The following is a 131,646-nucleotide window of genomic DNA, read 5'->3' on the forward strand; positions in this document are numbered from 1 at the left end:
GCCGTTACGCGACTGTTTCATGGCTGCAGCTTGGCTGCTAAAATAAACGCCAAATCACAGTCACAAGCAACCTACATGGATGCCAACGGCGGGCCCAGAGCTGAGTTTTTGTGACTGTGGTGTTGTTTTCATTTGCAATGCAACACCACGGACCATCACTGCAAGCTTAGTGCCACGTAAGAGATGTTGTTGTGTAAGCCACCATCGGTCCCTAAACTCCAACTCCTAAACACATCTGCAGGCTGCTGATGCATGCTGGGAGTTGTAGTTTTGCAACCACTGGAGTGCAGTAGTTTCTCCAGGCAGTTTCAGATACATCCTACCAGTGATCATTAAGTTCTTTGTACTACTTACGGGGTAATTTTCCAGCCAGAACATTAACGTTGGCACATCTGTCCCCTTTTCACTCTTCACAGATGCCGGCAGCGTCTCAGTGTTGTCAGATGGACCCCCCCACCCTCGTTTCAGGAGACGGTTGGTGCATTTCGGACACTCACGCATGGAGGACCGGGAATGCCGTCTAAAGACGCTGCTGCTTCGAGTCCGAGACCTGGGCCTTGGGTATGACTCTGAAGAGACCGTCCTATTCAAATATTGTGGAGGAGGATGTCCAAGATCCCGTACAAACCATGACCTGACTCTGGCGCGGCTGCTGCAGAAGAGCGACCTGCCTTCCCTCCTGGAGGAGAAAGTATTTGGAGAACCTTGCTGCCGCCCCACGCACTACGAAGATGTTGCCTTTCTGGATGACAGTCACCACTGGCACACGGTGGAGAAGCTGTCAGCCTCATCGTGCGGCTGTATAGGGTGACGAGCCACAAACATAATGTACAGTCGCTCAGTAGTGAACTTATTTCTGATCAGCCCCTGACAACCGAGGGGAAGATGGCAACCAAGACGCCTTCAAGTTGAGATGGTAGACCAAAGTACATTAACTACACCCCCAAAATACTGAGATTTAGGCTGGGAACCCACATCAACATGGAATCACTTGAGATTTTGAGGTTAAATAGTGACAAAACCATGAGTGCGCTGCAACGCTAATCATTCCCTATAGGAAAGATAGCAAAAACTAATCATAAAGGATAGGTGGGTTTGTTGTCATGTTCACAGGCTTGATTGTCGCATTCACCTTGTGGCACGGTCACAATAATCCGGCGATTTAACCCATCTTAAAGAGTCTCTTTCAATTATGTAAATAAGGGTGGAAACAAAAAAAAGGGGGTCCCTTCAGTTAATGACAATATAATGACGTTCTGCAGCCAATATACTTTGTCCCGCTTCCTCACCATCTTCAGGATCTCTGCTCGCTGTTTAATGAGAACATCAGGGCAGATTTATCACAATAAGTATAAAGTAAACATGGAGCATTTGCCCGAAGCAACCAGATAACTTCCTTTATTTTCAAAAGTACCTCTGCAAGTTGGGATCTGATTGGTTGTTTACACAACTCACCTGATTTCCCTTTTTGATCTGCCCCATCCTTGTTTGTATTCAGAGGATAAAGACTTGTCCTGATCAGGTAAAGCCGATGCAGAGCTTAGAAAGTCTTACAAAGGCCGCATTCCGGGTGCATTAAAAAAAAAAAATCAATCCGCTTTAGGGCGCCCACCCACTGGCGATTTTTTTCCCTGCGAAATTCGAACCTTTTTTTTTCTCTGCAGGGGTCTAGGGGACTTGTAATGTTAAAATCGCGATCGCGCAAAATCGCAATTTACCGCAAAATCGCGATTTTGCGCGATCGCGATTTTAACATTACAAGTCCCATAGACCCCTGCAGAGAAAAAAATGCTGCGAATTTCGCAGGGAAAAAAAATCGCCAGTGGGTGGGCGCCCTTATTCCTCCATCATGCAATGTTTCGACTCTGTCAGTCAGTCTCAAGGATGCTTAACAGAGACTGACACAGGTAAAACATTGCACGGTGGAGGAATAAAGCGGATTGTTTTAATGCACCCATCATGTGGTCTTTGAAGGTTTTTCTGGACTATTTTTTACCAGTGGATCCTGGGTTGTACTGGGTGGCATCTTTCTCCACTAACATTCACAAAGGGAGCCGCTTGCTGTTTTTCTATTGTAGACAGGTCTGAGCTCTGGGAGGTGAACAGCTTACCACCGTACACCAAAGCTCTGGGTTGTAACTAACCAAGAAGCAGTTAGTTGGATATAACTAGAACAGATTTTCAGATTTTCAGCCTCTGGAACACCGACAAAAAGCAAAGATTTTGAAAATGGTGAAAAACTGCAGCAAGAAATATATTACAAAGTTCCTGAACCTTTCATTTCAAACCGATTAAAAGGGTTCTACCATGAAAACTTCATGCCACCTCCCTAAAATCCTGCCTGCATCCAATAAGCATTTTGATATGTTCTTATGATCAGAAAGCACTGGTAAAGGACCCCCATACACATCTTTACCACAAAGCTGCAGAGAAAACTAAAGTATTACATGCCAACTATACAAATGACTGGTTGGCCATGTAATCTATGGCCGGTCATGCCTGCCAGAACAGGAGGCATGCTTGATTTGTCAAATAACAAGCAGGTTCCCAGTCTATGATGGCCACACGCAGCAATGAGGCACGAGGACAGAAGTTATCTTCATCAGACAACTTCCTCTAAGATGTTTCTTGCTCGCCGTCAATCTACATTATTTGCTTAACAAATTGGTTGGCCATGTCTATTCTAAATGGGTCACTAATTTTATCTCTAAAAAAAAAAAAAAAGCCGGATTGGCTATAACTGAGCAGTTGAGGTCCCAACCAATCCCAAGAATAAGCAGATCCTCATCCGCTCGTCCACAATGCTTCTCCACTGAAATGATGTGGGGTTACAGAGACTTCTGAGCATTCACTACTGCAGGTTTCCATAACTCACAGTCATCTAAGAGGAGACAAGACATCTCAGAGTTGTCGGGGTCCCAGCTGCTCAGTAAGTGACCCCCCCTTACCTGTTGTGTGGATCACAGTACCTTCCTGCAGAACGGTTGTCATGTAAGTGGTTAATATAATGAGGTGGAGAGTATGATGAAGTTAGACGCACGTCCCCCCATGTTTTCTTATATAACTAGTCTTGCTTTTAGCAGCCGGGAAGAAAAAAGAAAAAAAGGAAAAAAAATACTATTTATGTACAAATAACTTATTTATTTATTCCATTGCGCATCTTTGAGACCAATAAAGTAACATTGATAAAGTAAAAGGATGCGGAGTTCTTTATGCCTTTAACTAGACAAATGCTGAAAGAGTTAAGAAAAACGAGACTGGACTTAAAAGTAGGACTGCACTGCGCACCATGATCTGATGGAGTGAAGAAGAGGCACTTTAGGGGATTTTCCAGTTGTGAACTATTGATAGTCTATCCTCAGAATGGGACAAAAGTAGTAGATTGCCTGGGGTCTGTTGCCCAGGACGCCCACAGATCAACTGTTTACCGGACCGCTGCCCTCATGCATTAAACTTATTTCTGCAGAAAGCAGACAACTCCGTTCCCACTGCAGTGGCCCAGACTGGTATTGCAGGCCCAGTTCACAATCACTTCAGTGGGATCTGGCCGGCAGTACCAAGCCTTGCCACTATACTAAGACTGGAGTTGTCTGCTTTCTGTATAAATGAGTTCAGTGCAACGGCTCAAAAAACAGTTGATCAGCGGGGGTCCCTTGTGACGGACCCCTGTCAAGCTACTATTGATAGCCTATCCTGAGGATGGGCCATCCATAGTTCACAACTGGGTAGCTCCTGTAACACTGCTCTACTAGATGGAGCCATTCAGAATTATTTTAGTGATTTGCATCAGGATTCAAGAATAAGAACCAAAAACATTAATTACCTCCACCGATAGACGATAAAACCGTATCAACACAAGAGAAACCATTTCACTCAGGTGGAATCATGTTACCGTATCAGAGCTATCATCAGCGAGTACAGGTGATAAAACTGAAGCAATCTATCTCAGCACCTGTAAACAAGTCCATCGATCAGTTGGCGATCTCATCAGCTCAAAGGAAGACTTCTGCAGATCACCGAGATACGGCGCTCCCGGGGCACCGGCACGCCATTAAAGGAGGATTCCTCATTGCGCAGGATTTCATGGGTAAACTTGTAGCGAGCAACACCGCTAAGATGAAAAGTGACAAAGTGTGAGCGACATACAAGAAAATTAATAGTAAAAGACACACAACATGTAGAATAGAAAATACACATATCAGGGGAAGAAGGATCAGGCATGTTGCATCGCAGCACTGCCAATCCATGCCCAAGGCTGCTGCCATATATGTCTGGCAGATCCAAGTGTCCAGTCCTCTGAGGAAGGAGCTGTCTGAGGGCTAATATTTTTGCGGGATAAGTTGTATTTTTAATGTTACTATTTAATGCACCATATAATGTACTAAAAACCTTTAAAAAATTTGAAGGGCCCTTTTACACGGAACGATAATGGTTAAAAAAAACCAAAAAAAAAAAACAATGAATCAGTCGAATTTCTCTCTCCGTGTAAAAGTACCCTTCTGGAATGAAATAGGAAAAAGAAGAAGTCACAACTGCGCCATCTTCAGGGAGGGGGACTTGTTTCCAAGGATACACACTGTGGCAAAAATGACATGCTAACTTTATTCTGCGAGTCACAGCAATTATGACGATACCAAGCATAGATTTGGTTGCAGGTTCAATCCCCGCGTGGTTCAGGTAGCCGGCTCAGGGTTGACTCGGCCTTCCATCCTTCTGAGGTTGGTAAAATGAGTACCCAGCTTGGTGGGGGGTAAAAAGTAATCACTGGGTAAGACAATGGCAAACCTGCCCGCAAAAAGTTTGCCAAGAAAACGTTATGATGTGACGTCACCCTAGGAGTCGGTCGTGACTCAGTGCCGCAGGAGACCTTACTGTTATTTACTTTTAAAAATAAAATAGCTTTAAAAAATAAAAAAGTTTGTCTAAAGACAGATGAGCTGTCAGTCTTCACCTAGTGGGCAGTTTCTGAATAATTACACTTTGAAGTCATGTGACAGTCCGCTCCCATGACTTTAAAATGTATTTATTCAAAAGCGCCATAGCATTTCAGAATAAAGCATTCGCGGGGGCAATAGGCTTCTCTGTTCCAGGTTCATGCTGCTTGTGGTTCAGGAAGCATGAACCTGATGACAGAATCCTTTAAACTTTTATGATCCTTTATTTATTTATTTTTACAATTAAAAAAACAACAACTTTTTTTCCACTTATTTTGACATCTTTTCTTTAGTCCCCAGAAGGGACTTGAACTTGTGATCATTTGATTGCTTATTATTAGAGATGAGCGAGCACCAAAATGCTCGGGTACTCGTTACTCGGGACGAAATTATCGCGATGCTCGGGGGTTCGTTTCGAATAACGAACCCCATTGAAGTCAATGGGCGACCCGAGCATTTTTGTATTTCGCCGATGCTCGCTAAGGTTTTCATGTGTGAAAATCTGGGCAATTCAAGAAAGTGATGGGAACGACACAGCAACGGATAGGGCAGGCGAGGGGCTACATGTTGGGCTGCATCTCAAGTTCACAGGTCCCACTATTAAGCCACAATAGCGGCAAGAGTGCCCCCCCCCCTCCCAACAACTTTTACTTCTGAAAAGCCCTCATTAGCATGGCATACCTTAGCTAAGCACCACACTACCTCCAACAAAGCACAATCACTGCCTGCATGACACTCCGCTGCCACTTCTCCTGGGTTACATGCTGCCCAACCCCCCCGCACGACCCAGTGTCCACAGCGCACACCAAAGTGTCCCTGCGCAGCCTTCAGCTGCCCTCATGCCACACCACCCTCATGTCTATTTATAAGTGCGTCTGCCATGAGGAGGAACCGCAGGCACACACTGCAGAGGGTTGGCATGGCTAGGCAGCGACCCTCTTTAAAAGGGGCGGGGCGATAGCCCACAATGCTGTACAGAAGCAATGAGAAATATAATCCTGTGCCACCGCCATCAGGAGCTGCACACGTGGGCATAGCAATGGGGAACCTATGTGCCACACACTATTCATTCTGTCAAGGTGTCTGCATGCCCCAGTCAGACCGGGCTTTTTAATTCATAGACACAGGCAGGTACAACTCCCTATTGTGAAGTCCCTGTCGACCGACAGCATGGGTGGCTCCCTGGAACCCACCGGCGGTACATAAATATATTCCATTGCATTGCCCAACACAGCTGAGGTAGTAATGTCGTGCTTAATACAGGTGGGCTTCGGCCCACACTGCATGCCCCAGTCTGACTGGTAATATGTACCTTAACAGTAACCTCGTTGGTGGTAATGTGGTGGTGACTGCGGACCTGGTACCGCGGTTTTATGTAGTTGGTTTTCGGAATGTGGCCAGGATTAAGTGGGCCGTGGCGGGGGATGTTGGTGGTGCTCTCTTGTTGTGTCGTTAAAGGTGAAATTCTTGGACTGCCACCAGACGGACCAATGCAAAGGTATTTGCCAAGAATGTTTTCATTGTTGGAGGAGGAGGGGGATGTTTTGGAGGCACTATGTGTCCTCTACACGTGTCCGTGGTTATATGCACCTTAACAGTAACAGCGTTGGTGGGAAATGGCCTCGCCGCCATCATGTCTTTGTGAAGCCTCTGTTTCCACACCCCAGTGACATACCATTAGCAGCGGTATAGGCAGAGCCCACAATTATTAACATTTCAGCGGTAGCATTAGGGACAGGCCCCACTAACATATCACTAGCAGCAGTATAGGGGGAGCGCAGTCTTAGTTCCATTTCAGTAATAGTAGCACTCAAGACAGGCCCCAGTAACATTCCCATTGCAGCAGTTTGGGGAGATAACAGTCTCTTTCACATTTCAGTAGCTGCAGTATAGACAAGGCCCCAGTTACATTTATGTAGCTAAAGTGTAGGCCAACCCCACACACCTTTCTGTACCATGAGTGCAGGCGAAGAACATAGAAATTACTATGATTACACTGTAGGTGAGGGCCCAAAAAAATTGGTGTACCAACAGTACTAATGTACCTCATAAAAAATTGGCCATGCCCAACCAAGATGGCAGGTGAAACCCATTAATCGCTTTGGTTAATGTGGCTTAAGTGGTAACTAGGCCTGGAGGCAGCCCAGTTGAACGAAAAATTGGTTCAAGTTAAAGTTTCAACGCTTTTAAGAGCATTGAAACGTATAAAAATTGTTTAGAAAAATTATATGAGTGAGGCTTGTGGCCCTAAGAAAAATTGCCCGTTCGGCGTGATTACGTGAGGTTTCAGGAGGAGGAGCAGGAGGAGGAGGAGGAATATTATACACAGATTGATGAAGCAGAAATGTCCCCGTTTTGGATGGTGAGAGAGAATGATGCTTCCATCCGCGGGTGCAGCCTACGTATTGCTTAGGTATCGCTGCTGTCCGCTGGTGGAGAAGAGAAGTCTGGGGAAATCCAGGCTTTGTTAATCTTGATGAGTGTTAGCCTGTCGGCACTGTCGGTTGAAGGCGGGTACGCTTATCTGTGATGATTCCCCCAGCCGCACTAAACACCCTCTCTGACAAGACGCTAGCCGCAGGACAAGCAAGCACCTCCAGGGCATACAGCGCTAGTTCAGGCCACGTGTCCAGCTTCGACACCCAGTAGTTGTAGGTGGCAGAGGCGTCAGGGAGGACGGTCGTGCGATCGGCTACGTACTCCCTCACCATCCTTTTACAGTGCTCCCGCCGACTCAGCCTTGACTGGGGAGCGGTGACACAGTCTTGCTGGGGAGCCATAAAGCTGTCCAGGGCCTTAAAGACTGTTGCACTGCCTGTGGTGTACATGCTGCTCGATCTCCGCACCTCCCCTGCTACCTGGCCCTCGGAACTGCGCCTTCTGCCACTAGCGCTGTCGGATGGGAATTTTACCATCAGCTTGTCCGCCAGGGTCCTGTGGTATAGCAACACTCTCGAACCCCTTTCCTCTTCGGGAATGAGAGTGGAAAGGTTCTCCTTATACCGTGGGTCGAGCAGTGTGTACACCCAGTAATCCGTAGTGGCCAGAATGCGTGTAACGCAAGGGTCACGAGAAAGGCATCCTAACATGAAGTCAGCCATGTGTGCCAGGGTACCTGTACGCAACACATGGCTGTCTTCACTAGGAAGATCACTTTCAGGATCCTCCTCCTCCTCCTCCTCCTCAGGCCATACACGCTGAAAGGATGACAGGCAAGCAGCATGGGTACCGTCAGCAGTGGGCCAAGCTGTCTCTTCCCCCTCCTCCTCATCCTCCTCATGCTCCTCCTCCTCCTCCTGAACGCGCTGAGATATAGACAGGAGGGTGCTCTGACTATCCAGCGACATACTGTCTTCCCCCGGCTCTGTTTCCGAGCGCAAAGCGTCTGCCTTTATGCTTTGCAGGGAACTTCTCAAGATGCATAGCAGAGGAATGGTGACGCTAATGATTGCAGCATCGCCGCTCACCACCTGGGTAGACTGCTCAAAGTTTCGAAGGACCTGGCAGATGTCTGCCAACCAGGCCCACTCTTCTGAAAATAATTGAGGAGGCTGACTCCCACTGCACCGCCCATGTTGGAGTTGGTATTCCACTATAGCTCTACGCTGCTCATAGAGCCTGGCCAACATGTGGAGCGTAGAGTTCCACCGTGTGGGCACGTCGCACAGCAGTCGGTGCACTGGCAGAGTAAACCGATGTTGCAGGGTCCGCAGGGTGGCAGCGTCCGTGTGGGACTTGCGGAAATGTGCGCAGAGCCGGCGCACCTTTACGAGCAGGTCTGACAAGCGTGGGTAGCTTTTCAGAAAGCGCTGAACCACCAAATTAAAGACGTGGGCCAGGCATGGCACGTGCGTGAGGCTGCCGAGCTGCAGAGCCGCCACCAGGTTACGGCCGTTGTCACACACGACCATGCCCGGTTGGAAGCTCAGCGGCGCAAGCCAGCGGTCGGTCTGCTCTGTCAGACCCTGCAGCAGTTCGTGGGCCGTGTGCCTCTTATCTCCTAAGCTGAGTAGTTTCAGCACGGCCTGCTGACGCTTGCCCACCGCTGTGCTGCCACGACGCGCGACACCGACTGCTGGCGACGCGCTGCTGCTGCTGACACATCTTGATTGCGAGACAGAGGTTGCGTTGGAGGAGGAGGAGGGTGCTTTAGTGGAGGAAGCATACACCGCCGCAGATACCACCACCGAGCTGGGGCCCGCAATTCTGGGGGTGGGTAGGACGTGAGCGGTCCCAGGCTCTGACTGTCCCAGCCTCCACTAAATTCACCCAATGTGCCGTCAGGGAGATGTAGTGGCCCTGCCCGCCTGTGCTTGTCCACGTGTCCGTTGTTAAGTGGACCTTGGCAGTAACCGCGTTGGTGAGGGCGCGTACAATGTTGCGGGAGATGTGGTCGTGCAGGGCTGGGACGGCACATCGGGAAAAGTAGTGGCGACTGGGAACTGAGTAGCGCGGGGCCGCCGCCGCCATCATACTTTTGAAGGACTCCGTTTCCACAACCCTATACGGCAGCATCTCAAGGCTGATAAATTTGGCTATGTGGACGGTTAACGCTTGAGCGTGCGGGTGCGTGGCGGCGTACTTGCGCTTGCGCTCAAACACTTGCGCTAGCGACGGCTGGACGGTGCGGTGCGAGACATTGCTGGATTGGGCCGAGGACAGCGGAGGTGAGGGTGTGGGTGCAGGCCAGGAGACGGTAGTGCCTGTGTCCTGAGAGGGGGGTTGGATCTCAGTGGCAGGTTGGGGCACAGGGGGAGAGGCAGTGGTGCAAACCGGAGGCGGTGAACGGCCTTCGTCCCACCTTGTGGGGTGCTTGGCCATCATATGTCTGCGCATGCTGGTGGTGGTGAGGCTGTTGGTGGTGGCTCCCCGGCTGATCTTGGCGCGACAAAGGTTGCACACCACTGTTCGTCAGTCGTCAGGCGTCTCTGTGAAAAACTGCCAGACCTTAGAGCACCTCGGCCTCTGCAGGGTGGCATGGCGCGAGGGTGCGCTTTGGGAAACAGTTGGTGGATTATTCGGTCTGGCCCTGCCTCTACCCCTGGCCACCGCACTGCCTCTTGCAACCTGCCCTGCTGCTGCCCTTGCCTCCCCCTCTGAAGACCTGTCCTGAGTAGGCGTTGCAAACCAGGTGGGGTCAGTCACCTCATCGTCCTCCTGCTGCTCTTCCTCAGAATCCTCTGTGCGCTCCTCCCTCGGACTTACTGCCCTTACTACTACCTCACCGATAGACAACTGTGTCTCATCGTCATCGGCCTCCTCACCCACTGAAAGGTCTTGAGACAGTTGCCGGAAGTCCCCAGCCTCATCCCCCGGACCCCGGGAACTTTCCAATGGTTGGGCATCAGTGACGATAAACTCCTCTGGTGGGAGAGGAACCACTGCTGCCCAATCTGAGCAGGGGCCCGAGAACAGTTCCTGGGAGTCTTCCCGCTCCTGAGCATGTGTCATTTTCGTGGAGTGAGGAGGCTGGGAGGAAGGAGGAGCAGCAGACAGAGGATTCGGATTTGCAGCACTGGACGGCGCAGAACTGTGGGTGGACGATAGGTTGCTCGAAGCACTTTCTGCCATCCACGACAGGACCTGCTCACACTGCTCATTTTCTAATAAAGGTCTCCCGCGTGGACCCATTAATTGTGCGATGAATGTGGGGACGCCAGAAACGTGCCTCTCTCGTAATCGCGCAGCAGTCGGCTGCGATACACCTGGATCAGGAGTTCGGCCTGTGCCCACACCCTCACTTGGCCCTCCGCGTCCTCGGCCGCGTCCACGTCCTCTAGGCCTACCCCTACCCCTCAGCATGCTGCATTACCAGTGATTTGATTTCCCAGGCAGGAAATAAATTGGCGCAAGCCTGCTGTTAAACGTAGCTGGCTGCGTATGATTTCTTTACGTTCTGCACCCACCACACACGTACCCAGAACGCTGAGGACTGTCAGAGGCAGGCCAAATAGAATGTTTCCCTTTTTTTTTTTTAAAGGGAAGGCCCACTGACTATATTCAATCAGATAAGATTAGAAATGTGTTCCACAGAACTGCAGTGTTATATGAAGTGCAGCAGAGCGGTGATTTTTCCCAGGCAGGAAATAAATTGGCGCAAGCCTGCTGTTAAACGTAGCTGGCTGCGTATGATTTCTTTACGTTCTCCACCCACCACACACGTACCCAGAACGCTGAGGACTATCAGAGGCAGGCCAAATAGAATGTTTCCCTTTTTTTTTAAAGAAAAGGCCCACTGCGTATATTCAATCAATAATATATGTCTTCTGGCCCTGCCTACACAATTCTGTCCCTGTAGTATTACTGCAGGGCGCAATGCTCTGCACAGCCGATTTTGAAAAAAAAAAAAAATGCAACACTGCTAACAGCAGCCTGCACAGTACTGCACACGGTTAAATGTGGCCCTAATAAGGACCGTTGGGGTTCTTGAAGCCTACACTAACTCCTAACACTCTCCCTGCCTAACCACCACTTCTGTCCCTGTAGTATTACTGCAGGGCGCAATGCTCTGCACAGCCGATTTTGAAAAAAAAAAAAAAAAGGTGCAACACTCCTAACAGCAGCCTCCACACTACTGCACACGGATAGATGTGGCCCTAAGAAGGACCGTTGGGGTTCTTGAAGCCTACACTCACTACAAACACTCTCCCTACAGCAGCTCCAACACAACAGCACTTTCCCTCAGCTAACTCACAAGGCATCTGTGGCGAGCCGCGGGAGGGGCCGACTTTTATACTCGGGTGACATCTGATCTCCCCAGCCACTCACAGCAGGGGGGTGGTATAGGGCTTGAACGTCACAGGGGGAAGTTGTAATGCCTTCCCTGTCTTTCAATTGACCAGAAAAGCGCGCTAACGTCTCAGAGATGAAAGTGAAAGTAACCCGAACATCGCGTGGTGCTCGTTAAGAGTAACGAGCATCCCGAACACCCTAATATTCGCCCGAGCATCAAGCTCGGACGAGTACGTTCGCTCATCTCTACTTATTATACCATTTACTGCAATACTTCAGTACTGCAGTATATGGTATTTCTTCCGGCATTGTATTAAGCCCTGTAATGGGCTCGCCTTAACAGACAGAAATACAGGGCAGCCCTGGGGACATTTAGGTTTCCAGCTGCCATGACACTCAGATGGCATTTCACAATCTCATCAGAAGGGGGCCGTTCAGGACCCTCAAACACTGATTAGGGCATTGAAATGCTATTGGGACCCACAACAATCAGCTGTAATCTGTGGAAAAACCTGGCAGTAAGTGTTCAATTTCCCTGCAACGCCACCACAGGGAAGATGAAGCATTACACGGTGCTAATTCATATCAATGAGCTGGCTCTGTAATGCAGGACAGGACAGGTCCTCCAGAGGGAGAGACACTCTTTATAACTGCTCTCTACTCTGACCAAGAAATGAGGATCCGGGACAGAGGACCTCCCTCTATTAACTCACTAAAGGGGGTATGAAAATTGTTTTTCTAAACTGGATAAGCCCTTTAAGCAAGCCATAGACATGAGATATTTACCTGCAGATTAAGCTTTTGTTCAGTAGCATGTGCTGTTAATCTTGTGTATGACCATCACAGACAACAGGTTCTCAGCGGAGCTCACCAACCATGGCAGGATCTGTCAATGGTCTGCAGATATATATATATATGCACTTTCTATGGCCGGTTTTACTGCACAACATGTAGTCCGTATCCTTGGGTGGTGACATTTAGGCCTCATGTCCACGGGGAAAATCAGGCCCGCCACGGATTCTCCATGCAGAATCCCACAGCGGTTCCCTCCTTTCCCGGGGACATGAGGCTGAAAATAAAATTAAACTCACCTGTCCGGACGCTGCGGATCTTCCCTCCGTCGCGGCCAGATCTTCTTTCTTCGGCTTGGCGGATGTGCTCGGCACGCGGGCAGCGTGCCGTGCGCATGCACCGGGCACATCCGCCGGGCCGAAGAAAGAAGATCCGGCCACAATGGAGGGAAGATCCGCAGCTTCCGGACAGGTACGTTTTAATTCATGTACGGGTCTCCCGCGGATCTGGACAGCTTCCATATGCTTCAATAGAAGCCTGCGGGAGCTGTCCCCGCGGGAGACCCGCACGGAAATTGAACATGTCGCGGTTTTTTTCCCGCACGCGGATCCGCGCCTGACGGAAAAAATGACATCCGTAGGTATTTAACTACCTGCGGGTGTCCAATGCATCCCTATGGGGTGCGGATCCGTGTGCGGGAGAAACGCTGCGGATTTTTATCCCGTGGACATGAGGCCTTATGGCACAGATACCATCCACTCCCTGATGACCCTATAGATACAATCTATAGGATCATAGATGACCAGTTCCCCGTTCACGATCACTGGTACTATGCCAGCTCTTCCGAGGACACATCCAGACACGGGTCTGTGCAACCAGAGATGCAGAAGTAAACTAATGTAACCAGCAATGCACGATTAAAGATGGAGCAACCCTATAAAAACACAGGAGCGAAGCCTGGACTACTGACCTCATTATATACAGGCAGCGTCTGGGCAGCAGCAGATCCGCTCGCTCCCCCGGGTCATCCACAGACACCAGCCGCATGACACTGCTGGATAACAAGCAGATTCCGGCAATGGTACTACCGCAGAACTGGGAAGGGAGAGGCAAGATTAGTTGCATACCCGTATCCTACCCCCATGGGGGACCAGGCCTGTGAACAAGACGTCCTTACCTTCACGCTGTCCACGTGCGGTTTGATGTAACCATCTTTCTGGAGGTCTAAGACATGGACAAGAGACAGCTGGTTCTCTCCAGGGGGGAAAGCCTTCTCTCTCACCCTTTGTATGACTGCGGAGGAGTCCGGGGACCAGTGCAGGCGCTCTACTTCCCGGAAGCCATGGATCGCCTGGAGGGAGTGAAGATGGAAAGAGCTAGTGAGGATCCCTGCTTACAGGCCATCAATAGATCTGGGGGAGAATATGAAACGGATATTCTGTATATAACCCAGCTACAATGTCATCCCTGTTCCCCAGCCCTATGTAATATTGCATGATATCCGCACCTCCTCGGCTGTATCTTGTGCAGTGGCGGTCATAGGATCAGGACAATTGCTGTAGAGGCTCCTATGAGAACAATTGTGGAAAAGGGGCCCCATGCTTCCCTCTTTTGTCTCTGCGGGGATGCTTCTCCAACATCCCACTAAATACAAACGATGGCCGCTCCATTTATTTTAATCCTCGAGCGCTTGTACTCCGCCATCTCTTGCAGTCCCATTGAAAATGAATGGCGCTGCACAGCCGTCGCTCCATTCAACCTCCTCCTCACTGTGGGGGGGGTGCAGTGAGCCCCCAGCCAAGAGGAAGAGGGGAACGGGACCCTCATTCTCAGGATTGGTGATAAGTCCATCCTGGTACGACCCCTTTAGGATCGGTCATGTACAGCCGATTATACGCAGCTGAAAATCCACAGCAAATCCAAACCATTTGGTGCCGGTCTTGGTTTGCCTCCCTGACCGGTTTCACCCAACTAAAGAGTTGGCAGCAAATCCACACCAATACTAAGGATCTGCTGAGGGGTTTTTGAGCTGCGGAAAATTTGCAGCAAATTACCTACATGTGAACGCACTGTGATAGACATGATAATTATTTAGTATAAAATGTCTATTGATGTTGTAATGACTTTCAGCTCTGTGGAGTCTAAAGGACACACACAATCTAATCATGGTATTTGCTAGCCAATGGATGGGTGATGTATTTGCTCTAAGTACATAAGAAGTTGCTCAACCAGTTTATGTGTAGATCTGTGTCCAATACTGAGTGTTTATCTAGCCCCCTTCCACTCCCATCCTGAAACTTCTACAACAAAGGAATTGCTTCAGCCTGAGCACATGTTGATAAGGTTGTCTGCATGCTAAAGAATACAAAGTCCATACTATGGCGGACGTGAGAGAGGGTGGGCAGAGAGGTGGGCAGAGAGGTGGGGGATTCTGTATGATCCGACAAATGAGAATCCTATATGTTACTGATGTAACCTGTTGCACGCCCATTGTGTGTCTGTACAATAAAAGGCCCTGTCTGGCTGTTTCTGGACGGAGAGCCATTTTTAACATGAGATTCATACCTTGTGTTTGACTTGGTCAGTGTGCGCATACTGCTCCCACACAATTAGGAAAGCGACAAAATACCCCAAAGCCTGCTGGAGAAATCATATTCCAGATCAGTGGAGTCCCTGTGTGAGCGAGTGGATCTGTGAGGTCAGAGCCTGGAACGTACAGAGATCGGCAGATGGCACGCAGAACTCAGGGGCCCGAAAATCTACAGAACACGGTAAGATTGCTTTATCTACCTGTGTCAAAGCTGGGTTCTGACTGCTTTTCTGCCTGTTCCTGATCCAGACTGGACCTTCACTGAAAGACAGGTAATAACTCTAGTTCTGTCCACTCGGGAAAACCACCACGTTACCTGTCTAGGGGTATTTTGTATGCTGTGTATATTATGTCTGAGACGGTTAAAAATTGTGTATACAAGACCAAGAGATAAATTCTGTGAGGGTTAATGTGTCGGGAGGGCGGACTCGGCTGTTTAAGTCTGAGGGAACACGCCAGTGACACGTGCTCCTAGGTAAAACTAGTGTGAGGTTAGGAAGATTTATGATACGTATACTTAACTTTATGATTGAGCGTGTTATGTTCTCATATGTGGAAAGGTATATACGTGTGAAGTATAGTCGTGCTTTGTGACGGCTGATTTCTCCAGAATATTATTGAGGTTTTGGTCATTGAAAATAATCGTCAGTCTCTGTGTATAGCTAAATGTCCTGTCTAGATCGTGTACAAGAAGTGCTCTTGGGGATTACTAGACGGTGGGTTGTTAAAAAAGGTAGATGAGATATATATATACCTTGAGCCGTTGTGGGTATTCTCCAGTAATCCCGTCTGTCTGGTATTATAGAAAGAATGTGCAGTGTTTATTGTTGGGGGGAGGGCTGCTGATAAGAGTGAACTGAAAGCTTTTTCAATTAACCCTTTCTGTTTCCTTTGTCTTTTCTGAGTGGGAAAGAGGGGTTATATGGGAAGGATTTGAAGAAAGCAGAATTTACAAGAGAAACACTACTGTGTCTTCGAATAGAATGAATAGAAACTTTGAATAGAATAGAATAAGCAGGTAGCATAGAGTTGAGCAAAGTGAGCAAGGACAAAGGTCATAGAGCTTGTGATTTGGTTACTGAACAATGGGAAAGGACCAGGAAAAGTTGCAGAAAGAAATGTTAGGTCATGGACAGATAAGATAGGCTGTAGAAAGTTTTCAGAAGATGAGCAGGAAGCCTAGCAGAAAGAAAGGTGTTTTTAGATTGCTAGGAGGAGGTATAACGTAGTTAAGAGATTGAAGAGGGGAAAGCATGTAGGGGGGTATGTGTATTGCTAATGAACAATGTAATGTCTTTGTGTTGACTACAGCCCCTCCCAGTAATGGCGGCTGGCTTGCAATGTTTACAATCCAACATAGTGTGACTCTGCAGTAAATGTAGTGAGGCCTGCCCCCACCCTGAAGTTACTTCCCCCCCCCCATGTGCTCACTTTCAGGGTGTGTGATGTTACTTCCGGTCCCTCCCCATCCGGGACAGGACCTGGCCCCGCCCCTTCCTCCTCCAGCGGCCATCTTGCCTCACCTGGACGTGCTGCTACTCAGCAGCCATTTTGCCTCACCTGGGAGTGCTGCTGCCCCTGGCCCCGCCCGTTCCTCCGGCAGCCATTTTGCCTCACTTGGGAGATTTGTAGCCACGCCCCTTTCTGCCTCTGGCGGCCATTTTGCTGCATTTGGGAGGCCTATATTCCCCAATGCCACTGTATCCAGTGCTAACATCATGATTGTCTGAAGTAAGGTTTTGTTTGACCAGACTTTGTTACACTCCAAGATGTGGCCACTTTGGATGTGTGATAAGTTCAGGGAAACAAACCTTTGTGGAGATGCAGCTTGGGACATAGTAGATGACTAAGCTGGTTTATAGTGCATGGAAGATTGGAGTTGATGCATGGGGGGCAGAGGCCGGGAATACATGACAGGGGACGCTCTCTCATGTTCCCAGGGGCTCTGTTTTCCACTGCCCGCTTCTCCAATGGATACTCAGACAGATGATGTTATGGAAGGCTCCTACAGATGGAATAATTTCCCTATAGTCACCCAGCAAACTTTTTCATGCAATTTGGTGAAGTAATTTTACTTTTTATGTGAAGAAAGAGGGACTGAATTGCCCAGAGTAGGATGTTAATTCATCCGTATTCTTTAGTTTTTCTTTAAGTCTTTTGTATATTCTAGTGTCAGTCTACACTGAAGCTATAATTATATTCCGACAGGAGAGTAAAAGCTAAACGCTGGCCATACCCTGAAATACTATTACACTGGGTGACGTAAAATTTGAATCGTGTGGCGCCCCCTTGTGTTAAAAAATGCTAACTGCGACCTGAAAGGAAAAAAAAAAAAAAAAAAAAATTTTTTTGTAAGGAGATTTTCGCTCAGACTTCGCTGCATACAATGTCACCTTGACCTACAAAGTGCTTGTTTTTGTGCCTCTTGGTTTACTAGTTTGAACGCAATGACTCTTTTTCCATTGAGTATTGCGGTTAAAAAGGGGGGAGGCAGAGGTGATCTGGGCCATAGATGATCTAGGTGTTGTAGATCAGCTATTGGGTTTGAAAAAAAAATTAAAATAAATGGAATAAGATAACAAGATTCTGAGCCATGTGAAATAGAACATCAGCACGATTATTTAGTACTAATTCAGTAAGAAACTGCAGATATGCAAACAGTTACCAGAACCCCTGTTGATAATGCATATGTTGAGCTTTTTGCAGATGGTACCAGGGTGAGGATTGATGACTCCACATCGGATATGCAGTGGTCACACAACAAGATGTCCTAGAAGCAGAAGCTCTGCCTCCGCATGTCACAGTACAATAAGCGGAATTGAAGGCCCTCACTGAGGCGAGTAGAGTGGCGAGAGGTAAGACCGGCAATCCTTTACACTGACTCCTGGTATGCATTTGGCACAGCTCATGATTACGGCCCAATATGGAAGGCCAGACAGTTTTTTTACCTTAGCAGGACAACCAATTGAGAATGGTGCAGCTGTACAGAGTCGCATGGAGGCCCTCCTTCTACCTGACAAAGTTGAGAGTTTGCACCGATTCCTACACTGGAGAGGCGAGAGACGACACCCTCGCTGACAGCGCAGCAAAGGCAGCGGCCCTCAAGCCGTGGAAGAAAGAAGAAAGGTACTGACAGCATGAGTCAGTGGCAAAAAACTTTGGACATTGACAAAAATTTGGACTTTGATATGCTAAAGACTTTTACAGTTACCAGCCAGCAAGGAAGAAAAGAATAAATGGACTAATATGGGAGCAGCAGAAACAGGACAGCGTGTGGTGAACAGTCAACAGCACTTGCCCACCACAGTTCCTGTATCCCATGATGGCCCAGCTGATGGACGGAAAGACCCACCTAGTAAAGCAGCACTGACGACGACGCTTGAAAGAGGTTGGGCGACTTCTGGGTTCTCTGTAGCTGCTGCATCATTTGTCCGGTTTAGCATGATCTATGCCATAGGTGAGTCAGGGCAGAAGTAAATTTGCCACATCACACTTGCCGGGACCACTCTACCCATTTCAGGGATTGCAAATTGACTACGTTCAGCTCCCACTTGTTGGGAAGTATGACTACGTGCTTGTTGTTGTTGATGTCTTTGCAGGTTGGAGGCCGACCCTGTCACCAAGGCAAACAAGTAGGTAACCGCAAAGAAGCTCATGAACGAGGTAAACTGTGAATATGGGGTACCAGAGGTGATTCAGAGTCAGACAGAGGTATAAACTTCGCAGGTGAATGTAACATGTCATGTCTGCTCTGGTGTATCCCAGGCCTTTTACATACTGTACCACCTTTAGTGTAGTGGAAAGGTGGAGAGACGTAGTGGCACGCTAAAAAGTAAGATACTTAAAAATGACGCCACTTTGGAAAGACTGTCATCCAATAGCCTTATACAGTGTTAGATATGAACCCAGGGGGGATTATACATTATCTCCCTACGAGATTGTTTGGGCTAGCCCCAAGGCTAGGTCGTTACTATCCTCAGTGGTTACAATTACAATCTGATGTGTTGACTGAGTATGTGATTTCCGTTGTTAAAGAACTAACCAAAGCCTATGCACAGGTGTTCTCTTCCAGACTCAGAGGCAGACACTGAGACACATATCTTGCAGCCTGGGGATTGGGTGTGCGTCAAGAAGTTCCCCAGGAAGCACCCTCCTGAGCCCCGATTTGATGGCCCCTACCAGGTGCTTCTGACTACTGCCACAGCTGTGAAACTAGCCGAAAGACTTACATGGATCCACGCTTCATACTGTAAGAAAGCTTCAGATCCGGGAGACCAGTCTTAGTTGTGCCAAAGACATTACTCTGGTTAGGGCTAGTGAGAGAGGAGGGTGGCAACTGGAATCCTTAGTCGGAAGAATATGGGGGTATGGTTACCTTCTAGTATAACTCGTCCAATGCTCAAGTAGCCGCATATTCCTTCGACTATTGTACTGTGGTCCCGTGTCTAGGCGCAAGATCCCACCGCAGGCCAGATTTAGCTCAGTCCAGCTGGTTATATGACTTACATACCCGGGGAATACAATATGTTTGCGCCACTGATAAAGTCTGGGGAGAAGACTGCCGTTATTGGGGATTAGTGGGATGGAACACAGGAATAGACTAGTCCTATAAACCGCGAAGTGCCTTAAATAAGAAAGATAGGAGCGGGAAATCCCTAATTAGTCGTATAACCCTCCTTGAGAGTAATAAGGACAGCAGGTATTGGAAGGCTGAACTTAGTATGCTGCTTGGTTTTAATGTGGTTGTTACATTAACCATGGGAGATCCAAGCCCGGGGGACGGGGAGACTTATAGTCTGGGGACATACCGGTACGGGAGGACAGATCCCTTAGGGAAGTTTAAAATAAGGGATATGGTAGATGCAGCCGAATGGAAGCCTTCACTTAGTCCCGTGCCCATAATTAACCCCCTCCGCCGTAAGATAAAGACCTTGACGAACATGATGATCATAGCCGCCCCTACCTTTGAGGACACCTTGACAGTAGCGACTGGCTACTCTGACCAGAATCTCTGGTTGGAGTTGATGAGGTACAATGCTAACAGGAGCAACAAGTCTAACTGTTGCGTGTGCGGTAGTGCCCAACCACACTCGGGGATGGTCCCCCTAAATCTCCCTGTAGATGCTTAGTCTCTTCACGAACATTTCCGCTAATTTCACTGTCCGTGAGAAATGGAAGAAGGAATACTCTATAACTACTTAATTGTTTTGCACCGGAGAGAGTATTACTGACTACCCTGGAAACTACACCTGCCAGGCAAATAGGCAGGGTGGAGGGAGATTTTTGGGGAACTCACCAACGGGTATTGCTCCTCCTACAGTATGATAGGAGGGGAATAGATGCAGAATCAGGTCCAGTCCTTAGGAGACGTTTACTGGCTTTGTGGAGACATGAGGTAGAGGACCCGCCTGGAGGGTAATTGGACAGGGGAGTGTGCCTTAGTAAAGCCCTTATGCTCCTCCACATCCTGTCAGACACCAACGTTTCCCTTGTTTAAAAAAGATGAAGAGCCAGTTCCGATAATGCCAACCACATACGCTACCGAAGAAAAGGAGAAATGTACTAGTACTGTGCCTGCCCCGATCTCCTAAGATGGATTGTCAGTGGAATTCCCATTTGCCTAGGGATAGTGCAGAAGACCTTAGGTTCCGGCGAGGGCACACCCTGTGGGGTGTTAACTTGTACAGATAGAGGGTATGGATGCCCGGAAATGAGCCCAGGGAATCCATGGCCTCCCTCTGAGGTGAGGTAGGGATCCCCCCTCCTAGGAGTAGGGACTTACGGGCAGTGGGAAAACCCTGACGCAAGGGTGAGGCGACTTGGACGTGTTCACCATCAGGACTATCTCCAGGGGGGACACTGGTGTGGGTGAAGATTAGGGAGTCACACGCCGTGCGTACCTGTGCACGCTACTAGTATTGTAACATTATACTAGAGCGAGAAGAGAGACCCCTGGTGGTAGTTTTGATCTACACGTATACATTGACATCATAGGATAGCCAAGGGGGGTACCTGACGAGTTTTAAAAATTAGAGACCAAGTTAAAACTAGATTCGAGTCCATTTTCCTGATCATTATGGTAAATAAACGTTGACTGGATTAATTATGTTTATTATAATTAGCAGTGGTTTATAAATTATACTAGAGACGCCTTATAGGGACTAGTCGACCAATAGGACCTACCTCGACTATGACTTTTTTTAAAAAAATAGAATGACTTTAGCTAAAAAGGGGAGTGTCTGTAAGATGATAGGGGAGACTTGTTGTACCTACATCCTAGACGACACGTGACCCGCGGGTAAAGACGCAGTTGCCATTAAGAAGCTGACCGTACTAACTAAAAAGAGCTAACTTTTGGGACCAGCACTCGCCATGGATGAGCGGGTGGTAAAGGATCCTGGCACAGACGGGCGTCGCTGTTGTATGTGAACTGATGGTTACCTTTTCTGTTCTAGTCTGCTGTGTTATCCCCTGTGTCAGAGAGACCTGTGAAACTGATGCTGGAAAAGCCGCTCCCACCATGAGTTTGTTGAATGCATCCCCAGAAGGAGTGGACAAGTCCTACACCCCCTTGAAGACCCTAAAACGAACCTTCAACGCGCTCCGGTTATAGGCTCATGCGCAGAAAACTGTGAAAATTAGATAGAGAATTAGAGGATAGACATTTTAAGGGGGGATTGTGATAGACATGATAATTATTTAGTATAAAATGTCTATTGATGTTGTAATGACTTTCAGCTCTGTGGAGTCTAAAGGACACACACAATCTAATCATGGTATTTGCTAGCCAATGGATGGGTGATGTATTTGCTCTAAGTACATAAGAAGTTGCTCAACCAGTTTATGTGTAGATCTGTGTCCAATACTGAGTGTTTATCTAGCCCCCTTCCACTCCCATCCTGAAACTTCTACAACAAAGGAATTGCTTCAGCCTGAGCACATGTTGATAAGGTTGTCTGCATGCTAAAGAATACAAAGTCCATACTATGGCGGACGTGAGAGAGGGTGGGCAGAGAGGTGGGCAGAGAGGTGGGGGATTCTGTATGATCCGACAAATGAGAATCCTATATGTTACTGATGTAACCTGTTGCACGCCCATTGTGTGTCTGTACAATAAAAGGCCCTGTCTGGCTGTTTCTGGACGGAGAGCCATTTTTAACATGAGATTCATACCTTGTGTTTGACTTGGTCAGTGTGCGCATACTGCTCCCACACAATTAGGAAAGCGACAAAATACCCCAAAGCCTGCTGGAGAAATCATATTCCAGATCAGCACCCTAAAGGGATTATCGCGCCAAAATAAGTTATCCTCTATATTCACTGATCGTGGGGGTCCAACTGCTGGAAACCCCCCAATCCCTCGAACAGCCACCTGCAGTGTCCCAGAATGAACGGAGCGTCCGTCACACACGCGCGCCGCTGATCCACTCATTTCAGTGCCAGAGATAGCCGAGTTCAAGTGTTTGACGCCAACTCCGGTCCGCTATATATCCGCCTGGATAGCACTTTGCCCTATGTACTTCTCTATGTAGTCTTCACGGAGGGCTTACGCCCCAAACGGCGCCATTGTTGTTGACATTTGAAGTTACAAAATAAAGCACCTTATTGTATCAAGAAAACCGTCTCTGAGTGTTCTTTATGGATCCACAACAACCACCGGCTGTCCCATCGACACGAACCGAGTGGTGGTGAGTACGTGTAACAGACGCTCCATTCCTCCAGGGAAGCTGTGGACGGCCGCTCTCGAGATCAACGGGGGTCTCAGCGGTCGGACCCCCACCGATCCGTAAATTATTCTCTACTATATGGAGTAACTTATTTTGGTGGCAAAAGCTCTTTATAGGCTTATCCCCTATCCATGCGCACCTCCGCTCCCTGCACTCCACTGAAAGTAACAGAGAGCGCGGAGCACTTGAACTCTTTGGCGCTGAAGTGATGCACATGTGGATAGGCGATAACGGGGGAATAACCCTATAAAGAGGGGCTCCGGAGTTGGGGAGTCCTCTTTAGTTTTCACTCATCCATCCACTAGATAGGTGAAAACTGACAGATCCTGAGAATAGGGGTGGGGGTTGTCTCATGTATCCCAATTCCGGTCACTGCTCCGACCAACCGCAGTGACATCACATCAAATAAAGCGCTGACTATAGTCGGGTATTTCCATCAGCCCCATTGAAGTGAATGGAGTAGCAAGAGATTCAAATCTAACATCCCTGCGGTCAGAGCCCTGTTCTCGGGAGCGGTGGGGGTCCCGGCCGTCGGAGCCCCGTTCTCGGGCGCTGCGGGGGTCCCGGCGGTCGGAGCCCCGTTCTCGGGCGCTGCGGGGGTCCCGGCGGTCGGAGCCCCGTTCTCGGGCGCTGCGGGGGTCCCGGCGGTCGGAGCCCCGTTCTCGGGCGCTGCGGGGGTCCCGGCGGTCGGAGCCCCGTTCTCGGGCGCTGCGGGGGTCCCGGCGGTCGGAGCCCCGTTCTCGGGCGCCGCGGGGGTCCCGGCGGTCGGAGCCCCGTTCTCGGGCGCCGCGGGGGTCCCGGCGGTCGGAGCCCCGTTCTCGGGCGCCGCGGGGGTCCCAGCGGTCGGAGCCCCGTTCTCGAAAGCGGTGGGGGTCCCGGCAGTCGGAGCCCCGTTCTCGGGCGCTGCGGTGGTCCCGGCGGTCGGAGCCCCGTTCTCGGGCGCCGCGGGGGTCCCAGCGGTCGGAGCCCCGTTCTCGGGAGCGGTGGGGGTCCCAGCGGTCGGAGCCCCACCGATCTATCAGTTTTCACTTAGTCTATTGATGGATAGATAAAAACGGAAAAAAGCCACCCTCCCCTCCGGAATCCACCTTTCAGCGGTCAGCATACATTAAGCACAGCTATGTTTTACTATAGAGACAATCCATAAAAGACGGACTGCGCCGTACGCGGTTGTTTCATGGGGCGCCTACGGATGACGCACACTGGCATACAGCGCCCATAGGCTGCCATGTTATAAAACGCATGACGTGCCACATGTGTCGGCGCCTCGATGCGCGTTGTGAAATCTTACTGTTCTATATCTCTGACAAAACGTGGTGTGAACAAGAACGTAGGCGCCAAACTGTGTAAATAGTGTAAGCACACATCGTAAGAACGTACACGGGAAGCGCGCGCCATATTTATAAATCACCCCACGGCTTTATCTATGCAGTTTTACCAATATTGTTGTAGAAAAATTAGACATTTGGCGCGGCCGCCATGCTTATCAAGCCCATGACTTTGTGCCGTTTGCTTTATTCCTTAGAGCAGCGCAATAAATCACAACGCGCCATCGGAGGCTGCGGCAACGCTTTTATGGACGCTAATTTTCTGTGTGTCACAAATTCATACCGGACGTGACTGGAAATGAACCCAATACATAGACGTGCCTCACTAATTCTTTATAGCATACAAAAAATGGCGCAAGCGTATAGACAACCGGAAGCCCCTGACTCGCCCGCGGCGTACCATAGAGACGTATTCACTACGGTCAGTATATGGCGCAGAGCAAAATAATTCAGAAGCCATTACACATATGGACCCCTTTACAAACACCTGGACCCCCAGACACTCACGTCATCCCAATGGCCGCTCTCGTAGCGCTTCTTCCTGAAGACAGGCTCCAGCTCCCGGCAAAGTGCGGCCTCCTCCTCGGCGGTGATGAAGTCCGGCTGCACGGTGAGGTCCGGGGACAACTGGGACAGCACGGCCGGGGAGGACGAGGAGATCTGGCTAGCAGGCAGCGGGGCCGCATAATGGTACCGGGCCGACACTCTAGAAAATACTACAGGCCACAACCGCATGTAACCAAGGCAACGGCCAGCACTGGGCGCCGCCATCTTGGGACTGCGCAGTGCATCCTGGGAGGACGGCTTCAGCACGTAGCGCTTCACTATCAACACTAGCTAAGGAAGTGCCCGAAGTAACCAATCAGATGTCACCTCTCATTACAGCGCGGCCTGTTCGGAAATTAAAGACGTTACCTGATTGGTTGCCATGGGCACCAGTTGCCATGAGTCTTTCCTACACTGTAGCTTGTCTTATCTTCTGGGACTTTTACATTTTGGGTGCAGTCAACTCATTTTCATGCACAGTTTAAAAACCGTATCAAAACCATTTGCTGCACCATCTGAATATACCCTACGGCTGGATCCACATGGGCGAGTGCGATATTAGGCCAAGAGACAGCCCGCTATCGCACTTGCCAACGTGAGTTTTTCACATGGATGTGAGACATTTTTCATTCAAAAACGCCTCGCATCACTTTGGTGAAATTGCGATTCCACGCGCGTCAGAGGATAGCAAGTGTTTCCCGTTGCTTTCACATTGTACAGCATGCAAGGGCCATGCGATGTCTTTAAGGCCGCTCTCACACATTGGCGTTCAGTTAGACGCCACTCGAAAACGCTGAAAAATAGAACAGACAGCGCTCGAAAATTGCAGCGTTAAAAACGGCGTGTTTGAGCGCAGGTCTGAGAAGCCTCATTAAAATCAGTTGTGGTAAATAGCGGTGTGTGTGTGAGAGGCCTTAAGGTCCCATTGAAAACCATGGGCGAGGCGTTCCTAGGGAACGCCAAAAATTGGAACGTGCCGCGATCATGTGAACAAGTCCATTCAAAAAATGGAGTTCATATTCGTGCGAGTTTAGTGCGTCTCGCTAGATTCTTGCTCTGAAATAGTACCGCAACTTACCATGGTGTGACACATGTGGCCTCGTAGTCCGAACCTTAAGACTGGGTTCACGCGGCTCCTGATGCTAGGATTAGCCAGCAAAGTGGACGAGCTTTTGGAAAAATCTTGTCCACACGCTGCGGCCAAACTGTGCGGAAACGGCCATGTGGCGCGAAAATTGAAGACGCAGCATATCCATTCTTTTTTTTCCGCAGTGGCCTCTCTTCTCTCTATGGGGAGAGATGACTGCGGTGGAAATGCAGGCGGCGAAGCTGCTTCAAAACCTGCAGCTGTGGTTTTCCAGCGGAATTCTCGCAGATTTTCGGTGCGGCAAATCCACGAGAATTCCGCAGCAAATCCGTCCCATGTGAACCAAGCCTAAAGGGGTTTTCCACGCAAGATACCTGCCCTCAGGATAGCGAAGCTGACAGGGGGCGCCGGATCAGCTGATCGTCCGGGGTCCTGAGTGGTGGTGGTCCCTGCCGATCAACTATTGATGACCCATCCTATAAGTCATCAATAGTATTCTGTTTGAAACCCCCTTTAAGGGCTCCCTCATTCAAGCATATGTGCATTTACGCGCACCACAGCCCTACGTTTTTGCGGAACAAACATTGCTTCCTTGCGCACGTATCGGCGTATTCTACATACTTTACCTGCGCACCAGGCTTGTTCATTGACATGACAACGAAGACACGTCGCTTGAAATGGCTAACGAGTTCCAGATGTGTTCTTTTCACAGCAGAATTACGCGGAGTATCACACATCTCCTAGCGTATTGTGCACGCATTTGCGCACTCCCATTGACTTCTATGGGGACCTTTGGTGCGCAAATGTGCAGTAAAGTAGAGCATGCTGCATTTGGGGTTTTTTGCACAGCCGAAATGCACATGCCAAATACGGAAATGTGAATGAACCCATTGAAATCAATTGGTTCTATTCTCTGAATATTGCGCATGTAAATTTTACGCGCGCAAATACGTCCATGTGAAGGAGCCCCAAAGGCATGTTCGCACAGCGGATTTTTGCTGTGGATGGGAAGTGGAATCTGTGCCAATTCCACGGCTAACCTGCATCCAGTTACCTTGTGTAGGAACCTCCGCCATAGTCTATATGGCGAAGGTTTTCTCAGCACACATATTTCAAAGAAGCGAAATGTTTCTTTTTGACAAAGAGAATCTTGGCCGTTCCACGAGGAATCTGCGTTGGGAATTCCGCCCATGTAGAAGGGCTAAGTTGGCCTGCAGATCAGCGCTCATACATTTGCGCCGTCTTGGCAGAAATCTGCAGCTCTGCTTCGGATTTCTGCAGCACTTTTGAGAGGCACAATGCATGCAGAAATATCCGGATCAGATTCTGCTGTGTGAACACCTCCTAACAGACCCTATTCGCAAACTGCGAAAAACATCGGCATTATCCGTCATGCAAATGATGCAAATTTTCACAGCAGATTTCTTTCATTGCAATAGAATAGTGAATAAGTAAAATCTGCACCAAAACCCACAAAAAGATGTGCAAATTTTTATATATAAATTTTCCAAACCATGTGAATGAAATCTCATTTCACACCAGCAGAGTAATAGTTAATAGTCGCAGCTGATCCCTACAGCGCAATTAGATGTAATTGATAAATCCCACCTGACCGCCCTATGGCCATTTAAATTTGTTGTGTTGTCAAGCTGGTGACCACAAGTATACGGTGCTGCACTTTGCACCAAGAGCTCACAATCACCAGACGCCGGTAAGGGCCATGGGTATATCAGTAATGTTATATGGCGCCGAGCGTGATGGCATCAGTGCAGATATGACTACTATGGAAATGACTTGAACTGTGCAGCACATTTGTATATGGAAATCTTGTAGATAATTACTGATAATTATGTGTTGGTTGCTGTATTGGTGTCACAAGTTCAAAATGGGTGTAACTGGTGGCATGTGTGCCCTAGATGCCAGGGAAGTACCAACAAGCCTTGCTTAGAGCAGATATATGTAGGTCAGGCTGCCTGTACATGGCAGAGCTGGATTTAGTATGTAGGCTCCACAGCAGATTCTGGCTCTGACCCTGCGTACCTGTTACTGCTGTACTGCGGACGCCGGTCATGCACAGTCCAGGTTCTTTGGCGTGGGTACCTGCGGCCTATCCGCAATGTCCATTGCAGATAGGCTGTTTGTCGGACGGCTTCCATTGACTTCAGTGGAAGCTGTCTGTGCAGAGTCCGCCCCTAAACAAAGCATGCCGTGATTTTCCTTTTCCCCAGCTTGTAGAAATCGCAATTAATTTCCGCACGTGTGAAGGAAAAAGCGAGTTTATATAGAATGCTTTGAACGCTATTTGCTGCGGATCCTTTGTGCGAACGCCAACCTGCAGCAAAAATCTGTTCGAGTGCAGCCAGCCTTAGGGTGCCAACCTGAGTGACTAAAAGATGAGCAGCAACCGTGGCTCAGTGAGGCCCAATGTCCATGGGCGGATCTGATTTGTGGAATCCCCAAATCAAGCCGCCCATAGGGAAGTATGGGCGTCCGCATATGAATTAAAGCATGCAGGTATGTTTTGCTGACCTCTTGGTCCGGAAAACAAACCCCTGCATGCTCCATTTCAGTGTGGTTCCTACATGGACGGCTTCCATTCAATTGCGGACGGCCCGCAGATTCCATGAAAAGCAGGAGTTTAAAAAAAACCAAAAAAAAAACCCTACTGCACGTGTGTCGGCGTTTTCGCATACATCTACAGTGAAGATAGAAGACCCGGACAGGTACGCAGTGTCCTCGGCCGCAGGCAGGGTCAGATCCCGCTGTGAGCTCTCACCCGTGGACATGAGGCCATAGGTATACTCTTTGGCCATTCTCTCGCAACATTCTTTACAGCATTTATCGCAGCGTTTGAAATGCTGCGCTAAACACCTAAAAATGCTTCCATTGATTTTAATGGGGCTTCTCAGTCCAGTGTTCGAAAGCAGCTGTCTGTTCCATTTTTGGCTTTTGAGCGTTTCTAGTCACCCTGCGCATGACCGTATGCATATGCTGCACAGGCATGCGCATTGCACTCGGAGCCACACGCGATCTCTTCCAGCAGACCAGTGTTACAATTACAAAATTGGTAAAATGCTGCGGGGGGGACCTGCAGAGTATTAACGATACGGCTGTGGACATAAGGCCTTACTGTACGTAGTAGCAAGCTCTATAGGTGTAGTTGGTAAATCCAGTATCTGAGGCAGTTTTATCAACATGTAGTAATGGGAGGATCAGAAGCCAGGTTACTGTAATATGTTACAGGGGTAATAAGGGGCTCAGGAGCCAGGTTCCTGTGATGAGATGTTACAGGGGTAATAAGAGGATCAGAAGCCGGGTTACTGTAATATGATGTTACAGGGGTAATAAGGGGCTCAGAAGCCAGGTTCCTGTGATGAGATGTTACAGGGGTAAAGCCTCATGTCCACGGGGAAAAGATTATTTTAAATCCGCAGCGTTTTTCCCACACGCAGATCCGTGCCCCATAGGGATGCATTGGACACCCGCAGGTAGTTAAATACCTGCGGATGTCATTTTTCCCTTCAGGCGTGGATCCGCGTGCGGGGAAAAAAACGTGACCTGCTCCATTTTAGTGTGGGTCTCCCGCGGGCTTCTATTGAAGCCTATGGAAGCCGTCCAGATCCGCAGAACACCCGTACCAGAATTAAAACTTACCTGTCCGGACGCTGCAGATCTTCCCTCTGTTGCGGCTGGATCTTCTTCCTTCGGCCCGGTGGATGTGCCTGGCGCATGCGCGCGGCACGCTGCCGGCGTACAGAGCACATGCGCTGGGCCAAAGAAAGAAGATCCGACCACGACTGAGGGAAGATCCGCAGCGTCTTGGACAGGTGAGTTTATTATTTTTCGCCTCATGTCCCCGGGAAAGGAGGAACCCGCTGTGGGATTCTGCATGGAGAATCCGCAGCAGGCCTGATTTTCCCCGTGGACATGAGGCCTAATAGGAGGCTCAGGAGCTGGGTTACTGTGATGAGATGTTGCAGAATAGGAGGCTCAGAAACTCTGTTACTATAATAAGAGGTTACAGGGTTAATAAAAGGCTGAGGAGCCGGGTTACTGTGATATGAGGTTACATGGGTAATAAGAGGATCAAGAGCCGGGTTACTGTAACAAGATGTCACAGGGGTAATAAGAGACTCAGGAGCCAGATTACTGTAACAAGATGTTACAGGGGTAATAAGAGGCTCAGGAGCTGGGTTACTGTAATATGGTACAGGGGCAATAAGAGGCTCAGGAGTCGGGTTACAGGGGTAATAAGAGGCTCAAGAACTGGGTTACTATAATAAGGGGCTGAGAAGCTGGCTAAGTGAGATGTTACTGGGGTAATAAGGGACTCAGGAGCCGGGTTACTATAATAAGATGTTACAGAGGGAATAAGAGGCTCAGGAGCCGGGTTACTGTAATATGATGTTACAGGGTAATAAGGGACTCAGGAGCCGGGTTACTATAATAAGATGTTACAGGGGGAATAAGAGGCTCAGGAGCCGGGTTACTATAATAAGATGTTACAGAGGGAATAAGAGGCTCAGGAGCCAGGTTACTGTAATAAGATGTTACAGGGGGAATAAGGAGCTCAGGAGCCAGATTACTGTAATAAGACGTTACAGGGGGAATAAGGAGCTCAGGAGCTAAGTCACTGAGATGCTACAGGGTAATAAGGTGGTCAGGAGCCTAGTCCCTACAAGATACTAAAGCTGACCATACGCATTAAATGTATATCGACTGAATCAGCTGTTTGCTGGATGACCAGCCGAACATCTAATGTGCATGGAGTCTCCTGACTCTTCCAACAACAGATATTGAAGAGAATCAGGCAGTTGGATTTCAGCCTTCCTGAGCGGAGTTATCTCCAGTCCGCCTCCACTCACTGGGACAACAGTCAGGTGCTTCAATGCCCAATAGTTGTCCCATGTAGAAGGGCTCTAAGAGGTGCTGCATGGATATCAGCTTTGTTACTAACCTAATTCTATGTCTTTGTGCACCTCCAGGGAGTATTAGGAATGATGCTTCGCTCATTGGGGATGTCAGAGAAAAGTATACGTGATTCTTTGGCAGAAAATGCAGACCTGAAGAAGCTCCATGAACAGCTGAGGAGAGAAGTGCGGACTATTCTCTGCAGACATGAAGGCACACTTGGCAGGGTCACTTCAGATGTAAGTTGGGCTGCAGTCTTCTCCGTGACTTCCAACTGTAAATTTAGATTAATCTTGTGTATTTTGTTCAGGATTCGACAGGAGGAACCAAGCGTTTTGGGGGTGGACGTACGAGGCCCAACCGTGCTGGAGATATGGGTTTAACAGGAAGCCTAAGGAAGCAGTGGAACAGCCTCAAGCAGCTGGTAGAGATACTGGAAGCCCGAGGTGAAGACGACTGGTGAAATAAAGTATTCTAGAGCAATGCTACCCATTCCATATGGAAGTGATTGGCACACTCTTGAAATTTGGGGCTGGGAAAAGATTTTTCCTGGTGCCAAATTCATACCACCCTTAACTTGGTGTAAAGAGTAGATGGTGAAGGTCACACATAAAAAGTAGATGACAAGATCTGCGGGCCACTAGTTAGCTGCTTTCATTTAACCTTCTCTACAGCAGCACAGTCCGATGTAACTCATGTGATTAGTGTGACTGACCATGAAAAGGAATTGACCCGGCTGACTAAGGAAGTGGAAGAGCTAAAAGAAGAGCTACGACAGAGCCGGGAGCTGATAAGTCAACAGCAGCAGCTATTACAGGTACATGGGGTGGATGGATGGCGTATACAGGCAGCTGGCATAGGGTTATTGGGGATGTGGGAGGATGGAAAGGTGGTTCTATAGGTGTGAAGATGGAAATGGGCTACAAGTGGTGAAAAGGACATGCATGAAATCTGAATGTTTAGTGATGAGGAGTACAGAAGCAATATGTAAAGAGAATATAGTAAAATGGGACAAATGTAAGTTGCTTCATTGCCTATATATACATTGTGTCAGCCCTTGGGAAGGGATAACTAGCACGGAAACCATTAGTAGAGCCTAGTTGGATACTCTCTGCTATGGTAAAAAGCATGGAAGGTTGGTTTTATCCATGTCTTGCACAGGACCAGCTGGTGCCTCAGCCCGGTGAAGGTCAGTCATCTCCTATGTGGGATGCCTACTTCTTGGAAGAACAGCTGAGATTACAACAAGACCGGGCGCTGTTTGCTGAGCAGAAGATGGCCTTTCAGGATGAACGGGAGAAGTTCACGGAGGCGGCCATCCGCCTTGGGAGAGAGGTAACTGCATGGAGGAGGTGCACTGCATCCCACAGGAATGTCAGACACTACTAGATGCAAACCCCAATTATTCTCACTTAAGGCACTTTCATACAGCTGATTTTGACTTGTTTTTCACAACAAATCCACTTAATGTCACGTGGTGTAATTAAAGATTAAGGCTTTCCAAGAGGGTCTTTACAGATGTTTGCAGATCACCTTCTCCATTATTCCTAGTCCCTAGGGGAGCAAAGCTCTGGCATCTTCATCTCTAAACCTTACTGACTCTTATGAAGGGGAAGTAACTATCCTGTCTTGAATGTTCTCCCATTGTGTGTAGGGAGTGTCTTCCCTTGTTACTGCTCTATCCCTCCATTGCTGAGAAATTCACAACATGACCAGTCAAGCCTTTACATTAACCAGTAAGTAATGTTTTACGCAGCGCCTTCAGTTTAAGGCTGATCAGGCACTTTTCATGAAGCAGCAATTTCTGAATATGACGCCCGGTCTAGGGACTCCACCTTGGAAGAAGACTCCACCGTGGTCTGCACTCGGTAAGTACTTGTTCTCTTCTCTATAGCCCTGAAGCTTGCCAGAGTGCCAACAACCTGTATGTGGCCTGGCAGGGTTAGATAAATTCTCTAACTCTGGGTACTTTGGAGGGCGTTCTGTGCTCCAAATAAGACAACATTCAGACAGCCATTTCAGATTATGTGCCGACCATTTATTAAAGGGACACTCCAGTGTTTTGTTTGTTTTAATGATTCATCATGGGATAATGTGAAGGTGAAACCAAAATCTTTCAGTATCAAGATGGGTGCTGATAAGGGGGCTATGCTGCATGGAAGTAGCTGGAATACACAGAGGAGAGACATCCAGAATGACAAGCAGTCAGCTGAGGGGAGCAGGGATGGAAAAATGTGTTTTTGCTATAGTAGCCCTTTAAAAAAAAAAAAAAAAAAAATTGGAGAAAGTCAATGATAGATGGCACTATGGCTATGCAGAACACACCCCAAATGTTCACTATTTTAGCACTGCTAGTTGAGAAATGGTTATTGCTTCATAGTATTTGATGATGCTAGGTCTTTTTACAGTTAACTTACACACGAAGATCGTTCAAAAGATAGGTTTTGAGTGATGGTTTTGCATAAACTGCTTATGGACACTAATGTTCATTAGCAGCTTGTCACCTTCATTTGCATGTAAATGAGCCTCTAGGAGCTCTATGCAGAGAACAGCTGCTGAATACAATGTAATCAGCAGCTCCTATGGAGAATACAGCACCATGGACAGCAAACACCGCATGCGGTCTGTTATCTTCTCTGTCTGAATAGATTTTATGCTTGCCTAAAAATCATCATTCAGCCGAAGAGTGAAAAATGGGAGCGAATTGAGCTATAATCTTAGCGTGTAAATGGGCCTTAAAGGAAAACCTACCCCCATTGAAAAGGAAATGAGCTCTGTAGGGCAGACTAGTAATTGGAAATGATATAGTACTAGTGTTTCTGGTGGCACAATGCACAGCACTGCTGCATGTACATCACATACAGCTCTGCTACATACATTCTTCATACAACAGGGATGAAAAGCAGCAGAGCAGAGTCCTGCACACACTGCTAACCCCTCCCCCCCCCCCCCCCCCCCCTGGTTATGTGGCCCCAGACTTCTCCCACACAGGTGACTGATATCATGACAGGTCCTGTAAGCACATGGCTTCTGTAGGTGTTCGTTAGTATTCAATCCCCTACAAACCCCAGAGGCCTCAGTTGCTATGGAATACCAACACCAACCAGACAGCAGCCGTGTGCTTACAGAACCTTTGTCAGTCATGTGATCAGGGTCGTAGCATGTAACTCACTCGGGATGAAGGACCTTTGACATCACCGTTGTGATCAGGAGCAGAGCATGTAACTCACTCTGTTCAGCCCCTGATCATCCTGAGTGAGTTACATGCTCTGTCCCTAATCACGTGACAGTGAAGTCATCACAGGTCCTTCCTCCAGAGGTCATCCAGAGTGAGTGAGTTATGCATCCCCCTATGCATAGATCTATATTACTCACCAAATCCACACTATTCACAACCTGATTGGTTGTTTGGATTTACTTATTCAGTGATTGGTTATTTTGGTTTGGCTGATTCGTGGTGATTGGTTATTTAGGTTGGCTCGTGTAGAAGTGGGGAGTAAAAGGCTAATATGCATCCCCCTACAAACACCTGCGGCCTCAGTTGCTATGGAATAGGACCTGTGATGTCACCATGTGATCAGGGAAGGAGCATGTAACTCACTCACGGACGGACAAGTGGTCATTACTATTTTGACAAGACTGTCAAGAAGATTGATGGTTGCAATGATCAGTTGTAAGCCCCGATAGAGGCAAAATCAATAAGTAGAGCATGTAGATTAGGAAGAGTAGTAAGGGGTTGAGAAAGCAAGAAGTGGTGGATCTGCAAAAAGACAATGTTTATTATGGATGACTGACATCTCAATCCTGTGCACAATCGCATTCTGATGTATTATGGCAAAGATAAAATAAATAAAATTGGAGAGTGGGCAACCTTGGTATTTACCCCATGCAATAGAGAAATACGGTGACTGAAAAGCCACATAATGGAGACAGAAGTAAAGGGCGTTCACCCAAGAGGAAAAAGTGACCCCAAAAACAAATCTCATTGAGTCCAAAGAGATGGCACTGAATGCTTTGTGAATATATAATGATCGACCATAGAGGCACGTTGCCTGGATTTTGCAGTATGGGCTAGTGTAATAGCCCTATATATACAGTCACTTGTCTGTCTACCTGGGACAAATTCAGCCTGATCACTATGGAAAATTACCCCGAAAAGGCGATTTGTCAGATGCCAGGATTTTTAAATCTGTTTGGCAAAGATATTGGTCTGTAGTTGGATATATCCACAGTATCTTTGTTGGGTTTTGGAATCATGGTCACATGAGCTTCTATAGATTGATGATTTAATTTATAGCCACTATGTAGCTCATTAAGGAGGTTCGTTAAGTGTGCGGTGGAAACTTTTATAATGGAGCAGGAAAAAGCCATCTGGCCCAGGAGTTTTTGAGGTCTTTAATGGTCCGTTGAACCTCTGAAGTGGAGATGTTGGCCTACAACCTAGTCAGATCGGCAGGTGTTGTACCCAGAAAGGACAACTGGGCAAACAGTTTCACCTTTAAGGAATCGAACGGGGGGTGGAGCAGAGCACAGTTGAGACAAAGGTCTGGAAGTGAGATGTAACTTTTTGTGGGTAAGCAGTAATTTACCATATTTTTATTGACAGGCCAATAGGGTTCCTGGCATTAGTCTGAACTCTGGGCCAATCAACTGATAATGTATATCCTATCCATAGCTGCGGACACCCCTGCAAAAACTTCCAGTAACTCTAAACAGCAGTTTACGCCCTCTCGATCCCTTGGGAGAAATCGGCGCAAAGGTTTAACTTCTGCAGATCCTATGACCCCAAGCACAGAAGAGCTGTACAGAATCCTGAGGCTGGCGCCTCCCAGCAGGTAACAAGATGAACAGCACATCATAGTTGCATAGAAGTTCAAATGAAAAAAATCCTTCCTAGTCTTATCAATGGAAGCAATTCAATGACAATTTTTGTAAATTGTTTTCTACCATATGGTGGTAAGTTCCTAGTCTCATCTGTGTCTCCATGGTTGCAGACTACAAACAATGCATGTAGTCTGATGCTGTAGTGATCCCACTAAAACATTGCTCACACACATGCTAAAAACCCCCATAGAGACCACCTATTTGCTACTTTGTATCAAAAGGTACACAATGCTGGAGAAGACCAGACTGATGGCTGTAGCACACCCTCAGGACAAGAGGGAGATTCCTTCTCTTTGCTACCATATTTGGCTCACAGGAGATCTCTATTCCTATATCTATTTACCTATCTAATGTTTCCCAGGTCCATGATGTCTTGTAGATATGACAGCAGCAGCAGTCAACTAGACATGGAGTCGGAGGATAATAGCCAGAGATGGAGTGACAGCTTGTCGCCGACCAGTGAGTGTAAGTAGCTTTCAGTTCTATTTCTTTCACATAACTGCTACCATACTGCCCCCTATGTACAAGAATATAACTACTATAATACTGCCCCCTATGTACAAGAAGGTACTTGTGCAATATGTCTCCACTGGATGTATGGGTGGAGACATGGGTTGGCCGGCCTGAGTTAGAGGGTATGCCTAGGTGATGGGCACAGCTGTGGATTTGCTGCCGCACATTCACCTCCCCAGAAAAGCATGTACCGCCCATATCCCTGCCAGACTCCAATCTCTGTTCCTGTCCCCCCGCCGTGCTCACACATCTCCCCGCCAGACTGCCATGTCAGCTCCTGCCCCCCCTACTGCCGCAGCAGCTGGCTCCACTCCCGTCCATCGCTGGCACTGCCGCTGCTGCTGCCACCAGCCCCGCTGTCACCGTGCGCCGCTGGCAAACCCGCTCTCACCGTCCATGTGCTGCAGCAGCAGTCCCTGCTGTCACTGTCATCACTGCTCTCCCTGCTGCTGTTTGCAGGAGCATGGAGCCGCTGCCGAGACAGACACTGACGGGAGGACGGCCAGTACCTGACATGTGTACTGTACTCTCTGCAGAGAGCAAGGGCACCCACAGTCTGTTTGTCATAGTATCTGCATGTAGTACTCCAGCTGCGGCAGGCAACCTACATCTGGGGGCTTGACCTGTCACTAAACCCAGACAACCCATGTCTCCACCCATAGTTCCTGTGGAGACATATTGCATATGTACCGTACAAGACTAAGTACTAGAATACTACCCCCTATGTACAAGAATATACCTACTAGAATACTGCCCCTGTGTACAGGAATGCAACTACCATAATACTATTTACAACAATCTATAAACATATGCCTGATTTTTCAATGTGTTTTTGATTTTAAATCTTAGTTTGTCTTCCCTTTTTAGCTCCAGAGTTACAGCCCCTTCCTGAATACGTGATTCCATTCAAACTGAGCATGACGCCTTATCTTCGCCCCAGGCCTACCCCAGTAAACTTGCCTTACAGCAATGTGGAGCCTCGCTCACCCAGTACTGCAGAGCTCTTCAGAGCATTGCACCTTACTCCCGCTGAAAGGTAAGAAGTTAGAAGAACCTTGAATATTTTGTGCTACAGGTTTGTACATCTTTTGAGAATGTCATATGATCAGTGTTCCATGATTTTAGACCTCCACTGACTGTTGGAATGTCCTTTAACTAAAAGATTTATATTTTGATCTTGTAGCATGCCTTCAGGAAAAAGAGGATATGGGGATGAATTAAGAAGGTCCATCCTTCATCACTCTCACCGTAGAGCCAGTCTCTCCAAGGCTGCGGAGTCTCCTTGTTGTACTGAGAATGTTACTAGAAGCAAGGAAGCGGCACAGAGTCCTTATGAGTTGGCCAGAGCAGACTGTGAGGTGGATTCCCTGTCTCCAAATCACGACAAACAGACCCCTGGAGAAGCAGATGCTCCTGATGGAGAAATGCCATTCTCTCCTATAGACAGCTCTGAATGTTTTGACAATGACTCTCTATATAAAGTGAGTCCTCTTCACAACACGACCCATGATCACTATGAAGAGAATGTGCCACAGCTTAGGGTTGATTCCCACTATTGTTATCAAGACACTGATCAAAACTTACAGCAATGTCAAGAGCTGGATGAAGAGAAATCTGCCAACCGGGTAGGTCCTAAGATCATCCACAAAAGTAGGCCAAAAGAGACCCTGCATGACAAGAACCACAGTAAGAGCAGATCTCGGGAGACCCTTCATCCTCAGGATGCATGTAGAAGCACAAGTTCTTGCAGAAGCAGATCACAAGAGAGACTACCCTCTAGAGACCAATGCAAAAGTAGATCGAAGGAAGACCTTTACTGTGGAAGCTGCCCTTGCCACCAAGCCAAGGAAGCCCTTTATTTTGAAGGTGACTGTACCATCAGAAGAAATGAGGCAACGCCTCACAGTGCATTCAAGAGGAGAAGGTCCTTGGACTCTCTCCATCACAAACATGGCTTCAGGACGCAGGCAAGAGAGTGCCATTCTCTCCATAGAAGGTCTTCTCGTCAGCGCAGAGACTCCTTGTACACCTCAGGCCCAGGACGTTCACCCCTCCATTTCCATCACTCCTGCTCATCTGCTCAAAATGGTGCCATATATTCAGAAGTCCAAGATATGGCAGCAAATCTTTGTGCTGACATGTTGAAGCAATTTATGGATTGCCCCTTCTGAACTGGGGGAGGAGTTCTAAACTTTGAGATGGGGGGGAAAGGACTTGATCACCTTGTATTATAAAATTAACCCTTTTATTTTTAAAGGCTTTTTACCATTCTTGTTGGTCCTAGATAATCACTTTTGGGTTTAGGACTCCTTGACTTATAAAGCACTTGGTGGTTTCTGAACATTAGACCTGGCAGAAGAACTACATCTGTGATGGCCAGCAACTAGGAGCCCGCTGAAGCCATGATGGAAGAGTGGCCACCAGCTCTTATGAATGATTAAACCTATAAATCCTCCTGTATGCCAACAGGAGGACACTGCATGTGTGATCATCTTACGATGCAAACTGGTGCGGGAGCCTGTTGATTCTAGACCTCCTGTTGTAGTTCTTTAGGGGAATTATGGGTATGACAGACTGCACATATCTTGTATTTTGTGTTTTTTGCGCACTGATCACCTTTTTGCACCTAGATATTTCATATCAATATACACAATTGGTTTTATCTTGTATGGAAATAAAATGAACATTTTCTGCCATGGGCAATACCATACTCTGTTCTTGCATCTGTAACTACACCTTCTGTGCAATCATTGGGCAATGGGGCCTAGGAGAACCTCAGTTAGGCACTACTCCTTAGCAGGAATTTGGTGAATTGCCCCATTTCAGTTAGAGGAGAAAATGATCATGCTCAGTCCCATAAGAGTGAGTGATTATAAATCCTATCTAATAGTGGGGAGTAGCGATACATAAGGCGGAACAATGGGAGAGGAGAGCGGTTTATTAGGCATGTTCACATGGGGCAGAATGTCTGCAGTGTATGCCTCTGGCCACCCTCCCCAGCTGGTAGCCACTCTGTTTGTTAGCGAGATACCCCATCCTTCATCTTGATCGCCCCCCCTTCATTGCACTTCAGAATCCCATGGCATTGCAGACTGGCACAGGTCAGCGTTCCCTTTTGTGGACCAGCACCGTGCTCATCTGCACCAGCCAGTGGTACCATGAGATCTTGAAGCGCAGTGTGGATGGAGGGGGGGGGAGCTGAAGACAGGCGAGCCCGTCTGGCCCACCCACCAGACCGGTGTGTGTTTTACATATGACACAGAAAATCTTAGACCAATTACTCTGGTCTAGTTTTATGAACATTACAAGCGGTAGGACTGGAGAGAACACAACGTATACGTTCCAGCGCTGCACTTGAATTACATCAAACATCTGACAGGTTCCCTTTTAATACTAGACTGTGAAATGTCCATAATCCGGTATACTTTAGGACATTGGGTTCTAATGGCAACTGATGGTATCCTGCATTGGGATTATCATGTGACTTAAAGGGTTTGTTCGGTTTAGTGGATAAAATAAGTTTTCACTCGTCCACTGGACTACTGGGACCCATGACCTCCTTATTTTACAATGAAGGGTGAATTCTGCTTATCTCTAATGTAGATGTGAATGGGCCACCAGTGGTCACGGCTTTACTTGTTTCAATGGGGCTTACTAAAATAGCTGAGCAATGCTCTGCTCTCTGCCTGCCCCCCTGGAAATGAATTGAGCTGTGCCCACACATTTACATTAATAGTAGGCCAAATCCACCCTGCATTGTGAAACGATAGGAGTGTGGTGCACAGGTCCCCTATTTGGATCGGTGGTGGGGTGAAAACACCTGATTTCATCCACTTATCAGACAACCCCTTTAATGTTGCCATAATGTAAGTGTCAGACAATAACAGATTTCAGCTGTAAGGTTAATTACCTTTACAGTGGTGTATATTGTCTTGAGCTTTGGTGCTCTGCATCCTTTTTGGCTTTTGCCAATTGTCATAGGAATCAATGGGATTTTAGGCACATGCAGAAAACCAAGGGCCTATTATGTGATCAGTTGGGGGTCCCAGCTCGTAGATCCCCCTCACTGATGGGACAGGAAAAAAAAAAATCCAGATGCCTAGTAGTACATGACTGACCCAAAGCACAACCACGACTAGAGCTCTATGCTCCAGTGAAACGCTATACAGGGTGTGTGTTCTCTGCATCCTCACCAGGAAATGTCATGCTGCTGGTGGAATAAGGCAACCAACGCTTATTAGTACCTTGTGGTAATGATCAGTTATCCACATACTATGTGGCCTTTAAGTATATGATGCTCTATGTGGGGACCTTCAGGACTCCCTACACTCTATCAGTGGAAGTCTGCAGGGCCAGTCCACCATTGCTCCAATAGTTATCTCTGGAGATGAGCGAACGTACTCGGCCATGCCCCTTTCACTCGAGCACCACGATTTTCGAGTACTTCTCTACTCGGGTGAAAAGATTCGGGGGGGGGGGGGGGTGCCGTGGGTGAGTTGCAGAGGAGTGGGGGGCAGTGTTGGAGAGAGAGCGCCTCCCCCACGCCATCCCCAGCGCCCCTTGAATCTTTGCACCCGAGTAGCCAGGTACTCGAAAATAGCAATGCTTGATCGGGTAATTACTCGAAACGAGTACGTTCGCTCATCTCTAGTTGTCTCCTATCCTGTGCACACTGACCCCAATATGGCTGCACGAATAAAGCTTTAGGCAGTTGTGTGCTACAGATGGGACTACAGCGTAAACCTAGAGAGACGAATCTCATCATCCCCAATGCATGTAGATGGTTGCACCTATAGTCTCTCTGAAGAGGTGCATAGCATTTTCCAGAATGGATCCAGAAGAGCTGTTTACTTTTGCTATGCAGGCTAAAGTGGCCTATATGTAAACCCTCTTTCAGCCACCAAGTTTGTGATGTACCTACCTTGATCTGGTTTGGGCAATGTGCCAGTGTAGGTCTGAAATACCATGTTTTAGGATAAACATACTGTACTTTGAAGTTTTACTCTGAATGTTACGCTGCCATCCAGAATTGGACCACATCAGCCCCTCCTCTCACATCCAGAGAAGTGATTCTCAACTAGGGAGCTGTTGGCCTCGGGTCAGGCAGCATTGCTGGGGCTACAATGGGGGTCACCATTCCTACTGGGGCCTATGAGTCACTATTAGGGCTTGTTCACACGGCTGTAAGAACATTCTGGTAGTGCAACTATGCTTCATATTTGTGTGACCAAAAATCGCTTACCCCTGTGTTTTTTGGTCATGCTACTGTTCTGTGCACCAAAACATTGCATATTTGCACATGCAGACTAGGCTATTGAAATTGTATGCAAAGATGCAGTCAAGTAGGTGTCCTGCAACCTCAGTGGCTTATTGCAGTGTGTGATATACACCAAAATGGGTTATGCCACATACAATACACTCGCGTGAGCAAACCCCTTCAAATTAGTGCATTTAATTCCGTGCCTATTACGGCTGCAATTACAAGCACAGGTCCTATTGATTTCAATGAGAGATGCTCCTACGATGATGAATGCCAGCCACAACACAAGGCTCAAAGAGCTTCCGCTCACACACCAGTATATATGGACAGGCATGGCCTGGAAAACCCCTCTATGCTGGCTGAGTACAGGGTAGATTCGCTGTGGCATTCCATTTAAATGACCAGCAAAGTGGATGAAGTTTGTAAAATCTCACCCACAAGCCCATGGACATCAACACGTGGTGCAGAATTTAATGCTGTAGAATGTCAATTTTAGGACCATTTCTGCTATGGAATTTACCTCTTAATGAGGGGATGAATTCTGTACAAAAATACACACAACCTGCATCAAGACTTTCCGCTGCTGCTCTGCCATTCCACCCCTGTGGAAATGGTGCAGATTTTCTGCAGCATTTCCACAAAAGAATCAAAATGAGCAGCTGATTTCAGAAGACACCACGCACCCCTTCACCTCCGAAGTCTTTGTGCTGTCATCGCCAACTTCACCAGGCAGCCAGCGGCCTCTAGTGAGCGCTACTGGTCAGGTGATACAGAAGTGGCCACCGGCACTGCGCTCACTATAGTCCACCAGGTGGCCGGAATATCAGAGGTAAAAATATACAATGTGATTGTGTCACACCCCTTTCGGTAGAAGTGCCCCAAGGCAGAAAAGGTTGGGAAAGACTGATCTATGGTGACAGCTCTGTACCCCTGCTTGTGTGTAGACCACTATCACAAAAAGCTATTCGGGTGGGGAGAGCACGAAAACGCTGCCCCCATGACTCGGTGCACTGTTCAAAATATGTTTATTCTTAAACGCTGCAGCATTCCAGAATAAGACATACATGTGCGCAGCGCACACCCGAATGCTCGCATCAACCTGGTGACATGTTCCCTGTAAAGGGGTTCTGTCATTAGGGAAAAAAAATTCTATATTTACCTATTCCTCCCCCGTCATTCTGCTCAGTGCATCTTCCCCTGCAGTCCCCCAGGTCACCTCACTGCAAGCTGGACGACTCTTCATCTTCCAGCGATGATGCGTCCATTCTCTGTAGTCTTCTTCCTGCAGAGTAATGTACATCACTAGTGATGTAGCGTTCATAGCCTAGCTGGGAGTGCTGAGCTATTGCAGAGACTGCACATGCACACTGTCTCTCTGCAATAGTATACGAACTCCTGTAGCGAGACAGCGCACATGTGCAGTCGTGGTAATATATCGGTATCCCTTCCTAGGCGGTGAACGCTACGTCACTAGTACACTGACCTGCAGGAAGAAGAATGCAGAGAATGGACGCATCATAACAAGAGGAGGATCCATCTAGCTTGCGGAGAGGTGACCTGAGGGACTAGGGAAGATCAGAGAGGAAATGCAGCAAGAACATTAGGGGAAGGGGGGGGGGGGGGTGTAAGGATTTTTTTTTTTTTAATGACAAAACCCCTTTAAGGCCACCTTCACACACACCAGACATTCCGCAGCATTTATATAACCAACCATGTGGAGATTTCCAAAGTTCTCCTTCACACAGTGTGTACATTGTCTGCAACGAATCTTGTCAGTGTTTTTGAAAAATGCCACGGACTGTAAACTCCCAGCGCGACTATTTGTGCTGCGGATTGTAAACTCCCAGCGCGGCTATTTGTGCTGCAGATTGTAAACTCCCAGCGCGGCCATTTGTGCTGCGGATTGTAAACTCTCAGCGCGACTACTTGTGCTGTGGATTGTAAACTCCCAGCGCGACTACTTGTGCTGTGGATTGTAAACTCCCAGCGCGGCTATTTGTGCTGCGGATTGTAAACTCTCAGCGCGACTATTTGTGCTGCGGATTGTAAACTCCCAGCGCGGCTACCTGTGCTGCGGATTGTAAACTCTCAGCGCGACTATTTGTGCTGCGGATTGTAAACTCCCAGCGCGGCTACCTGTGCTGCGGATTGTAAACTCCCAGCGCGACTACCTGTGCTGCGGATTGTAAACTCTCAGCGCGACTACTTGTGCTGTGGATTGTAAACTCCCAGCGCGACTACTTGTGCTGTGGATTGTAAACTCCCAGCGCGGCTACTTGTGCTGCGGATTGTAAACTCTCAGCGCGACTATTTGTGCTGGGGAATTCAACGCCTGAAATACAAGGGCTAAAATCCACTGGATTTCTGGAAGTCAGTCTGCACCATTTACACGCAGAATTGGCCACTGCAAATTTACTGCATGTTTTCTGCTGCAGCAAGGCACCAGCTGATACAGCCTGTGTGAACACGGCTTTAGGATATGATTGCACATCACGCAGTAAATCTGCGCCAAGATCCACGTGTGGATGGATGTTGACTGCGCAATGTACTGCAATAAATGAATTCCGCTGTGACGCACGCTGCAGATTTCACGGCCATCTTGCGCTGTGGAGCTTTCACACTAAGTGGATGAGGTTGGTTTAAAAAGCTCCTTCACTTACATTATTCTGTACATTGCTGCAGAATATCATCTCGCATTCTGCAGCCATAATTCCCTAAGTCCGCTGCGTATGAACTCACCCCAACAGCTCCGGTCACTGTACCAAGTCCATGTGAAAATAGTTTTTATTTTTAACTTGTTTCTTTTTTTTTTTTTTTTTTTTTACTCAGTCGAACATGGAGGCTACAAACAGGCAGACGGGAACATGAAATCGGAGGGAGATTCCTCTGCACAGCCTGCTCTGCGCCACCAGGGGGCAGTGTAAAGTGACCTATATAATTACCATGACTTACTGATTGTTATTTGGTGTGGGCAATCTCTACATAACTAGAGCAATAACAGGGCCTGTGAGGGCGCAGCCAGTCTCTGGTCCAGTGTCACATATAGCTACAGTCCTTCCCCTCTACGGCTCAGATGGTGCTGGCAGCGGCGCTGGCGGCTGCTCCTCTGTTTTTCGGACAAGTTCTGGTTCATCTTCTCCATTTTGAGGGGGGTGCACTAACACTTTATCCAGGATCCCAAACTCCTGCGCTTCTGTGGGGCTCATGTACCGATCCCTCTCCATGACAGATTCTGGGGAAGGAGACATAAATGTTATGTGGGTAACAGATAAGGACACTTGACACATACTAGCCGGTCAGTAATGTACACTTTATTAGCGCCCTCCATCTAGTAGTGTGTTGGACCTTCTTTGGTCTTCAGAACTGCAGCAATGGCATAGACTGCACTCGGTGATGAAACCGATCGGCAGGAACATCGGCCCCTGCGGACAGGAAGCTTCTTGTAGTTGCCGCAGATTAGATCTAGACTGATGTACACTGACCAGCTGACAGGAAGGGGTCATCAATTCATGCTGCTTGTGCCAAATTCTGATCTCCCAGCAACATGATGCAACAGAAATCTGGATCCATCTGACATGTTTTTCCACTGCTCAGTGATTCGATTTTTGCGCTTTTTTGCCTTTTTGTTTCTCACAATGGCGCTCAAACTGGTCATCTGTTACAGCGCATCCGTGTTAAGGAACGACAAGTATTGCATTCGGACACGTTAGTTGGAACAGCAGCGTTGTATTTGACACCCACTATGTACAAAGTGGGCTCGGCTCCTGACCCCCCCCCCCCCCCACTCTATACAATGACCCCCAACATCTGCCGCAAGTCTACGTCAGATGGCAGGAAGGGGTTAATAACAACCCACCACTGTGATATTATTAACCCACTAGCTGCCAGAGATATCTGCAATGAAGAGATTTGTTTAATGATGGAAGACTCTCGGCTCAGGACGTATAACAGCGGGTTACGATGTCATGCGAGTTTCACGAACTCTATAACTTAGAGCCATTATACTGTCGGCCCGCAGTCCATTGTGTATATAACCTCTGCTTAGTCTGACCTTCTATCCTTGCCACTAGCTGTAGATTCCCACCTGACACACAATCCGCGCAGCGTGAAGCGCGTACTCACCGATCAGCGACAGCGGCTGACGCGTGTGCTTGGCGTAAATTTCATTAATCTGTTTCTTGAGCTTGAGGATTTCTTCGGCCTGTATGGCGATGTCGGTGGCCTGACCCTGAGAGTGGCAGAAGGGGAGCATTCAGTACAACATCCAGTGCAGTCACAGGGGCAAGAGACCCCCAACCTACTGTCATTACTGGGGCCCTTGTAGACACCAGGACCCGAGTGCAACCGTTACCTCTACATCCCCTAGATGTGGCCTCCGAATTGGTATACTCTGCACGGTCATATCTTTACTTAGGCCGGCTTCACATGGGAGTATTTCTAAGAGCCATACACAAGAGAATAGAACCCATGGATTTCAATGGGGGGGGGGGGGGGGGCGATCACATTTCCGCATTTTGTGTGCGTATTTCAGTCGCACAAAAAAAAAAAAAAAAAAGATATTCTATTTTTCTGCATATTTGCACACCAAAAGTCCCTATAGAGGTCTATAGGGGGTGCGCAAATGTGAAATTAATATGCAAGGAGATGCGTGAACCACAGTGCAATTGCGCAGGAGAAAGAACACATCTGGAACTCATTAAGACTAATTAGCCGATTCAATTAGAGCATCTTTGTTTGCTGCACGCAAATAGTACAGTAAAATACGCCAATTTGTTCCAAAAAGCCTAGTTCATTCCAGAAAAACAATACGCTCACGCGCACGCATACGCTTGTGTGAAGCCGGTCTCATTAACCCCTTCCCTCTGCAGCTCCTTATTTTTCCGATGATATGGGGGCTATTTAACATAGTACTGGAAAACTTTGAAAATTTAGGAAAAAAAACATAATTGTGACATTTTTGGGGGAAGGAGGGAAGGGGAGTGTTGATTTCTTGCTATTGATGGTGCGCTATAAATTACATCTTATCTTTATTCTGTTGACCAGTACGGTTACAGCGGCGCCAAACTTACTAGTTGTTTTGTTGTACTATCTAATGACTCGGCCTATTTTGGGCTTAAGGACGCAACAATTTTTGGCGGATTTTCTTCTCTGTTTATCAAAAGTCATAACTTTTTTATTTTTCCGTCGACGCGGCCGTATAAGGGCTTGTTTTTTGCGTGGCGAACTGTAGTTTTTATCGGTGCCACTTTTGGGTACATAGACTATATTGTAAAACTTTTTTTTAAATTTTTTAATGATAGCAGGGAGAGAAAACGCATCAATTCTGCCATAGATTTTTTTTTTTTTTTTTTTACAGCGGTACTCATGCAGCACAAATGAGACATTCCATTTTTTCTGCGGACCGGTACGGTTACAACGATACCAAAATTCTTACATTTTTTTAGGTTTTCCCACTTTTCTGCAATAAAAACCCTTTTTCTGGGTAATCTTTTTTTTTTTTTCTAAATTGCTGCATTCAAAGTCCTGTAACTTTTTTATTTTTCTATGTACGGAGCTCTATGAGGGCTTATTTTTTGCGAGACGAGCTGTAGAGTTTATCGGTACCATTTTGGGGTACATATGGCTTTTTTGATCACTTTTATTGCGTTTTTAGTGAGGCAAAATGCTAAAAATTAGCATTTTGCCTCAGTTTTTTAGCGTTTTTTTTTGCGTTTTTTTCCGTGCACAGTCAAAAGCATGTGCAACTTATTGTACGCGTCATTACGGACGCGACAATACCAAATATGTGGGGTTTTATTTATTTTTTACCTTTTTTTATGCTAATCTGAGAAAAAGCATTAAAAAATTCTTTTTTTACATTTTTTTAAATTCTTTTTTTAATCTTTGTTTTTTTTACACTGTTTGTGTCCCTCTGAGGGACTTTAACCACTGCCCTGATGATCGCTGGTATAAGGCATGGCAGAGCTACTGCTCTGCCATACCTTATCGCTTGTACAGCGATTATAGGCGTCCTGTTGCCATGGTGACAGGCCGGGCTCTCGCGATGACATCGTGAGTTCCGGCCGGAGACACAGAGGGAGCCGCACTCCCTCTGTGAACTCTTTCCCTGCCGCGATTTGGCTCCCGCTGCCAGAGAGCGCGGGATCTTATGTGATCCCGCGCTATCTCCAGGACGTAAGTTTACGTCCTGTTGCGGGAAGGGGTTAAAGGGAACCGATCACCGGCTACGGGCACCATAATAAAGCGCTACAATTTGTGCCGTTTTACATGTAATAGATCACGGTGTATATGTTGCTTGAACATTACCAACAGGACCTCCCACGTACGTAGTGCCGTTAATGGCCTACAGTAACAGATTTTACGTGTTTTTTTTTTTTACGCTTTGCTCCTCCCAATTTGTTGTTTATTTAATAAAATGTAACCTTCAATATGTAGATAAGACCAGCATGAGCCTACGCCAGCGCAGGAATAGACATAGGTCCAATCTGATGAATGGTATATACCAACATCACAACATGCAGCTGTTGTACACAACAAGGAATTCAGGACTTTTCGCATTACCAAAACACAAGATTTGCTCCAGCGCTCATATGGAATGGAATGAAAACGTCACCTTTATTGTATAATCCTTATAAGCATCCTAACAGGAGCAGAAGGGTAAAACAAGGAGCGCTGTATATTCTTCAACTTTGGCAACTGTTGAATTGACAGCGGAATTTAAAAGGGTTAATAGCCATTATAAGAGCCAATGACAGCCGATACCTGCTTTGTATGGAGTGGGCTCGGCATCCGAGCCTGCGCCATACAATGACATCCGACATGCGCCATACATGTAGGATGCACCCTAGGAAGGGGCTAAAACAAAGAGCAGAGTCCTAATTGGTTGCTATGAGTACACTGCCATGTCTGCCACAATGTATAACAGTGCAGGTGACTTACCCTGGCACCGCCTGAAGGCTGATGAATCATAATTCGTGAGTTCGGCAAAGAGTGCCTCATTCCGTGGGATCCGGCTGTGAGGAGGAGAGACCCCATACTGGCTGCTTGTCCCACACACCACGTACAGATGGGGTTCAGTATATACTGCATGGTATCATAGATTGCCAGACCGGCCGTCACTGAGCCCCCTGTGAATATATAGAAGCAAAGTAATATAATCTTTATTTATATAGCGCCAACATATTCTGCGCCGCTTACAAAACAGGGAAGAACAGATACAAAAAACACTGTTACATGTAATCAATTGATGGAGACAGCAGGGGTGAGGGTCCTGCTCCAATGAGCTTCCATACCACAGATAACAGGGTGATACAGAAGGTAAAGGGGCTGGAGATGTGCAGGTATGGCGAGGTGGAGAGTGAGGGATGCTATACACATGGACAATGGTCAGGCCGTATAGTATTGAGTATGACTGCAGAGGGGGGTTGATGGTGGCTGGCAGGGATTGCAGTCAGTAGGTCAGGGAGCATGTTAACAGGGGGAGTACAGAGAGGTTTGGTTTAGGGGATGTGGTATGCCTCCCGGAAGAGGTACGTTTTTGGGGCACGCCTGAAGTTCCGTGTCAGGGATTGCCCGGATATTTTTTGGTAGCGCGTTCTAGAGGACTGGTGCTGCTCTGGAGAAGTCTTGGAGGCGGGAATAAGACTATCGAATTCAAGGGGCACTTAACCTGATTTCCTTAGCGGAGCGAAGGGCACAGGCTGGGTACTCAATTAAGATGAGTGAGGCAACGGAGGGCGGCACAGTGCTATAGAGAGCTTTGTGGATGAGGGTAGTGAGTTTAAATTGTTTTCTGTATTTGATGGGCAGCCAGTGCAGTGACCGGCACAGGGCAGAGGTGTCTGAGTAGAGGCCGGAGAGGAAGATGAGCCTGGCTGCAGCATTCAGGTTGGATTAGAGGCGATACAGCCTGGAGCAGGGAGGCCGATCAGCAACGAGTTGTAATAGTCGAGCCAGGAGTGGATGAGGGCAACAGTAAGCGGTTTTAGCGTCTCCGCGGTGAGAAAAGAGCGGATTCTTGCGATGTTCTTGAGGTGCAGCTGACATGTTCGGGCCAAAGATTGGATGTAGGTGGTAAAGGAGAGATCGGAGTCGAATATAACCCCAAGGCACCGGGCGTGCTGTCTGGGAGTTATGGTGCCACACACTGAGGTGGAGATGTCAGGATGAGGTCAGTTAGTAGAGGGCAGAAATACCAGTAGGTTGAGAGGTTCTGTTTTAAGTAGAGAGAAGACATAGTGTTAGAGACAGAAGACAGACAGTTGGTGGCGTTCTGGAGGAATGTGGCTGTGATGTTGTGGGAGGAGGTGTATAACTGGGTGTCGTCAGCATAGAGATGGTACTGAAAGCCCAAACTCCTGATGGTTTGTCCAATAGGGCTGTGTAGATGGAGAAGGGGGCCGAGGACCGAGCCTTGGGGGACCCCAACAGTAAGGGGGAAGAGGAGGGGGCCGAGGATCGAGCCCTGGGGGACCCCAACAGTAAGGGGGAAGAGGAGGGGGCCGAGGACCGAGCCCTGGGGGACCCCAACAGCAAGGAGAAGAGAAGGGGGACAAGGACCGAGCCCTGGGGGACCCCAACAGCAAGGAGAAGAGAAGGGGGACGAGGACCGAGCCCTGGGGGACCCCAACAGCAAGGAGAAGATGAGGGGGCCGAAGACCGAGCCCTGGAGGACCCCAACAAGGGGAAGAGGAAGGGAGGGGTGCGAGGACAGCGCCCTGGGGGACCCCAACAGCAAGAGATAGAGGGGAGGTCAAGCCAGCAAAGGATACACTGAATGAGCAGTCAGATAGGTAGGAGGAGAACCAGGAGAGGGCAGTGTCCTTTAGGCCAATGGAGGAGGAGTTTGTGGTCAACAGTGTCAAATGCTGCAGAGAGATCGAGGAGGATCATTGGCTGTCAGGAGGACATTTGACACTTTAGTCAGGGCGGTTTCTGTTGAGTGTAGGGTATGGAAGACGGACTGTAGGGGGTCAAGAAGAGAGTGTTCTGATAGATAGCTTATAAGGCGGGAGTAAAGCAGGCGTTCTAGTAGTTTGGAGATGAAGGGGAGATTTGAGATGGGTCGGTAGTTGGCGGCATCAGTCGAGTCAAGAGTTGGTTTCTTTAGCAGTGGGGATATATTGGTGTGTTTGAATGAGGAGGGAAAGATGTCAGAGGTCAGAGAGAGGTTGAATATAGTGGTGAGATGGAAGACAACCACCGGGGAGAGAGACCAGAGGAGGTGTGAGGGGAGAGGGTCGCTAGCGGAGGTGGTGGGGCGAGCAGTCTAGAGACTTCTTCCTCTGTCGTTGGACTGAGTACAGAATATGAGCAGGACAACTATATACTTTCAGCCTCGCTTTTATTTTTTTAACCCCTTAGTGAAGGCCAATACGCCTTTTTACTGACCTCACTAGTGGGATTAAAACCTGCATGGCTGACTACAGATATAACAAGGCTTATGCTCTAACCGCCAGTAGCGCAAAAACCTTTGATGTCGGCAGTTTAACCTTTTACATGCCACAGTCAATAGCAACTGCAGCATATAAGCAGATGACAGGGGGGGGGGGCGCTTCTTCTGTCACCTGTCGGCACCCCGCAGTAAAAATTGTGAAGTACCAATGGGTTCCCATGGTAGCTGGAAGCCTGGTAAAGCCCTTCATGTCTGCCATGTATCTCAGCCTCCAGCAGAGTATAATAGGCTGCTGTCACAGGCTTAATAAAATGCACTATATAAGTAATGCAGTGTATTATCCTAGCGATCAAACGATTGCATCTCCAAGTCTTAAAATGTAGCAATTCAGATGCAATTGTTTTTCTTTAAAAATGTGCTTTTATTGAGCAGAAATAGTAAAATAGTAAAAAAATCTCTATAAACTTGGTATCGCTGTAAACGTGGAAATCAGATAAGAAAGCTGTAAAACCCCAATTAACAATGGCAGCATTTCACTCGGTCCTTATGGCAAAAAACAGAATTGTCCCTGAGGAGTTAAACAAGAATTATTCTATTCACTACAAGCAAGCAGGGATCTTGAAACGAATGACTTATAACACGAAGCACATTAGAAGGCATGAACGGTCACCTGGGCTGTTGATGTACATGTGGATGGGCTTCTTGTTGCTCTCCGACTGCAGGAACAGGAGCTGAGCGATCACCAGGCTGGACAAAGAGTCATCGATCTGAACGGAAAGACACATGCAAGTAAGATAGGGGGGGGGGGGGACACACGAAACAAGAAAGGGGGAGGGGTTGGCGATCAGGCGGCTCACCGGTCCCATGACGCAGATGATACGTTCTCGCAGTAATCTGGAGTAAATGTCATAAGCTCTCTCACCACGGCCCTGCAAGGAGAAGAGTAGTCAACTAGTGAAAAACATGTTCCTGCGAGTGGGAATAGCGTTGGTCACAGCCCCGAGTCCTCTTACCCCATTGGTAACCAACCCTCAATTTAAAGCTGTCGAGCAGCGAAGGTCCCTGGTGACTGTTCCCGCGAACCCCCGTGCCACGGCTGAGGGATGTGATGGGGCAGGCAGGGCCGAGACCCCTGACTGAGTTTTTTGTAGAGGTGCACGTTCCACCAGGGGCCTGGCTGGAATATCTTCAGCTGAGGGGTTCAGTAGACGCCCTGACTCCCGGATCGAACCTGTCACAGGATATTACTCCCTTTGAGAGAATCTGCATGTCCATTGACTCCCCCCCAGTCATCCAATTTTGCTGCTATACAAGATGCTGCTCGACTGGAAGACGGGGGATGCCCCCCGGGCATATGTGGGAGCCTGGGAGGAGGAACTTGGCAGATGTTTCCCTCAGATGGTTTGGGCGAAAGCATTTGCGCTGATACATAAAGGGTCGGTCTATTCTAGACTTCAGCAATTAAACTTTAAGATAATATCTTGTTGGTATAGAACGCCGGAGAGGCTACACAAAATGTTCCCTCAATCTCCCCCATCGTGTTGGAGATGCCCACATGTAGGGGACAGCATGTTCCATATAGGGTGGGAGTGTCCGCCGATAGCTGCTCTGTGGGAAGATGTATCAAGAATATATAGCAGCCCATGTGGAGGATATGCAGATCACTCTCGAAGTGGCCATGCTGTCCATGTTTCGGGGATCCATCTCAAGGACCAAGAAAGGTCTGTTTCGTTTTTTTATGCAGGCAGTTAGACAAATCATTCCAAGGTTTTGGCGGTCTATTGCCTATCCCTCCAGAGCCCATTAGGTGGAGGCGATCAATGAGCTGGCGAGGTATGAGGGCAGACGAAGACTGAAGGATATTATGCGATGCCGGAGGCCTTGGTTGGAGTTCAGGACCTCCCCGAGGGCGGCAGAAAGGGTGGCCCGGGGATTTATTTCAACTTAGGTACTTTTTCCGTCCTCCTCTCCTCTGCTTGGGAAGGGTGGGGGGATGGGAATCAGGAGGCCATTATGCCAACAACCGATTTTAGGTTGCATTCCTGGTTTAGTCAGCTCAGCCTTGCACACCCCAATATCTGTATAATATACTTTTAGAAGTATGGGGTCGATCTATCTCATTCCCCAATTCGATCCCTCCCCTTATCCCCTTACCGCCTTCTCCCTTTTTTTTCCTTTTCGCCTTTCTCCCATTTCTCTTTCTATCCCTCCTTTCTTATATCCGTACTGGTTCTTCATTTATTTTTTTATTATGTTTAGCAGCAACTGTGCTGCCATCTTAGTTTTATGTTTGGTTAGTAAGATTTAAAGGTATATAAAAATCTAGGGCAGTGAGAATTTAAATGGCGATTATCCCTACTTTAATGTAAGCATGCTATTGCTTGTTATTTACTGGAATGGTTTGCCTTGAAAATGGTGTATTTTTCTGTCCTAATAAAACATTTTTGAAAGAAAAACAGGTTCCAACCCACAGTACTAATGTAATGTATGTATACAGCAGAATAGTGAGCGCAGCTCTGGAGTATAATACAGGATGTAACTCAGGATCAGTACAGGATAAGTAATGTATGTACACAGTGACTCCACCAGCAGAATAGTGAGTGCAGCTCTGGAGTATAATACAGGATGTAACTTAGGATCAGTACAGGATAAGTAATGTATGTACCCAGTGACTCCATCAGCAGAATAGTGAGTGCAGCTCTGGAGTATAATACAGGATGTAACTCAGGATCAATACAGGATAAGTAATGTATGTACACAGTGACTCCTCCAGCAGAATAGTGAGTGCAGCTCTGGAGTATAATACAGGCTGTAACTCAGGATCAATACAGGATAAGTAATGTATGTACACAGTGACTCCACCAGCAGAATAGTGAGTGCAGCTCTGGAGTATAATACAGGATGTAACTCAGGAGCAGCACAGGATAAGTAATGTATGTACACAGTGACTCCACCAGCAGAATAGTGAGTGCAGCTCTGGAGTATAATACAGGGTGTAACTCAGGGTCAGTGCAGGATAAGTAATGTATGTATACAGTGACTCCACCAGTAGAATAGTGAGTACAGCTCTGGAGTATAATACAGGATGTAACTAAGGTTCAGTACAGGATAAGTAATGTATGTACACAGTGACTCCACCAGCAGAATAGTGAGTGCAGCTCTGGAGTATAATACAGGATGTAACTCCGGATCAGTACAGGATAAGTAATGTATGTACACAGTGACTCCACCAGCAGAATAGTGAGTACAGCTCTGGAGTATAATACAGGATGTAACTAAGGTTCAGTACAGGATAAGTAATGTATGTACACAGTGACTCCACCAGCAGAATAGTGAATGCAGCTCTGGAGTATAATACAGGATAAGTAATGTATGTACACAGTGACTCCTCCAGCAGAAAAGTGAGTGCAGCTCTGCAGTAAAATAAGGCTAGAGCTGTATTTACACGGCAAATATTATTGCGTGTGTTTTGTGTATTGCGAGAATCACAAAACTTGCTTGAAAATACAACCATTATTTGCAATGGGTATACCAACATGGGCGATCTTTCTACTGCAGCACATGACCCCCTCCCGATAAATCCTGTACACGTTTTGAAAAAAAATAGTGGGGCCAGCACAGTGATACAAAAATGGCAAATTTTTGTACAAATACCTGCTTGCGCAAATTTTTTTCCTACACCAAAAACTGGAGTAAAACTCTTTATCGATGTGCCCCACGGTGTTTTGGGCGAGTCTTTGCTGCGGTTTTGATGGATCTGTGAACCGCAGTGAAAAATGCAACCAAAAAAAACTGCAGAAACTTTTCAAAACATTTTTGCTGCTGTTCGCAAAAACTTCAAATACGCAGCAAAATCAATCGAAACCGCCACGTGCGGAAAATACGTGTTCCTATTAAGAATAAATATATATATCCATCCTTAACGGAAACACAGATTTTGCCTTTTTCTACACCAAAATGGAGGGGGATAAGGAACAGAACAAATACATCTGTATACTGACGGTCTGCTCCACCACAATGGGGATGAGCGGCAGGAGCCGCGGCGGAGCGCGGTGCAGGGTCCTGGCATGCTGGAGAGCACATATCCCCCTCAGCGCCGGCCTCTGTGGAGGAAATACACGGACACGTCAACAAACATGTATCCCAACGGAATAACCCCACCCTCTATCTCTGCGCCAAAGCTGGGGCAGCCCGTATGGGGGTCCACCACCGGGGCACCCCACTTTTAGTGATGTTTTAAGGGCATTACGGATACGGTGCAGTGCGGTGACAACACGGAACTCACATATCATAAACCACTGTGGCACTATGGTGGGCACTCCCCTAGGGAACTACAAGTCCCAGCATTCAACACTGATACTTCTGACTGGGATTTACAGTTTTACGACTGCTGTAGAGGTTTCAGTTGCTATGGTTACATTGAGAATTACTGCTTATTACGGGATATTATCTATACCAGTGGTTATATCTATCATAGGCTGGCATGCAATGCCCCCTCCGTGCCCCCGGGCTGCCAGTCACGCACCGTCCCTCGGATTAGCAGCTCCATGCCGTCCTGGTGTCACTGGCTGCTTCTCAGAGGTTACAGAGGCCAAATGTCACTGATAAATAAGCGTCCAACAAAACTGTCTCCACCTGCAAAAGGTTAGAGCAGCCTGAGGCGGCCATATTGTCGGAGACCACCTGCTTGAAAGGAACTGCGTGTCCCTTCGGGAAAATGGCTCCTGTAACAGAGAAGGTAACGAAAGCGGCTAGGAAGTAGAAAGTGCGCCCGGAAGTGACGCGGTGAAGCCGATAAGCGGGCCGCCATGACAGTTGCTAGCCAGTTTGTGAAGTCATGTGAACTGCGAGAGGCTGGTTACTATGGTAACCGAAGATCTGTGGTAAACAGTTGTATATCTACATAGCAGGTTATTGTACGCGATAACCGCCATATTGTTGTAGCTAAATAGAGGAGTAAAAGAGGGACAGTAATGGTTGGCTGTGTGACATATATATATTTCCATCCATATCCACACATGAATGCTTTTAATTGAAATATTAGCTCAAAATTCATGGTAATATTGCCCTTGTTATGATTCAAACTCTGCTATATGATGCAATAATCTGCATATCGGGGTCTCAGATACAGTTAGGAGCCACACGGAGGGCGTGCGGAGCAATTTGGTAATTATGGTGATCGGTTTATTAATGCAGATCTATTGCCGAGGTATAAAGGGGGACATTTAAGTGTTAAAGAGGAGCAGAGGACCTGAGTCAGCAATGGCGGGACACATGGGAGGGGCGGAGCTAGAAGCCGAGGTGCGGGTATACAAGAGGCTCCATTCGCGCCAGTTCTGTAAGGCGGCGTTCACACATGGGGGAAATTTCCTAAGCCTGGTATTTTCAACGGTGGGTTTAGGCCTCCTTCACACGAGCGTATGCGTCTATATGTTCGCCGGTACGCACGTATATTCGCATTAATTAATTTTTTCCACGATCGTCTCCCGATCTTAATTGGCGTATTTAAAGCCATCCACACCGGGCGCTGCTGCGTGAGCAATAAAAAACACGCTGAAGTGATGGCAAGCAACGATCGGCAGAAATCCAATGAAATGCGTAATTACGGCCAACTTCTTTTCCCAGCGTTGTACGCAGGTAACTCACTCCCCTCCCGCTACCATAGTAGTCTCTGGAGCTTGCTGCGTATCATATCGAAAGATAGGGCAAGACCCATCTTTTCACGTGCCGTATAAAAAAGACAACTGACAACGGTTGTGAAGGTCCTATGTTTTCACACGCAATTATTTTGCATGGCCGTGTTTTATGTGCGACTTTTTAACGCGACAAAATACTTGCGTGATACAGTCATCTGAATAAGCATATGTTTTACACCAGTAATACACAGTGAATAAAACCGATGTATCTCAGCGGGGTCAGTCACACGAGCGGATTTACACCGCGTCTTGTGGTCGGATTAAAAAAAACAAAACGCAGTATCTCTTATTTTGGTGTGTATTACGCACTAAAATAGTCCATATGATGGCTTAAACAGACAGACGTGATTGTGTCCCGTTTTGCGGGTGTAGAAATCACGCCCGCAGAATGGGACGAGACTAAAAACATTGATTTCAATGGTTCCACCTTGACAACCGTGTTTTTCGAGCGCAGGACTGCATGCGAGAAAAGATAGGACTCACCCTATACTTGGCTTTTTTTTTTTACTTGCGCTGTGTGAACAGTAAGGAAAAAAGTAAGACTGGTGCCTGCGCAGATGCGCTGCGTGGAGGTGAGCATATTTGTGCATGCACCAGTCTGTCAATTGCCCATTGAAATCAATAGAAGCATGCTTGCGTTTATTTTACCGTGTGTAAATATGCGCATTAAAAAAAGCGATGCTCATGAAATATACGTATGTCACTCTTGTAAATACGCAGTATATTAAAGTGATTGAAATACGCGTACGCCCATGTGAATAAGCCCTAATGCGTACTGCGGCATTTTTCTCTACAGTTCGCATCTGTTTTGTTAAAGGGTAGATTACATGGCGCTTATTTATAGACATTGGCTTCTACTGCGCCAATTCTTTTCAGAACTCGACAGTCTTAACTTGCAAGATTTACAAAAGTGGCGTCTAGACTAGTGATTTTGGTACAATTTACACTGCACCAAAAATAGGAAAGATGGGCCACAATGCGCCAATTTGTGCCCACGTCCTGCGGTGCAACAGCATCCATTTTTTCGCAGTACAGGACACATACATACAGTGTGACCAGTGTACAACACACACAGCACCCATACATTACCGTTAGGCCCAATGCATACGGGCAGATTTTTGCTGAGGAATCTTTGGTGGGCGTCTGGCCGCGGATTCTGCTGCAATGTATGTCCATAGCACGCACACAAGCGAAAATCACTTGCAATTTCCGCTCGTGGAGGAAGAACCGCAGCATGCTCTATTTTCGTGCGGGACTCGCACGGACGGCTTCCATTGCCGTCAATAGAAGCTGTGCAACCCGCAGTGATCCGGCCGGCACATCTGCAGCACAGAGAGGAAGAATCCAGAGAGATACGCAGGGGGGGGGGGGGGGGGGGGGGTCACCGTCTGGCACAGGGTCTGATTCTGCTGCGGGATCTGACTCGGCCGTGTGCATTCAGCCTTATTCATAGATTACCAATGCAGGACACATACAATACTAGTACACGACTCATGCATCATCTATACATTGCCATCATTCATACATTGCCACTACAGGACACATAAATTATTCATACTTTACCATCATTCATACATTACTAGTAAAAGACACATACATCAGCCATACATTACCATCATTCATACATTACTAGTACAGAGCACACACATCCTTCCTGCGTTACCAAAGCAGGACGCATACATCATCCATACATTACCTGTACAAAAAAAACGTACATTATCATCACACATACATTACTATTATTCATACATTACCAGTACAGAACACATGCATAATTCATACATTACCATCATTCATACATTAGCAGTACAAGACACATATAGCATCCATACAATACTAGAAAAGGAAATATACATGATTCATACATTACCAGTGTAGGACACATACAGCATGCATACATAACCAATACAACACAAATACAAATCCATACATTATGATTAGAGCAAACATACATGATTCATATACAGTATTACTAGTTCAGGACACATGGACACATACATCATCCATACATTACCAATGCAGGACGCATGCAGTACAATATATACGCATTACCAGTGGAGGCCACATATATCATCCATACAATACTGGTGCAGGACACATACTTCATGCAAGCATTGCCAGTGCGCTCACATACATTATCAGGCCTCCTTCACACGACTGTATGTGCTTTAACGTTCGCCCGTACGCGCCGTCTAATCGCATGAATGAAGATTTGTCGTGATCGAGTCCCGATCTTTATTCGCGTACTTCATGCCATTCACACGGGCGGCTGCTGCATTTCGGCAAATAAATACATTGAAGTGTTGAAAACTATCAATTGGCAGAAATCCTCGGAATGACCAATAATGCCTAAATAGAGCGAGCTGTCTTCTTTTCCCAGCGTTAGACGCAGATAGACATCCTCCCTCCCTTTTTTCGAGCTCCCATAGAAGTCTATGGTAGCTTGCTGCGTATTTTGGCCAAAGATAGAGCAAGACCTATCCTTTCATGCGGCGTATAAAACCGGCAACCGATACCGGTCACATATGCGCTATTTTCCCCGTCACAATTATGTTACGCTTCAAAAAATGTTCATCTGAATGAAGTAGTTGAAATCCAATCCATCGCACGGTCGCGTGTTTTTACGTGGCTAAATACCTGCGTCAATGCGGTCCTCTGAATGCTTAGTGCGTGATCCGGCGTCACATGGTTTCTGTACATGGAAAGTATCTGCACTATTAGGTGTGTAAGACTATGTCAGCGGTGCAGAGAATGAGGCTGGGAGGCGGCCGTGACTCAGAGGACAAACAAAATCCTAAAATATGCCCCAACAAAAACATAGCAACAAAAGGAAACATTCGGTGTGGCGCAAGGAGTCTGACACCACACACAATACACCCAGGTGGAGGCGTGCGCGGAGCCCTGAGATAACATCAACTAATCATCCTGTTCAATAAATACCTGATAATATTATTTCTGCTCCCACATTCCATTCGCAGCCGCATTTATTATAGCAGCATGGTTGTCTATAGTGACTAATTCCATTGTCCTGTTCTCCAATCACATCCAAAGCTGCATTCAGAATTCTCCTGGTTGTCTTTAGAAACAGACTGCGGTATACATTATTGCAAACCAAATTCTGGACCTTTAAGCCCCACCTGCAAAACACCCGGGAACGCCCACAAACAACCCACTTTAGGGTAAAATTGCATAATCTCTTCCCTCTTTGCAGTTATTTCCTGAGACTATGAATTTATCTATACACAACAGTCATGCATTACTGATGTAAAGGCTTTGCATTAGAGATGAGCGAGTATACTCTCTAAGGCACATTACTCGAGCGAGTAGTGCTTTAGCCGAGTATCTCCCCACTCGTCTCTAAAGATTCGGGGGCCGCCGCGGGTGACAAGTGAGTTGCGGGGGGGAGAGAGGGAGAGAGAGATCTTCCTTCCGTTCCTCCCCGCTCTCCCCCGCCGGCCTCCGAATCTTTAGAGATGAGCGGGGAGATACTCAGCTAAGGCACTACTCGCTCATCTCTACTTTGCGACTAATTTAGCTGTAAACTTTCTTGTATATACAGCTCTTCTGCACACCTACGTGTCTCCGTGGTAACAGACTACAAACAGATCCTGGATGTAGTCTGATCCTGCAATCATGTGTTACTCTCTTCTCTACTGCCCTCTCTTTTACTGTGTGTAGATTAGCAAATGATGGGACAGATAGAGTAGAGTGAAACATGACAGCTGGAGCAGACTACAATAAGTTTGTTTGTAGTCTGTTACCATGGAGATACATTAGTTTTCATAGACCACACTATTCTAGACGAAGTGAAAGGCTTGTACCTTTTGATGAAATAATATGGTCTGGCCCGTCAGTGTCCTGTATGCAGGGACTATGTCCTGGGTTTTATAGGCTTTTTAAAGGGTTTTCCGGCACAAAGTGGAAATTCTGAAGATGCTGAAATCTGGGAGGTTCGGCGTCAACCTGCGGCTCTGGATCCTCTTCTTCGTCCCGTGTAGTCGCAGATGTTCCACTGTTTTCATACATCACTTCAGACTCAACTACACCTCCCAGCATGCATAGAGCTTTCTTACCAGCCAGCACTGTAGCTCCGCCTACAGCTCACAGGTCCTGCAACTTACTGGCACCAACCTCCCTCTCACTAAGAGGGCCAGAGAGAGCCAGCTGAAGCAGACAGACTGGAGCTTCCGTCACTCTGAACTGCGCATGAGTAATACAGCGCAGTACTTCCACCCCTGTCCTCCCATCATGCCTCATTCATAGCGCAGATACATTGCGCAGAGGCCTGCACAGAAACACATGCGCCCTTTTACACGGAACAATCATTGCTCAAAAAAATTGTTCAAGCGAGCAAAAATGAACGATAATCGTTCAGTGTAAAAAGCAGACGGTTTCACACGGCCGAGAAACGCGCGCAAGATTTGTACGTTGCGAGACGCACAAATCTTGCACCAATATGAACATCATTCCTTTGAATGGAGTCATACACAGCAGCGATGTCTTATCTTTCTGCATTCCTCAGAACGCGTTGCCCATTGTTTCCAATGGGACAGTAAAACACATCGCACCGTGCGCAATGTGCACGCAAGTGCGATGCGGGGCTTCCCATTGAAAACAATAGGAAACACTTGCCGATCCTCTAACGTGGCTGAAAGCTGCACCGGAGGATCGCTACTTCACAGAAGTGCCAGGAGGCGGATTTGCCAGAAAAACGCCTCGAATCGCCGTGAAAACGCACGCTGGCAAGTACGATATCGGGCAAAAATTCATGGCCCAATGTCGTGGTCGCCCGTGTGTAGGTAGCCTAACCAACAACCAGCGAAGGTTTCCTTGTGAATATCTGGAGTGTCAGTGGTCATCGGACAGCTATGAGCCATTGATGGCAGCTCCTGAGTGCTGTAATGCAGCCTGACCTGTCCGTCCACCTCGGAGAAGATCAAAGCTTCTGTGGAGAAGGGACATCCAGGAGGTATTGAAAGTAACAACAGGGAGTATCCTGTAGAATACACACAGAAGGGCTGGCGGAGCAAAAGCTAGAATCATTCTTCGCTGACCTATATCAGCTGTCAGACAGGGTGGAGGCTGCAGCGTATATGAGTAATGAGTATATAACGCTCTCCACCTGCTATATATACTGCATGCTCACTAATGTCCTCTACAAACACTCCTTCCTCGGGACCTCGCCCTCTCAGCACACTCTTTTTCCCTGTGAAAACATGATCTTAGGTGGACCCAGAAGGGGATTTGGGTATTATGACCCAGTCAGCCAGCTGCCTTTCATCCGGTAGCTTTTGTTCGTGGCTTAGACTCTCGGGGTGGATGTGTTTGACATGAGATTAGGGAATAGTTTCTGAGCACTTCTGAAAGGAGAGAGAAACTAGCACATAGGACAAGTGGTATCACCTAAAGGAGAACCCCACCTCAGGTTATCTGTGGTGTGTCATAGATAGGAGATAACATGACTGATGGCCTTCAAATGGGACCAGTTGTCAGATTGCAGGCAGCATAGGAAAGTGTAGGAACCGCTGTTATTGCACTTATTTCTAATACAAGCGATATCTGGAGTCGTTTCCTCCAGTCGTCCATCACTGATATTGACTCCTCATCCTGTAAGGGCATGATCACACATGGCAGAGTAAATCCGCACTAAAATACGTGTGCAGATTTTGATGCAAATTTTCACCACGGTCTGTTATTACATGACCCTTATCCTATTACTGTCTAATATTACCTGTGGCGGAGCATTTTTCTAGTCACGGACACAACATAGAACATATGAAAGTTACTACACTAAAAGTCCCTGATCAGTGGACTAATTAATTATTTACTCCTCTGTTCATCCTCTTCTGGTATTGTTTTAAGTGCAAATGAATCACACCATGTTTGTGCCATTTCATATACATGATATACATATACCTCTTCGGATATATTTCATTAAGTCTGAAAAAGAACCCTAGGTAGGTTGGAAAGCTTGCTGTAACATCATGTATTTTTGTTAGCCATTAAAAGGTATCATATCAACAAGAGGACTTGGTTTCTCTCACTGAGAACAATCACATTTTGTCCAGTATTTTTTACATGTATTATCATATCATCTCCTATCCTATTAACTGTCCTATATATATATATATATCACTAATTTGTTATTACATGACCCCTTATCCTATTCCTGTCTTATATGTATTACATGTATTATCATATCATCTCTTCTCCTATAACTGTCCTGTATCTATCACTGGTCTATTATTACATCACCCCCTCTTTTTATTTGTCCTGTATTTATAAGTGATCTATTATTACTTCCCCCCTCATCCTACATTTGTCTATCACCAATCTAATATTTCATGATCCCTCATAATTCAACTATCCTGTATATATACCAGATTTAATATGACACAATTCTTCATTCTTTAACTGTAATATCACTCATGTATTATTTCATTTATTATCACGACTCCTCATCCTATAACTGCTCTTCTATGTATCGCTGACCTATTTCTTATATAGCATAAATCTATCTACAGTGCTGCTCCGCCCTATATCTACCACTCTACCTTGGCTCTCTATTCTGCTAATGACCTTACATTAAGTCATTCAATTTCTTCCTAACTCAAACCTCCCCCTCCCATCTCCAAGATTTTTCACAAGCTGCACCAGTTTTCTGGAATGCGGTACCCTAGACAATCAGGTCACAAACAGCCACTTATCTCTTTAGGGAGGCCCATCACATTCCCTAATCTAACTCTTCTCGATTTACCCCTCTTCTACATTCTCCCTCAGAACTTGGTCCCTTCTTCTCACCGTGTTCCCCACACAACACACACTCTAATACACCTCATATCTGCACATATAGAGATAGCGGCTGGTGAGCAGCTCATACAGCTGTATGTATACTGCCCTATTTATATAAAAAATGGCCCTATCATTGTGCAGAAGAAGCACTGCTACCTCAGGTGTGACTCTTACTTCCTCATAGATTGTAAGCTTCTATGAGTTGGACCCCCACCCCTATTCCCTCATAGACTGTAAACTCGTGTGAGCAGAACCCTTACCTCTATACCCTCATAGATTGTAAGCTCTTGTGAGCAGGACCCTCACACCTATTCCCTCATAGATTGTAAGCTTTTGTGACCAGGACCCTCACCCATATTCTCTCATAGACTGTACACTCCTGTGCACAGGACCCTCACCCCTATTCCCTCATGGACTGTAAACTCTTCTGAGCAGGACCCTCACCCCTATTCCCTCATAGACTGTACACTCCTGTGCGCAGGACCCTCACCCCTATTCCCTCATAGACTGTAAACTCCTGTGAGCAGGACCCTCACCCCTGTTCCCTCATAGACTGTACACTCCTGTGCGCAGGACCCTCACCCCTATTCCCTCATAGACTGTAAACTCCTATGAGCAGGACCCTCACCCCTGTTCCCTCATAGATTGTAAGCTCTTGTGAGCAGGACCCTCACTCCTATTCCCTCATAGATTGTAAACTCCTGTGAGCATCACCCTCACTCCTATTCCCTCATAGATTGTAAACTCCTGTGAGCAGGACCCTCACCCCTATTCCCTCATAGACTGTAAACTCCTATGAGCAGGACCCTCACCCCTGTTCCCTCATAGATTGTAAGCTCTTGTGAGCAGGACCCTCACTCCTATTCCCTCATAGATTGTAAACTCCTGTGAGCATCACCCTCACTCCTATTCCCTCATAGATTGTAAACTCCTGTGAGCAGGACCCTCACCCCTATTCCCTCATAGACTGTAAACTCCTATGAGCAGGACCCTCACCCCTGTTCCCTCATAGATTGTAAGCTCTTGTGAGCAGGACCCTCACTCCTATTCCCTCATAGATTGTAAACTCCTGTGAGCATCACCCTCACTCCTATTCCCTCATAGACTGTACACTCCTGTGCGCAGGACCCTCACCCCTATTCCCTCATAGACTGTAAACTCCTATGAGCAGGACCCTCACCCCTGTTCCCTCATAGATTGTAAGCTCTTGTGAGCAGGACCCTCACTCCTATTCCCTCATAGATTGTAAACTCCTGTGAGCATCACCCTCACTCCTATTCCCTCATAGATTGTAAACTCCTGTGAGCAGGACCCTCACCCCTATTCCCTCATAGACTGTAAACTCCTGTGAGCAGGACCCTCACTCCTATTCCCTCATAGATTGTAAACTCCTGTGAGCAGGACCCTCACTCCTATTCCCTCATAGATTGTAAACTCCTGTGAGCAGGACCCTCACTCCTATTGTTCCACATGTTTGTTAGTTTAATACTCTATGTAATGACTGATGCTCTCTGTACTTGTTCCCTCTGATTTGTAAAGTGCTGCAGAATATGTCGGCACTATAGAAATAAAGGTACCAGAAATATTAAAAACCTCCAGGATACCAGGTAGATTAGTAACCAATTACCCGCTAGGGATAGTTTTAGTAACTTACCTGAGACCAGGCATATTAACACCCTCTAGACACCAAAAATATTAATAGCCCACTAGACACCAGGCATATTAAAAGCCTTCTAGACATCAGTTATAGTAGTAACTACCTAGCCACCAGGAATATTATTACTACCCCACCAGACACCATCATGGATCCAGACCTTCACTTCATTATGTTTAAGAAATGTCAATACAAGTTAACCATAAAGTAAAGTATCCCACAATGCGCCTTTTTCGGGTCAATCTGTCATATTATATACATCCACTAAACCACAGTAAAAACAAACATGATCTCCAAATGAAGAATACCTGGAATAGTGGTGGATGTTCTCAAGAATGACTAGTCTGTTCAATGTACTCCAAGACCTGGAAGTCTCAAAACATCTCAGTAGAATGTCTAAGGAGCTGAATCTTCTCCAGTTCTCAGGATTCCTCCATAAGAAAGACAGTGGGCAAAAAAGGCTTTCTTGGGAGAGCAGTAGTATGGACACCACTGCTGGCCAAACGTAGCATCGGTACTCTTTGCTACCTTAGGACCTGGACAACTAGCTGACTAGACGCCATGAAATTTTTGTTCTTCAAAGAAGTCGTCCACTTTAAAAACCCCATTTTCATGCATTCTATTAGACAATGCTAAATTAATAGTGGTGGGTCCTCTATTTAGGATCTGCATTTCTTGACCAGAGTGTAGAACTCTTTGGTTGGCTTCAAACATCATTTTTTTGGGAAATGCACTTGCAGTTTTTGATGCAGATTTTTGAGTAAAAGCCAGAAGCCGATCCAGCAGGAAATGCATTTTCCCAAAAATGCCATGTGTGAAGCCCCCCTTTCAAAGAACACCTCTCACTCTGGAGGACTGTCCTGTCCTACATTACACAAGCTACACACTGATTTAAAGGAGCATTGTGTAATGCTTACTTTCCCCTGTGGTGGCACTGCAGAGAAACAGAGCACTTACTACACGGTTTCACTACAGAGTACAGACGATCACTGGAGTCCCAGCAGGAGGACACATACTAATCAGCTTACTGTAGAGGGACCTTCCTAACAAGTAGGGCTTGTCCTGTGCAGTTCCTATTATCACATACCTAACATACATAGGATGTTGACATTTTTCTATAATTTATTACAAATAATTTTTTACAGGTTACAAAAGCTTGATTGGCAGATTAGATACTGATCATGTGATGCAGGAGGCACAGTCAGTCAAGATGACATCTGAAGCACTGAAATGGAAGATGACGAGGAGGAGAATGGCAGTCTGATATTCCATGTGCAGAGAGAAAAAGTAAGGAAGTCTCATCCACATATCACAAGTTCTATCTCAGAAGTCCTCTCTTAACCTCCCCTTATTCATCATCCTTTGGATTGGGGTTTCCAGATTCCCAGCTCTGAAATAGAGCGTTAAGCTGCCGCCGGGTCCGTGGACTGTCCAAAACCTGAGCAAGAGGAGATAACATACATATAATGAATATGTCATATGATCACATATGATAATAGAATATACACTTATTCCACACACTGCTAGTGGTATCACTAAGCCTTTGTATCGGGGGCCTAGACCTTGGACTTAAAGGGATTTTACCATTGAAGACATTTATCACTGAATATTCAACTGTTAGGACCTCCCAAGATTCTGAAACAGGCACACCCGAATGCCCCAAGTAAAATATAGCAGTACTGCCACTCCCTTTACTTCTACGGGACAGAGGGAGATAAGCAAGTGCATCAATCTCCAACTGTCCAATAGTAGTGAATGGAGCAGCGGATGAGCATGCACGCTGACACTTCATTCACACGGGGCATTCGGGTGTGTCAGTCTCAGAATCGCTAGGGGTCCAAATGGTGGGACACCCAGCACTCAGACATTTATCCCTTATTCTTTGAATAGGTAGTAAACGTCTTTAGTGGGAAACCCCTTTAATGCTTTAATGCATTAATATTATTATGTCACTAGATGTTAGCTTCATCACTACTCATGCAATAAACACCAGATGGCAAGGGTATTATATTAAACCATACATCGTGCTAAACCAATACTAGTTATATCAGTAATCCACTAGACATCAGTGATATTAGTAATAGCCCACTAGACACCAGGGATAATAGCAATAGCCCACCGACACCAGGGATATTAGTAATAGCCCACTAGACACTAGGGATATTAGTAATAGCCCACTAGACACCAGGGATATTAGTAATAGCCCACTAGACACTAGGGATATTAGTAATAGCCCACTAGACACTAGGGATATTAGTAATAGCCCACCGACACCAGGGATATTAGTAATAGCCCACTAGACACAAGGGATATTAGTAATAGCCCACTAGACACAAGGGATATTAGTAATAGCCCACTAGACACAAGGGATATTAGTAATAGCCCACTAGACACCAGGGATATTAGTAATAGCCCACTAGACACCAGGGATATTAGTAATAGCCCACTAGACACCAGGGATATTAGTAATAGCCCACTAGACACCAGGGATAATAGTAATAGCCCACTAGACACCAGGGATAATAGTAATAGCCCACTAGACACCAGGGATAATAGTAATAGCCCACTAGACACCAGGGATAATAGTAATAGCCCACTAGACACCAGGGATAATAGTAATAGCCCACTAGACACCAGGGATAATAGTAATAGCCCACTAGACACCAGGGATAATAGTAATAGCCCACTAGACACCAGGGATAATAGTAATAGCCCACTAGATATTAGGAATGTGAGTAAACCTGCTAGATGTTAGGGATATTAGTAATAACCCACTAGACACTGTGGATATTATCAATGTTTCTATGTACTAGATAAATGAGTAACCCAATAGACAACAGATATATTTTTTCTAACCTACTACACGCGTCATATTAACAACTCGCTAGACACAAGGGGTATTATTAATAACCTAGTAACCACCAGATATATTATTATCAATAACCCACTATACACCAGGGATATTAGTAATAACCTACTATGCACAAGAGATATTACTAATAACCCAGTAGACATCTGGGATAGTAGCAACCTTCTAGACACCAATTATATTACTAACACACTAGACAATAGGGATATTATTAATTATCCATTAGACACTAGAAGTATTAAAAACCTTCTAGACATCAGTTATATTAGTGACCATTTAGCCACCAGGGATATTATAAGCACCTTGCCGGAGGTAAGGCATATTAACACCTTATAGACACCAGGAATATCATTAATAACCCACTAGACACCAGAAATACTAACAATCTTCTAGACATCAGGTATATTAGTAACCCACCAGACACAAGGTATATTAGCGACCTAGACACCAGACATATTAGCAATCTTCTATATGCTAGGTATAGTAGTAACCCACTAGACACCAGGACTATCATTAGTAACCAAGTATACACCATAGATATTACTGACCTAGTTAGACACCAGTTATATTAGTAACCCACTAGACACCAGGAATATTATTAATAACCCAACAGACATCCAGGGTTATTACAAATGATCTTCCCGATGCAAGACCCTCATAGTTCGCGTTTAATGACACTCAGATGCAGAAATTTGTTATCAATGGAAGCAGAAACTCAAAAATTTTCATTTAATACAACTGTGTAACAGGAAGACGTCCGTTTTATTCTGCTGTAGTCGTTGCAAGGGGGAATCTGAGACAAAATAGCTGCCAACGAAGACAGGAGAGCGTTTTATGGCCTTGATTTTCACATCTACCAGTCTTATATTAGTGCTCAACGTTTTTGAACAAAGTTTGGTGAAGTTTCCCCCGGCGGGCCACAATGCGTGAGTGATACTCCAATATTAAGGAAAAGGTTGCATCTGTAAGCAAAAATCCCCCGTCCATCCAGCAGTAAGCATGGAAACAGCACACAAAGTCCTCAGAAACCCACCGTCAGAGAGTTGGACGTCAACTAACATTTGTGATGTTATCCCTACTGATTGTAATTGTTACCGGGGGTGGGGGGGCGGCAGGGTGGAGCAGGGGGTAGCAGTGGGGAACAGGGGGGAGCTCGCTCTCTCTCCCCCCCACTCCCCCGCGCAACCCCCCGCTCACCCCGAATCTTTTCGCCCGATTAGGCAGTTACTCGAAAAAAGCGATGCTTGATCGAGTAATTGTCTTAAACGAGTACGTTTGCTCATCTCTATTCTATACATTAGGTATATTAGTAATTCACTAGGGATATTAATAATAACCCACTACAAAGAATATTATCTATTAACCTACTAGACTCCTGCGATATTCTTTGTTTCAACTCATCAACATGAATGTTGTTTATTAACTCACTGGACACCAGGGCCGTGTTCACCAAAGTCTAGTAGACACCAAAAATATTTAGTCCCTTGGTGACAAGCCTTAGTTTTCCTTTAAGGGCCAAGCAATTGTCATCGCCGCATTGCAAGAGCCATGACTTGTTGACATTGACATTTTTTTTTTGCATTTTTTTTATATTATTCGGGAGGCAAACAAAATAAAAATAGCAATTCTGGCGTTAGTTCTTTCAAATTATTTTTACGGCGTTCACCATGTGCGATAAATTAAATATCTTCGTTGACTGGCTCAATACAAATGCATTAAGACCTATTATGTGATGCTTTTTTAATTTAATTTTGTTTTGTCCATTGCAAAAGGGTCTTTGTGGGGAAAAATTAATGTTTTGTTTAAACTGGATTTTTAAAGATCTTAAATCAAACTTTATTGAACTTTTTTTGACGATATTTTATAGTCCCTCAGGGAGACTTGAAGTTGCGATAGTTCGATCGGTAGGATAGTACACTGCATTACTTATGTAGTGCAGTCTACTAAGCCTATGACAGCAGCCTATTAGACTCTGCCAGAGGTGTGGTCTAATAGGCAGAGTTACAGGGCAGACATGGAGGCCTTTGTCAGGCTTCCAGCTGCCATGGGAACCTATTGTTACCTTGCAATCACACTGCAGGATGCCGATGGGTGACAGAAGGAACCCTCTCTTTCCCTGTCATCTGCTTAAATACTGTAGTTGCTATTGATTGTGGCATGTAAGGGCTTACACTGCCAGGATCAGAGGTTTCTCCGCATCCGGCAGTTAAAGTAGGAGCCTGGCTGTCAGTAGTCAGCTAACCCATTGTCTTAGAAAATGTATGTGCAGGTTAAAAGCCCAGTAGTGGGGTCAGTAAAAGGCATATTGGCTGTCACTAAGGGGTTAATCCACACACCAAAAGTATAATTTGTTATGACACTAGACCACAAGTGGAATATTTAAATCTTTGGCTTTAGAGCCACTGGATCACTGCAATTCGACAACTGCTCACCAAGGATGACCGTGATGGCATCAGAGGAAAACTATTTATTGCTAATGTTGGCAAGCACTAGATCATCATGAGGAAACAAAGAGCTTTGGATAAGCAGTTATGAGCAATAAATGCCACTGTCAGGTGTGTCATCTGGGACGGGGCATTGTATTGTGGGTCACCAGGGACGCAGTAATGCCCTAATATCTCCATACAGGGCATTAAATGAGAAGGGTGGTATAGTAAGGGGCTTGGGTTAGAGGGGTAACAGTGTTGGTGACATGTTTGGACAATGGTCATTTCAACCATGGCTTGGACCCATAATGGCAACCCTAAATCTAACCTTAAAGACCCTTCTCCCGCAGGACATGTCTACATCCCCCCCCCCCCCCCCCCCGGCCTGCATTACCTGTTGTTGTCCATTCATTGCAGCCTCTTTGTTTGGTGGCCAGTTAACCTCTAACTTCCCCCAGTTTGGACGCTCTGAAATAGAAAACATGGATTATGCGTGTTGAGTGACTAGCCGGTACAATAACATCTCCTCCCGGGTTAGGTCGTTGCACAACTAAGTTCAACAAACGCTCTACTTAATATTAGGCTTGTCTGTCACTGTCATACCAACGTCTGGTAGCTGCAAATTATCATACGGTGTCCCTGTAAAAAGCTTTATGGGTAATTACAAAACCTCTCTATTATGGTCTGGGGTCACCATTCAAAGTAGCAAACTGTCACATTTAAGTTGCTTGTAACCCAGAGCCCAGAGTGATCATTGTTGGAGTATTCCGGCGATAAGGCTACCAGGATCTGAGAATTGAGTGATGATCATTGGAGGAAGAACAAGAGACATCAACTATGTGTGAAGTTGCTATTGTCATCCTTTTGAGTAGAGCAAAGGAATGTGTAGTGGTCCAATCACAGGGGACGGCACCCACAAGGCCCATTTAGACACAACGATTATCGCTCAAAATTCTCCATCTTTTGAGCGATAATCATGGCATGTAAATGTGCCCAGCTTTCACTTTTCAGCCGAACTATGGATTTCAGTTCGGCTTGAAATTCATTGTTCAGCAGAACAGCTGATAAGACAACCGCACGCTGTGCTCTGCCCAGGGAGTGCTGATAACAGCTGATTACATTGTCTCAGCTGTCAGCTCCATGGCAGAACAAAGGGAATTTATTCAGAGAACAGGGGGTGGTGTGTTCCCTGATTACAGCTCTGGGCGGCTCGCACGCTACTAATTGGTACTAATAGGCATTAGTAACGAATAGTAGTTTTATGCAAAATGATCGCTCAAAAGCCATCTTTTGAGTAATTATCTTTGCGTCTAAATGCACCCCAAATTACACCTTATTGTAGCAGAAAAGTAGCAAATCATTACAAAAGTTTAGTACTGACGAGTGAATACATGATGTGACGTGTGCATACATCAACTACATTGATGAGAACAAGGAATACAATGACTAAGTATGGTCTCCAGGAAACGCTCAAGCCCCCACTAACAAGGCCACACTGCTTGCACAAGCTTTGGACTTTAACTGTATTAACCCCTGAATAACAGGTGTAACATAGATCATCTTAACACTTTCATATCAGTAATTAACTAAGATAGGTCATCCGTTGCCTAAGGGCTCATGCACACGGCATATACAAGTTTCATCTGACATTCCCGGATACAACTTGCATCGCACAGCACACAGTTACATGTCTATGTGCTTTGCCAGATCCGCAGGCAGGGGACATTGCATTTCTGATTCTGGTCTATGACACGGACCAGAATACGACATGCTGTGATTTTTTTCATGTGGACCATCAGTCCATATGAAAGCAGCGCTCTTGTGCAACGCCTCATTGGCTATAATGGGTCCGTGTGCTGTCCGTGTTGAGATTTTACATGGGGAATTCAACAACAATCTCATGGTGCCGGCTCAACAGTTCCCAACCAAGAAGGATCGGACAGGATGGATTTTACATCCCTATGTCCCACCTTTGTCCCCCCCATCTATTAGTAGAATGGGTGACCCCTGACAGCCTGAAGGAATAATAGTCATAGACCCCTATTCTTACAATACTACTACTGCAGTGCATAGTTCTTCTAAGGACGATTTCTATATCCCCTCTTATACAGTTTGGTTTGGGTGTTCCAGATCTCACTTCTAGCAGCCCTTATAATTAACCATTTCCCTGATGGTCATTGATTATACTAGTCTGATTGATTGCAATGGACGCCAACGATGCTCCAAAGCCGAGCTCTCCGCCCATTACAAGTAGAGGGCCATCTTAAGCAAGGGACCCCTCTTTATTTAAATAAGGCAATAAATATGTGGGTGCGATGTAGAAGCAGTGATCAATATGTCCAAACACACCCTATAGTAATTATACTAATGCTATTCTTGTGTCTTATAGGTTGCATAATTGTCTTTATGAATGAAAGCAGTGTGCTGTAATATTTGGAGACGCCTGCCCGACCGCGCTATGTGACATCATGCTCCTTAAGACAGGACGGCACAGGTTAGCGTTCAGTGGGAACTAACCTTGTCTAACAAAACACTGATTACAGATATAGTATATTATTTATGTTACTGTTTGTACGGGCATTATATTGCTGACAGGAAATTAACAAGTTGTCCCATCAAGACTTTGGGCTCAGAAACCGTGACGATCAAGAGTCATCGCCAAGGGAAGTTGGCCATTCATTCTTCAGAGGAAATGTGGTATTATGTGCCAACCCCTTCAGCTGAATGGCTCACTGGCGCTGTTTTTGGGCAGGTCATCATTACCAACTGTAGGAACACTAGATACTGTGATGACAGTCATACTGGTCGTCACCCAACTTTTGGGCCCTGTAAAAGTGCTACAATCGGCCTCGTTCGTCTGCTGATTGTGGCGAACCTAAAAGCGCTCTCTGATTGGCTGGGTGAGCAGGCAGATGTACAACTGGCTTATAGAGACTAACGATTGTACTACCCACTAGCGCTGCAATTCTTGGCCCATGTAAACAAAAGCAAACAAACACCGAATGACATGCTTGGTGATTGGTGATCGTTTGCATTGGGCTGAGAAACAGAACATGTAAAAGGTCCATAAGACATAAACTTTTTAACAACTTGACTGATGAGGACAACTCAGTGACTTGCATTTACTAAACACTGTTTTATTGGAAAAGAGTGATATGGGTCCAATTTAAAAGGGTTCCCCACGTAGGACAATCCCTTTTTTGGTAAAAAGATCCCCCAAAGATGAGCTGACTCCAACTTGTCTGGCTACTGGGAAGAACCCCAACGAGCAGCTGTTATCTATGGGGAAATTAATGGGATGTGCGTTTAATGTGCAGATTTGCACTGGGTCCTCCAGAGTGACGGACGCTCTTTGTAGCTACTCAAGAGGGACCCTCTTGTTTTAACTGGCAATTCCTTATTAAGGCAATTGAATATGGATTTTCTAAACCAGTCAACCCCTTCAAATCCAACTAGACTTTTCAAAACTTCTGACATGTGTGATAACTTGGGGGTTAATCACACTCAGATTGACATCTTTTCCTCATTAGATGGGCTACTACACCTCAGGAGTTCACATCCACAACCGGTCATTAGTAAAAACTGGGTTTGTTTATTTACAGCAGTATTCACACTGTTTTCACAGGTTTCACAGTACACATACAAAAATAATACCTGGCCGGCTGGCCACTAACTAACAGACTATCAGCCATCTCTACCAGGCCTAATGCTATAACATATCACAGCAGCATCAAAGTCCATAGTCAATCACCTTGCCAGCGTTAGGGCCATCAACCCTTGTCACACTCATTTCGTAGCAATCTCTCTTTCAAAGTCATCAGGTAGGCCAAAAGAAGAAGGCATCAGGTAGCCAAACTCAGGAGCTTCTCACTCAGGTGTCTCTTAATTACTGGGCAGATCCACCCTTTCTCTTCCAGATCCTCTGCCATCAACCCCCCCGCAGAGGCCACGCACATGCTTGAACTCTTACACGTCAGAAGCTTTGACTGATAGAAATCCGAGCGCTCAGACCCCCACCAATTGCTAAAACAAAGGTATAGAGACGATTATCTAAGTATTGTACAGATTCGTCCGTTTTTGACTTTGCTTGGAGCAGTGTATGGGCTCAGTAGAAAGTCTATACAACGCTGACCAATCAAAGTCGAAGATACATAGCACTCAGCAGAACACTTTTATTCCTCCATTTTAGGGATCATGGGGTCTCAGCATCTGGACCCTCACCAATCAAAGCTTCTGAGATGTCAGAAGTTTCCTAAAAGTTTAGTTACACTTTAAAACTATAGATTTTTCATGGTTAATGTCTTACCTGGTTCATAGACACTTTGGAAGTCAGAAGTCATCTCTTGCGTGTTTATGGTCTCTCCAACACTGTCGTCCATCCCATAAACGCTACTTCTCTGTTTCTGGAGTTCCCGCTCTCTCTCGTTCACCTCCTCTATTTCTCTCTCCAGCAAGGAACGTGGACTCGGAGAACGGAGTGCCTTATAAGGACTTGCAGGAGGAACAGGGGAGTCAGTAGAACGTGGAAGAGGAAATCCTGGGGAGTCTGTTTGGGAGATCTCAGCAGGGATTGCTCTACGGTTGGAACCGAAGGAATCAGCAGGGGTGGAGCGGGAGAAATCAGCAGGGGTGGAGCGATGGGAATCAGCAGGGGCGGAGCTGAAGGTGTTCCTTGGGGCGGACCCTCTGAGCACAGAGCTGTGCTCTATGATGATAATATTACTGCCATTGGCCTCCGCATATGAGGGACCCTTCTTGGCCTCTTTTACAGGAACCACATGGTTGGTTGATAGAGAGATATATGTTGGGGGGGCTTCCTGGGGCTTCTGTTGCTGCTGGGACTCACTTTGCTTCTTCACTATCAGAGGATCAGATGGCTCTGTAAGGAATACAAGAGATTATACGTCTCAAGGCTCTTTTTAAGTCCTTTTAAACAGGATTTCTGAATATAACAGAATGTTTTAGCTTTACTTGGCCATAGGTTTCTACTTCACATTGAGACCATCCACCTCACTCACGTCTATGTTGTAGATGGATATCTAGATTTAGCCCCAGTTGGACCAACGTTATAGCATATAGTCATCATTACACAATTCTAAAACTATAGATATTTTGCTGGGACATCAGCAATGCAAAATCACTCCCATCATAAACAAAGACACAGTGGACATAAAATCTGAAGTTGAACCTACATGGGGGAATCCAGGCCAATTGCTATTAAATGTCAGTAAACTGATCTGATATGTTTTACATAAAGGTAAGATGAAATTGGTGAAGTCTGAGATCTCACCTACCACCGATATCCAGAGTAAAGCATAGGGGGCGCAGTGCTTGTGGTCGTACCGGGGGCATTGGTGCCTATGGGAGCACAACAGGTCTCTGCCCCATATGAGGAGCGCAGTACTTCAACATGTTGGGACCCTGGTACAGATTGTTACGACAACCAGAAATACACAGACTATTGTTTAGGCTTTTTTCACACGTCGCATAAACGGCGCATTTTTACCCCCGGGTGTATATACGCGCTCATGAGAGGCATTCACACCGGCAGCGTGAAAAATTTAACCTATATGTGTCCGGCGCATATACGCTCAGCCAAAAGATAGTTCTGGAACTATGTTTTGTCCAATATACGCTGGCGGGTCCTATAGACTCCTATGGGAGCAGGGAAAGAGAAGGGGGTGGTGGCATTTTTTGCAGTGTCCAACGCTGCGAAAAGCTTACAGGTGCCTTTATATAGACACTGGAAGGCATCCCGAAGATTTTGGCAGAGTGACGGTTTTCCGGGGGGCGGCATATTTTTTCACTAAAAACGACGCTCGCGGCCGTGTGAATGGACGAGAAAACGCTGATTGCAGAAAAACGCCCTTTCAGGTGCTTATACGGAGCAGGCGTGAAAACGTAAAAACGCTGTCGCGGTTTATGTGCTTGTGTGAAAGAAGCCTAAGACTGGTGATTGCTGGATACATTGGACAATCTATGTCTGCCTATGGCCACGACTAGTAAACCGCTCAGGGATCCGCAGTGGTTATAGGACTTCCAAGGTTAAGGTGCCCGTACACATTAGATACGGCATTTACAGCAGCAGCAATGTGGATGGGATTTTCAAAATGTCCTCCGAATACTGTGAAAAAACCTGTACTAAATCTGTCTGGAAATTTTAGCTGCGGATTGGCAGTGCGATCCCACATCCTCAATTGAGGGGGTGAGATATGCAACAAATGGCGCCGATTCTCATGTTTATTTTGCGCTGTGGGTTTGCAGCAGATATTCCGCTCTGGCGACTCCACAGCAACTTTGCCAAATGTGCACGTAGCCTCACTGTAAGGGTTAATTCACACAGCCATATGCGCTATATGAGCTGGAAGTGAGCCAGCTGTCGCATCGTAGCGATTGTGCATTATCCATGACGCCCTCATGCACAGTGTGACGAGTTTCTTTTTTCCCCCCGTTCTGTTTCTTAGCGGCGTTAGGCATTAAATGCCGCACATGCGCAATGTATCATGTATTTACAGCGTTTTATTCGTACCCAGAGAGAACAATAGGGCGTAATATGCGGTGAAAGGGAACATGCTGCTTTGAAAAAACGCTAGTGTGAGTGGGGCATGCGAATGTGAATGTATTTGAATTGCTGCGATGTACCGCCTATTATACGTGCGTAATACGCTATTCAAATATGTTCGTGTGAATGAGCCCCAAAGCGTATCTCTGTCTTGCATGGTGGTGCCGAGGATCAGACTCCACTGATCCAATATCGGTTGCCTGTGCTAAGGCCTCTGGCACACAAGCGACTGACTGTCCAGTTAATATACGGACTACAGATGCCATCTGCGGTCCGCAGTCCGTGAGCTCTCAGTTTTCTCATCAGATGCAAAAACACAATTGGGTCCGTTTAATTTTTTTTTTTTCGGATGTGAAAAAGGAATGGCATACAAAAGTAAAAAGTCACACGGACCGCATACAGATGGCACACGGACCGCATACAGATGGCACACGGACCGCATACAGATGGCACACGGACCGCATACAGATGGCACACGGACCGCATACAGATGGCACACGGACCGCATACAGATGGCACACGGAACTGCACACGGATAAAGTGCTTTCTTTGCAGACTCAACATGGATGAGTTTTTCCTACAGTAGTGTCCGCGTAGCCTACAGATAGGCCATCCGTGTACAAGTCCCAGAAGACCCCTATGAAGATCCCAGGAAACGCGGTCTATACAGTAGGAAGCGCGGGTTGTATTAGGGTAATGAAGAGGCAGTATCATATACACTCCCTATAATGGCAGCTCTGCAGCGGGATAATTATACCCTATAACGCTACACCCTTTTACAATCCTACAATTACCATGCTGGGAAGTCCTGCTGAATGAGGGGCACAAATACTGCAGAGACCTCTGGAAGCAGACTCAACCAGATATTAAGTATGATAGCATCTTATTTTCGGTTATGAACATTAACTTCCAGGGTAGTCACCTATAGGTGGCACTAGAGAGAGTTTTCCTCCAGAGCAGAGCTATTTTGCATACGTTTTCCCAGGGAGCATTGCCTGTAAGATTCCCTACACTAGCTGGATCTCCATAAGCAGTTCCACCACTGGAGTTACTTTAGATAAGGGTCCTAAATCTAAGGCCGCCTGCAGACGGGCGGGTCGGATCCGGCGGCGAGAATTCTCGCCGTGGGACCCGACCCCAGCGCCTGCAGGGAGCAGCGCGTACTCACCCGCGCTTGGCGGCCCCGGCTCTTTCATGTGCCGGCTGCCGGGCAGCCAGCGCATGTGCAGACCGGAGCCGGCGGCCGGGTGAGTGACGTTTCTGTGCGAGGCTCTGCGAGCTCCGCACAGAAATAGGACATGCCGCGGTTTGTTTGCCGCGCGACATTTCGCGCGGCCGTCTGCATAGGAGTGTGTATTGTAATGCACTCCTATGCAGGCTTTCAGTGGCGGAAATCCCGCGGGAAATCGCGCCGCGGGATTTCCGCCCGTGTGCAGGCGGCCTAAAGTTGTTTTACCTTGCTAAGGACCTTTGGGACATCGAGCTATAATTCTCTATCAGTATTGCTCTTTTGGGGTCACTAGCAGATCTGCGCCCTCCTTTGCAAAGTTGGGCCACTAACTAGGCCATAATTGTCATTCAATGCACCATCTGCTATTCAAGCCGAACTGGGACCTTGATGCCCTTGTCTTGGCACTAGTTTTGGTTTGCAGAAAGGCACACCCTATGCCACGCATCCTTACCATGAATGCTCCCTGAAGTACGAGGCTAACATCTTGCAGTCTTATTATTTTAGTGTATAGCAGCAACAATTATGAGAACTCCACCGATGCTAGGTAAAGGACTGAGCGGTGAGAGAAGTGGCAGGTATAGAAACACAGGTGCCCAGGGGATGCTATGGAGGAGGTGCAGGTAAGGCTGAAGACGGGTAGAAGACCACAGGTGGATAGAGACGTGTGTCGGAGCAGAGATTAACATCATGGCTGGACTAGCACACCAGAAGATAGAATCCTCCAAGGGACGCAGGCTATGACATGATAACGGCCCTAGATACAATAGGGCCCATGAGATAAACCAGGGTTTGTTATGTAATTAAAGGGGTATGCACAATTTCTGTATAAGCTGGATGTCTTCAGTCTCACCTACTTCGGTGGGCTCATATCTCATATGGGGAAATGTAAATTTAATGTTAGAGGGGTTATTGGCTTTAGACAACCCCATTCTTTATACTATGTTAGAACACATGGCAGCAATATTGCACTTGCTATTCTGCTGGTGGAGTCACTGTGTACATACATTACTTATCCTGTACTGATCCTGAGTTACATCCTGTATTATACTCCAGAGCTGCACTCACTATTCTGCTGGTGGAGTCACTGTGTACATACATTACTTATCCTGTACTGATCCTGAGTTACATCCTGTATTATACTCCAGAGCTGCACTCACTATTCAGCTGGTGGTGGAGTCACTGTGTACATACATTACTTATCCTGCACTGATTCTGAGTTACATCCTGTATTATACTCCAGAGCTGCACTCACTATTCTGCTGGTGGAGTCACTGTGTACATACATTACTTATTCTGTACTGCTCCTGAGCTACATCCTGTATTATACTCCAGAGCTGCACTCACTATTCTGCTGGTGGAGTCACTGTGTACATACATTACTTATCCTGCACTGATCCTGAGTTACATCCTGTATTATACTCAAGAGCTGCACTCACTATTCTGCTGGTGGAGTCACTGTGTACATATATTACTTATCCTGTACTGATCCTGAGTTAGGGCCCATTTATACACAACGATTATCGCTCAAAATTCGTTCAAGCGATGTATTTTGAGCAATAATCGTTGCGTGTAAATGCTACCATCGTAGTTTAGCATAAAAACCATTGTTCGGCCGGCCAGCTGATAGAAGGGACCATACGCTCTGATTGTCTGCGGGAGTGCTGATAAAATTGTTTTCAGCTGCTGTCCTGTGGTAGAGCAATGCAGCTGTATGCAGATAACAGACCACCTGCTGTTATCTGTATACAGCGAAGGGAGCTTCATTTAATTTCAAATGAAGCCGATAAGTTAAGGCCCATTTACATGGAGCGAAGATCGCTCAAAGGACAGTTTGAGTGACGGCATAAACTATTAAGTAGCTACTCAGCTACTTAATAGCTATTTAGTGTGCAAATGAAGCCTTCGCTGAATGCAGTTAATAGCACGGGGGCTCTTATCTCCATTCAGCTCCTTTGTTCTCCCACGGGTAATAATGCTATCAGCACTACCTTCGGAAAACTCCTGATAAGGCCAAAAGACGATTTTTAGGTTGGCCTGAATTTAACGATCAGCTAGCAGTGCACGATGGATGCGCATTTAGATGCAACGATGATCACTCAAACGATCGCTTTTTAGCGATTTTTGAGCGTCCATCGCTCACTATAAATGGGCCTTTACTAATAGGCATTAGTACCCATTATAAGCTATGCAAAATGATCGCTCAAAACTGTCATTCAAACTGTCTTTTAAAGCAAAATTTGAGCGATCATCTTTGCATGTAAATGGGGCTTAACATCCTGGATTATACTCAAGAGCTGCACTCACTATTCTGCTGGTGGAGTCACTGTGTACATACATTACTTATCCTGTACTGATTCTGAGTTACATCTTGTATTGTACAAAACAGGATATAACTCAGGATCAGTACAGGATAAGTAATGTATGTACACAGTGACTAATAGTGAGTGCAGCTCTGGAGTATAATACAGGAGGTAACTCAGGATTAGTACAGGATAAGTAATGTATGTACACAGTGACTCCACCAGCAGAATAGTGAGTGCAGCTCTGCAGTATAATATAAGATGTAACTCAGGATCAGTACAAGATACGTAATGTATGCACACAGTGACTCCACCAGCAGAATAGTGAGTGCAGCTCTGGAGTATAATACAGGATGTAACTCAGGATCAGTACAGGATAAGTAATGTACGTGCACAGTGACTCCACCAGCAGAATAGTGAGTGCAGCTCTGCGGTATAATACAGGATGGAACTCAGGATCAGTACAGGATAAGTAATGTATGTACACAGTGACTCCACCAGCAGAATAGTGAGTGCAGCTCTGGAGTATAACAGAGGATGTAACTCAGGATCAGTACAGGATAAGTAATGTATGTACACAGTGACTCCACCAGCAGAATAGTGAGAGCAGCTCTTGAGTATAATACAGGATGTAATTTAGGATTACTACAGGATAAGTAATGTATGTACACAGTGACTCCACCAGCAGAATAGTGAGTGCAGCTCTGGAGTATAATACAGAATGTAACTCAGGATCAGTACCGGATAAGTATTGTATGTACACAGCGACTCCACCTGAAGAATAGTGATTGCAGCTCTGGAGTATAATAGAGCATGTAACTAAGGACCAGTACAAGATAGGTAATGCACGTATAGTGTGACTCCACCAGCAGAAAAGTGAGTGCAGCTCTGGAGGATCATATAGGATGTAACACCAGATCAGTGCAAGATTATTATATTCGTAAATATAATCCTTCTTTCCCTAGATATCTGCTGTTGGTGGAATGTCGAGCACACCTATATAGATAGGATGGTCGGACGATCCTGCTAAAATTGGTGGGTTTGTATGGCTGACTTCCATCTAATATGTACGGGCACCTTTAGATAAGATGGGCGATATGCTGGAAAGAACAGTTTAGGACAGAAAAACAAGTCCCCCTTGAGGAGGTCGTTGTAGTGGACAGGTGATCAGGTACATAGCAACCTGTTTGGACAGTAAACCAGGCTACATTGACGGGCTGGGGAGAAGCACAAACAATGCTTGTGGAGAAAATGGAGATGTTCTAATAGGGTTGTTGAGGAATTCCGTGATGGCAAGGGTGGCCGGGCATTCTGTCCATGTTTGTGGGCCAGGGACTTAGGAGGCATCTGCCGATAATGGCAACTAGTGGTAGATTGCTGCTTGAGGCCAACAGTGGAGCAGATCACATCTCAGACTTGGCGGGATCATCACTTTAGCATCTCACTGTCAAGCTAAAGTGGAGAAGTCTGGAGTTGTGCCATTTCCTTCTGTGAACTTGTGAAGGCTCTGGAGAAGGTAGATGTTGAGCAGAAAATGAGGACTTAGGAACACCACACGCCGACTACAATATCTGTTCCCGGTCTGACATGCCATTCTAACATAAGTAGTTCTTATACACTAATTATACACTGGGCACTAAAGAAGGGTCCATACTTCATGGTGGGTTATAATAGACAGCACCTACTACATAAAATAAATTGAAAGAACCACTTACCTGTTTTCATGCTCTCAAATATCATTTTCTTTTCCTGCAGCACCTGCTGAGGCCCACGGTCGTAGGTGCCCATCACTTTGCCGAGATCCACCAAGTCTTGTTCTCTTTGGGTCTCTAGCTGAATCTCCCTCTGCATCTGTGCCCCCGCCAGCTGACGTTCTTTGCCAGGAATGGCCATTGGCTCCACTGATATTGTCTTTCTGCGCACCTCAACCAACTCTGGCTGCCCAATAGGGGAGCTGATGCCCCTCTCTTGACGTAGAGTCATCTCTCTTTCCATTGCCAGGCGGATCTCACGCTCTATGGGGGTCTCGTTGGTCGGACTATGCCCATCTTCTACGATTTCCCTGTCCTTCATCTCAGGTGTCCAGTCAGAAGGTCCTTCCCGTGTAGCTGACCCTTGCTGTGCGTCTCCCTGCTCTCCTGTGACTGTTCCTACCTCACTGACAGTGCAAATAAGAGCCGGCCACTCCTTCTCCCGGCATGCTACTGGCTGGTCTTGGTCTACTGTCCCCTCCCTGGCAGGGAGTGTGTCCAGATCAGGTGTCACCTCCCTGTGTGCTTCCTCTCCTGAGGCTATAAACTGTCCACCTGCTTCCAAATGCCTGCTGATATCCTTCTGTACTTCCTCACCTGAGACGGTCACCTGGGCTCCTGCCGAGTCTTCCCTGTGTGCAGCTGCCTCCCCTACCTGCTTGTATATACCTGTTTCTTCTTCATGTACCTGTTCAGGTATCACCTGCTCTGCCCTTGCCTGCACCCCCGGCTCCCCTCGTGACACGTGTAGTGCTATGTCTGTGTTGTCATTAGATATCTGCCTGTCAGTATCCACCTGTGCAGCTGCACCTGCTCTGTGTAATGTCACCTGTTCAAGTGTCATTGTTTCCTTTCCCGATTCTTGCATGGTGGAATGTTCCCTCTCCATCATAACTACGGTGGTATCTGGAGCCTCGACACACACCTGAGCACTTGTGTCCTGTTCACCTGAGCAAGCCCCCTCACCTGCCGCTGCCTTCACGATATTGTGCACCAGCATGTTTACCCACGTTTCATCTACACTTGATACCTGTGCATCTAGATTTCCATGCACACCTGTGTCAATCATCTCTGCACTTCTGTGCTCCCCTGTTTCCACCTTCCCACCTAACTCATATCTTTTTTGGGCATCTGTGTCCTCACCTGACACTTGCTTACCTGTCTCCTCATCTGTTTCTCTGCACCCTGTCACTTGTGTTTCTGTCTTGTCTCTTGCCACCTTTGGACCTGCCCCATTATCTATTCCTTGCATCTCTATCTCACTAATTAGTACCTCTGGACATGCTCCCTCACCTATCACCTTTGGACCTGTCTTCTCACCTGTCACCTGCAGGCCTTGGTCTGTTCTTTCCTCCTCTGAAGGTCCATTGTCATCCAGTGACACCAATAATCCTACTGGTGCATCCTCCTTATTCTCTGCAACCTCTACCCGAGATGCAGCTTCACAGGTCACCTTCTCTTCCGTAGTCTTCTCTTCCTCCTCTTTTCCAGCTCTTTCTACCTCTTCTTGCTGTCCTATAACTACCCCATGCCCCTCATCGGCTGTTGTCCCCTCTACCTGTTCCTCACGTGGAGCTGTAACTGGATGTGTCACTGGCTCCCCCTCATGGCCAAAACTAAAAGCACTGCAGCTGGGTGGTTGGCTGAAATTTGAAGGGTTTAGTGACTCTCCACCGGGGGCAGCAGCGGCACTGGACTGGTTATCATCAGTGCTCTGTAGTTTCTGCTCTGATGCCATTGGATATTGTGCTGAAGTCCTGGGTTAAGGAAAGTTAAACATGATTATTATTAACCTTATGTCCCTTCCATGTAGAATGTCAATGGCTATAAACATGGTAGAGTGTCAGCTCCTCAGGACACCATTGTATCTAGCTCCGGTTACTGCTTTATTTGCATTAGGGCATTTCTCACACGGGTGTATTTGTACGCGCGAATGCACAGAAAATCGAGTCCGTTGTTTTCAATAGGTTCATTCTTCTTCACTGACATGATACGAGGTGTTTTTGAATGCATGAAAAACGCACGTAGGCAAGCGCGACATTGGGCGGAGGTTCTTGACCCAATATCGCGCTCGCGCGTATGGTGTATTCAGACGACCGTATATCGGCTCGGTTTTCACGCTGAGCCGATATACGGTGTCCTTATCTGCAAGGGGGGGGAGGATGGAAGAGCCAGGAGCAGGAACTGAGCTCCCGCCCCCCTCCGCCCCTTGCCACTATTTGCAATAGGAGGGGACGAGATGGGGCGGAGCTAAGTCCCGCCTCTTAGCTCCACCCCCGCCCCGCTCAGTTCCTGCTCCTGGCTCTTCCATCCTCCCCCCCCTGCAGACAAGGACACCGTATGGGCACCTGCACACGAGTGGAAATTCCGTGGCGGGATTTCCGCCGCTGGAAGCCTGCATAGGATTGCGTTAACAAAATCTCCCGCGGCAAACAAACCACGGCATGATCATTCACCCGCCGCTGGTCCGGTCTGCGCATGCGCCGGCATATCAAACAGCCGGGCGAGTACGCGCTGGTCCCTGCAGGCGCTCGGGTCAGGTCCCGCTGCGAGGATCCTCGCCGCCGGAACCGTCCCGCCCGTCTGCAGGCGGCCTATATCGGCTCGGCGTGAAAACCGAGCCGATATACGGTCGTTTGAATCCACCCTCAGGCAGCTGCTGCTCTATCCCCTATGCTTTACACTTCAGCTCTGCTTCCTCAAATTGGAAGCTGTGTCTAAGCAAGACTCAGAAGAAGCTCAGTCCAGCAAGGGCATTATAAAACACCCCTCTGTCTGTGACTAGTTATTGCTAGGAGATCTGATGAGTAATTTCAGCATTGCACAGTAGTGGTAGATACCATATCCGCTGGATACAGTTATAGGGTCCCGTTCACATGACGTAATTCTGATGCAGATTCTGCACCATTTTTTCATCCATCTGAATGCTACAGAAGTTCATGCCATATTTCATAGATCGTGGATTTGGACTTTGAAATAAAATTGACATGCCGATTCTTGATGCAGCATCTGCGCGGAATATGCGCCAGGTAGCCGCACGTGGGTTTGTCTTAGTCCGCATGTGGATCTGCATGCAAATCAGTGTCAGGACTCCAAATTCAGCCTCGGATTTCTGTTGTGGATTAAAGGGGTTGTCTCGCGAAAGCAAGTGGGGTTAAGCACTTCTGTATGGCCATATTAATGCACTTTGTAATATACATCGTGCATTAAATATGAGCCATACAGAAGTTATTCACTTACCTTCCCTGCGCTGGCGTCCCCGTCTCCATGGCTCCATCTAACTTCAGCGTCTAATCGCCCGATTAGACGCGCTTGCGCAGAAGGGTCTTCTGCCTTCGGCTCGGTCTGGCACGAGCGGCGTTCTGGCTCCGCCCCCTTCTACACGTCATCGCGTAGCTCTGCCCTGTCACGTGTGCCGATTCCAGCCAATCAGGAGGCTGGAATCGGCACACGTGACGGGGCGGAGCTACGCGATGACGCGTAGAAGGGGGCGGAGCCAGAACGCAGCTGCTGCCGGGCAGACCCGAAGGCAGAAGACCCTTCTGCGCAAGCGCGTCTAACCGGGCGATTAGACGCTGACGTTAGATGGAGCCATGGAGACGGGGACGCCAGCGCAGGGAAGTGAATAACTTCTGTATGGCTCATATTTAATGCACGATGTATATTACAAAGTGCATTAATATGGCCATACAGAAGTGCTTAACCCCACTTGCTGCCGCGAGACAACCCCTTTAAGTATCAGAGGCACATTAGAAAATTCCGATGTGCATCTGACATTTAAATTGTGTGAACGAGGCCAAAGGATGAACTTATGTCTATTTAACCCTTCCCTGACATTTGCCATACATCTATAGCAGATGTTGGGTGTCAGTGTATGGGGCAGGCTCAAAAGCCGAGCCCTCCACATACATGGTGGGTGTTAGCTGTCATTGACAGTTCACACCTGACCACAGCAGCTGGGATCGGAGAAAACTATGATCCCAGCTGTTAACCATTTAGATGCTGCTTCCAGGATTGCCAGCAGCATTTCAATAGTTAACAGAGGGCAATCCCTCTGTCCCCCAAATGGTCCTCTGCAATGCAGTTGCGGAATGTTAGGCAACCTTGTGAAGACTTCCACGCCTGCCATGAATTTCTCTCTATTAAGCGCTGCATGTGGTAAAGCTTAATAGGAAGACATTAAAGGGGTTGCCTGGGATTTCGGGCATTCTTTCTATTGATGACCTATCGTTAGGATAGGTCAACATTATATTATCGGCAAAGGTCCGCTGCTTGATATCCCCGTGGATTTGCTGATTCCTAGCACTGCTGTCAATATGGACAGCACAGGAAGCAGATTGCGCTGTCCATACTGCAATGGCCCAGGTTGGTAGGGTAGGCAAAGCTCCCATTGAATTCAGTAGGAGCTGCGCCTGTACTACCAACCCTAACTGTAATGCCAAGGAATTAGCTGATTGGCGGGAATCCTGAGTGGCAGACGCCCGACAATCATCTATTGATGACCTATCCAAAAACATAGATCAACAATAGAAAAAATGCTAGAAGTCCCAGACAACTCCTTAAGGGCTTATTTACATAAGCGTATATCGGCCAGTGTTTTCACAGCCGGCCGATATACGCTTCCATCTAAGCAGTCCCCCCTTCCCTCCCCCTCACCGGCTCTCTGCCTCTCTCCTCCACTCCGATGTTTGCAATGTGAGTGGGTGGGGTGCGGCAGGGGCAGAGCTAAGTGTCGCTCTGTCCCGCCCGCTGCCATTGTTGGCTATGGACAAGGGGAGGGGGCGGGAGCTTAAATGTACAACATGCTGAAGTATTGCAATATATTGTCTATGCAATCGCTAGTTCAAGTCCACTATGTAGACTAAAAAAAAAAGTTGAAATAATTATTAGTAAGTTAAAAAAAAATATGAAATTTTTAAATCCTTTTCCCGGCCATGGTATAAAAGAAAATTAAATAATTAGTATCACCACATCCATAAAAATTCAATAAATGAAAATATCACGTTATTTAGCCCCAACGGTGAATGCTGTCAGACAAAAATATGGCATAACAATGGTAGACTCCAGCGCCGAAAGTAAGATTAAAATGTCATGCTTTATTGGAAAACTAGTTTAAGAACTCACAGTCTGCAGACCATAAAAACACCAAGCTGCCCTGACTGTGGGTCCTTAATGATAACAGATCTTATGTGAACGTGAAAATGTAAGAAATCAAGAAAGAAATGCATAACGCCAGAATCGCACTTTTTGGAACAACACCCTCTCCAAGAAAAGATTGAATAAACAGCTACCAAAAAGCTATATGTACCCCAAAATGGTGCCAATAGAAACCCCACAAAAAATGAGTCTCTTGTGTGTTCACAAAGCATATCACATCACAAGTCTTACTAAAATCAGGGGTTGTCCAGCTGCAGACCATTGATGGCCTGTCTGCACTTGTACACTGACTTGATTTCTGCTGGAAGCAAACAGCTCCATTCCCTTTGCAGTGGCCAAGTTTGGTATTGCAGGCCTTTCACTTCAATGGGAATTTTGCCTGTAATTATTAAGCCTGGCCACTGCAGAAATCAGTTCAGTGCACGGGCGCTTCGGCCTGGCTACCAGCAGCTCAGTGGGGGTCCCAGGCGACAGACCCTCACTGATGTGCTATTGATGACCCAGCCTAAGAATCCTAAGGATAGTTCATCAAAACCGGATAACCTCCTTAAATGTAGACAACTATGATCTGGGTTTGGTGGGTGCCAGAAAGATACTTCCTGCCCAATTACTTGGCACCATCTAGTTTGCAACAGTTTTTTTTATGATAGCTGCTTCCTCTACGGACCCTGAATATAGAGTCATAACCTCTCCCTCTAGCTAGAGCCTTGGCAGACCAGCCATTCTTAAAGCTAGAATCATCTATTTATCTTCTCAGTTTCTGCATTTCTGTAGAGAAAACCCCTTCACATAGTCCCTGGACCCTCAGCTAAATACCTGCAGTCCCACATATATGCATACAAACAATTCCATTAAGGGCTTCTTCAGATAACCGTATTTATGCAGGCATTTCGGCCATAAAACGCGACCGTGCGAAGCATTGGATTTCAATAGGTTCATTCACACAAACGTTTTTTCCCCACAAAAAATAATCGCACGAGGAAAACTAGGACCTACACGACCGCTATTGTTCGCCTGTTTTATACAGCGCGTGAAAAGACGTGATACGCAACAAGCTACCATAGACTTCTATGGCAGCAGGAAAAAAGGGAGGGAGTTACCCTGCGTCCAACACGGGGAAAAGAAGACCGCTCGCCTTAATGAAGCATTGCCATTCCGAGCATTTTCTTCCCATCGTTGCATGCCATTGCTTCTGCGTGTTTCTTTAACATACATGCAGCAGCACCCCGTGTGATTGGCTTGAAATATGCCAATAAAGATCCAGACTCGTTTGGGTCAAGTCTTCATTCATTCGATTATATGTAGCGTATGAGCGAACGTGAAAATGCATACGGTCGTCTGAAGGAGGCCTAATTTTGAGACTCCACCAATGTACATGTATGTAGATGAAATAAAGGCGTTTACACACTTTTGGCCACATTTACGTACCATTTTAAGTTTTGCTCTGCAGCTCCACCTGCTGTCAAGTTCGATAAACTGACAAGTTCGTAACTGACATACGGGGCCATTGATCTATTGAAGTTTGCCTACATCTACCTGACTACATTTTATTAATTCTTTCTCCCCCAGAGAAGAATTTGAGAATACAAGTTTAAAACAATCTTTGACACTCTCAACGCAGGCATCAACATGTCAAAAGGCTTCATGCTAGAATGGAGCATATGAGAAATCTGGAGCAGAGATCACACACAGGCCTGGTGCCCCCCTAACACCAATTTACAGGCCATAGAACTTTCACATCCTTATCAGTGGTCTAATTAAGTATTTACTCCTCTACTCATCCTGTTCTCTTAGGGCTAATGCCCATGGCCGGATTTCTGCCACGTAAAACGCGGCGTTATACCGCAGCTATTAGGTTTTATTGAACTTAATGTTCACGCTACGGAATGAAAGAAACCGGGAATACATGCAGCCGGCTTCCATTGTAGTCAATGGAAGCCGACCATCACGTTATACTTCAACTGTAGCACAGCAGAAGTATCGCATCCCTGCCGGCCGCGTCATCCCACACTACCGGCACGTCACGCACTGTACTGCACATGTGCGCCGGCTTGCCAGGCGGGACGCGCACAGCGGATCCGGAGGGGTGAGTATGGGGTCTTTCAGGGGCAGTATGACGGAATCCACTGCGATATTCCGCTGGCGAAGTCTGTCACGGCTGTGGGCCCTATAAGTGCAAATTAATCACGCCATGTCTGTGCCTTTTATATGTATATATATATATATGTATAAATATAGGCATAGTTAAGGGCCCAGGGGCCCGAGTGTAAAAGTTCAGCTCTGGCCCGCCCCCCCACGGAACCTGTACGCACACCTAAACCGCACTGCATGTAGCTGCAAAATGAATTTACATACATGATCTGCCCCTTTGCATAATCTGTCCATACATGACTCATTTCAAGGACAACATGAAAATCTGTTTGTAGCCCCTTAGGGCTCTTTCACACGAGTGTATATTCGCATAACCAGACGATTTTCCGCAATCACAGCCAGAGATAATTAGCATTTTCTCATCCATTCACACGACCGTGATCAACATTTTTAGCGTAAAAATAAGTTGCACCCCGGAAAGCCCTCGCTCGGCATAAATCCTCGTATTGACTTCCAATGCCTACATAGAGGCACCTGTAAGCTTTTTGCAGCATTGGTCCATATCACTATATACCAGAGATGTATAACGTATACCAGCTGTGCATATATAATTATATACAGGAGATACCCAGGTTATTCCAGTGTGGACTATATCACAATATGCAGGAGATGTATAACTTATACCAGCTGTACATATATAATTATATATAGGAGATACCCAGGTTATACCAGTATGGTCCATATCACTATATACCAGAGATGTATAACTTATACCAGCTGTGCATATATAATTATACCCAGAAAATACCCAGGTTATACCAGCATGGTCCGTATCACTATATACAGGAGATGTATAACTTATACCAGCTTTACATATATAATTATATACAGGAGATACCCAAGTTATACCAGCATGGTCCATATCACTATATACAGGAGATGTATAACTTATACCAGCTGTACATATATAATTATATACAGGAGATACCCAGGTTATACCAGCATGGTCCATATCACTATATACAGGTGATGTATAACTTATAGCAGCTGTACATATATAATTATATAAAAGATGTATAACTTATACCAGCTAACTGTATATAATGATATACAGGAGGTACCCAAGTTATACCAGCATGGTCTATATCACTATATACAGGATGTATGACTTATACCAGCTGCACATATATAATTATATACAGGAAATACCCTGGTTATACCAGCATGCTTCATATCACTATATACAGGAGATGTATAACTTATAGCAGCTGTATATATATAATTATATACAGGAGATACCCAGGTATTACCAGCATGCTCCATATCACTATATACAGGAGATGTTTAACTTATAGCAGTTGTTCATATATAATTATATACAGGAGATACCCAGGTTATAGCTCATGCTCCATATCACTATATACAGGACATGTATAACCAGCGGTGATTGTTCTCATTAAGAGAAACCAATTAATCTTGTAGATATGATACCTTTTAGTGGCTAACAAAAATACATGATATTACAGCGAGCTTTCAAACCAATCAGGGTCCTTCCTCAGGCATGATGAAATAGATCTGAAGAAGCATACATATATATTAGAGATAAGCGAACCTAGTCGTTTCGAGTAATTACTTGATCGAGCACCGCGATTTTCGAGTACTTCCGTACTCAGGTGAAAAGATTCGGGGGGCGCCGGGGGGCGGGGGGAGGCGTGGCGGAGCGGGGGGTAGCAGCGGGGAACAGGGGGGAGCCCTCTCTCCCTCTCCCCCCCACTCCCCGCTGCAACCCCCCACTCACCCACGGCGCCCCCGAATCTTTTTGCCCGAGTACGGAAGTACACGAAAATCGTGGCGCTCGGGCGAAAAAGGAGCGTGGCCGAGTAGGTTCGCTCATCTCTAATATATATATATGCACACATACATATAAAAGGCACAGACATGGTGTGATTAATTTGCACTTAAAACAATACCAGAATAGGATGAATAGAGGAGTAAATAATTAGTCCACTGATAAAGGATGTGAAAGTTTTATGGTCTCTAAATTGGTGTTAGGGGGTCACCAGGCCAGCGTGTTATCTCTGCTCCAGATTTCTCATATTCTCCACTGATGCATGAAGCCACTTGCAATATTGATTCCTGTCTTGAGAGTGTCAACGTTTATATATGGTTATAAACTTGTACTCCCAGTACAATCACATTTTGCTCTACTGGCGACACGGTTTCTTTTTTCCAGCGGAATTACGCAGTGTATTACGCATCTCCCTGCAGATTGCACACGCATTTGCGCAAACCGCATTGACTTCTCTGGAGATCATTGGTGCGCAAATGTGCAGGAAAGTACAACATGCTGTATTTTTGTTTTTGGCGTGACCAAAATGCGCAAGAAAATACGATCATGTAAACAAACCTATTGAAATAAATGGGTTCTATTCTCTTACATGCATACATTCATCATGTCATATTGTCTGCTGAGTTGTTGTTCTGTATCTAAGCCTATTTTACTGTCTGCTGAGCCGGTGTATCTAAGCCTATCAGTGTGATACTGTCTGTGGTTCTACTGGGGGTGATGATGGCGCTCACCTCTTATCAGAGAGCCTGGATCTGCGGGAATTCACTGGTTCCTGTGAAACAAGATGACGAAGTTACTTACTTAAAGCATAATGAGAGATACGAGACACACACTGCTGGTAAGAGACAGTCACTGAGCGAGAGAGAGTGCGTATAAGGGCTTATTCACACGAACGAGATTATCTGGCGAGCTTTGTCCGATGTGATGCGCATAAATCACGCATGAATATGAAATCCATTATTTTGAATGGATTTTTTCACACAAGCGTTTCTTTCTCCTCGCAGCGCGTTCTTTCTTTGGACGTTCTCTCGGAATGTATCACCCATTGTTTTCAATGTCACCTTCAAAGACATTAGCGCTCACATGCCGCGCGATGTGCATGCAAGTGCAATGCGATTTTTCCTATTGAAGACAATGAGAAACGGTCGCCATCTTTTCAGGCGCAGCAATCTGAATTTTAAGTAAGAATGCATCGCCGCGTGACGAACATTGCACATTCACATGAGTGATATTGGCCCGAAGTTTGAATGTAGCCTTAACTACATTCACAAGTAGAGCGCTGCGAGCCTGCCCCAGCGCCACACTACCACATTGGTTATGGAACTACAAATCCCAGCCAAGGGCAGCGGACCTCTGAGCCGGCTCCTCACGTCTGCCTCTTTTATGGGGATAGGCCTTACTTTTCATACAATCCCATCTGCCATCTTTGCCCCCCGGCATAAGTTATAGTAAATCTGCCAGCTGTGGCCCTCCCCCGTCTGCCCACATTTTTGAAGATGGTGTAAAAGAAAAGAAATCACACATTTTTGCATAAAACGGGTGTCTGACAAGATTTGCACATTTTTTTTCTGTCAAAGAAAATGTCCAAATCACTTAATAAATCTCCTTCTAAAAGACTGCGGCCATCTGAAAAGTTGGGTGTCATTGGTGCCCCAGTGTATTCAGGGGCTCCTGGTCATTAGAGCCTGCTGGCACAATGGAGGCATCCCTTGTAGGAGATAATGAGGGTTGCAGACCCGGGTGCCATCTGAGGTGACAGCTCAGGCTGAAGGAAATCCCGTAACCTCAGGGGCAGTGAGGCTTATATAAACTAGCAGGACGGGTATTGGGGGTCATGTGCTGCACGGGCCACGACACGCTAATTATCACACACTATAATTATGACAACCACAAACACAACATGTTTACGCAAAATACGCGGCACGCTCTGCCCTCCCCGCCCTGCAGAGCTCTGTCATTTCCTGGCCTTTTTCATATACATGGATTGGCCTTACAACACTGCGCTCTCCTAGTCACGATGTGTGGGTGGCAGCATTATACACAGTCTGGGTTTCTGTCTGACCCAAGTGGTACTGCCCGTACATAGTGCCATGGTTGTCATCTGATGCCCTTTATACTCATCCAGCACTCTGTCTTTATGTCTCACACACCCAGCACCCCAGCCCTACACCCCATAGACGCAGCACCCCATCATTTTACCCCACACACCCATCACCCTGTCACTACACCCAAAACACCCAGCATCCCGTCACTACACCCCACACATACAACACCCCATCACTATACCCCAAACACCCAGCACCCCATCATTATACCCCACATACCCAGCAAGTCCATCACTATACCCCACACACCCAGCACTCTGTCACTACACCCCACACATACAGCACCCCATCACTATACCCAACACACCCAGCACCCCAGCCCTATATAATCATGGGTTACTACACCTTGTGCAGCCAGCACCCTGTTACTACATCCTGTGCAGCCAAGACCCTGTTACTACACCCTGTGCAGCCAGAACCTGTTACTACACCCTGTGCATCCGGCATACTGTTACTACACCCTATGCAGCGAGCACCCTGTTACTACACCCTGTGCAGCCATCACCCTGTTACTACACCTTGTGCAGCCAGCACCCTGTTACTACACCCAATACAGCCATCACCCTGTTACTACACCCTGTGCAGCCATCACTCTGTTACTACACCTTGTGCAGCCAGCACCCTGTTACTACACCCTGTGCAGCCATCACCCTGTTACTACACCTTGTGCAGCCAGCACCCTGTTACTACACCCTGTGCAGCCATCACCCTGTTACTACACCCAATACAGCCATCACCCTGTTACTACACCCTGTGCAGCCATCACCCTGTTACTACACCTTGTGCAGCCAGCACCCTGTTACTACACCCTGTGCAGCCAGCGCCCTGTTACTACACCCTGTGCAGCCATCACCCTGTTACTACACCCAATACAGCCATCACCCTGTTACTACACCCTGTGCAGCCAGCGCCCTGTTACTACACCCTGTGCAGCCAGCGCCCTGTTACTACACCCTGTGCAGCCAGCGCCCTGTTACTGCACCCACACGTTGTTACTGCACTCTACATATCCAACATCCTGTTTTTCTCCCCTGATACTCCTAGAACCCTGTCTCAGCTCCTTCAAACTCCTTATAAGTTCACTCCACACACCCAGCAGCCTGTTACTGCACCTCTCACACACCCAGCACCCAGTCATTATACTCTTCGCACACCCAGCACCCTGTTACTGTACCTCTCACACAACCAGTACCCAGTCATTATACCCCTCGCACACCAAGAACCATGTTTCTGCACTCCACACACCCAGTCTCAGTCATAATACCCCTCATACACCCAGCACCACATTACTGCACCCCTCATACACCCAGCACCCAGTCATAATACCCCTCACACACCCAGTACCCAGTCATAATACCCCTCATACACCCAGCATGTTACTGCACCCCTCATACACCCAGCACCCAGTCATTATACCCCTCGCACACCCAGCACCCTGTTACTACACTCCTCACACCCAGCACCCAGTCATTATGCCTCTTGCACACCCAGCACCCTGTTACTGCACCCCTCACACACACAGCCTCCACTCATTATACCCTTCGCACACCCAGCACCCTGTTACTGCACCCCTCACACACCCAGCACCCAGTCATTATACTCTTCATACACCCAGCACCCTGTTACTGCACCTCTTACACACCCAGCACCCAGTCATTATACCCCTCGCACACCCAGCACCCTGTTACTGCACCCCTCACACACCCAGCACCCAGTCATTATACCCCTCGCACACCCAGCACCCTGTTACTGCACCCCTTACACACCCTGCACCCAGTCATTATACCCCTTGAACACCCAGCACCCTGTTACTGCACTTCTTACACACCCAGCACCCAGTCATTATACCCTTCGCACACCCAGCACCCTGTTCCTGCACCCCTCGTACACCCAGCACCCTGTTACTGCTTTCAACAATCGCACTCTACACTTCTGCCCTCACACTCCCAGCACCTTATTAGTTCACCCCCCACAGCGAAGCCCCTATGATTGTGGAAATGTTTGTGAGCGCTCACCTGGCCGTCTCTCTCTGCAGTACCTGTCTCTCTCCGTCTTTCACCTTGAGTGTGTCCTGTGTTACTCAGTGGCACAATGAGCTGATTGTGTCATTTGGTGACTGGTTGTGACTGCCTGGCACTGAGGACACAGAAGGACACATATGAGGTAAGAGCTCTCCCAAATCACTTTCCTGTACTGCACATACCTGGACGTCACCTGTCTACAAAATTCATCAGTATATCACGGTAATGTAGATATACCGATGATACCCTTTATGTATTGGTCTGCAAGCACATACTGACACTTACCTGCAGGGTACAAACCTGTGCTAACACTTACCATTACTGCGGTGGGGAGGGGAACAGTAAACGGCATCATAGATGTTAGATTGTAGTTTTGTGCTACCATTTGTGGTTGGATCTGCTGATAAGATTAATGGACCCTGTTCTGTAACTAATGGTAATGGAGAAGATCCAATGAGAGTTGTCTCCAGGATCATTAGTGGTCCCAGCTACAGGACCCCCCATTTACCTCATTCTAAAGTCATACGTTTTTTCACAAACACACATTGCAAATTGCAGTGTTTTTTTATTGTAGAGAGTGATCCCTTTCTACCACTAGTAAAGCTGGAATCTCCCTCACCCGGGTAGACCACCTTGAACGTGCCCTCTTGGTACCAGGCATCGGGGTCTAATTATTATTGTGTTTTTGTAATTATGCCAGGATGATTCTGTCTACTGCAAAGAACTGATTTGAGTAATTAAGAGAATGGATAAGAGAGAGCGGGCTCAGGACCGTCAGTCTTCATATTGGCAGTCGCACGACTTTGTAGTGCTCTTTTGCGAGGATTTTTGGTGGGGCTTGAAATATATGCCCTACCTCGAAAATAAGCCCTATCTTTGTAAACAAAAAACAATACATTACCTAACAGGCACTGTCCGCTCCGTCACACTTCTACTCCACAACTCCAGGACTTGTTTGTAGTCTCCAGCCAGCGCTTCCTGATCGGGTGTTTCATAAACCCCGCCCCCAGGAAGGGCAGGCTCTGATTGGCTGAGCTTTGGCGCTCGAGAACCAATCACTGCAGCGCTCAATAAACCAATCACAGCCATTCAATGCGACTATGAAGCGTTGGCTGAAGGCTACAAACAAGTGTTGCTAAACTGCCAGAGAAGAAGTGCAGCGGAGCGGACAGCGCCTTTTAGGTAATGTATTGCTTTTTTTTTTTTTTTTTTAATGTAACTAGGGCTTATTTTAGGGACAAACAGGAGGACTACCTACTGTAAACGTGGCATCGCACTGCATGAAAACAGCGTTTTCGTGTGATGCCATGCAACACAAAGGATGGCTCCAAAAGGAAACATGGGCTACCAAACATTGCAAGTCGCGGCTGCGTAGAGCATGCCACACTTTTTTTTCACAATGTAGCAGCTTACAAAACATCGCTAATGTGAAGGAACCCATTGGAAAGCATGGACTTTACATACATGCAATTTGTAGCACTGTCGCATCGCAAGGAAATTTTGTTGCTCGTGTGAAAGCAGCTTAATGCCGATGAGAGAGTAGTCTGGGAAAAAGGGGGTGCTTTAGAGGGACTGGTCAAGCACATAGGTCATCTGGGAGGGAGGTGTCTGGCACAGGGGAGAACTGAAGAAAGAGTAGTCTGGATCAAGAAAAAACTAGAGAAGGAGTGGCCTGAAACATTGGAGAACTGGAGAAGTAATGGTCTGGCATATAGAAGAATTGGAGAAGTAATGGTCTGGCATATAGTAGAACTAGAGAAGGGGCAATCTAGTATATAGAAGAATTGGAGAAGTAATGGTCTGGCATTTAGAAGATCAGTGCAGATCTAGTGTAGTGTCCCAGAACAACATCCTAGACCCCTCCATAATTGTCATACATGTCTATCTTATGTGGATGCACTGTGCAAATCTGTCATGTCTATTTTCTGTATGTGTGTTGCACAGCTGCAGCGTCTGAAGGGTTAACTCCCTTAAAATCATTGCCTGTCAGCTCTGCTGCATGCTGAATGTATCTATCTTATAGTGTCATGTCGTAGAAGTGAGGTTATAAAAGTGAGTGTCTGAGAGCGGGAAAGGGTCTTCTTCTTTGTGTGTTGGAGCAGGGTTTCATCTTACGTGCTGCTCGGAGCTAACACAGAGCCACATGGAAGCACCATCAGCTTCCATGTTGGCGAAGATGGAGGAAGACGAACGACATCCCGTAGCGCATGGAGTGTGGATGTAGAGGAATGAGAGAGAGCGAGCACACCAAATCCAAATTGCTACTGAACCAGGTACCCGTTCACATTGCGGTGATCTGGATTATGGTTTTCTCCAGCAGGTTTCGGGGTATTTTGTAGCTTCTGAATTGTATAGTGTGCACACATCATCGAGCAGATTAGACACAAGCGATCAGTCTCATATCCAAAATGGCTCTCTGGTCAGAAACACCCAGACAGCCCCTTTTATTGTAAAGCATAAAATGGGCGTGCAACAAATTACATCAGTAACATATAGGATTCTCATTTGTCGGATCATATAGAATCCCCCCTCCTTCCTGCCCACCTTCTCTCAAGTCCAATGTATAAGCAAGTCTTTGTCTTACAAACATGTGCTTAAAACTGAAAGTGAAAGTAGATATCTCTTTGTTGAAGAAGATCCTGTGTGGGGGATGGGGAGGACTGGGAAAACACTCAAGATGAACACATAAGCAGTAACATAACACTGTGATTTAACTCTTTCCTTATGCAGCAGAGTTCCACATTAGGCTGAAGTCACAAAACACACATAATACGTCTAGTTTAGTACAAATCGATAGACATTTTATACTAACTAATCATCATGTCTATCACAATCCCCCCTTAAAATGTCTATCCTCTAACTCTCTATCTGATTTTCACAGTTCTCTGCGCATGAGCCTATAACTGGAGCACGTTGAAGGTTCGTTTTAGAGTCTTCAAGGGGGTGTAGGACTTGTCCACTCCTTCTGGGGATGCATCCAGCGAACTCATTGTGGGAGCGGCTTTTCCAGCATCAGTTTCACAGGTCTCTCTGACACAGGGGATAACACAGCAGACTAGAACAGAAAAGGTAACCATCAGTTCACATACAACCGCGACGCCCGTCTGTGCCAGGATCCTTTACCACCCGCTCATCCATGGCGAGTGTTGGTCCCAAAAGTTAGCTCCTTTAATGGCAACTGCGCCTTTACCCGCGGGTCACGTGTCGTCTGGGATGTAGGTACAACAAGTCTCCCCTATCATCTTACAGACACTCCCCTTTTTAGCTAAAGTCATATCTAAGGCCATTCTATTTTGAAAAGTCATAGTCGAGGTAGGTCCTATTGGTCGACTAGTCCCTATAAGGCATCTCTAGTATAATTTATAAACCGCTGCTAATTATAATAAACATAATTAATCCAATTAACGTTTATTTAACATAATGATCAGGAAAATGGACTCGAATCTAGTTTTAACTTGGTCTCTAATTTTTAAAACTTGTCAGGTACCCCCCTTGGCTATCCTATGACGTCAATGTATACGTGTAGATCAAAACTACCACCAGGGGTCTCTCTTCTCGCTCTAGTATAATGTTACAATACTAGTAGCGTGCACAGGTACGCACGGCCTGGGACTCCCTGATCTTCACCCACACCAATGTCCCTCCTGGAGATAGTCCTAATGGTGAACACGTCCAGGCCACCTCACCCTGACCCTACACTACCTAGTGACAAGACTGGAAGGAACCGCCGTACCTATGCGGAAAACAAGGATAGACCAACATGACGGGATAACCACAAAACACAGACTGAGTTGGATCGAGATAAATTAACTATTGGGGGTAACCTCATTATCCTCAATGTTGTCTGACAGGATATGGAGGAGCATAAGGGCTTTACTAAGGCACACTCCCCTGTCCAATTACCCTCCAGGCGGGTCCTCTACCTCATGTCACTACAAAGCCAGTAAACGTCTCCTAAGGACTGGACCTGATTCTGCATCTATTCCCCTCCTATCGTACCGTAGGAGGAGCAATACCCGTTAGTGAGTTCCCCAAAAATCTCCCTCCACCCTGCCTATTTGCCTGGCAGGTGTAGTTTCCAGGGTAGTCAGTAATACTCTCTCCGGTGCAAACACTTAAGTAGTTATAGAGTATTCCTTCTTCCACTTCTCACGGACAGTGTAATTAGCGGAAATGTTCGTGAAGAGACTAATAAACCACTCTTCAGCATCTACAGGGAGATTTAGGGGGACCATCCCCGAGTGTAGTCGGGCACTACCGCACATGCAACAGTTAGACTTGTTGCTCCTGTTAGCATTGTACCTCATCAACTCCAACCAGAGATTCTGGTCAGAGTAGCCAGTCGCTACTGTCAAGGTGTCCTCAAAAGGTAGGGTCGGCTATGATCATCATGTTCGTCAAGGTCTTTATCTTACGACGGAGGGGGTTAATTATGGGCACGGGACTAAGTGAAGACTTCCATTTGGGTGCATCTACCATATCCCTTATTTTAAACTTCCCTAAGTGATCTGTCCTCCCGTACCGGTATGTCCCCAGACTATAAGTCCCTCCGTCCCCCGGGCTTGGATCTCCCATGGTTAATGTAAAAACCGCATTAAAACCAAGCAACATACTAAGTTCAGCCTTCCAATACCTGCTGTCCTTATTATTCTCAAGGAGGGTTATACGACTAATTAGGGATTTCCCGCCCTTATCTTTCGTATTTAAGGCACTTCGCGGTTTATAGGACTAGTCTGTTCCTGCGTTCCATCCCACTAATCCCCAATAACGGCAGTCTTCTCCCCAGACGTTATCAGTGGCGCAAACATATTGTATTCCCCGGGTATATAAGTCATATAACCAGCTGGACTGAGCTAAATCTGGCCTGCGGTGGGATCTTGTGCCTAGACACGGGACCACAGTACAATAGTCGAAGGAATATGCGGCTACTTGAGCATTGGACGAGTTATACTAGAAGGTAACCATACCCTCATATTCTTCCGACTAAGGATTCCAGTTGCCACCCTCCTCTCTCACTAGCCCTAACCAGAGTAATGTCTTTGGCACAACTAAGACTGGTCTCCCGGATCTGAAGCTTTCTTACAATATGAAGCATGGATCCATGTAAGTCTTTCGGCTAGTTTCACAGCTGTGGCAGTAGTCAGAAGCACCTGGTAGGGGCCATCAAATCGGGGCTCAGGAGGGTGCTTCCTGGGGAACTTCTTGACGCACACCCAATCCCCAGGCTGCAAGATATGTGTCCCAGTGTCTGCCTCTGAGTCTGGAAGAGAACACCTGTGCATAGGCTTTGGTTAGTTCTTTAACAACGGAAATCACATACTTAGTCAACACATCAGATTGTAATTGTAACTACTGAGGATAGTAACGACCTAGCCTTGGGGCTAGCCCAAACAATCTCGTAGGGAGATAATGTAAAATCCCCCCCCTGGGTTCATATCTAACACTGTATAAGGCTATTGGATGACAGTCTTTCCAAAGTGGCGTCATTTTTAAGTATCTTACTTTTTACCGTGCCACTACGTCTCTCCACCTTTCCACTACTCTAAAGGTGGTAGAGTATGTAAAAGGCCTGGGATACACCCAGAGCAGACATGACATGTTACATTCACCTGCGAAGTTTGTACCTCTGTCAGACTCTGAATCACTTCTGGTACCACATATTCACAGTTTACCTCGTTCATGAGCTTCTTTGCAGTTACCTACTTGTTTGCCTTGGTAACCGGGTCGGCCTCCAACCTGCAAAGACATCAACAACAACAAGCACGTATTCATACTTCCCAACAAGTGGGAGCTGAACGTAGTCAATTTGCAATCCCTGAAATGGGTAGAGTGGTCCCGGCAAGTGTGATGTGGCAAATTTACTTCTGCCCTGACTCACCTATGGCATAGATCATGCTAAACTGGACAAATGATGCAGCAGCTACAGAGAACCCAGAAGTCGCCCATCGTCTTTCAAGCGTCGTCGTCATTGCTGCTTTACTAGGTGGGTCTTTCCGTCCATCAGCTGGGCCATCATGGGATACAGGAACTGTGGTGGGCAAGTGCTGTTGACTGTTCACCACACGCTGTCCTGTTTCTGCTGCTCCCATATTAGTCCATTTATCCTTTCCTTCCTTGCTGGCTTGTAACTGTAAAAGTCTTTAGCATATCAAAGTCCAAATTTTGTCAATGTCCAAAGTTTTTACCACTGACTCATGCTGTCAGTATCTTTCTTCTTTCTTCCACGGCTTGAGGGCTGCTGCCTTTGCTATGCTGTCAGCGAGGGTGTCGTCTCTCGCCTCTCCAGTGTAGGAATCGGTGCGAACTCTCAACTTTGTCAGGTAGAAGTAGGGCCTCCACGCGACTCTGTACCACTGCACCATTCTCAATTGGTTGTCCTGCTAAGGTAAAAAACTGTCTGGCGTTCCATATTGGGCCGTAATCATGAGCTATGCCAAATGCATACCAGAAGTCAGTGTAAATGGTTGCCGTCTTACCTCTCGCCACTCTACTCGCCTCAGTGAGGGCCTTCCATTCCGCTTCTTGTGCTGAGACATGCGGATGCAGAGTTTCTGCTTCTAGGACATCTTGTTGTGTGACCACTGCATATCCGATGTGGAGTCATCAATCCTCACCCTGGTACCATCTGCAAAAAGCTCAACATATGCATTATCAACAGAGGTTCTGGTAACTGTTTGCATACCTGCAGTTTCTTACTGTTTTAGTACTAAATAATCGTGCTGATGTTCTATTTCACATGGCTCGGAACCTTGTAGCACAAAATCATTTATTTCCTTTTTATCTTATTTCATTTATTTATTTTTTTTAAACCCAATAGCTGATCTACAACACCTAGATCATCTATGACCCAGATCACCTATGCCTCCCCCCTTTTGAACCGGAATACTCAATGGAAAAAAAGAGTAATTGCGTTCAAACTAGTACAAGTTGAAAAAAGAAACCAAGAGGCACAAAAACAAGCACTTTGTAGGTCAAGGTGACATTGTATGCAGCGAAGTCTGAGCGAAAATCTCCTTTCGATTTTTCTTCCTCTTCAGGTCGCAGTTAGCATTTTTAACACAAGGGGGCGCAACACAAGTAAAATTTTACGTCACCCAGTGTAATAGTATTTCAGGGAAAATCCAGCGTTTAACTTTTACTCTCCTGTCGGAATATAATTATAGCTTCAGTGTAGACTGACACTAGAATATACAAAAGACTTAGGGAAAAAACTAAAGAATACAGATGAATTAACATCCTACTCTGGGCAATTCAGTCCCTCTTTCTTCACATAAAAAGTAAAATTACTTCATCAAATTGCGTGAAAAAGTTTGCTGGGTGACTATAGCGAAATTATTCCATCTGTAGGAGCCTTCCATAACATCATCTGTCTGAGCATCCATTGGAAAAGCGGGCAGTGGAAAACAGAGCCCCTGGGAACATGAAAGAGCGTCCCCTGTCATGTATTCCCGGCCTCTGTCTCCCATGCATCAACTCCAATCTTCCATACACTATAAACCAGCTTAGTCATCTACTATGTCCCAAGCTGCATCTTCACAAAGGTTTGTTTCCCTGAACCTATCACACATCCAAAGTGGCCACATCTTGGAGTGTAACAAAGTCTGGTCAAACAAAACCTTACTTCAGACAATCATGATGTTAGCACTGGATACAGTGGCATTGGGGAATATAGGCCTCCCAAGTGCAGCAAAATGGCCGCCAGAGGCAGAAAGGGGCGGGGCTACAAATCTCCCAGGTGAGGCAAGATGGCCGCTGGAGGAGGAAGGGGCGGGGCCAGGTCCTGTCCTGGATGGGGAGGGACCGGAAGTAACATCACACACCCTGAAAGTGAGCACATGGGGGGAAGTAACTTCAGGGTGGGGGCCGGGCTCACTAAATTTACTGCAGAGTCGCACTATGTGGGGTTATAAACATTGCAAGCGCGGCCGCCATTACAGGGAGGGGCTGTAGTCAACACAAAGGCATTACATTGTTCATAAGCAATACACATACCCCACTACATGCTTTCTCCTCTTGAATCTCTTAACTACGTTAAACCAAAAAACTAGCTAAAAACACCTTTCTTTCTGCTAGGCTTCCTGCTCATCTTCTGAAAACTTTCTACAGTCTCTTACCATACTCATTTCTGCTTATCTGTCCATAACCTGACATTTCTTTCTGCAACTTTTCCTGGTCCTTTTCTTTGTAAAACGTTTCTACATGTTTTGCATATTCCAAAACATCCTGTACTGATCCCTCATTCTATTCTACCTGCTTATTCTATCCTATTCGAAGTTTCTGGACACAGTAGTGTTTCTCTTGTAAAATCTGCTTTCTTCAAATCCTTCCAATATAACCTCTCTTTCCCACTCAGATTACAATGCACATTAATTCTACAAAATACAAGCCAAAGGGAACGGAAGGGTTAATTGAGAAAAGCTTTCAGTGGCATAACTTCAGTCCACTCTCTTATCAGCACCCCTCCCCCAATAATAAACACTGCACATTCTTTCTATAATACCAAACAGACGGGATTACTGGAGAATACCCACAACGGCTCAAGGTATATATCTCATCTACCTTTATAACAACCCACCATCTACTAGTAATCCGTCTGGACAGGACATTTTAGCTATACACAGAGACTGACGATTATTTTCAATGACCAAAACTTCAACAATATCCTGGAGACGTCAGCCGTCACACCACGGCTATATTCCCGCGTATATACCTTTTCACATATGAGAACATAACACGCTCAATCATAAAGGTAAATATGCGTATCATAAATCTTCCTAACCTCACACTAGTTTCCTAGGAGTAAGTGTCTCTCTGGCGTGCTCCCTCAGACTTAAACAGCCGAGTCCGCCCTTCTGACACATTAACCCTCACAGAATTTGTCTCTTGGTCTTGTATACACAATTTTTAACCGTCTCAGACATAGCAGCCACAGCATACAAAATACCCCTTAAGCAGGTTAAAACGATGGTCTTTTTTCCGAGTAAGAAAGAACTATATTACCTGCCTTTCATTGATTTATCACTCTGGATCAGAAACAGGCAGAATAGCAAGTCAGAATTCAGCTCACATCGGTAGATTTACATAAAGCAATCTTACCGTGTTCTGTAGATTTTCGGGCCCCTGAGTTCTGCGTGCCATCTGCCGATCTCTGTATTTTTCCAGAATGAAAGAAATCAAAATCTCTAACTCGGTCCACCCAGGAGACGCCACTGATCTGGATTATGGTTTTCTCCAGCAGGTTTCGGGGTATTTTGTAGCTTCCGAATTGTATAGTGTGCACACATCATCGAGCAGATTAGACACAAGCGATCAGTCTCATATCCAAAATGGCTCTCTGGTCAGAAACACCCAGACAGCCCCTTTTATTGTAAAGCATAAAATGGGCGTGCAACAAATTACATCAGTAACATATAGGATTCTCATTTGTCGGATCATATAGAATCCCCCCTCCTTCCTGCCCACCTTCTCTCAAGTCCAATGTATAAGCAAGTCTTTGTCTTACAAACATGTGCTTAAAACTGAAAGTGAAAGTAGATATCTCTTTGTTGAAGAAGATCCTGTGTGGGGGATGGGGAGGACTGGGAAAACACTCAAGATGAACACATAAGCAGTAACATAACACTGTGATTTAACTCTTTCCTTATGCAGCAGAGTTCCACATTAGGCTGAAGTCACAAAACACACATAATACGTCTAGTTTAGTACAAATCGATAGACATTTTATACTAACTAATCATCATGTCTATCACAGCGGCAGCTATTTTTCCTGTGTGGCCATCCGCCAATGGGATGGCTACACAGAAGTACGTGATTCTAACACCCACGCGGAAAATATTCGAGGTGCATTTAAACTAAGTCTTCTGCTAAGTAATTTTGTCTTGCCAGAGAGTATGTGGAGAGGACCTTGTCTTTTTGCCTCCTCCGGAGTTTATTTTGTGTCCAGGACCGGTGACATACAGATAGTGTAGACTATAGGGCCGTATTATTCCTGTGTATTTTTGCCTCCCAACCTCTATGCTTCTGCCTGTAACTGCTGCCGTGAATCTACCTGTAATTACCTGTTTTGCAAAGTTAAACTTAGTAAAGTTTTACTGGGCCTCCACCGTTCCGGAGGACCTGAAGTACAATACACTTGTCCAGTGTTTATTAATCCGTCATGTATGAATGCCGGTGTGTGGAATGGTGGCGTCACGAACTGACAACTACTAACCCCCTCATCCTGAGGACTACTGGCCTCATCCTTTGCTGCAGTAACTCACTTCGTTGGTAAGTACCACCGTGACGGGTCCACGCACTGCACCCTCCCAACTCCAGCCGTATGCTTGGGTAGCGAGTCATTGCCTACAGTATTCCATGCCTGGGTGTTGCATGAGTTGGTGTCTCTCACGGGTCCCCACACTAGCATATAGAAGAACAGGAGAAGTAGCGGTCTGACATATACACGTAGAAGTGCTGCATCCCATAGGGTGACTCCGGACACAGGGCATACGTTGAGGAGCTTTGAGGGTCGAGTGGTCACTTGTCACGGTCGCACTTACCAGGCTCCCTCCCAGAGGGACACATGTAGCCTCGGCCAGAGCAGTGGTGGGCCTCTTCCAGACACCCCTAGAAGAGGGATGGCCAATAAACATGAAAACAGGAGTTAAGGTTGTCACGGGTGACGCCACTACAGAAGAACTGGAGAAAATGCCATCAGACATATAGAAGACCAGGAGAAGTAGTGGTCTGGCACATAGAAGAACAGGAGAAGGAGCGATGTAGCATATAGAAGAGGTGGGGAAGGAGCGGTTTGGCACCTGCAGTGCAATTGCTAGTATATGAAATATACTGTATATTGAGACAAGACAATGCACAACAATCTGCATTAAAAGTGTAGTTTTAGCCACCATGCCCTTGCTTGGCATCCATCCTCTACCATAGGAAGTGTTGTGTGGTCGGACCATGCACCGCTCTCTCTATTTTTAGAGATTCGAGGAACGTTCGGGCGGTCTGGTTCGTGGAGACTAAATGAGAATTTGTTACATGACTCAGTATGTGCAGCAGAGATTTGTTCGAGTATCGATAACTTTGTAGCGGACCACTCTAATGATCAGACTTCTCCTCTCATTCAGTGGTAAGCTTTAAAATGTGTGCTACGTGGGGTGCCCATCAAACATGGTTCCAGGTTAAAAAAAGCAAAATTTAGATGCGGTACCCAACTTACTGACTAAAATAAGAAACCAAGATGCGGCTCACAAAGCTAAGCAAACACCCAATAGGCTGAAATCTACAGATAGCCGGGAGCCAGGACATTTTAAATCTCCCGGGCGACCTGGACTTCTGTGCATGTGCCGCCATTTCTCCTTGGCGCGCATGCGCAGAAGGCCGCGGCAAGGGCAAATTGCCGCGGGACATCTCGGAGGACGGGGGTGAGTATTTTCACCTCCCCTCATGGATCCGATCCATGAGGGGAGGTGAAACTTTTACTTTTTTAAACTTTTACTAACTTTCTCGTGATCGCCGTTTACCTCAGCGGTCCCCGGTGGCATCTCCTGTCTTTCGACTACCTGCAGGCATCTGCGATGCTGGCATCTGCGCATGCACTGCCATTTTTCCCCTGGCGTGCATGTGCAAAATATGGCGGAGGGTCCGTTACATCGCGGGGGATCGCCGTGGACTGCGGTGAGTAGTTTCAGCCCCCCTCATGGTTGCAATCCATGAGGGGGGCTGAAACCCCTTTTTTTTCACTTTTTCTTTTCATTTTTTCCATTGGATAGCGCTGATCGCATTGCCGGTGGGGATTGCCCGCAGCCCAGGATGACAGCTCCATGCTGTCGGCTACCTGCGGGCACTGACAGCATGGAGTTGTCACGTCCAGAGCCTGAGGGGCTTTAATCCAAAGAGGATGCATGTTTTTACGTCCTCTAGAATTAAAGCCCTATGGGATCCTGTAACTCCCATTCTCAATAGCAAATGGAACTAGGCAGGGTTGTCCGCTATCTCTGATGCTTTTTGCTCCAGTGTTGGAGCATCTTGCAGTGGCGGTGAGACAGATCCCAGTGTGGAAGGACTCTCAATAGGGCCCAGAGAGTACAAAATGCATTTAAACGCGGATAATATGTTATTGTATATCACACAACTGCGTATTTCCATTTCTGGAAATTTCGATTTTCGTCGAAATTCACAGGTTTGGCCGATTGAGTAACTTTAAAATCAATGTCAAAATCAGTGGTACTGAATGTATTTCTACCTCCCGCAGAGGTGGCTAGTTTACCACAGCATTTCCCATTTAAATGGGGGAACTCTAGCAGTAGGTATCTGGGCACACGTACTTTAAATCCAGGGATTTTTGGTCAATATATTTTGAAATTACCTCCTGTTACTAGAAAGTAAGGATTAAGGATTTAAACAATTATGACAAAAAATTCTTGTCGTGGTTTGGCTGATTAGGCTGGGTTCACACAGGGCGGAATTTTGCCCCGGCACATCCGCCTGCAGCCACTAATCCCAGGGTTAGCCAGCCATGTGGACAAGATTTCTCAGAGAGCTTGTCCACACGGGACGGCGAATCCGTCGTGGCGAAGCCAGCAGAAGCCGGCGCTGCGGCACGGATTCGCCAGCCGCAGCGTGTCCCTTCTTTTTTTTCCGTTGCGGACGCGCTCTCCTCTATGGGAGTGCCAGCTGCAATGGAAAAGCGTGCATCCAGGCCGCTCCAAAACCTGCAGCTAAGTGCTACGGGTTTTGAAGCAGCGCTTTCCTGGCGGAAATCTCGTGTTTTTTCACTGCGACCAAACTGCGATATTTCTGCCAGGAATACGCCGTGTGGGAACCCAGCCTTAATGTTCTTAAAATGGATGTTGTCCCTCGCTTCCTGTATCTGTTTCAGATGCTCCCCATAGTCCCCCCGGAGGGTTTTTTCAAACAACTGCAAACAGCATTTACTCGATTTGTAGGATAGGTATTAGAACACTAACAAGACCTAGAAGAGATTGAGAAGCGGGACTACACAACCTAAGGATCTACCATTTGGCCTCCATAGTAATTTGTTTGTTTGACTGGCATTTTCACAGGGAGTCCAAACAATGGGTGAGTCTAGAACAGGACTTGTTGGAAACGACAGTCGGGGGTTTGCCATCGTTGGCACAGACATGAAGACCTAATACTATAGAGCGTTCGCCTTTCACAGGAGATTTCCTGAAAATGTGGGATAAATAAGTGATAGGATACGGATTGTCCAATAAGAGGGGACCATTTACTCCTTTATTTGGTAACCCAGATTTCCCTCCTATGGAGACTTCTAGTTTCCAACTGACATTAGAGTGCACCAGATTCTGAGAGATGAGGGGATCCTGTCATACGAGGGCCTGAGGGCCGCACAACCAGGAAAATCGTAATCATGGTTCTCGTATATGCAATTAGCATATTTCCTGAAATCCAATTACACAAATTTCACGACTCCAGTTTCTTCCTATGAAACACTATTTACTAAGGGATTGCCCCCACCTAGATGCCTGTCAAAAATGTATCAAGAAATTATGGGGAAAACTCTTGATTGCGACCCCATTTTTAAGAAGAAGTGGGAACATGACCTGGATGTTCGATCGAGCCTCGGGAGTGGGAGATCCTGCTAGTTCACAAGCTGTCCATGGCCTGGGGAGCACAAGAAAGGAACTACAAAATAATAGCAAGATGGTACAGATGTCCGGCTATGTTGCAACTAGAGATGAGCGAACGTACTCGTCCGAGCTTGATACTCGTTCGAGTATTAGCGTGTTCGGGATGCTCGTTACTCGTGACGAGTACCACGTGATGTTCGAGTTACTTTCACTTTCATCTCTGAGACGTTAGCGCGCTTTTCTGGCCAATAGAAAGACAGGGAAGGCATTACAACTTCCCCCTGCGACGTTCAAGCCCTATACCACCCCCCTGCAGTGAGTGGCTGGCGAGATCAGGTGTCACCCGAGTATAAAAATCGGCCCCTCCCGCGGCTCGCCACAGATGCGTTCTGACAGAGATCAGGGACAGTGCTATCTTGGTGGAGCTGCTATAGGGAGAGTGTTAGGAGTATTTTAGGCTTCAAGAACCCCAACGGTCCTTCTTAGGGCCACATCTAACCGTGTGCAGTACTGTGGAGGCTGCTTTTTGCAGTGTTGCACTTTTTTTTTTTTTGGTATATCGGCCGTGCAGAGCATTGCGCCCTGCAGTAATACTCCAGGCCCAGAAGCGCTTAGGCAGGGACAGAAGACATATTGATTGAATATAGGCAGTGGGCCTTTGCAAAAACATTTGGGGAAAAATATCTACTTGGGCTGCCTGTGACTCTCCTCAGTGTTCTGGGTCTCTGCTGGGTGTAGTAGTTCTCCAAATTCATACGCAGCCAGCTAAGTGTTACAGCAGGCTTGCGCAAAATTATTTCCTGGCGTTCCGTAAGCAAAGTCAGCCTCCAACCACAGGCCAATAAGCAGCACATTTAATTACAGCGTTCTGTTTCTGCACTACTGGTAATACACCATGCTGAGGGGTAGGGGTAGGCCTAGAGGACGTGGACGCGGCCGAGGACGCGGAGGCCCAAGTCAGGGTGTGGGCACAGGCTGAGCCAGTGCGGTGGCCCGGGGTAGAGGCAGGGCCAGACCGAATAATCCACCAACTGTTTCCCAAAGCGCCCCCTCGCGCCATGCCACCCTGCAGAGGTCATGGTGCTCTACGGTGTGGCAGTTTTTCACAGAGATGCCTGACGACCGACGAACAGTGGTGTGCAACCTTTGTCGCGCCAAGATCAGCTGGGGAGGCACCACCACCAGCATGCGCAGGCATATGATGGTCAAGCACCCCACAAGGTGGGACGAAGGCCATTCACCGCCTCCAGTTTGCACCACTGCCTCTCCCCCTGTGCCCCAACCTGCCACTGAGATCCAACCCCCCTCTGAGGACACAGGCACTACCGTCTCCTGGTCTGCACCCACACCCTCACCTCCGCTGTCCTCGGCCCCATCCAGCAATGTCTCTCAGCGCAGCGTCCAGACGTCGCTAGCGCCACTGTTTGAGCGTGAGCGCAAGTACGCCGCCACGCACCCGCACGCTCAAGCGTTAAACGTGCACATTGCCAAATTGATCAGCCTGGAGATGCTGCCGTATAGGCTTGTGGAAACGGAGGCTTTCAAAAGCATGATGGCGGCGGCGGCCCCGCGCTACTCAGTTCCCAGTCGCCACTACTTTTCCCGATGTGCCGTCCCAGCCCTGCACGACCACGTCTCCCGCAACATTGTACGCGCCCTCACCAACGCGGTTACTGCCAAGGTCCACTTAACAACAGACACGTGGACAAGCACAGGCGGGCAGGGCCACTATATCTCCCTGACGGCACATTGGGTGAATTTAGTGCAGGCTGGGACAGAGTCAGAGCCTGGGACCGCTCACGTCCTACCCACCCCCCGAATTGCGTGCCCCAGCTCGGTGGTGGTATCTGCGGCGGTGTATGCTTCCTCCACTAAACCACCCTCCTCCTCCTCCAACGCAACCTCTGTCTCGCAATCAAGATGTGTCAGCAGCAGCAGCACGTCGCCAGCAGTCGGTGTCACGCGGCTCACAGCACAGCGGTGGGCAAGCGTCAGCAGGCCGTGCTGAAACTACTCAGCTTAGGAGAGAAGAGTCAGACGGCCCACGAACTGCTGCAGGGTCTGACAGAGCAGACCGACCGCTGGCTTGCGCCGCTGAGCCTCCAACCGGGCATGGTCGTGTGTGACAACGGCCGTAACCTGGTGGCGGCTCTGCAGCTCGGCAGCCTCACGCACGTGCCATGCCTGGCCCATGTCTTTAATTTGGTGGTTCAGCGCTTTCTGAAAAGCTACCCACACTTGTCATACCTGCTCGGAAAGGTGCGCCGGGTCAGCGCACATTTCCGCAACTCCAAGACGGACGCTGCCACCCTGCGGACCCTGCAACATCGGTTTCATCTGCCAGTGCACCGATTGCTGTGCGACGTGCCCACACAGTGGAACTCTACGCTCCACATGTTGGCCAGGCTCTATGAGCAGCGTAGAGCTATTGCGCAATACCAACTCCAACATGGGCGGCGTAGTGGGAGTCAGCCTCCTCAATTATTTACAGAAGAGTGGGCCTGGTTGGCAGCCATCTGCCAGGTCCTTGGAAACTTTGAGGAGTCTACCCAGATGCTGAGCGGGGATGCTGCAATCATTAGCGTCACCATTCCTCTGCTATGCCTCTTGAGAAGTTCCCTGCAAAGCATAAAGGCAGACGCTTTGCACTCGGAAACGGAGGCGGGGGAAGACAGTATGTCGCTGGATAGTCAGAGCACCCTCATGTCTATATCTCAGCGCGGTGAGGAGGAGGAGGAGGGGGATGAGGAGGAGGGGGAAGAGACAGCTTGGCCCACTGCTGAGGGTACACATGCTGCTTGCCTGTCATCCTTTCAGCGTGTATGGCCAGAGGAGGAGGAGGAGGAGTGGGAGGAGCATGAGGAGGAGGGGGAAGAGACAGCTTGGCCCACTGCTGAGGGTACACATGCTGCTTGCCTGTCATCCTTTCAGCGTGTATGGCCAGAGGAGGAGGAGGAGGATCCTGAAAGTGATTTTCCGAGTGAGGACAGCCATGTGTTGCGTACAGGTACCCTGGCATACATGGCTGACTTCATGTTAGGATGCCTTTCTCGTGACCCTCGCGTTACACACATTCTGGCTACTAGGGATTACTGGGTGTACACACTGCTCGACCCACGGTATAAGGAGAACCTTTCCACTCTCATTCCCGAAGAGGAAAGGGGTTCGAGAATGATGCTATACCACAGGGCGCTGGTGGACAAACTGATGGTAAACTTCCCATCCGACAGCGCTAGTGGCCGAAGGCGCATTTCCGCGGGCCAGGTAGCAGGGGAGGTGCAGAGATCAGGCAGCATGTACAGCGCAGGCAGGGGAACACTCTCCAAGGCCTTTGCCAGCTTTATGGCTCCCCAGCAAGACTGTGTCACCGCTCCCCAGTCAAGACTGAGTTGGCGGGAACACTGTAAAAGGATGGTGAGGGAGTACTTAGCCGATCGCACGACCGTCCTCGGTGACGCCTCTGCCACCTACAACTACTGGGTGTCGAAGCTGGACACGTGGCCTGAACTCGCGCTGTATGCCCTGGAGGTGCTTGCTTGTCCTGCGGCTAGCGTCTTGTCAGAGAGGGTGTTTAGTGTGGCTGGGGGAATCATCACAGATAAGCGTACCCACCTGTCAACCGACAGTGCCGACAGGCTTACACTCATCAAGATGAACAAAGCCTGGATTTCCCCAGACTTCTCTTCTCCACCAGCGGACAGCAGCGATACCTAAGCAATACGTAGGCTGCACCCGCGGATGGAAGCATCGTTCTCTATCACCATCCAAAACGGGGACATTTCTGCTTCATCAATCTGTGTATAATATTCCTCCTCCTCCTCCTGCTCCTCCTCCTGAAACCTCACATAATCACGCCGAACGGGCAATTTTTCTTAGGCCCACAAGGCTCAGTCATATAATTTTTCTAAACAATTTTTATACGTTTCAATGCTCATTAAAGCGTTGAAACTTTCACCTCAACCAATTTTTATTTTAACTGGGCTGCCTCCAGGCCTAGTTACCAATTAAAGGGGTTGTCCCGAGGCAGCAAGTGGGTCTATACACTTCTGTATGGCCATAATAATGCACTTTGTAATATACATTGTGCATTAATTATGAGCCATACAGAAGTTATAAAAAGTTTTTTACTTACCTGCTCCGTTGCTAGCGTCCTCGTTCCCATGGAGCCGACTAATTTTTGGCCTCCGATGGCCAAATTAGCCGCGCTTGCGCAGTCCGGGTCTTCAGCAGTCTTCTATGGAGCCGCTCGTGCCAGAGAGCGGCTCCGTGTAGCTCCGCCCCGTCACGTGCCGATTCCAGCCAATCAGGAGGCTGGAATCGGCAGTGGACCGCACAGAAGAGCTGCGGTCCACGAAGACGGAGGATCCCGGCGGCCATCTTCAGCGGTAAGTATTGAAGTCACCGGACCGCCGGGATTCAGGTAAGCGCTGTGCGGGTGGTTTTTTTAACCCCTGCATCGGGGTTGTCTCGCGCCGAACGGGGGGGGGGTTTAAAAAAAAAAAAACCCGTTTCGGCGCGGGACATCTCCTTTAAGCCACATTAACCAAAGCGATTAATGGATTTCACCTGCCCTCTTGGTTGGGCATGGGCAATTTTTCTCAGGTACATTAGTACTGTTGGTACACCAATTTTTGGGGGCCCTCGCCTACAGTGTAATCAAATGAATTTTTTGCCCACCTGCATTACAGCTGACGTTACATCAGCTGTGTTGGGCACTGCAATGGGATATATTTATGTACCGCCAGTGGGTTCCAGGAAGCCACCCATGCTGTCGGTCCACAGGGAGTTGTAACTGCACGTGTCCACTTCTAAAGAACCCCAGTCTGACTGGGGCATGCAGTGTGGGCCGAAGCCCACCTGCATTAAACATGACAATACTACCTCAGCTGTGATGGGCAATACAATGGGATATATTTATGTACCGCCGGTGGCTTCCTGGCACCCACCCATGCTGTGGGTCCACAGGGACTTCACAATAGGGAGTTGTACCTGCCTGTGTCTATGAATTAAAAACCCCGGTCAGGTTGGGGCATGCAGTGTGGGCCGAAGCCCACCTGCATTTAATCTGACGTTAGCTCAGCTGTGATGGGCACTGCAATGGGATACATTTATGTACAGCCGGTGGGTTCCAGGGAGCCACCCATGCTGTGGGTGCACACGGAATTCCCATTGCGGAGTTGTACCTGCCTGTGACTATTTATAAAAAACCGCGGTCTGACTGGGGCATGCAGACACCTTGACAGAATGAATAGTGTGTGGCACATAGGTTCCCCATTGCTATGCCCACGTGTGCAGCTCCAGATAGAGGTGGCACAGAATTGGATTTCTCATTGCTTCTGTACAGCATTGTGGACTATCGCCCTGCCCCTTTTAAAGAGGGTCGCTGCCTAGCCGTGCCAACCCTCTGCAGTGTGTGCCTTCGGTTCCTCCTCATGGCAAACGCACTTATAAATAGACATGAGGGTGGCGTGGCATGAGGGCAGCTGAAGGCTGGGCAGGGATAGTTTGGTGTGCGCTGTGGACACTGGGTCGTGGGGGGGGGGGGGGGGTTGGGCAGCATGTAACCCAGGAGAAGTGGCAGCGGAGTGTCATGCAGGCAGTGATTGTGCTTTGTTGGAGGTAGTGTGGTGCTTAGCTAAGGTATGCATTGCTAATGAGGGCTTTTCAGAAGTCGAAGTTGTTGGGAGGGGGGGGCCCAATCTTGCCGCTATTGTGGCTTAATAGTGGGACCTGGGAACTTGAGATGCAGCCCAACATGTAGCCCCTCGCCTGCCCTATCCGTTTCTGTGTCGTTCCCATCACTTTCTTGAATTGCTCAGATTTTCACAAATGAAAACCTTAGCGAGCATCGGCGATATACAAAAATGCTCAGGTCGCCCATTGACTTCAATGGGGTTCGTTACTCAAAACGAACCCTCGAGCATCGCGAAAAGTTCGTCCCGAGTAACGAGCACCCGAGCATTTTGGTGCTCGCTCATCTCTAGTTGCAACACATTATCCCTGCGGGCTCTCTGGATTGTTCCAGGTGTAATAGGGAAATAGGAACCATGCTGCATATTTGGTGCAATTGTCCTAGCATTGTGCCCTTTCGGGGTATGGTGTTCTCCACTTACAAGGAAATTACAAAAAGTTTGATTACTCCCTCACCTCAGATATCGCTCCTGTCTATGCTTCCTAGTTCAGTGTCTGCTACGGTTCTTTCTAACAGCCGCACACCCATTCATACCAAGATACTAGAAGACACAAAAGACCCCGAGAATGGTGGAGTGGATATAGGAGGTCAATGTGATGATGTCAGTAGAGTTTGTGGCAGAGGAGAGAGATAGTCGGGGGAAGCTTTTATGTATTTGGAGTCCCTTGATGCACTGATTGGAAATTCGTAGACCGCATTGTAGGATTGACCTTTCTTTTTCTTTGTATATGTCAAGTGAGAAATAATAACTTTGAATGGATATAGACACAGACTTTGTTATTCCATATACCCTTATACTATGTATTCTTCTTTTTCACTGACGTGTGCACAGTGTATGGATGAAGATCCCCCCCCTCCTTTTTTTTCTTTTCCCTTGTTTTGTATGTTCTTTATTTCTCGCTTTCCCTCCTAGAACAGTCTAATTCTGGTACCCATGCTAAGAGCTAAGATTCTCAGAAAAGCTTAGAAATATGGCTTAGATAAAGGCCCGTTTACACTGAGCGATAATCGCTCAAAAATAACTAAAAAGTGATTGCTTGAGCGATAACCGTTGCGTCTAAACGCACGGCCATCGTGCACTTTTTGTATACAGCTAGCTGATCGTTAAATTCAAGCAAACCTAAAAATTGGCGTGCGGTCTTAGCATTGTTTCAGCTATTTAACCTGTCGGAGAAGAAAGGAGCTGAATTCAGATAAGAGCCCTCCAGCTGTTAACTGCATTCAGCTAAAGGCTTAATTTGCACGCTAATAAGCTACTAAGTAGATGAGTAACTACGTAATAGTTTATTCAAAATGATCGCTCAAAGCTGGTACTCAAACTGTCGTTTGAGCGATCATCGCTCCGTGTAAATGGGCCTTAAGTGAAACTTTGCGTTCATTTGATAGACTGTGACACTGATTGAGAGCTTTTAGCATAATTTGGAATTTGTCACTGATGGTGTTTAACTATCTGCTTGTTTTCGAATGTAATTGGTAGATGGTTTAATGAAAGATACAAACAATGAAGACGATTGGGAATATTTATTTTTGGTTTTGTTAAAACTAAAATGCTTCAATAAAAAATGATAACGCATAAAAGTGTAGTGTTACAAATACTTAGTCGTCATAACCCGTCGACTAGTTCCAGAATCCTGCATTGTTCTTTCCTGGCACAACTGGGAACTATACACTGTGTGCAGCCTTAGGGCTCTTTCCCACAAGCGTTTATACGCTGTGATCTGATACATTGGATTCCAATGCATCATATCACATGGTAGTATTCCTGAGACGTAAAAGCGTCTGTCCGGCCAATATAGCGCCGGGCATTTTTACGTCTGGCTCAAAAGATAGTCCTAGAACTATCTTTTGGGCCAAGAATACGTTGGCCGCTGCATGGGCTTCTATAGGAGCCCATGGCAGCAGCCACAGGTGGGAGGGAGTTTAGCAGCCATGCTGCTAAACTTCCTCTCTCTGCTGTTCTCCCCCCATGCAGGATCACTTCTGCTCTCCTACCCGCTCATTCTTTGCAATGGGAGGGGGCATGGTGGGGTGGAGCTAGGCACCGACCTGTCCCACCTTCTCCCATTGCTGGCTCCAAACAAGGGGTGGGACAAGGGAGGAGCTAAGTTCCCACCCTCTCTGCGCCCCTTGTCCATAACCATCAATGGGAGGAGGCAGGACATGGCTTAGCTCCGCCCCCACCACGCCTCTCCCATTGCAAAGAACGAGCCAGTAGGAGAGCAGAGGTGAGCCTGCGATGGGAGGGAGGAGCGACAGCATGGTGACCTTGGCGTATATGCGCCAAGGCCTATGCCGTGTAAATGGGCACACAAATGTTAGAAGCTCATGAACGGGCGCACAAATCTACGCCCCAGATGATAGCATTTATCAGCCGGGCGTGAAAACGACGGCCAATATACGCTCGTGGGAAAGTGCCCTACAAGTGACATTCTGCATTTGAACACCAATTTTTATCATCTTAAATTCACAATTGTGTGGTAATCCTCTACAACAATATAATGTGAACTGATAAAATTCTAGATGCCTGCAGCTACCACTAGAGGGAGCTCATTGCATACTTATTATGGATTGAACTCAGTAATAAACCAGTCTGCAGTAATCCACCTGGTTGCCTATTATCATTTAACACTCAGAGCATGAGATTTGGAGTACATTGGGTCTGACCGGAGAGAATTTTAGAGTAAATTACCTCTACTGAAAATAAAGGAGGGGGATTATAGATGTAGATTTAGACATCACACTCGCATATCCAGTTTTGAATGTGTGACTTTTAAAGCTAATTTATGTCATACATGGCCTCCCTTACCTTCTCCATGGAGCTCAGATCTGTGCAAGAGCTACTGCTGGACAGCCCCGGTTTCCCTGAGTGCCCCCTATCAGAGCCCAGATCTGTGAATGTGACATTTTCTACATTATAAAATCTTGTGCACTCGGGGATTACATTACAAACTGGTGAAATCGAGTTTCTTACTAGAGAAATTAGCTATGGATGAAGGAACAGATTGTGCAATACGGAACAGATTAAGCCATCATCTATTTCCTTGTAAAGTACAATGTTATTTATATACATACAAATGACAAACCCACCACCTGTATACAGCGATATAGCACACAGCTGCTCCTTGTTCTGAAGTGCTAAATATTATAATAGATACACTCTTGTTCATAGGGGGCAGTATTATAGTAGTTATATTCTTGTACATAGGGGGCAGTATTATAGTAGTTATATTCTTGTACATGGGGGGCAGTATTATAGTAGTTATATTCTTGTACATAGGGGGCAGTATTATAGTAGTTATGTTCTTGTACATAGGGGGCAGTATTATAGTAGTTATATTCTTGTACATAGGGGGCAGTATTATAGTAGTTATATTCTTGTACAGAGGGAGCAGTATTATAGTAGTTATATTCTTGTACATAGGGGGCAGTATTATTGTAGTCATATTCTTCTACATAGGGGACAGTATTATAGTAGCTATATTCTTGTACATAGGAGGCAGTATTATAGTAGCTATATTCTTGTACATAGGAGGCAGCATTATAGCAGTTATATTCTTGTACATAGGGGCAGTATTATAGTAGTTATATTCTTGTACATAGAGGGCGGTATTATAGTAGTTATATTCTTGTACATAGGAGGCAGTATTATAGTAGTTATATTCTTGTACATAGGAGGCAGTATTATAGTAGTTATATTCTTGTACATAGGAGGCAGTATTATAGTAGTTATATTCTTGTACATAGGAGGCAGTATTATAGTAGTTATATTCTTGTACATAGGGGGCAGTCTTATAGTAGTTATATTCTTGTACATAGGGGGGCAGTATTATAGTAGTTATATTCTTGTACATAGGGGGCAGTATTATAGTAGTTATATTCTTGTACATAGGGGGCAGTATTATAGTAGTTAAGATTCTTGTACATAGGAAGCAGTATTATAGTAGTTATATTCTTTTACATAGGGGGCAGTATTATAGTAGTTATATTCTTGTACATAGGGGGCAGTATTATAGTAGTTATATTCTTGTACATAGGAGGTAGTATTATAGTAGTTATATTCTTGTACATAGGAGGCATTATTACAGTAGTTATATCCTGTACATAGGGAGGCAGTATTATAGTAGTTATATTCTTGTACATAGGGGGCAGTATTATAGTAGTTATATTCTTGTACATAGGGGGTAGTATTATAGTAGTTATATTCTTGTACATAGGAGGCAGTATTACAGTAGTTATATCCTGTACATAGGGAGGCAGTATTATAGTAGTTATATTCTTGTACATAGGGGGCAGTATTATAGTAGTTATATTCTTGTACATAGGGGGCAGTATTATATTAGTTATATTCTTGTACATAGGAGGCAGTATTATAGTAGTTATAGTCTTGTACATAGGGGCAGTATTATAGTAGTTATATTCTTGTACATAGGAGGCAGTATTATAGTAGTTATATTCTTGTACATAGGGGGCAGTATTATTGTAGTCATATTCTTGTACATAGGGGACAGTATTATAGTAGCTATATTCTTGTACATAGGAGGCAGTATTATAGTAGCTATATTCTTGTACATAGGAGGCAGCATTATAGCAGTTATATTCTTGTACATAGGGGCAGTATTATAGTAGTTATATTCTTGTACATAGAGGGCAGTATTATAGTAGTTATATTCTTGTACATAGAGGGCGGTATTATAGTAGTTATATTCTTGTACATAGGAGGCAGTATTATAGTAGTTATATTCTTGTACATAGGAGGCAGTATTATAGTAGTTATATTCTTGTACATAGGAGGCAGTATTATAGTAGTTATATTCTTGTACATAGGAGGCAGTATTATAGTAGTTATATTCTTGTACATAGGGGGCAGTCTTATAGTAGTTATATTCTTGTACATAGGGGGGCAGTATTATAGTAGTTATATTCTTGTACATAGGGGGCAGTATTATAGTAGTTATATTCTTGTACATAGGGGGCAGTATTATAGTAGTTAAGATTATTGTACATAGGAAGCAGTATTATAGTAGTTATATTCTTTTACATAGGGGGCAGTATTATAGTAGTTATATTCTTGTACATAGGGGGCAGTATTATAGTAGTTATATTCTTGTACATAGGAGGTAGTATTATAGTAGTTATATTCTTGCACATAGGAGGCATTATTACAGTAGTTATATCCTGTACATAGGGAGGCAGTATTATAGTAGTTATATTCTTGTACATAGGGGGCAGTATTATAGTAGTTATATTCTTGTACATAGGGGGTAGTATTATAGTAGTTATATTCTTGTACATAGGAGGCAGTATTACAGTAGTTATATCCTGTACATAGGGAGGCAGTATTATAGTAGTTATATTCTTGTACATAGGGGGCAGTATTATAGTAGTTATATTCTTGTACATAGGGGGCAGTATTATATTAGTTATATTCTTGTACATAGGAGGCAGTATTATAGTAGTTATAGTCTTGTACATAGGGGCAGTATTATAGTAGTTATATTCTTGTACATAGGAGGCAGTATTATAGTAGTTATATTCTTGTACATAGGGAGCAGTATTATAGTAGTTATATTCTTGTACATAGGAGGCAGTATTATAGTAGTTATATTCTTGTACATAGGGGGCAGTATTATAGTAGTTATATTCTTGTACATAGGGGGCAGTATTATAGTAGTTGTATTCTTGTACATAGGAGGCAGTATTATAGTAGTTATATTCTTGTATATAGGGGGCAATATTATAGTAGTTATATTCTTGTACATAGGGGGCAGTATTATAGTAGTTATATTCTTGTACAGAGGGAGCAGTATTATCGTAGTTATATTCTTGTACATAGGGGGCAGTATTATAGTAGTTATATTCTTGTACATAGGGGGCAGTATTATTGTAGTCATATTCTTGTACATAGAGGGCAGTATTATAGTAGTTATATTCTTGTACATAGAGGGCGGTATTATAGTAGTTATATTCTTGTACATAGGAGGCAGTATTATAGTAGTTATATTCTTGTACATAGGAGGCAGTATTATCGTAGTTATATTCTTGTACATAGGAGGCAGTATTATAGTAGTTATATTCTTGTACATAGGAGGCAGTATTATAGTAGTTATATTCTTGTACATAGGGGACAGTATTATAGTAGTTATATTCTTGTACATAGGGGGCAGTCTTATAGTAGTTATATTCTTGTACATAGGGGGGCAGTATTATAGTAATATTCTTGTACATAGGGGGCAGTATTATAGTAGTTATATTCTTGTACATAGGGGGCAGTATTATAGTAGTTAAGATTCTTGTACATAAGAAGCAGTATTATAGTAGTTATATTCTTTTACATAGGGGGCAGTATTATAGTAGTTATATTCTTGTACATAGGGGGCAGTATTATAGTAGTTATATTCTTGTACATAGGAGGTAGTATTATAGTAGTTATATTCTTGTACATAGGAGGCAGTATTATAGTAGTTATATCCTGTACATAGGGAGGCAGTATTATAGTAGTTATATTCTTGTACATGGGGGCAGTATTATATTAGTTATATTCTTGTACATAGGAGGCAGTATTATAGTAGTTATATTCTTGTACATAGGGGCAGTATTATAGTAGTTATATTCTTGTACATAGGAGACAATATTATAGTAGTTATATTCTTGTACATAGGGGGCAGTATTATAGTAGTTATATTCTTGTACATAGGGGGCAGTATTATAGTAGTTATATTCTTGTACATAGGAGGCAGTATTATAGTAGTTATATTCTTGTACATAGGGAGCAGTATTATAGTAGTTATATTCTTGTACATAGGGGGCAGTATTATAGTAGTTATATTCTTGTACATGGGGGCAGTATTATAGTAGTTATATCCATGTACATATTTTTATTATCATTTCCTTCTATATTCACCTTAATAAGCTACAGGCCATAAGTATACAGGCAATATGATTAGCTGTTATCGCCTCTATTATAACTGTTTGACAGGAGATGTGTGATCATCATCAGTAACTGTGATAGGAGTGTATGTGTCTTTCTATAGGCAATTTCTGTGGTAGCGCCATACAGGCTGAGAAACGGAGTAGTTTTAGACATCATAACCCCAAGTAGATTTGAGCTGGTTAGAATTGACATCACATGACCCTCTGAGTTAAAAGAGACCAGAAGTTTCAGGTAGAGAGAGATTAGCAAACTTCTATATATTGGTAGCTAACTACTTAGTGAATGAGAAAAATGGCCCTTTTATATACAGTACTGTCATTCCCATGCACTGTGCTGTTACTGGATTGTCCAGTAGAGGGCAGTGTAACACTAGAGTGATATTGCATATATCTAAAGTTGTTATGAGTACTGTATACAGCACGTTACCCAAGTAGGGAGGGGGGCTGTTTTAACATTTCCTGACATCTTATTTAAGCATGCAGTAAAAAACTGTGTTTATGGAGATTTGATTCTCAGACTAGAAGCAAGGCTTTAAAAGGGTTGTCTTCTTTCGATAATCTCTTTTAGATAGAAAGGTCTCACAATACAAAGTTGATCCCAGGGTGTCCCGCTGCTAGGATCCCCAGTGATCAGTGGAACAAGTGTTTGTTTCCCTGCAGCGCCACCACAGGAGAAATGCAGCATTACACGATCTCCTTTGAAATCATTGGTCTTTATGTGTAATGCATGGACATACCGGTTCCTCTTTGTAGGCACTCTGTGCTGTGGCTAATACAGGAGACTCCCCATTATTCATTGTTCCTTTGCCCCCTTGTCTTTGATCAGCTCATAGATGTTCTTACCTTGTAAAGGTTATATGCTAAAACCCATTAAATGGTTTTTTTGGGACTCAAAAAAAAATTTGAATATGGAATGGTGTAAAATAAAGAAAAAAGTCATACTCGCCTCCCTCAGTGCCTCAGCGTCTAGCACTGGACCCTGGTCCCCGCTACTTGGAACCCAGAAGAAGCTGGCTGCGGTCACATGCCATTTATTGCCATGAACGGCGTGTGACTAATGAAACCTGTGAGTGGCTGAGCTGTGAGTCAGGAGGGGTATTATCACTCCTTGAGGAGAGCACCTAGGTGAGTGAGAAGACTTATAAGGCCATGCATGCTCCTCTGGGAGATATATGCAAATAAGGAAGATGGAACCATACCTCTGCAGCGCCACCTATTGGATGGCAGCATTCCTGCAAATCAATGTCTGAGCCTTTACACAGGTCTTTGTAAAATTCCCAACCATTGTTACAAACACCTGTATAAAGGGTTGGACATTGATTTACCGGAATGCTGCCATCCAATAGGTGGCGCTGCAGAGGCATTGGTCCATCTTCCTTATCGGTGGAGCTGTTTCATGCGCAATGACCGCAGCTAGCTTCTTCTGGGTTTGGAGTTCGGTGCTGGACACGGAGCTGCTGAAGGGGTTAAATATTGCTTATTTCTGTATTTTACATCATTTTTGGATTTTCCTTTGATTTGAACAGCGTCATGCTCAAGTAGGACTGACTCCGACTGCAGGCTTAATTGACCCTCACCAATGCCCTTCATGAACTGTGGGAGTTAATTTGGGCCTAATGATTGTATATTATATACCGTGACTGATTGCACAGTAAAAGGTCCATGACCGCTGTTCATAGCCGGGGGTCACTGTGGTTTTAACTTTGCAGTCATGTGATATATTAATAATTAACCTGTTAATAATTGTATAATGAGCATTCTGCTTACATAAAATTAGGATGCTTTTACACCAGCATTAGTGGTCGCAGGTAATGGCTGCGAATTACTGCTAATTGCTGGGCTGCGCCTTGACTCATCGTTGTGAGCGCTACCCACGACTATGTAAGGACACGGGCTAAGGTTCAGGTAACTGAAATGCGCTGCAGCCACTCTGCCCACCCGCAGCAGCCTGTGGTCGCATGACTGTGCTGCTGCAGGAGGACAGAGTTGCCGTTGCATTGTTGTTACCGCCACGTTCCCTAATAGCACCCTTAGGTAACGCCTGAATAAGAACCTGCTGGGGTTGATAAGGAAAGGAGTTGTCTGGGGATTTTACTACTGATGACCTACCATCAGGATAGATCATCACTAGTTGCTTACGATTCCCGCCAAGCAGCTGACCGCCTGGCCCGTTGTCAGTGTGGACAGCGCTGGTACCAGACAGCGCTGTCAACATTGCATTGACCCGGTTTGGTACTACGGGAACAGCTCCTAGTGAATTTAATTCCTTAGGATAGGCCATCAGTAGTACATTGGAAGGGGTTCGCCACCAGCTTGTTCTCTGGGCCAGTGTGCTCATGCATCAAGCTGATTTCTGCAGGAAGCAGAAAGCTCTATTCCCATTGCAGTGGCCAGGCTTAGTACTGCAGGCCTTTTACTTCAATGAGAACTTTGCCTGTAATACCAAGCCTGGCCACTGCAATGGGAATAGAGCTGTCTGTTTACTGCAGAAATTAGCTCAGTATACAATCGCACCAACACAGTGAACAGCTGATTAGCGAGGTCCCGCTCAACAGACCCCCACTGATCTGCTATTTATGGCTTATCCTAAGAATAGGCCACCAATAGTTCACAACTGGAAACCCTCTTTTAGAATCCCCTGAAGTAGTCCTGTTTGGGGATTCTTCCGTCACAGAAACCAATGGGCCACACAGTAGATGTCTTCAAGAATACTGCATGAAATATGTGAGATACTGTCCTTCCTTGCACTTATACCTGCGCAGTACCTTCTACAGAGGCACGCGGTCGTCACAAGATGCCCAGTATTGTCACACATACAACCACAAATCTGAGGAATTTGAGAACTTTGGACTCCGTGTGTGAACTTTCTCCAGGTTACTTATAAATCACTATGTTCTTCTAGTCCCCCGGTAATTAGTGGATACAAGTTCCTCGGATGCAGAAGTGACATCTTGACAATATCTGTAGATGAAATTGCATCTTTGAGGACCCCTAGGCTGGGAAGAGCCTGCCCAAACCTGTGCCCCAAGGATGAGGAATGTGATGTGTCCTGAGGTGCTAGACAGGACTTGTGAAGGAATCTGAGACTGTCCCTATCTCCATGCCAGGAGATGGAGGAGGTCCGCTCTTCTCCGTCTGATGCCTTACAGCTGGCCCGCACAAATTAAAATCAGTAAAGCTCTTGAGGGCTCGGGCAGGTTTATAGCGGTTCACTTTGTTAGTAAACTGCTAAAGACCCATCTATTCTATAGCTTAATGCTTATTTTGCAGCCCCCCCTCCCCTCAATATATATATATATATATACACTTAGAGACCTAAGAAAATGCCCAAGCAGAATCACATAAGACTTTTTACCCCGCAACGCACTTACTGCAGCATATACACACAACTCCAAATACTGTAGGTCAGTCTGAAAGATGCTGCCGCACCGCTAGTCCCGGGGCTTACAGGACCTTCCCTTACTTCAGTAACAGTCATGTGACCAGCCGCGTGCTGCGCAGAACATCCTTTACTTTGCACAGTTATGTCACGCTTGCTGCTACCACTGCTAACTGTTAGTGGTAAGGTTTAGGCTTTATCCTGGGTTACGCCTTCTGCCGGAGTGTGTTGTGCCAACAGGTAAGTACGGCGGAGGTTCCGTTATGGTCTGAGGATGTTTACATGGCATGGTCTTGGTCTGTTGGTTGTAGTGATAAGAACCATGAACATGGAGGAGACCCTAACATTCTAGACAATAATGTGCTGCTGACCATGTGGTAATACTCTGGGAATGGTCGGCCATACTTCCAACCGGACGACGCGCTTTGTCACAAATACAATGCTGTGTTACGCTGGTTTGAGGATATGGATGTTCCACAATTGGAGCGACCTGTACAGAGTCCGGACCTGAACCTACTCTGGGATGAACTGGAACATCGGGTCAGGAAATATGAAGAGCATCTATCTTCTCTGAGAGAACTCGACAGATGTTTACAGGATGAATGGAGGGAAACACCAGCTGAAGAGTATCAGATTATACCACAGAGAGTATCCGATGTCATTAGGCCCAAAGAAGCCCCACCAAGTATTACCATATGGAAATAAATGCTACTTGTGATTCCAGCTCAGCTGTCTAATGACTTCTGGTAGAACAGTGTAGTGTCAAATATTAGTGCCATGCCTTGTTCAAATAATACCCTCATACAGTGCCCAAATCTCTACCCATTGCTCACCCTAAAGTAGTCAGGGCACTCAAGCCCCAATTTCTGACAGCGGTCATTCACTACTTCCCGTATTGCAAATAGCAACAAAGGCAGCAGGGGGCAGACTTCCGCTTGTGCCTCTGATGCAGAGTGTGTACAGCACATGCGGGGCAATATACAGTAGGTAGCGGCAGGTGCTGTAATACAGGTCCTGTAAGTATGTGACCCCCTTCTCCTTCTTACACCAGAAAGGCACCTTGTGGCTACAGTAGTCGCAGATACATAACAGGATTGGCGTCTTTCGCCCGCAGGAGGTCAGCCGTCCTCGCCTTTTCCCTGCTCCGTCCCTGGGGATCTGAGGCTGCAGAGTCAGGAAGAGGCAGTGGGATCAATACCCAGCAAGAGATGAATAATGTAGAGGAACTTGATCCAGGGCTGTCTGCGCCTCCGCCGCGCCTCCCTGCTCGCTCCTGTATACGGAGAGGCTTCCACATCAGAGCACTGATTAAAGTAATCCAATGGAAATAAAGCTAAATCATTGCAGAATTATAAGTCCGGCCAATTTCTCATATAATTAGAATTTCGAGGTTTTCAAGATCTCTGCTTGCTCTTAGTGAATGGAACGACTTACCTTGTCCTATCATGGCTTTTGTGCTTTTTATAATGTTAGGCTATATTGTGAGATTTGCGCTTTCGCTGTGTGAAGGTCACAGAGGAGCAGCACGCTGATACTGCGGTGCGAGGCGGAAGACATACTGGGTATCAGCAAACAAGAATGTTACGATTCACTGACAGCAGCAGATGTCTTAAAAGTGGAGAGGAATGGAAGAGGTGATTTATGGGGGGTGATGGGTTAAGAAGGGGATGTATATTATAAGGTATGGAGGGTGATGTATGCGGTATGAGGAAAAATATGTATGGTTGAGTGTGAAGACGTGCGTATATGATTGGATATGAGGATGTGATGTATGATGGATACACCTTACGCTGATGTGGTGCAGTTTGTTATCAGAACAACTCTGCCCTCATCTGGATGCATTATGTAGCTACATGCTTTGCCTCACACTCATCATCACCATAGCATCTACAGGGTGGGTCACGGGAAAGTAACCCGACACCGCACTCTAAGGGTGGCCGCACATGGTGGTAGGCACATATACATTCGTGACAGCGTGACGTATATGCTCTGTGCAGGGAGCGCGATCGCCTGCTTTCAAGCCCGTAGCGGCACTTTTGACTGTTCTTTTTGGCGCCCAGGGGACCTCTCACTTCGGCACAGCCCTGGCAGCACCATGTTTAAGTAGGCAGACCAGCTTACTTAGTCCCAAGTGTTATTGATTTCCCATGTGAAACTACGTGATTCAATGCATGATTGGGGCCTTGGGTACGCAATTGCGGACGAAAATAGAGCATGTCGCATTTTTTTCGAGAGCTTGAAATGCGCACTGAAAAAATACCCCGTGAAGGAGCCCACTTAAATCAATGAGTTCTATTTGCTGGGTGTTCCACGCACAGATTTTGGGGGCACAGAAAATAGAACCCGTTGTTTCCAGTGGGTTTATTCCTACTTTCGCGTTTGCACGCACATTTCTTGCACGCAAAAACGTTTTGCAACATGCTCTATTTTGGTGTGCGTTTGCGCTCCAAAAGGCTTTGTAGGAGTCTATAGAGGTGCGCAAATGTGCACCCAATTCCTGCTCAGTTTCTCAGGGAAATCAAAAACACCAGGGACTAAATAAGCTGCACAACTCTGTAAATCACCGCACAGGTGTGTCCCGCGCCAATATGAATGGTCCCCAGCAGCGTAGAAAGTACAGTAAAATGCGCAGATACTCATGCAATAGCGCAACCTTCACAGTGCAAAAGGTTGCGCTATCGCGCGTGTTTTTGCTCATATGTTGATCTGAAGCAACCCTTATAGAAGCTGTCTAAAAAAAAATCTGATATGGAGGGTGATGGGATATGGGAGGGTGATATATGTATATTATGGATATGGAATGTAATATACAGTAGGCATATGATGGGTATAGAGAGTCGATGTGTGCAATGTAGAATGGATGTAGAATATAAGTATATGATGGATATGAGGTGATAAATGTATATGATGGCTATGGTAAGGTTATGTATCTGGTGGTATACATACTGTATATGACAGTCATGGAGGATGTTATAGTGTGCTGTGTATGATGTATGTGAGGTGATATTTACATATGATGAGTATGAAGGATGATGTACCGTATATACTTGAGTATTAGCCGACCCGAGTATAAGCCGAGTCAATAAGTTTGACCACAAAAAACTGGTAAAACTTATTGACTCGAGTATATACTAAGTAAAGAAAAAATGCAATACTCACCTCCCAGCCGGCGTCTGTGTCCCCAGCACAATGATCTCCCAGCGGTGCAGTAAGCTGCTTCAGTCTTCTCCCCACTGTCATCTTCCTGCTCGGCTTTGAATTCCCCTGCCGTCAGCGCTGTGTAAGTAAGCGCTGTGATTGGATTGAGCGCCAGCCAATTACAACCAGCGCTCAATAAACCAATCACAGCCATTCAGTGATGTCATCCACTGAATAGCTGTGAATCATCGAGTGCCAGCTGTGATTGGCTGGCGCTCGATCCAATCACAGCACTTACCTACACAGCGCTGACGGCGGGGGATTTAAAAGTTGAGCAGGGACCTGACAGCGGGGAGAATTCCCAAACAGCTTGCCACACCGCTGGGGAGACCATTGCGGCGGGGACACAGACGTCGGCTGGGAGGTGAGTATTGTGGTTTGTTTTTTTTTTACCTTACTCGAGTATAGGCACAGGGGGGCTTTTTCAGAATTAAAAAATGTGCTGAAAAACTAGGCTTATACTCGAGTATATATGATATAGATAAGGTAATATATGTATATGAGTATGGAGGGTGATGTATATGATATAGATGAGGTAACAGATGAATATGATATAGATGAGATAATATATGTATATGGCGGGTATAGAGGATAATGTATATGAGATAATATATGTATATGATGGGTATGAATGGTGCTGTATATGATGAGTATGGAGTGTGATGTATATGATATAGATAAGGTAATATATGTATATGATAGGTATGGGGGTGATGTATCTGAGGTGATATATGTATATGATGTTCATGAGGTGATATATGTATTTTATGTATGTAAGGTGATATATGTATATGATGTATATAAGGTGATATATGTATATGGTGTATATGATGTGATGTGATATATGTGTCTATATGATGAGTAGAGTGGAGCGAACGTACTCTGCCGAGCTTGACGCTCGTTCAATTATTAGTATACTCGATGGTGCTCGCTACTCGAGCGAGCATCGCGCCACGTTCGACCCCGCCCCAGTTTTGGCCCCTCCCCGCTGCTGACATGTCAGATTTGACCCCTCCCCGCTGCGCACGTCAACGCAAGTTTGTGAGAGAGAGAAAAAATAAATAAAAAATAAAGCTCGGCAATCGGCGGGTCCCATACAAAACTGCTCGAGTCTCCCACTAAAGTCAATGGGGTTCGTTACTTGAATAGAGCTCTCGAATTTTATGAAAAGCTTGACTTGAATAACGAGGACCCGAGCATTTTGGTGCTCGCTCATCTCTAATGATCAGTATGGTAGGGTGATATATGTATATATATCACCCTATATCGCCTCCCTCATCTCAATCCATTAACCAGCCCGGGCTCTCCGCTCTGCTAACGAAACCAGACTGAGCGCCCCTTTAATTCGAACTTCTCATTCCCGCCTCCAAGACTTCTCCAGAGCAGCACCTGTCCTCTGGAACGCACTACCAAAGGCTACCCGAGCAATCCAGGACTCGCAGAACTTCAGGCGTGCTCTAAAAACGCACCTCTTCAGGGAGGCATACCGCATTCCCTAAACAAACCCCTCTGTTCTCCGCCTGATAACATGCTCCCTGACCTACTGACTGCACTCCCTGCTATCCATAATAAACCGCTCCTGCAGTCATACTGATCCTGCCGTCACACGGCTAAATGTCTGACCATTGTCTATGTGTATATCACCCCTCACTCTCCACCTCACCATACCTGCACATCTCCAGCCCCTTTACCTTCTGTATCACCCCATTACTTGTAGTATGTAAGCTCGTTGGAGCAGGACCCTCACCCCTATTGTTTCCATCAATTGATTACTATGTAACCGTGGTTCTGTAATGTTTGTACTTTTGTCTTTCTGTATTCCCCCCTGTCTATGTAAGCGCTGCGGAATATGATGGCGCTATACAAATAAAGATTATTATTATTATTATTATTATATGACAGGGTATAGATGGTGATATCTGCATATGTTGGGTACAGAGTGATATATGAATATCATGTGTATGGAATGTAATATACAATAGGTATAATGAAAATAAAGGTTTGGTATTGCGTTAGCCAGCAGAGCAAAATGTGATTGTTCCCAGCAAGAGAAAGCAAGTCATCTTGTAGATATGATACCTTTTAATGGGTAACAAAAATACATGAAGTTATAGCTATGGCATCAGGTATTTTTGTTACCCATTAAAAGGTATCACATCTACAATATTACGTGGTTTCTATTGCTGGGAACAATCACATTATAGAGTAGGTATATGATAGGCATGGAGAATTGATGTGTGGTATAAAGAATGGATGTTGAATATATGTATGTGATGATATGAGGTGTTAATTGCATGTGATGGGTATTAAGGGTGATGGATATAACTGTGTATAATAGATATGGAGCATGTTATAGTGTGCTGTGTATGATGTATATGAGGTGATATTTATATATGTTAAGTATGGAGGATGACGTAAAGGATATAGATAATTATTTATATGATGGGTATGGTGATGGTGATATGAGGTAATATATCTATATTGTGGATATGAAGTGTGATGTATATGATATAGATGAGGTAATATATGTATATGATGAGTATGGATTGTGATGTATATGAAGTAATATATTTTATATAAGGGGTATGAAGGGTGATGTATAAGATATAGATGGGGCAATATATGTATATGATGGGTGTAGAGGGTGATGTATACGATATAGGTGATGTAATATATGTGGGTGATGGTGTACAGCATAATAGGGGTGGTATTATATTGGCAGTGAGTGATGGGGTAATGGGAGCGGTATTATATGGGCAGTGGGTGATGGCGTGCAAGGTAATGGAAGCAGTATTATATGGGTGATGGGGTAATGGGAGCTGTATTTTATAGTTAGTCAGTTGGGGTGCAGGTAATATATGGACAGTGGGTGATGGGGTACAGGTAATGGCAGCGTTATTATATGCTGACGTTAATGTATCTGAGGTGATATATATATGTATGATAGATATGGAGGGTTATGTATATAATGTGATATATGTATATAGTGTATATGATGCATATAATGTGATGTGATATATGTATATGATAGATATGGAGGATGATGTATACAAGATAGTATCTGTATATGATGTATCTGAGGTGATATGATGTATATAAGGTGATATATGATGTTTATAAGGTGATATATGATGTATATAAGGTGATATATGTATATGGTGTATATTATGTATCTGAGGTGATAAATGTGTATGATAGCTATGGAGGGTGATGTATGTGATGTGATATCTGTACATGGTGTATATAAGGAGATATCTGTATATACTGCATATGATGTATATGAGGTGATGTGATATATGCATATGATGTATATGAGGTGACATATGTATATCATGTATATGAGGTAATGTGACATATTTATATGATAGGTATGGAGGGGGATATATATGATGTGATATATGTACATAGTGTATATGATGTATATAATGTGATGTGATATCTGTATATGGTGTATATAAGGAGATATCTGTATATACTGCATATGATGTATATGAGGTGATGTGATATATGCATATGATGTATATGAGGTGACATATGTATATCATGTATATGAGGTAATGTGACATATTTATATGATAGGTATGGAGGGTTATGTATATAATGTGATATATGTATATAGTGTATATGATGTATATAATGTGATGTGATAT

At 46.2% G+C, this 131,646-nt stretch overlaps 4 protein-coding genes across 6 annotated transcripts; 1 reads left to right on the forward strand and 3 right to left on the reverse strand.

The window, feature by feature from the left end:
* Positions 1-3,131: 3,131 nt before the first annotated feature.
* On the reverse strand, positions 3,132-24,883 carry ALKBH7 (alkB homolog 7). Its single transcript, XM_066593717.1, has 4 exons — positions 24,611-24,883; positions 13,636-13,809; positions 13,429-13,553; positions 3,132-4,111 (listed from the first exon to the last, which is right to left on the reverse strand). Exons 1-4 carry the CDS (start codon positions 24,872-24,874, stop codon positions 3,988-3,990), a joined length of 687 nt encoding a protein of 228 aa, XP_066449814.1. The 5' UTR covers positions 24,875-24,883; the 3' UTR covers positions 3,132-3,987.
* Positions 24,884-30,731: 5,848 nt separating this feature from the next.
* On the forward strand, positions 30,732-38,719 carry LOC136612947 (uncharacterized). Its single transcript, XM_066593718.1, has 9 exons — positions 30,732-30,886; positions 30,958-31,093; positions 31,322-31,464; positions 31,809-31,982; positions 32,404-32,515; positions 35,323-35,482; positions 35,893-35,996; positions 36,912-37,080; positions 37,228-38,719. Exons 1-9 carry the CDS (start codon positions 30,734-30,736, stop codon positions 38,213-38,215), a joined length of 2,139 nt encoding a protein of 712 aa, XP_066449815.1. The 5' UTR covers positions 30,732-30,733; the 3' UTR covers positions 38,216-38,719.
* A 5,351-nt stretch (positions 38,720-44,070) lies between these two features.
* Positions 44,071-59,124, reverse strand: CLPP (caseinolytic mitochondrial matrix peptidase proteolytic subunit). 3 transcript variants are annotated; one of them, XM_066593719.1, is made up of 7 exons: positions 59,032-59,124; positions 54,700-54,801; positions 51,556-51,627; positions 51,369-51,465; positions 48,244-48,431; positions 45,427-45,532; positions 44,071-44,536 (listed from the first exon to the last, which is right to left on the reverse strand). In XM_066593719.1, exons 1-7 carry the CDS (start codon positions 59,092-59,094, stop codon positions 44,367-44,369), a joined length of 798 nt encoding a protein of 265 aa, XP_066449816.1. In that variant the 5' UTR covers positions 59,095-59,124; the 3' UTR covers positions 44,071-44,366. The 3 variants fall into 3 exon arrangements, with proteins under 3 accessions (XP_066449816.1, XP_066449818.1, XP_066449817.1); XM_066593721.1 differs by lacking the exon at positions 59,032-59,124 and adding an exon at positions 55,224-55,399 and having other exon boundaries at positions 54,686-54,801; XM_066593720.1 differs by lacking the exon at positions 59,032-59,124 and adding an exon at positions 55,224-55,397.
* A 6,820-nt stretch (positions 59,125-65,944) lies between these two features.
* Positions 65,945-95,317, reverse strand: MISP3 (MISP family member 3). Its single transcript, XM_066593722.1, has 6 exons — positions 95,197-95,317; positions 91,808-91,848; positions 81,944-83,736; positions 74,442-75,014; positions 70,530-70,603; positions 65,945-66,278 (listed from the first exon to the last, which is right to left on the reverse strand). Exons 3-6 carry the CDS (start codon positions 83,715-83,717, stop codon positions 66,189-66,191), a joined length of 2,511 nt encoding a protein of 836 aa, XP_066449819.1. The 5' UTR covers positions 83,718-83,736; positions 91,808-91,848; positions 95,197-95,317; the 3' UTR covers positions 65,945-66,188.
* Between the last annotated feature and the right edge of the window lie 36,329 nt (positions 95,318-131,646).

Source organism: Eleutherodactylus coqui, chromosome 2, assembly GCF_035609145.1.
Source record: "Eleutherodactylus coqui strain aEleCoq1 chromosome 2, aEleCoq1.hap1, whole genome shotgun sequence".
NCBI lineage: Eukaryota > Metazoa > Chordata > Amphibia > Anura > Eleutherodactylidae > Eleutherodactylus > Eleutherodactylus coqui.

What these genes read in the sequence shown, in the direction of transcription:
- ALKBH7 (XM_066593717.1), bottom strand. Translation starts at nt 24,874, where the DNA reads ATGGCGGCGCCCAGTGCTGGCCGTTGCCTTGGTTACATGCGGTTGTGG. An exon ending in AGAGCGGCCATTGGGATGAC is followed by an intron (nt 13,810 to 24,610) that starts GTGAGTGTCTGG and finishes CACTCCCTCCAG; the next exon opens with GCGATCCATGGCTTCCGGGA. An exon ending in CGCACGTGGACAGCGTGAAG is followed by an intron (nt 13,554 to 13,635) that starts GTAAGGACGTCT and finishes CTCCCTTCCCAG; the next exon opens with TTCTGCGGTAGTACCATTGC.
- LOC136612947 (XM_066593718.1), top strand. Translation starts at nt 30,734, where the DNA reads ATGATGCTTCGCTCATTGGGGATGTCAGAGAAAAGTATACGTGATTCT. An exon ending in CCATCCGCCTTGGGAGAGAG is followed by an intron (nt 31,983 to 32,403) that starts GTAACTGCATGG and finishes TGTTTTACGCAG; the next exon opens with CGCCTTCAGTTTAAGGCTGA. An exon ending in CACCTTACTCCCGCTGAAAG is followed by an intron (nt 37,081 to 37,227) that starts GTAAGAAGTTAG and finishes TTGATCTTGTAG; the next exon opens with CATGCCTTCAGGAAAAAGAG.
- CLPP (XM_066593719.1), bottom strand. Translation starts at nt 59,094, where the DNA reads ATGTACAGAAACCATGTGACGCCGGATCACGCACTAAGCATTCAGAGG. An exon ending in CCATTGTGGTGGAGCAGACC is followed by an intron (nt 51,628 to 54,699) that starts GTCAGTATACAG and finishes TTCTCCTTGCAG; the next exon opens with GGCCGTGGTGAGAGAGCTTA. An exon ending in TCATCTGCGTCATGGGACCG is followed by an intron (nt 51,466 to 51,555) that starts GTGAGCCGCCTG and finishes CTTTCCGTTCAG; the next exon opens with ATCGATGACTCTTTGTCCAG.
- MISP3 (XM_066593722.1), bottom strand. Translation starts at nt 83,717, where the DNA reads ATGGCATCAGAGCAGAAACTACAGAGCACTGATGATAACCAGTCCAGT. An exon ending in ATTTGAGAGCATGAAAACAG is followed by an intron (nt 75,015 to 81,943) that starts GTAAGTGGTTCT and finishes TATTCCTTACAG; the next exon opens with AGCCATCTGATCCTCTGATA. An exon ending in CCAAAGTGTCTATGAACCAG is followed by an intron (nt 70,604 to 74,441) that starts GTAAGACATTAA and finishes TTTCTATTTCAG; the next exon opens with AGCGTCCAAACTGGGGGAAG.